This window comes from Ictalurus furcatus, chromosome 21 (genome assembly GCF_023375685.1).
Source record: "Ictalurus furcatus strain D&B chromosome 21, Billie_1.0, whole genome shotgun sequence".
In the NCBI taxonomy this organism is placed as follows: Eukaryota; Metazoa; Chordata; class Actinopteri; order Siluriformes; family Ictaluridae; genus Ictalurus; species Ictalurus furcatus.
Window position 1 is genome coordinate 3711676 of NC_071275.1, and position 144179 is coordinate 3855854.

The 144179-nt window shown below is 38.5% G+C and overlaps 4 protein-coding genes across 9 annotated transcripts in view; 2 read left to right on the forward strand and 2 right to left on the reverse strand.

Annotated features, from left to right (window-relative positions):
• Window positions 1-7027, reverse strand: part of tamm41 (TAM41 mitochondrial translocator assembly and maintenance homolog) — a 12361-nt gene extending 5334 nt beyond the window's left edge. The window contains exons 1-6 of one of the 2 annotated variants that reach the window (XM_053653627.1): window positions 6301-7023; window positions 5968-6150; window positions 5590-5682; window positions 3026-3176; window positions 2422-2567; window positions 728-893 (exon numbers count right to left, since the gene is read on the reverse strand). In XM_053653627.1, coding sequence (XP_053509602.1) covers window positions 728-893; window positions 2422-2567; window positions 3026-3176; window positions 5590-5682; window positions 5968-6150; window positions 6301-6438 — 877 coding nt within the window. In that variant the 5' untranslated portion in view covers window positions 6439-7023. Of the gene's footprint in view, window positions 1-727; window positions 894-2421; window positions 2568-3025; window positions 3177-5589; window positions 5683-5967; window positions 6151-6300 lie in introns of both variants that reach the window. The other variant, XM_053653624.1, reaches the window with a different exon arrangement.
• Window positions 7028-24563: 17536 nt separating this feature from the next.
• syn2b (synapsin IIb) lies at window positions 24564-95327 on the forward strand. Its single transcript, XM_053653618.1, has 13 exons — window positions 24564-24988; window positions 58587-58644; window positions 63548-63639; window positions 67907-68063; window positions 70714-70803; window positions 81412-81474; window positions 83222-83364; window positions 83877-83951; window positions 85683-85785; window positions 87819-87971; window positions 88307-88373; window positions 93544-94120; window positions 95198-95327. Exons 1-13 carry the CDS (start codon window positions 24624-24626, stop codon window positions 95325-95327), a joined length of 2073 nt encoding a protein of 690 aa, XP_053509593.1. The 5' UTR covers window positions 24564-24623.
• Window positions 70872-79623, reverse strand: LOC128625380 (metalloproteinase inhibitor 3). Its single transcript, XM_053653630.1, has 5 exons — window positions 79416-79623; window positions 73799-73887; window positions 72916-73030; window positions 72663-72787; window positions 70872-72453 (listed from the first exon to the last, which is right to left on the reverse strand). Exons 1-5 carry the CDS (start codon window positions 79540-79542, stop codon window positions 72220-72222), a joined length of 690 nt encoding a protein of 229 aa, XP_053509605.1. The 5' UTR covers window positions 79543-79623; the 3' UTR covers window positions 70872-72219.
• A 13306-nt stretch (window positions 95328-108633) lies between the features above and the next one.
• The window catches only part of pparg (peroxisome proliferator-activated receptor gamma), a 40188-nt gene continuing 4642 nt past the window's right edge, over window positions 108634-144179 (forward strand). The window contains exons 1-5 of one of the 5 annotated variants that reach the window (XM_053653622.1): window positions 108634-108865; window positions 128581-129147; window positions 131156-131325; window positions 134712-134850; window positions 140870-141069. In XM_053653622.1, the coding sequence (XP_053509597.1) occupies window positions 128583-129147; window positions 131156-131325; window positions 134712-134850; window positions 140870-141069 (1074 nt within the window). In that variant the 5' untranslated portion in view covers window positions 108634-108865; window positions 128581-128582. Of the gene's footprint in view, window positions 108866-115734; window positions 118366-119361; window positions 121609-121953; window positions 122095-122167; window positions 122902-128580; window positions 129148-131155; window positions 131326-134711; window positions 134851-140869; window positions 141070-144179 lie in introns of those variants that run through there. The other 4 variants (XM_053653620.1, XM_053653619.1, XM_053653623.1 and 1 more) reach the window with 4 other exon arrangements.

Genomic DNA, 144179 nt, shown 5'->3' on the forward strand with positions numbered 1-144179 from the left:
TGATTTGCTATTCTTCTCTTAAAAAGGAGTAGAAGAAGAAAAAAAAAAAAAAAAAAAAAAAAAAAAACACGTCGAGTTTCTGTTACGTTTGCAATCCTGGAGCCGCTGTGCCATTTATCATACAGCTTAAATCTTAAGTCTCAGGATGTTTTCACACCTGGCCCGTTTGGATCAGTTGTTTTTGAACCTGCTGCGTTTTCTCCTTTGGTTTGGTTCGTTTAACAAACTCAGGAGCAGTTCGCTTGTGGTGAGAAAGCAATCTGACCCAACAGACTAAACCTGTCTGGGTACCGCGTTACGTAAAAAAAAAACAAAATACTACAACAACAACAACAACAACAAGCATGTTTGTTTTGCAAATGGCTCGCAACATGAATTTTAACTCGGACCAAAGTTGAAATCTGCCTCGTTGAAATCTGGTCTTACGAACATATTTCTGGACGGCTTTCGAAAGCGCGTTAATAAAACCGAGGTGTGTTTAGCGGGCGTATCGATGAGATGGGCTTTACTCTGTCCGTCGCAATAAGCTCGCAGAGGACCCGGGAACATAAACAGGCGCACTCTGACCAATGAGAGGATGGTTTACTCACACGTGACTTGCATAAACGCGTTTTGGTACGCTTGTGAAAACGGAACGAGCCAAAGAGAAAACGCGACACTGGAACGATTTAAGTTCCTGTTTCGGAACAAAGCACAGATCTAGAGGTCTGAGAACGCCCCGAGTTACCTTGCTGTACGAGCAGGCTGCAGTCAGGGTCATGAGCGAGCTGCAGCAGGATCTCCTCCACGTCACGGTTCTTGCCCGGAGGATCCACCAGCCGTGTGATCTGCTGCTGTAGAGTGTGAGGCAGAGCCATCAGCTGAGTAAACTGGCCCTCTGGACTCTTATCCACCTACCAGGAAACAAGCACACAGCTCACAAACACTTCTGAAAATGTACATCATTATTATTCTAAGAACACGAGTATAGTCGGGGTGGCTTGTTGTCTTTGTCAGAGCTGCTGTTATAGAAAATTAAACACCACCATCTGACTGATCAGAATCCAGATTTTAACAGCACTGTGGTATAAAAGCACATTTAAAGCCTTAAAATGGTCCATTCAATTCTAAAACTTATGAGACTTAATGACCCACAGACACCCTGGATTTACAGAGATAAAAGCATGAACGTGCCTCTCGTCCTTCTAAGCACGGGTGTGTTTTTGGCAGGTATGAGACAGCCTCCACGCTTTGGCAGAAACCTACAACTTTTCAGCGTTTTGATCTGGTGCAATTATCCATCTGGATAAAGGATGATAAGTGCTATAAGCTCTTTGGCAACATAACACTGGGCATGTTTAAGCAGCACTAATGCTCTTAATATCAGGAAATTTCACTTGTTGGGAACGGTCTATACCATACAGAGTCAAAAATGAAGTCTTCCGAAGTCAACGAGGCAGAGACACGCAGTAACGATAGGACTGTCTAAACAAGTCTCCGTCCATCAGATTAAAAAAGAAATGAGGGAGAAAGAAGATCTAGTGTAGTGTCATATAAAGGAGCCAACAACTCAGTAAGTGCAGAGCTGTATGAATTTGTACTGTACAAACAGAATTAAATGAGTTAATTGGGTAATAAAAATAGTGCTATGTTTCAAAGAATTGAGATTTAGAGGTTTAGAGATAGCACACAGGCCATGCCTCCATCATCGAGATTGGCAAGCACAGAGGGCACGCCTCCTTCACCGAGACTGGCAGGCACAGAGGCCACGCCTCCTTCACAGAGACTGACAGGCACACAGACCACGTCTCCTTCACAGAGACTGACAGGCACACAGACCATGCCTCCTTCACTAAGACTGAAAGGCACACAGACCACGCCTCCTTCACTAAGACTGAGAGGCACACAGACCACTCCTCCTTCACAGAGACTGACAGGCACACAGACCACGCCTCCTTCACTAAGACTGACAGGCACACAGACCACGCCTCCTTCACCGAGACTGGCAGGCACACAGACCACGCCTCTTTCACTAAGACTGAGAGGCACACAGACCACGCCTCCTTCACAGAGACTGACAGGTACACAGACCACGCCTCCTTCACTGGAACCACATCCTCCTTCATAGTTGTTCATACTTCTCTGCCACCTCACTGCATTATTTACTTATTTGTTTTTTGCTTTAACCACCACAAGTTAAAACATTTGAGCTCAAAATAATTGTTAAAAAAAAAATAAATCTTCACAAACTGACAGTCTGACATCATTGTGAAATAACTGCATCTAAAACAAAATTCGCCTCAGAGGCAGTTAAATATCTATGCAGCATACCAAATTATAAATCTTCCACACTGCAAACTATACTGAAACTATACTACTACTTGATAACCATCACCTCCTGGTGGACAAAAACTACAAAGAAAACCTGAAGTCCAGTCTCACCTCCAGCTTCCCCTGCTGAGGCTTGTAAACCACCTGTGGACATTCTTGGAGAATATTATTATACAAGATCCGGAAGTGCTCCATGTTGTCCTTCACGATGTTGGAAACTTTGGATTTATCTTCGCCGATCACCATCCTGAAATCCCCTAAAAGACATTACGTAATCACAGGAGGCACTTCAGCGCTAATTAAATTAACAAACTTAGCTAGCTAACGTATGCCGAATCATTTATAAAATGCTCAGAGAGGTAAAACTTTGTTAGCGCAGCACCTCACATCCTAAAAACACAAAATCTTTGATCTTTAAAAATAATAATAAAAGGTGCGCCCAAGGACTACATAGTAAGACAAAATGTCTCCGCTGGACCTGCGCCACAGTCTGAATGGAATGTCTAAACACAATAAACATGGCCTTGTTGCTTTATATTTACGCAGTAATTTTGAGATATAATTCAGGAATCTAGCACTCGAAAGGACACGAGCATGCTCTCTGTAACAGAACTTTGAGGTCTTCGAGTGGTTTCGTTTTCATTCGAGGAACTGACTCAGAAACATAAAGACTCCGGGTTGATGTAAGAAGATGAGCACAGGTTATTTTGGTCACCGGAGTAGGAGAGTCCAGCGATGTTGAGGAACAGCTCCTCCTCTGAGAAACTCTCTGGAAGCATGAGGAAGGAGGTGATCAGTGCACTCTTCAGATTCGCCACCAGCGCGGCTCGCAGCTTCGCGTTCTCCTTCTGCACCAGGATTCGCACCTGAGGAAAACAGTGCACAGTGCGTAAGACTGGATATAGACTAGGGGTGTAAATCGCACGTCTCATGACGATACGATGCAACTGCGATTCTTTTAGTCAGCGGTTCGATATTTGCCGATACCGCAATGACTGCCAGGATGCGATTACGTTTCGATCGATATAAACGATGTGTCCGATGTAACATTTCTATTATTTCACAGAAGCACCCAAAATATATTTTGAAAAATGTATTGAGCTTTCCCCCCCCACTATATACACTACATATTTCAGTGCAAATAAGGACCCGTGATGAACTTCACATCTGGGACACGGCTGGAATTAGAGTGTCCTGAATAAAGGTCCATCTCAGGACCGGAGTGGGACCCGTTTTCAGCCCGGGAGTTTGATACCCTAGACCAGCCCATTTTTTTCGTGGTGGAAGAACTTGGATAAATGAAGTGACAGTTCAGTTCTTACTATCCTTAATATTTATTACTGACATGTTTCGACAGGAATACGAAGATAAATAACAAATAACGTGCTGAGTATTGTTTTCTGCTACAAAAAGTCCAACGGTAACATTGTGAAAAAAAAGTTGGTTTGCATTCAAACAAATATGAAGTATTTCAGTAAGAAATACACTTTTTTTTTTTGGTAGCTACCTCACGCCTTGGCATGTGACAACGGTTTGTTTATATCGTCAAAGTAATGACCTGTGTACGCCCGCTTTTGTCTGTGTGTGTATGTTTGTGGGAGAGAGAGAGAGAAAGTGAGTGAGTGAGAACGAGTGAGTGAGAGAGAACGAGTCAGTGAGAGAGTGAGCGATAAAGAGAGAGAGTAAGTGAGCGAGAGAGAGTGAGTGAGTGAGAGAGAGAGAGTGAGAAAGAGAGAACGAGTGAGAGATAAAGAGAGAACGAGTGAGTGAGAGAGAACGAGTGAGTGAGAGAGAACGAGTGAGAGATAAAGAGAGAGAGGGTGAGAAAGAGAGAGAACGAGTGAGAGAGGGAGTGAGAGAAAGAGAGAGAGTGAGTGAGAGAGTGAGTGAGAGAGAAAGAGAGAGAGAAAGAGAGGGAGAGTGAGAAAGAGAGAAAGAGAGAGAGTGAAAAAGTGAGAGAGTGAGTGAGAGAGAAAGAGAGAGAGAGTGAACCAAGTGATGTGAGAAAACGGCACTTTTTATAAGTAACTTTTGCGCTGCTTTAAATACAAATGTAGTGTAATTAGTTACTTTAGATACAGGTAAGACAATAATGAAACACACAGTTTTTCTGTGTGTGAGACAGGTACAGAGAGAAAGCGGGCTAGTGGTACATCTTCTGGCCAAATTTATGAGCGGCTCACCACGAATTCTCCAGATTCTCCCAATGAGCCACTCTGGCTACATTCCACCTAAAAAACTATACACGCGCTGAGGTTTACGCATTGCATCAGTACTTCGGATCGTTGGTTATTCGATCGATACACCGATCCACAACAACGAATCATTACACCGCTAGTACATACATGTGTGGGTTACGGGTGTATCAGGAAGTGCTAAACAAATCATGAGGCATGAGATCCATGCTGAAATATCCAGCTGCCTGTACATATCCAACAGCCACCGAAACACAAGCTGTTAGCGCATCTTTCCAGGCTGTTTGACTTTTCTTACTGCCTTAATGTTATGCTATTTTGTTTAAAAACAGCTTAGATATTCAGAGGTTTTTTGTGATTGTTGCAAACAAAAATGCCTGATTTTTTGTGTGAAGAAAACTACTCGCATCGGAGAAATTGCAATTGCAAGAAATGGTCTTTCGCTGTGATGTTTGTTGGTGAATGAGAGCTTTTAGCTGTACTCATGTTCGACGCACGTGAATCGAAGACGGCTTCGGCTGAACGCGCGCTGTGATGACGTCACGACATGTCTTGACCCAAATCTGCGGTAATTAAAAAATAAATAAATCGCAATCTCCTGCGAATACTCTGCAGAGTTTCCTTGAGTTTGCGCTCGTTTCTGCGATCACAAAATCCTGACGTGACTGAACAAACAACTTCATTTAGAAACCGTTTCCAAATACCAGCACAAACCGGCTCGGCTTGTGTTTTCTACGGAAGCCCTAAGAGGAAATGCATTATCACTTTTGTTTTCTTTTTTCGTGCGCTCAACATGAGTTGCTTTCTCACGACCGCAACTTCACTCTTCTGTGTACTCAACGCAATACGCTGTGTTTACTGTTTACTTTGATCAGGGACTCACTCAAGCTGAAACACATCACTGTCCAACACTTGGGAAGAGGACAGCCCTGTCTCTTAACGTGGAGATAAAGTCCATCTCTACCATAACTCACGGCCTCTTAGGGCTTCCGTAGTTTTCGGCGAGGATTTCATCCTAACAAACCGGACAATTGAATGAATAAATAAATAAATAAATAAATAAATAAATTCGAGAGATTCTTACAGGTTTGTGCAGTCTGCCTGCTATGTACATGGTTTTCCAGTGAAGCAAGTCGTCTATCAGGGTATCCGTGCTGACGACACCGTACTTGATCAGCTGTAAAAGGAACATTTCACAGTTTCACAGCAGAACTTCCTACATAACGGACGTGCTGTTGCGCAACACCTCAAATATGCACCACGCAAAACAACATCCCTGATGATCGTGCCAGGTCCTCACCTCAAAAACACACCTGTGTTAATCTTCAGCGCTGTTTTGAGTGATGGGGGTTAAGATGCATCAGTGAAATACTGAGGACAAACATACAGTACCAACCACATCATGATTTCTGAGCGGAAACAATGCAATGATAAAAAAAAAGGCTTTAAATGACTTACTAACCCTGTCCTCCAAGGGCACCAGGGTGTTGTAGTACACGCCGGCTCCATACTCATTCTGAATGCTGCTGATGTGTTTTGGACCAAGATATTTTAGAAAAGAGTAGTGTTTCCTGTTTTCGATTAAGTTCATGGTGTGCCATGTGATGGGGTCATCCACAGCAAACACAAAGTCCAGCATGTTGCTCTGTAAACACACACAAAATAAGCCATGACTTCAAAGAGTATGCGGCTGTTCCAGTGTTTATTTTGCTTCCAAATTTATCTCATGGTATGCAATTCAACTATTTCAGGAATAAGTACAAAATGAATAATGAATGAATTTCAGAAACCTTACCCGCATCTGACCTTGACTGGTCCCAGCCTGTGTAAACACTCCAGATCCATAAGCAAAAGCTAAGCTAATGTCTTGTGGAAACTGGGACAGAATCCTCCGATAAACCACACTCATGCTTTGTAACGCCGCAAGCGCCATTTTAAACAAGACACCTAATTCTCCATAGTCTTTTTAAAAACGGCTACGTTTATTTCGCTCATAGTTTCAGTTAATAACTATGGGGAACCTGCACAAATGGCAGCTAACAACATGTTTTGGGTTCTTCTTCTTCTTCTTCTTGTTTTTAATGGCGGTTGGCAAACCACTAAAGGTGCATTACCGCCACCTACTGGACTGGAGTGTGGGCAGTAGATTTGCAGGGGGAAAAAAAATAATAATAATAATAATAGTAATAATAAATAAATAAATAATAAAACTCAATTTAAATAGAAAAAAACACTAATAATAATAATAATACCAAAACAATACTGCATAAATAAAAGAAAATAAAGAGATAAATAGCTATATACTAGTTATCCGTACTATAGATGACTAAATTCTCTCACTTATACCAGTACTTTTTAATGTTTTGGGTTCATACTAAATGTAGCGGCACGTTAGCTGGCGTTCAATCCCAAAATGTGTTTCTGCACTACATTTAGTGCACTACCTAGGCTGCAGGAGACGTTACTAGTTGTCCTATAATAGTGACCCAATATAGGGAGTAGAAAGCTATTCGGGATTCTGCCTATTTCGTAGCGTAAGGTACGCTACGCTTACGTAAGCTACGCTACGCTACGCTACGCTACGCTACGCTACGCTACGCTACGCTACGCTACGCTACGCTACGCTACGCTACGCAGATAGTTAAGAAGTTCTCAAACTGAAGCTAACGATTCATAATTTCATATAATAATAAAAAATAATACTTTTACCAGAGACCAAACAAATATTTAAAGCCTCTCAAACCAGTAGATTAAAGGTTTTAAACGAATTTCTTTTCCTGTTAAATGTGCGTTTTTAAATACATGCGACATGACACGGAATAAGACTGTTCAGGTGGAAAGAACATCGCCACCTTGCGTTCAGGAGGACACCTCCTCAGTGGAAAGACAATATAAGAACGAAGTTCTTGTAGTAAACTAATAACTCCTCCACCGTTATTACAGTTAGTTATGAAGTGGCTACATGAACTTACATCATGTTTCTTAACCCCACGCTTGTTTTCTCTTCATGCTAGTAACAGACTCACCTGAGACTCTGCACTGAGATTAAAGGAAAACTAGCATGAAAGTTGAAGCTTTGGAAGCTGATGTGTCTGAGCAGAGTATCTATCTATCTATCTATCTATCTATCTAAGACTGTTGGTGTGTAAAAGTGCAGTAAGTTAGTTGTACCACTAGAGGGCACGTTGTTGTTTTTTTATTTTGTTTGTTTGTTTTTTGTTTGTTTTTTTGTTTTTTTTTGCAGCAGTGCTAAACCATCAAATTATGAACTCACTCTGTGGCTAATTACTTCTGGGAGTTCGTGTTGCGGTTAATTATACAAATAAACATGCATAATTATAAAGGAATATTTTCCTTTGGCCAAGTTCAGAATGAAAACAAAGATGACAATGAGTAAACTAGAATACAATATTGTTCATATTATATTATAGTTCTGGTCCACTAATTTGTTTGGTTGAGCGGCGTTCTAAGAGTGCCTGTATATATATCCTATAACCTCACTGGGATGCTTCACTGTATGTATCTCGCTACTCGTTTGTTTTCGCCATGTAATATTTCACTACCTATTTCAAAACCGTTACTACAGTACTACTGCACTACTGTTACTGCTGCACTTTTACTGCTAAGTAGTCTTAGCAAAATCTTAGTGGCTTAGTGGTTCGTCTCACACCTCCAGGGTCGGGGGTTCGATTCCTGCCACTGCCCTGTGTGTGCGGAGTTTGCATGTTCTCCCCGTGCTGCGGGGGTTTCCTCCGGGTACTCTGGTTTTCTCCCCCAGTCCAAAGACATGCATGGTAGGCTGATTGGCATGTCCAAAGTGTCCGTAGTGTATGAATGTGTGTGAGCGTGTATGTGATTGTGCCCTGTGATGGATTGGCACCCTGTCCAGGGTGTACCCCACCTTGTGCCCAATGCACCCTGGGATAGGCCCCAGGTTCCCTGCAGCCCTGTAGGATAAGTGGTATAGAAAATGAATGGATGGAACTTTTGGTTTAAAATATGAATGTATAGTTGAAGATGGGAATTTACAAATCATTGTGAGCTAGCTAGTGAGCTATTAGTATGTGTGTGTGTGTGTGTGTGTGTGTGTGTGTGTGTGTGTGTGTGTGGCTTCTTCGGTAGCTATTTCTGCTAGCACAGCAAAAATAAACAGAAAATTTGACAATATTGTGTCGGAAATCTCACTTACTCTATATTCATGTCTTGTTTATAGAACTGTTGTATAAAAGCTTGTAGTCGTGTGGTTATACTGAATATCGGCACGGCTGTGATGTGTGCCAATTATGTGGCAGCTGCGCAATGCATAAAATCATGAGCTTCAGTGAATGTTCACATCAAACATCAGAATGGAGAAAAGGTGTGATCTCTGTGACTTTAACTGTGGCATGTTTGTTGGTGCCAGATGGGCTGGTTTGAGTATTTCAGAAACTGCTGATCTCCTGGGATTTCCCAAGAGTGCCAATATTAGTGGAGGGCACTGCATGTCAATAAAGCCAACAATATCCATGGGGTGTACTTATTTTTTCACATGACTGTATATATATATATATATGTACACAGCATAAACCCTGTAGAGCAGGTGTGTCCAATCTTACCCACAACGGGCCGGTGATGGTGCAGATTTTCATTCCAATCCAGCAGGAGCCAGTGATTAATATAAGATTTTAGCATCCTATCTAATATCATACCAGCCTTGACTTTGTAGTGTGCACGCATTAGATGTTTAAATGAATTGATTAGTGATTATACTGCATTCCTATATACAGTATAAATCTGTTGCTTTGCCTCCAGTTAAAATATGCTATGACTAATATAATATAGTCATGAATGCAGGTTAGACACTGTCTCTTAAATGTGGTCTCTTATCGTCCAGTCCACTAGTGGATACTGCTCTCCGATTGATATTTTGCTCTTTTAGCTCAAAAATCTCCGTGGCGCTGACTGCATGTGAGTCTCGGTGTGAATCCGAGCCTCTGCTCTCTTCATCACCATCACGATGCGAAAAGAGAGTGCCACTCCACTCCCGAGGCTGTTGCCATGGTGATATACCTCCTATTCAGAGTTTCGACTATCTTCTGTGAACAGAGCTCCTTAACTGCAGCACATTTCACATCGCCAGCCTGCGGTCATAAAACTGTCGGTTTCACCCTGCTAAGACAGAGAGGTTAGGTGTTCAATAAAATGTTGCTAAGCAGAAACCATGCATGTACAAATACGTAATTCATGCAGCATTTAAAGCGTAGGGTGGTTTGTATGCCTCTGGCGTGAATGAATGATTTAATGAGCATTTCGTGAATCACAGCTCTTAGCAAAAGTAATGGGGAAAAATACATTTCTAATTGCTGCTGTACTACTCAATAGTTTACCGTTTACAGCCCATATTCTGTGTGCTTATATATGTCCTGTGTCCCGCACGTATCTGCACATATCGTTGTGTCCTGTACACTGTTGCCTTTCACACTTTATGTAGTCTTGCGTGCTCTTCGATATCGCGCCACGGTCCTGGAGAAACGACATTTCATTCCAGTGTCCACAAGTTAAATGAAAGTAATGACCATTTAAAAACCCACTCGACTTGATTTCACACTTTTTTAAAATCTTGCTCCAATGAGGGGATTTATTTACGAGTGTGATAAGAAATAGTTTTGAATATATCTGAAAGATCCTGGGTGGCACGGTGGTGTGGTGTGGTGGGTAGAGTTGCTGCGTTCCATCCTGAGCCTGGGTTAGTGTGTGCACATGCGTTTCCCAAAGCGTATTGATCCTAAAGTATATTATCATAAACTCTATGATTATATATAGTGGTACAGTAGAACACATTCAAAGAAAACTGCACACAGATAAACAAGAATTGTAGAGAACGCCGTTTTCGTAAGGGTTTGTAAGATTCTACTCGGACTTTTACTTTTGTCTGCTTTCTTTATGAGTCTGCACTGCATGAGTGGCTTGAATCCTGCCTCTTGTTCCAGTACACCATTTTTGTAAGAGTTTGTAAGTTTTTTGGTCAACAAAATAGAAAGAATCTACTCTAATTTTTACTTCTGTCATTTCCTAGTGTGTTTTTTTTTTAATGAACTTTTACTCAAGTATGATTATTGATATTGATAATGATGATCAAGAAGTTTTATTAGAATTACTTAGGCTTAGATGCTGAGGTAGGTCTCAGCATCATCCCATGTGATGTTCATTGCCCACAAGTCTTGGATAAACATTCTTCTCCACGTGTTTTGGGGCGTCCTCGTTGATGTTTGCCGCCTGTCATACCCATGTCATTGTAGTCTTGGAGATCGGCTAGGACGTGGCCAGCCAATCAGAGAGTCCTGTGGGTGACAATGATGTGGAGCTTGTATATGCCACTCCTTCGTAGCACCTCTTCGTTGGTGATATGATTGTAATACCGGATCTTAAGGATTCGGTGTCTGCACCTCTGCTTGACAGAAGTCAGAAGTCAAGCTTCTTGTAAATGCTTGTTGATGCCTTAACGGTCTCACTGGCGTAGTTTGCTGTCGGTACCACGATATAGGTAAACATGCACAGCTTGATCTTAATGGAGATTGATGGATAGTGAAGACCAGATATTGTTTATCCTCCAAAAGACAGCTATCTTTTCCACGATGTGGTATTTGACGTCTGCCTTCGCATCCCCATTCTGGGAGATCACGCTAACCAAGTATGTGAACTTTTCTACCTGCTCCAGTCTCAGCAGTCCGACTACAATCCCGCTTATTACAACGGATTTGAGAAATGGTAGACATTCTAGTAAGCTCATTAGCTAGATAAACATACTAGCATTCTAGTATTTTAGTTGCGTCTTTATGTTTGAGCCTCCTTTTCCATTATTTAGTCGCAACATTTTTCATGTATTTATGCAGCATTACCAACATTTTATGCTTTCTTGTATTTCTCAGACTACATTAGGCTTTTTGTGATTCTACTGATATTCTTTCATCTGCTTTCTTGATGAGTCAACACTAATGCCTTGTGGGTGTGAGCAAATAAAACTGACTCGAATCCTGCCTCTGGTTCCAGTTTACAGTATTTGTTAGACTCTATGGAATCAGGTGGCGTTCCAATGGATGAAGCTAATAAATCAGATTGATCTGTCTTCTCACTCCTAAGACAAGCCTGCTTATAGTGTGTAATTCTGTTTGTCTGCCTTTAACCGTTACTGCAGTGGAAAAACTGTTTTTATTTGTTCGGTGGTTTATTTCTTCTAACCCTGTGGTCATGTATTTGTTGTCAACAGTCTCGGCTTCTGCTACTCAGAAACCTAATAAACCCATTCTTTTCTCAAAGCTCTTTATTAAAAAAAAAAATTCTTTTCAAGTCAGGAACAGTGTGTCTTTACGTCGAATAGGAGGAACTACGTATATTGATGCACTTCTGCCTTATTAATGTAATGACCACAGATATAATGATGCTGCTGCGCTGGATGAATGATATAAATTATGCATGCATTACCTCCATGTATGTTTTCTTACTCTGGGTTATGAACATTATATTTCCTAATATGCATTTGTATCTTTATTTATTTATTTATCTGAATCAAAATCAGGATCCGTTTTGTTTTCATATGCCTTGCTGAGTGCACATGTAACACACTAAACAGACAGGCACATAGCACGGGACTATTTCCAGCTATACAGAGAAGTACCAAAATAAATAAGGGAATAAACTAAACTAAAATTGATCAGGTGGAATTATCCAGATGTTGAATTATCCAGAAGTGGAGGTACAGAATATGAAATCAAGATGTAAAAGAATGTTGAATATGGGCAGGAATATGTATATATTTGCAAAATATAAGGAGTCATATACAATATGATACACAATATAGTAGACTATCATATGAGCATTTGTACGATTATGCAATAATAATTGTAAAATGTAGTACAGATGAAACCACAGAAAACATCATTATGTAATTTCCATCCATCCATCCATCCATCTTCTACCGCTTACTCCTTTTTCAGGGTCGTGGGGAAACCTGGAGCCAATCCCAGGGAGCATCGGGCACAAGGATGCAGAAGGCAGGGTACACCCAGGACAGGGTGCCAGTCCATCGCAGGGCACAATCAGATACACACTCACACCCATTCATACACTACGGACACTTTAGACACACCAATCAGCCTACCATGCATGTCTTTGGACTGGGGGAGGAAACCGGAGTACCCGGAGGAAACCCCCGCAGCACGGGGAGAACATGCAAACTCCGCACCTTTAAACCTTACGTTTATGATAGAAGACATAACGACAAGTGAAATGTCCAGGTATGAGAAAATAAACAAAAAGAATAGACAGAGGTAAAAAGCATGATGCAAAGATATATTCAGATATACTCTTATTACGTAAGAATATATGTAAGGAATAAAACACGATGCGGCGTGCTGTTATAGGAAATTAATCAAGCACAGGGTGGTGTGATGTAGCAAGATGTAAGCTGGAGTTACTCTTACTACCCCAGAGTTGATTATTTTCCAATAACAGCATGTCCCAAAATGTTGATTCCTCTATACCAGAGCAATTACTCAACAAATGCCATTTCTTTATTTCTTAAAGAACGACACATCAGACGTTTTTTTTTTTTTTAATACGTTTATACTTACATAATGTTGTGCAACATGCTTGAAACAGGTAAGTTCCTGTTATCATTTATATCATAACAACCTACTGTTTAAAGATATATGCCGTTTCTTCACCAGGCTTTCTTTTTCTCTTTCTCTGTCTTTAAGGTAATAAGATGCAGCTTATCGTGTTACCAAGAAATGGCAAACACTTAAGACTTTCACTTTAGTGTAGAAGAAGAAGAAATCAGGATGGGGCAAATACTTTTTCACAGCACTGTATGTGGAGCGTCCATCATACAAGTCCTTGTGAATTAGCTGCCTTTATAGAAGCTATAACGTAACGGTAGAACTGCACATTAATGCAGATGTTTAAAAAAGGCAAAGGAAAAATTAATTATAGGCCTAGGGTTTATGCCCATTGTAACGGTTACATTATACACAGCCGACCATCTCCTGTGGTATTCAGTACTACTGAAAACTCCAAGTTAATATCTTCTGACACAAAATTGATATCTCTCAATATGAACACAGGGATGTTCTGTTTGCAGTCAATGACAAGTCTAATTACATTATAATTTAAATTGTATATTATTTTATATGTATGTATGTATTTATTTATTTATTTGCGTATACATCTATGGGCATTGGTGGCTTGGCGGTTAAGGCTCTGGGTTACTGATCAGAAGGTTGGGGGTTCAAGCTCCAGCACTGCCAAGCTGCCACTGTTGGGCCCTTGAGCAAGGCCCTTAACCCTCTCTGCTCCAGGGGCGCTGTATCATGGCTGACCCTGCGCTCTGACCCCAGGTTCCTGACATGCTGGGGTATGCGAAGAAAAGAATTTCACTGTGCATATGTATATGTGATCAATACAGACTCATTATCATTGTACTGTATGGTACAAGCTTATCTGCAGAATACTACTGTATATCAAAGTATATTATGTTTACATTCGCAGTATTTTTATTACATTGTTATTCCTTTGCACTACCTATTATATCTGACACTTCCACACGAGAATGGTGTACTCATCAGCTCTACACTGTCTCTTACCATGCCTATTTCCTCTGAAGGAAATGTTTATATTCCTAGTAGTTTTGATATTCCCAATATTTCCACTATCACTGTGCCGGTGTCTTTATAGTATCTGAATATAAGGTCTAACAGCTACTTTAAATAAATGATTTTCTTGGTTGTTAGCTAGATTTCACGCACCGCATCTATAGTTCCCAGTTGCCTAGCAACAGTGTCCTCATGTGTTTATCCAATTGAACAGTGAACGAACTGTGTGTTCGCCTCCATTTGTTCGAATCACAAATTCATGAGTTCCATTTGCACACATTGTCAATAAAATACATCATTCTGCTGGGGGAAGAAAATGGTCCCACTTGTTCGTCTGGTATCTCTATTATTTCCCCATGATCATTCATTCCAAATGTGTAGAGAGGAACGCGATGAGAATAAGAATAATTCACAATATCATCACCACACAATGTAACAATGCAGAGGCACTTTTAGCACTGATTCAATGCAATCTTTTAGTGCAAGCTAATTAATAATTAAATAATTGATTAAAAAATGAATAATAGGTGGTTGAATCAATGCAAGCTAGTGGAGCTGCATTAGCTGTGGTGGCTCAGTGGTTGAGGTTTTGAGTTATAGATCAAAAGGTTGTGTGAAAAATGGTTGTGTCCTTGAGCAAGACCCTTAACCTTCAATTCAGTTGTATCGTGCATCAAGCAAATGCATGATCATGTGCCATTTTACGCTATGTAAAATATTACAGCACTTTACTGTAAATATGTTCAACAGTTGTTTACTGTCAATTTTACAGTACTTTCCTGGCAACCCAGGTCGCAGTGTAAAACTGACAGATACAAAGAGTATACTTACAAATACTAGCATAAACAAAGTGTACTTCTTCTGCAATTACTGTACAGTTCTACAATTACCTAAGCTAAAAAATGTACTCTATGTTCTCTTCAAATGTACTTAGACATGATAGTATATTAATAGTAAATTCTGCATCTCTCCAAATATACATTAGTATGCATGTAGTAAACTTGGTAGTATACTGTATTTGGATTAATTTGACAAATCTGAGAACAGGCTTTGTTGAGATCTGAAACACTACTAAATGAAGCATTACTGAAACACAAGAGGAAATATACAATCATGAAGATAAAGGTCAACCCCAAACATCAAAATAGTTTAGTTTGAGTATTTCAGAAATAATAATAATAAGAAGAAGAAGAAGAAGAAGAAGGATGATGATGATGATGATGATGATGATGATGATGATGAGAAGAAGAAGAAGAAGAAGAAGAATGATGATGATGATAATAATAATAATAATAATAATAATAATAATAATAATAGACTGGCATGTCCAAAGTGTCCGTAGTGTGTAAGTGGGTGTGTGAATGTGTGTGTGATTGTGCCCTGTGATGGACTGGCAATCTGTCCAGGGTGTACCCCACCTTTGCACGATGCTCCCTGGGATAGACTCCAGGTTCCCCATGAACCTGAAGGATAAGCGATATAGACGGATGGATGGATGTATATATAATAATAATAATAATAATAATAATAATAACCACTTTTAATAACCATGGTGTGCAGAAAAGCATCTCAGAACCAACAAGGCATATGGGCTACAACAGCAGAAGACCACATTCCATTTCTTCCAGTCAGGAACAGGAATCTGAATCTACAGTGAGTATACGCTCAACAAAACTGCACAGCTGAAGATTAGAAAAACATCACCTGGTCTGATGAATCCCAATTTCTGTTGTCACATGCAGATAGTAGGGTCAGAATTTGGCATCAACAGCATGAATCCATGGGCTCAACCTGCTTTGTGTTACCAGTTCAGCTTGGTGGTGGTTGTGTAATGGTGTGGGGAATGTTTTCTGAGCAAACACTTGGCCTCTTAAAATCAATTGAGTGTATTTGAATGCCATGAGGCTGTTCTGAGAGCTAAGGGGTGTCCTACCCAGTGTTGGGTAGTGTGAGATTACTCTGTTTTTGAGACTCTTTTATTTCCATGCGATCTCACTGCTATGTAGAAGAAACCATACAGATAATAATGAGATCTCATTTTTGTTTTTATTTTTCCCTATGGGCTATCACAGTATACTCCCACTGTACATCATATATCATAACCTAGATGAGGATTAGACGAGTGGACGGTACATCATTTGACCTGCACAGATAATTCACTGAACACTTGCTTCTTGGATGACACTGAATGACCTATGGAGACAGAAATGACTGGTGGTGGATTACATGCACTACTAGGTTGAATACAGCACTCACTGAGCTCCTTGAGGCCCTTAATGAAGTTGTGAGTAAGATTTATATTCTCATTAAATGGAGTAACAACACCATTTTCTTTGCATTATCTTCAATTTGTAGTTCTGGATGAGATCCAGGATTTGAAATCATCTTTATACTCTTTATACTGCTGCCAAGTTTCAGTTTAAATTTAATCTTAACTTAGTTCACATGGCTGGTATCAAATATTGAGTCAGGAGTGAAAATTTATGGGTTTGTGCTCACTAAGGCGTGAGGTACATTCTGAACCCAAGTATTTGAAAGTACTGTCTGTCCTTTTTGCAGTATAATGGAAACACCAAACACTCCCAATCTCCCAAAGTACCATGGCATAGCATGACAGGGTTTTTTTTATATATACAGTATCTGACAAAAGTGAGTACACCCCTCACATTTTTGTAAATATTCGATGATATCTTTTCATGTGATGACGCTGAAGAAATGACGCTTTGCTACAATGTAAAGTAGTGAGTGTACAGCTTGTGGAACAGTGTACATTTGCTGTCCCCTCAAAATAACTCAACCCACAGCCGTTAATGTCTAAACCGCTGGCAACATTAGCTTTCCTACAGCTGAGCAATTAGCTTTTTTCCAGTTGTCTTATGTCTAGAATAGAATGAGTAGTCGAGGAGACTCTGTCCACCAATTTGTGCCAAATGAGCACTAATAAGTGAGCCTTAATGTAAAGCCATTCCTAAGATAGCTGTTGCACTGAGCCTGTATTTATTTAATTTTTCCCTACTACATTTTTTTTTTGTTACAGTTTGTATCCTGTCTATTTTCTATTCTGTTTACCATTATTGTATATCACAGACTGCTACTATTTGTTTGGCATCTCTCTCTGGTCAATTGTGGAGGTAGAACATCGTGACCTCATAACAGTATGAAACTGTAAATAGCTCTTTTGCATTGACAATATACCAGGGATGGTTGCAGAACCACCTAAACTTGAACATTTTATCTCATATAAGAGCTAATTTTCATCTAGTTTTGGTTCCAGTATCAGAATGTTGTTGATCTGTGCCCAACAGACGTATTAGCGGCTTTGAAATAGCGGATTGTAAATCCCTCCATGGATGGTGATCTTCTCAAAAGTCATTAAAAAAAAAAAAAAACTTAGAAGATTTATACCTAAAAACTGCTGCTGCCCTATCATAAAGACTGTTCAGTGCTCATCCCAGGACACATTCACAATCTGCTCATACTGAACATCATTTCAGCACACTTAGTACTATTTGGCTTTACTCTTCTACACTTGTATACTGTAATGATTTATAGTCCCAATATCCACAGAAGAGGTTTCAAGGTTCCTTCTTCATGTCGTTTCATGGAGGTTGGGTAAAGCTGCTCTGTGACAATGTCTATACCAAGAAACCTGAACTGCATTATTATTTTTCACAGTGCATGCGAAACACTCCTACATATGAAGGCATTTTGGTTTGGATCATTAATGCAGGTCAGAAGCAGCACTTGGTCAGTGTCTGGGTTAAGACAGTCCTGAAAAGAACATTAATACTGTAGTTGTCTATATTTTAATGCCCAAGGCTGTGTTGTTGTTTTTTTTTTAATGCAGTGATCAATGGAAAAGGGATGCATGCCAGGTTCAGTTAGTACTTGGCAGTACACAGAGATATCAGACAGCAGTGAAAAAATATCTACATGCACCAAATAAGATATCGATACTATCCAGCTTTAGGTGGAAACATGGAATATTATTGACCCAGGTTGTTCTATTATTCATCGCATTTGCATAATTTGTTAGAGCTCCTAGGTCTTGCTCTTTATTCTTTCCCCAACAAGATTGCTATTAGGTTTGTGGTGTGATCACAAAGTATTTCAGACGAATCTCAGCAATGGCATGAATTTCAGTTAACCTCTTGGTCCTTGCCTCTAGATACTTAAAACTGATTAGGAATGCCATTACCATAATTTAGTTTACACATGATTACACAAGATTTCCTACTGTGATATTTCTTTTACCATGTTGATATTTTATTTATTTATTTATTTATTTATTTATTTAAAGTCTGCTACTTTAATGAAAAATCTTCCAAATTCAATTTCTAACCTATTGTATAAAAATAAAAACGATCAAAACAAACAAAACTGACACACTTTTTTTTATCAGTACACCAGATCCCCATGAGACATGCTTGAGTATGAAGGCACAACATGCTGTGCTATTTTTAACCAGGGCAGGAGGAGCTTTGCATGTCAGCATGACGTGAGCTTACGTTTAGCATGCCCTACTTAAGTCAACATCTTTTCATTGATGCTGCAGAGATTTAAAGAGTAACTCCATCTGCCGGTTTGCCTGATGTCAGGTCTCCGTGTTTAAACACCATCTGCGTCACTGGTCTCTGGTCACATGACGTAATCACTGGTGAGGGGCATCATCCAGAGAAAGACACTTCATAATGTTTATTTGCCAGTAACATTTATATAGAGCTGTGAAATAGATAAAATAAAAAATACTGGACAGACAAAAAGACTGAGTCCAATATATATTTAAAACAAAAAAAAAAACAGGTTGCTTGACCATTTTTTATTTTAACCACAGCTGGAAGTCTTTAATCACAGGAGAAACAACACCACAGCTCTGTGTATGACACTATTCATTTGTAAAACACCCAACTGAACACTGTACTTCCATATTTGGATGAAACCGAGTCACGCACACCAACTGTACACCTGTACCAACATCTGATGAGGGTTCTTCAAATTTGGTCCTCAAGGCCCACTGTCCTGCAAAGTTTAGCTCCAACCCTAATCAAACACACCTGACCAAGCTAACAAGGTCTTCAGGATTACTAGAAGATTACAGGCAGGTAAGTTTGGAGGTTGAACTGGGGGAACGTAAAAAGTACATTGAAAGTGAAGAATAGCGGAACTGTGAGCAATCTTGAACATTACGTTTGGACTTAAGTCTAAGGAATGTCCAAGAATGTGCAGAACGTTTATATATGTACTCGTACCATGTAATGTGCTCTAGGGATCAGTTTCTCTTCCAAGGAGCTAGGACCATCCTGAGCCGAGATATTGAGGTTTGCTGTATAACCAAAAGATGGCCATCGTGATTAAAAAAAAATAAAAATTAATTGATTAATAATAATAATAATAATAATAATAATAATAATAAAAACTGGTAGTTTTGCAAAGCCAATACACAGAGGTAATCACTCAAAAAAACAAAAACATTTAAACAGGTTGTTTAACAGGTTAAACACTTGTGATGGACTTTACAAAACTTAACAGGAGAAAGACTTTGTTCTTTGTTCTCTAACACGTCTATACTATGTCTTTATTTTCAATTTGAATGTGTTTAAATGCGAGGTGACCGAGCACTAAAATGTAGTTCAAAGTTATAAAGCTCATTGAAGTGTTAAACTGTATGTACCTTATAACCAGCTTATTTTAAACCTGACGGACGGAAAAAAAAAGCGTTGTTGTTTTTTCCGTACTTAATTACAGTAAGCTTATTTCTTCAGGCATTAAACCCACTACTATGCAATACACGTAGACACTGATTAAAACCAATATATATATTTACATCCCACCACCTTTGAATCTGCTTCCTCACAAAGACAACATGCAGTGTCAGTCTTATGGACTTTTCACATGCCTTCACACTTGGAAATAAAGAACAGATTGCAACCCTGAGACAAAAGTAAACGTCAACAGATGTCAGAGGAGGGTCAAGTCCTGGAAATGGCAGTCGGTGAGGCAGGAATGTCGCCGTCCTGCGTTATAACACCTACACTATTGAAGAAGACCTTTAACCCAAACAATGTCCAAAAGAGATGTGAAAGATAAAGCCCAAGAAGCGTAATAATATCCGAAAATATCAAAGAACATGACACAAAACGGAGAGTGTTTATGATATTGGGATGCTTTAGTGGCCTTATCTCATTTATACCTATATATGGCTATTTACTAACGTTTAAAAACTGAGACTTTGTATGTTCTGCTAACTCAACTGTCTGATTAGACCAAATCTTTGTTATTTTATTTACTTAACATTTCTGTATGCACATAATGATATTTCCACTTTATATCACTTGGTGTTCCATTCTTCCTAAAATCTTAACCCCAACATAATTCATTACCTAAAACATTATTTCTGACTGTGGTTCTGCTTATATTCCAGTATGACTGCACAGTAGGCTATCAGGCACACTCGTTCAGAAATATGATTCTATTTTTCCCAAGAAATCATGAACACCTGCCAGCAAATCAGAAATGAGTATTTTCCCATGGCCTTGGTATAATCATTTGTAAACAGGTTCCATTTTGGGGGCAATAACATTAGACATGCAGCCAGTTAAAGAGGATGAATAGAAAAGATTTGTCCTTTGAGCCTAACTTCTAAAGCACAGAGTTATTTATCTCAATTAAAGTCTAATGTATTGGACAAAAGGAATTTATTTAGGAATGAGATCAAAGTCAAGGTATTAAAAGAGCGATATTTTTCTTATGTAACTGTTGTAGTTTCTTGTTTTGTTTTCCCTAAAGTTTTGAGTAATGATGGGAAGAGAGGCCGGCTGGCTCAGAGGAATAATAAACCGCTTTCATCGCTTGTCTGCGAGTGAAAGAGTGTTATTAAGAATTATGGTCCAGCATTAGTATTTGGAAGGACAGTTTTTCATGTTGGCCAAAAAAGTATCAGAAGCCTTTAGCCCAAAGTGAAATTACATGAGTTAAATGTACAGCAAATGTGTTATTTTCTTGTAGTACATTTATTAATACTTTAAAAAGATATATATTATTCATATTGAAGTCAAGCCCTGAGACTTCACTAATTGCTTGAAACCCCATTGGCCATCTTGTACAGGTGTGATATTTCCTTACTATAGAGTTCTAAAGCTGCATTTGTATTCTATACTAGTGTTGAACTTTCTGAGAAATAAAGAGAACGCATTGAATATCTTGATTTGTGAATGTGAACGAATTTTATTGCCAGATTAATTATTAACAGGTCTCCTCATATGACATACTGAGCTGGTAATTTATTCCCATTTTGTTGCAAAGATTTATGATAGTTCATCTGGTATAAAAACTAAAGTCGATCATAAAACACAGCATATTCACTTTTTTGTCTGGTGTAATTTCTAGATCAAATCCCCTTGCCATGTGTGAGTGGGCTAAACCTTCTGTTTTCACTCACAATATAGTATACTTATTTTAAAATGTCTTGTAGAGCAAGATGGTCAGCAATAACATTTTACTACTGATACACCAAACAGCCAAATGTAGACAGAAAAAGGAGGGAGAAAGGTAGACACACATCTACCAGTGCATCCCAGAGATGGAGGGCAAGTTTGTAGAACTCCATCCATCCATCCATCCATTGTTCACTTCACTTCTACACAGGGAATTCGGGGCACAAGGCGGGTGACACCCCATCACAGGGCACAATCACACACTATGGACAATTTCATAATGCCAATACCTAGTGTCTTACACATCTTGTCTATGCATTAAAGACACACGGAAGTGGGTCAGGATGTTATACGTCCAGCTACATCAGTAATGTTACGTATAGCTGACATGATAGGATTCGATGACTCCCCGCCTAACTGTCAAGTATGTGAGGCTGTATGGCAATAAGACCAGAAATAAGACCAAAAAATCTAATTAATATCTTCTGCAAAGAACAGATGAGTCAAAATGTTCACCTTGAGAATTAAATGCTTAACAATAAAAGTCCTATTTAACAAGAGCTAAAATTGCTTTCACCTAGACTGACCTGTATCAAATACAGTCTATGGCAAAATGAATAGAACTCAAGAAACACACAAAAAAATGAAATGTTGAACACAGTTTTTCGGGACCAGATAACCAACTAGTTTTCACCGCAAACCATCTGTCCCAATAGATTGATAGAAAGCATCTATCAGATGCTTTTAAGGTAATTGTTCACACTATGGAATTTATCAATTTCCTCTGACCTTTTAGAAAGCTTCAGAAAGTACCAATTTGACATTTCAGTGGGAGTCACATTTACGTGATTAATGAGAGCTAAAGGAGTCCACTGAACACCAAATCCATTCCTACAAATTAGATTTTTGAGAGTATCAGTAGTAAAAAAAAAAAAAATGTGTAAGTGATGCACTTGATTACTGTGTAACAGTCATGGATCACCTGATTTGAGCTTTGTATTGTAAAGTTCATGCCTTTATCCACCTCCAGCCTGAGCATATCATATACATATACTGTATATCTCAAATGGACTTGCTTTAAAGGTTTCTTTAAAGCAACAACAGTAGCAGCCATCTGTAAACTGGAATATCCATCAGCACATAGTATCAGGTATAAGGTGTGTCCTAGAGTCTGAAGATGGAATTTTTACATGGTCTCTATATTGTAGTTTATTAAACTGTTTATGTACAAATCATATAAACGACGCCTGCATAAACGGCTGTCACTTATCAAGCTTTGTGTAACTCAAGTTTTGTGTAAATGTGTTCATAGGCCAAACCACAATAAAAATTCACAACATATTTACAAAAATAAACAAACAAAAAAAACAGTGTTCTTCATATTCATAAATGCCATAAATCACCATAAATTACCAAGCACATTCACAGCTAATTTACATTTAGTGACGGCAACAAAAACCTCATAAAAGGCAAAGCTCACAGACATGAAAACAACAAAATGAGTGCCTCCTCAATGCAGCTAGATCCGGTAATCTAATTCAGCCACTTCAGAGTGTCAGCTAACATAGACACACACTACCTCCTCCTCATTTTATGGGGAGCCATTTCTTTTGCGCTAATTGAGTAACTAGTTTAGTCCTAAGTCACTAATATGAAATTGTAGTTGAAATGAATAGGTGATTTAAACGTGATATAAAATCGCAGTAACTCATTGCTAGTGAAATGTTTAGAAGCCGGTCAGTTGGGGTTCACATTAGTAAGTCTCCGTACATGTAAACTTACATAAATGAAGGAGTTCTTGAAGGATACGAATGTTTGTTTGTTTTTTTCCTTAAATAACTGGATATACCTAAAATTCTTGTGTAAATGCTCTTGCGAAAACTGTATATGATGATCATAATGAATTATATAAGTTCATTCATGTCTAGTTTGATAAATGATGCCTAATGTCTTCAGGAAATATGGCATGATATTTTATTTTGCGTGACGCTAAAGTGGTAGCTATAAACTCCCTGTTATTTACTAGCATCACAACTTCAGCGTAAAACTAATGTCTTGGCTGATCAAAAATCTCTTCTAGTTGCTTCCATTCATTTGTCTTTTTTCTCGTTTCCACTCTATACGATACTATATATCCATATTCATTTTATCATTCTTTACCATTTTTGCACATAATTCCACTCTCGTGTGCTGCTTATACTTACAATGTTTACACCCACTGCACTATGGTTTACAACCACATCTCATTCTTACAATGTATTCATATTTTAATTATATATATATATATATATATATATATATATATATATATATATATATATATATATATTAAAACATCTTACTCCTGAAAATGTTGAGGAAGAGTCTCCCTTTTTTTCTCACAGGGAATTAGTCTAGAATTGCATGAAGAATATAATTCTAGCCCTGCCCATAGCCCTCAGAGTTTAAGGGGTTAATTTGTGAGGAGAATGAAGATGATACACTATTTGTGTTTCACAGGGCTACAGTGCCCAGGAGATAGGAAGGAGGAGGAGAAGACAGACTCCGCCCAATTAATTTTGTATTAATCCGTCCTCAAGTCCCTGGAGGTCACACTGAGAAATAAAAAAAAATAAAAAAAAAGAGAAAAAGGGGTTGGAGGATGGGAGAAGGGAATGCCATCGTTAAGGAGTAGAGGAGGGTAGCGCCCCCGCTGATCTGTATTCATTGGAACCCCCTATTGTAAACTGCAGTACGACACAACTACGTAGGCCATGACGCAGCAGAGTGAGAAGGGGAGGGGGAGAGTGTGTATGTTTGTGTAAAAAGAGAGGGGGGAGGGGACGTGAGAGAGAGGGGAGGCTGAGGCAGAGCACGAGCATCTCTCGCACAGGCTGTCAGAGCTCAGGAGCAGAGAGAGCGAGAGGAAGGGAAGCAGCATCATTAGGTCACCCATCTCTATAAACCCTTACTAGCAGGAAGTTGTACGGTACAGTGCTTCAGGAGGTCGATCTCCATAAACACCTGAGCAGCTCTTCGTCAGTCTCCACCAATTTTAACCTTCATCAGCCGCAGCTATGAACTTCCTGCGCCGTCGCCTTTCTGACAGCAGCTTCATTGCCAACCTGCCCAATGGCTACATGACCGATCTGCAAAGACCTGATCCTCCACCTCCTCCTCCACCCAGCGCCTCCTCTCAGCAGGCCTCGTCCTCTTCTCCTGGTCCTGCTACTGCCACCGCTCCTCCTCCTGCTGCTCCGTCTGTCTCTCCAGCCCCTGAGCGCCGGGCCCAGGCTGCTCCCTCCGGCTCGGGCTTCTTCAGCTCCATCACCAATGTGGTGAAGCAGACGGCAGCCTCAGCGGGACTGGTTGAGCAAAGCGCCGCTCAGTCTTCCAAGAAGTTCAAGGTGCTCCTGGTGATTGATGAGCCACAGAACGAATGGTTAGTACTCTCTGTACCGTGTCGAGTATGCAGGGTTGTCTTGGTCTCTGCTTGTGAATGACCTTTGAGAGAGCTGAAATGGGTGAAAAGCTTAGCAGGGCAAGAGCTTAGGCTCTTATTGGGTTTTTGCATGAAATAAGGAAGAGATCTGGTGGGTCACTTGGATTTGTTTGCAAGAAAGCTCTAGTTGAGCTTACTAGATTAAAACTGACTTTGATGCCTTGAGATTGGTAAAAATGGCATATTTAATGCTTTATTTATTGTTGTCCTTGATGGGGTTGAAGAAAATGAGGGGTGGTGTGGTGGTGGTGGTGGGGGGGGGGGGGTTCACGGCATCACTAACACCAGTCCATGTCAGTTGGATGAGTCCTTTGATACTGCGTGCTATGATATAATTGAACTATAACGTCGATATTGATAAAGGGTCACCAGTTGAACATGGTATAATAATAATGAGAAAGTCTCATTAACGCAAAAAATGTTGGCCAAGTAAGGTAATTATCCTTTGTAACAAGAGCAAAAGCATTACTCATGACTTTGTTTATCTATGATATATCTATTAGTGGTGTGCATTAGAGGAAAGCCAGTCATCTTTCTATCCAAGGAAACAGAAACGACTGTGTTTTCCTTTAGGCACTATTGATTTTTCCTTCCTGGATGATTGTGCAGAGCTTTCCTGCTTTCCAGCTAGCTCTCACGCTTTCCTAAAGTAATCTCTACCGGAGTCGTCGTTTATCTTCCATTTTTGTAACCTGAGCATGCATTTCGGATTACATTTGAATAATTATTGACCTGCCATCAACACTTTTTAATCCTTGCATTTGATGGCACTGACATGAATTGATCCTCGAAAGCACTGATGTATTGGTTTTCTTTTTAGCAGATGTTTGAAAATCTCAACAGGTGCAGCATGTTATCTGAGTAGTATTGCGAGAGATGCAGACAGAATGTAGAGATGCCAGAATAATAAATTTTTCCGGGAATAAAAAATCTATATTGATCACCATTAAAAAAAATAAAAGATAAACTGATCACCATACTGACATCCCTTTTACAAGCCTTACCCTCATTAAGCCTGTGCATTTTGGATTATTGTAAACAGCAGTGTTTAAATGTTCATTTCAGAGCAACTCTGTGCAGACAAAGTTGTCTGATTAAGGCTAGATTTGCTTAGATTTACTCTGCATCTAAAATGGGTCTTGGCTGGATTGTGTTGTGCGTAGATAATGCCGGCAAAAACGTTTACATAACTGCAATGTCATCTCAGAATATAAAAACGCCCTCGGTTTTGTCTGCTGCAAGGTTTCATGGGAGTAGTGCTTTTCAGAAATAAGACTACTATCTCCTACCATATTCAGGGTCGAATACGAGACAGGAAAATGTTATTTATTATTTCTATTGCTTTAATGCTATCCGTATGGCTGTCAGGAAAAACAAAACAAAATCTCAGTGGATGTTATGAGGTTTGGAGGTGAAACCTTTGCTCAAATTTTAGCCTTTACCCTTGAGAACCTTCCATGTGTTGATGTAGAGGGACGAGGCTCTAGAGGCCTGATCATGTGATTAAGTGATAAAAAAGGATGTGGTGAATCATCATGCCCAGCCTGGGGCATGCTGCATCTGTGCCGACTGTGTAGTGTGTGGGAGGATAAATGCACAAGAGTGTGTGCGTGTGTGCACGTGTGTTTGTGTGTGTTTGTGTGTGTGTGTGTGCACCTTTAGCTTGTGCACAAGTGCATGTATGAGTGGGAGCGGGGGTTGCGTTGGGTTCAATCATGAACTATTCTTTCATTTTGTGTTCATCATATATATCAGCCTTGACGTGAATGTTGACACATAGTCTGCTTTTATTCGCATCTCTTTCGGTGTACATAGGGAGCAGGTGCTGAGGTGGAGCCTGTCTCTCTCAACGCATCCAATATAACATAATTCAATGAAGGTTTTTTTATTTATTTTTTATTTGTATAATGCCTAGACAGAATCATCAGACATATCATTTCTCAGCTTTATTTGTTTTAAGGGTGAACAAATAACTTCAAACAGGTTCACTGGGTCACAGGCATTATTCGTCTGCCATCCTGTCTCCCCAGATATCCATCAGTTCGGCAGCTAATACTTACCCTTAATTAGTTTTGATCTCAAATGAGTGTGTGTGGAAAAAAGAAAAGGCATTACCGTCACTTCGGAATGAAACGCATGATTGATGGACAGACGTCATGCAGTTTATCAAACCCTTCGAAACCCATCAAACGGTCAGGTATCTGGGTCGTATTCTGGATGTATTGCTGATTGATACATTTCTGCCACTGGATAATCCAGATCATTTACCGCCAGTTAATTTCATTATTTCTGACGACAACCCCAATGGGAGCGAGCTGTTTGATTTTTTTGATTTATTTTTGCTAGTAGACTGCTCTCTTTTTATGCAGGAATACTCTTTTAAATTGTAAACGTTTATGTCGATGGACGATTATAAGGCTTAACTAACATTCATAGTAACAACATACCCCCTTTATGTACAGTAGCTATTTATTTTAGGTAGTTTGCTAATATTATCAGGTTGTTGTTGTGAATTTCAATGGCCACCTACTGGAAAGGTGTATAAGCTGTTACCTTCTGTGTCTGGTATGTGCATATCTTTTAGTACATGATCATCTAATTACATCGCATATTGGACTGAATACACAAATAAACAATGTAAATACAGAAACATACAGAAACAGCTAAAGATTTCCGTCTACGTGTGGCTGTTAGTCTTGCAGGGAGGACCTCTGCCATCGTGTTTAATTGTATCACTATACCTTTGCAGTATGTACTGTAACGTGCACTGTGCATTCATTATCCAATCAGCCAATCATGTGGCAGCAGACAAATTGTGACGTGCCATGTGTCAATGAAAAAAGTAATGCAGATACAAGTCAAGAGCTTCAGTTAATGTCCATATCAAATATCAGAATGGGGGAAAATGTGATCTCATTGACTTTGACTGTGACATGGTTGTTGTTGCCAGATCTGCTAGTTTGAGTATTTCAGAAATGGTTGATCTCCTGGGATTTTCATGCATAACGGTCTCGACAGTTTGGTGAGAAAAACACAAGAACATCAAGTGAGCAGCAGTTCTGTTTGTGGAAATACACTGTTGATGAGAGAGTTCAGACTGGTTTGACCTGACAGGAAGGCTAGGGTAACTCAAATAAACACTCTTTGCACCCGCGGTGAGCAGAAAAGCATCTCAGAACACACACCACACTGAACCTTATGGCAGATGGGCTACAACAGCAGAAGACCACATCGGGTTCCACTCATATCAGGAATCTGAAGCTACTGTACAGTGGACTTTTACTCACTGGCAATTGAAGATTGTGAAAAGACCAGGCAAGGGTTTTTTTTTTTTTCTTTTCCAATTTTCAACTCTGTCCACTGTAGCCTCAGACTCCTGATGCACTACTGCCACCTGATTGGCTGATTGGATGTTTGCAAGAAAAAAGCAAGTGTAGATGTGTTCCTAATCATTTGGGCAGTGAGTGTATTTCTGAAGCTGGAGTGACCCCCAATAAACGGACTCATCGTGAAGTCTTCATCGCTAATTGTGACTTTAAATTTTGCATTGCTTGAAATAGCAAAATCACAGTTCCCACTTATAGTTTTATCTTCTTTTTTTTTTAAATGAATAAATCCATTCTGTACAGTATTTAAAGTTTGCCCATACCACTTGTGATTTACATGACAATTTATCAATATGTGTGTTTGTAGAGCTTGTGTTTGAAGGCTTGCTGGATAGCTGTAAGTCAGTGGCTGTTACCGAAATGACTCTGTCACCTCTGATGAACGTCCTACCGTAAAAAGCTTTTAAATCACCCTGAATCGTTTACTGTTTCAACATGGAATGGAAGGTAGAAGAAGCTCACTTTGCCTCTAGTGCTGTTAACCTTCCATATTTCAAGTAAACCAGGCACACATGATATTAAATGAATTCCACCTAGCAGGAGGATACCTAGCTAGTCTACATTTTAGTACTGTGTTGTCCTTTGCTACTTAGTCAAGAAAGGTTTACGTCTTAACCGAGGCCAGAGGAATATCATTGGTACGCTGAACGATACAGAATTCTTAGATGTGTTATAAAAGCTTGCTGATAGATGGTTTGACTGGTATATAGATTTTTTGTTAGGCTTGCTCATGCTTACGCACTCAGCGAGGTTTAGGTGTTACAGTCAAAAACCAGTTCATGCTTCAAGGTGATCAACATAACCAAGATTCGTTTATTATCTTATTATAATAATAAGAGTCCCAGGCAGTTAAACTGTCCACTGTTCTTCAGAAAAATCCTCCAGGTCCTGCACATTTTTTGCACGTTTAACTCCTTTCCAACAGTGGCTGTATGATGTTGGGATCCATCTTTTCACACTGAGGACGACTGAAGGACTCATACACAAGGTGCAAACATTCACTGATGCTCAAGAAGGCAACAACAACATCATCATCATCATCATCTATAGTTTCACCAGACACCATAATGAATGGTGTCCAATTTAGAAGACAACATAAGGACTGCCATCTTCTAAGCTATCATGTTTTGGTCAACGCCAAGGTTATTTCTTCATGTTGTTTCAGGGAGTTTATCTTTATCTCTGGCTTGGGATCTAGATCTATATCCAGATTTCTATAAAGCTGTTTTGTGACAAAGTATCTTGTTAAAAGTGCTATAAAATAAAGTTGAACTGAATTCTGAGATCCCCTATGGAAAATGCCCTTGGGATTTCCACACTGAAATATATCTAACTTGATATTTTCTGGTAAATTATCATTAGAAATGCGTCCACTTCAGAGAAAGAAAGTGTATGTATGACTTGCAAAAGATTGTTATTGTGTTGCATGTTAAATTAAATATAATAGCCAGGAAGTTTGCATGTATCACCTGATATCACGGCCTTATCAATTTCAAACTAATGCCGTTAACCTTTTCTGTATGCAGCCCAGATATCCAATCAAGCCTTTTAGCCTTAGTGACCTTAGTGTGAGGATGCATGTCAGACTGTTGATGATTAAAAGCCCCACTCATCTTATCTTCTAGATCTGAAGAAAATCTGGTCAGTAGGTTTAAGCTACTGTGACATTCTGTAGTATGTGTTTACAACTATAAAGCCCTTTTAGTTGCTTTAACTACATATAATTGCAGTGTAGTGAGTGATTTGTTGGGATGTGTTTGATCCTGGCAACTGTTTCGATTCAGATATCCCCTTTGGGGGCTTGGAATACCACAATCAATAGCACTTGGAATGGCTCAGACAAAGCACACTTCAAGTTTTATCTCAATTTATCTCAAAAGTACCTCAAAAGTATGAATAGGTACATCCTAATAGATACGGTATACAACCCCAATTCAAAAAAAAAAAAAAAGGGATACTGTGTAAAATGTAAATAAAAACAGAATGCAATGATTTGCAAATCTAATAAACCCATATTTTATTCATAATAGAACATAGAAAACATATCAAATGTTTAAACTGAGTAAATGTACCATTTTAAGAAAAAAATAAGGTCATTTTGAATTTGATGGCCGCAACACGTCTCAGAAAAGTCTGGAAAAGTAAGTGTTACTAAAAAGAAACAGCTGGAGGAACATTTAGCAACTAATTAGGTTAATTGGCAACAGGTCAGTAACATGATTGGGTATGAAAAGAGTATCTTAGAGAGGCTCAGAAGTAAAGATGTAATGGAATCTGGATGGAAGCAGATGTTGCTCTAAAACCTGTATATACCTTTCAGCATTTATGGTGTCTTTCCAGATGTGCAAGCTGCCCATTCCATAGGCACTAATGCACCCCCATACCATCAGAAATGCAGGCTTTTGAACTCAGCGCTGACTATTTTGGAATTGTAGAAGTAATTTGTCCCTAGGTTTGTGCAGACTATAGATGCTCAAATTTAAATTTAAAAAATGAAGTACGGAGGGTATCTTTGACAGAAACTCATATTTCTCTTGAATCAAATCCTCAGTGAGTTGCTAATCTGCGTTTCTGAATAGAGTCTTTTCATTTTCAAAAATCTCATTGTGCCTATGAGCCTGAAGCTAAAAACCTCCTTATTGTGTTAGCATATGTTGTTTTTATTGCCACTGCTGATTCTGTTTAGAACATTCAGAGCTGTCATGCTTCAATTTTATCAAAGGCACGCTCACCCATCCTGTTTCACCATATGCTAATCACAAACTTCCGTATCCTGTAGTTTCTTACACACAGACTTGGTCAAAAAAAAAAAAAAAAAAAAAATTCCCTAACACGACTGAGTTGCCTCATTTGCTCATAATAGTCTAATTTGGCAGAATTGTTTGCAGAGAAAATTAGCTAACTTAGCTAGTTAGCTAACATAAGCATTCAAATTGCAATTACTCTTGTAAACCAATGAAATAACATTTTACACAGATCACTGATTGAAATGTAACTTTTTATTGGCAACAAATCACATCTGTCTTGCTAATTATAATTAATGAATTAATAATTATAATTATAGTTAGGTAATTGTGCTAAAGATGCATTTACTGTAAGCTACATGAGGGTTTTCATTTTCTATAACACTAGCTTGTTTTTAGTCTTTGTTTCGAAAAAAAAAAAAAAAAGCCTGATCTATATCTGATCTATATCTGATTTATGAAGAGTATACTCTTGCACGTTAATACAAACTGTTTCAAGAGAGCTTCTAATGAAATACCGCAAAAAAATAGTTTAAAAATAGTCAAGGAGTATGAAGTATATTCTGTGCCCTCAGTCTGCAGATGAAGGCCTGGATAAAGTTTGGGCTTTTGCCCATTCTAAAAACTAGTCCAGCTTTGATATTAAGAGCCTGTTTTCATGGCTTCAGGCTGAGGAAACACTGCCATCATTCACTAGTAGCTTTGCCCTGAAAGTGAAAAGAAAAATATTCAAGGGTCTCTTTATTAGAGCTGTTACACAAAATAACCCCAATCATGCTCTATGACAGGCAGCTTTCATAAAGAGAGGAAAATCTACACTTACAGTACTGTGCAAAAGTTTTAGGCCCCCAATTTTTTTTTTTGTACAAGCTTTATGATAGATTTATTATTTCATGACTGCTGCATTATCGAGTCCGTACAAAAAAACATTTTAGATTCCCAAACGTCAGTTTTCTAGCACAAAATTATACAGCACAGAAAAAGGTTTGTATGATGTTATGTAAGAGACCACTTTTCCGACAAAAAACACAATGAAGGCTGCTGGGTTTTGCTGTAAAAATAAGAAGAAAGTCTCCAGAAGAACCGTGTCTGGTTCTGCAAGATGCTCAATAACACTTACAGCTCACTCTCTTATAAAACCGCACAAATTGTACCAGAGACTATTAGTTGCTATATTTGCCACACCAAATATTGACTTTGTTTCATTTACTACTGTTTACTGCTCTTTACTGTATTTTTTCCTTAAATGTAGAAACATTTAATTTCATTACATTGAAAGCATCTTGGCTCTATAGCATTTCTTCGCATGTGCCTAAAACTTTTGCATAGTACTGTATATTCCTAGCCAACATACTAGGATTAAGAACTGGAATTCAGTAATGGTCGAAAACAGGTTTTGCTGACTTTAATAATCGATGTTGTTGTGATTGTAAAATGCAAATTTTAACCCATTCTGAGACCATTGCTTCAAATACAAGGCTTCAAACAGAATTGAAATGTTTGACACAGTGTCACTTGTTAATTACTTGATGCACAATTTTGATGACCAGACTTAGAACATTGTTTGAATGTGGCCCATATCAGATGTGGGAAAAGTCTGATCCAAGCTGTTTATACATCTACAGCGAGATCTGATATCTGTTTCAGAAGTCAACGTTGCTTGGCAATCTAAATGCAGACCAACTCTTTGAAATATGAATAGTGTTCATTCAAGCTGACTGCATTTACATCACTTGTGTGTTCAAGGTCATTCCACACATGCAGCTATTTTGACCCCAATGCCAGATGTTGACTGAAAGGTATTAAATAAGCCGAGTTTGCGTTTTCAAGAGCGTGGAAGGAGCAGCGCTTGCATTTTGAAGCCAACATAACGAATAAGTTGGTATACTGGCAACTCAGGAAGAGAAACATATAATGCTGCTTCAACATAAATGGAACTGCCAAAGCTATATATATATATAGATATATATATATATAGGCATATAGCAAAATGCACGTGTTCTGGTGTTGTCCTTATAAACATGATAGACGTTAGGTCTGCAAAAAAAAACCAACAAACAAAAAAAAACACACACACACACACACAATACATTCATGGTAATATTATGCTGTTTGCTATTTCACACTGCAAAAATGGAACTGATTCAAAATATACAGAATTAGAGAGAATTCGAGACTTTCTGGCATTGGTTAAGTAGATTGCTATGGTAACACTACAGATGCAGCCACAGTTTGTTTTGTAGCTGGAAACATTTCAGAAATGTGTGTTGAGAGAGATTCGGGCATTTCCATAGTGTTTACATAATGAATGTGAATGAAAAACATTTTGTGTAATGAAATCCGATCTACGCATTTCCTCAAAATTCACCTCTGTGTTTATTAGACAGCGCACTGGAATGTTTCACTGACTCTGTTCAATCCTCATCCTGTTTGTTTGTCTTTCCAATGGCAAATGAAATGAAACGTACTTTGGAACCTACGCCCCGTACACCAACAAAGCGAATCGAATCAATGGATTTGAATGAGTAGGTCAGTGAAGTCACGAATGCAAATTACAATGCCTCAGAGCTGATAATTGTGGGCATATAGGGCAGATTAAGGGATGTTGTGTGTAAAGCTGCCATAAACTGCCTGTGCAGTCGATAAAACAGTGTAGGTGTGCATCCATCAATCTTTCCGCACCCACACGCTCAACAGCTTGCTCATGGAAACTGGATGACACATGAGCTGTCTTTCAGAACCACCCATACTCACACATATATCCTCAAATATAGACACATGCAAGGCACTATGATGTATCTTCAGTCCCAGTTCAGTCACGAATCTACTCCAGTTTGCTGGGAGACTATGTGTTGAACACTGACGATGCTACCTCATGGTTTATTGGCCCACTTTGACTATTGATTACACGGTTTTGATAGATGGGCTTTTTCTGCGCATACGGTTCAATAAGGCTTTGGAGTATATTCTCAAGCTACACAGTGGCTTTCTGTGAATTAGGCTTTATTCTCCTGCAAGACAGCCATTTTATTAAACAGCAGACATGATATACAGCCCACAGATGTTCCACTGACCGGCAGCACCATAAAAACAGCCTACCTTTCACATTCAAGAAGTGATTGTGTAGAGGACTACAAGATGTCTCAGGGGCTGGGGGGGGGGGGGGGGACGGGTCTTCAGTCAGTCAGGGTGGTGAATTGTGTTTAAATTTGAAAATATTTGGCTACTCATCTAAGGGATTTTATACTAGAATACCATATTCACTTCTTCTTTTTTTGTGACATTTACTATTGCTTCTTTATGTCTAATCTTTTATCTATGAAATGTATTTTTATTTACAATTTCACTTAGTTAAATGTCTATTTTCTTGAATATTTGTTTGTCTGGTCTGTTTAGTATGTTATACTTGTGTGCACTCACCAAGACAAATTCCTCGTTTGTGTAACATACTCGATAATGAGACTCTAATTCAGATTCTGATGATAAATAGGACCCCTGTCCGTTTAATAAGGTTGGCTTTCAGGAGAAAAATCACTGTGCTCGGCAGTTTACATGAATTTTGTTGCCCAAATTTGTGGCCAAAACCAATAGGAAAGCAACTTGGGATGCACTGGGGCAGTCCTTCGTAAAGAAGCAAATCTTCATCATAGCTTCATCTGTGGCTTGGCACTATATACTATTTCGATTTTCTTAATATTATAGTCCTGTGCTCTTTTATTTCCAGAAAATTCAATCTGTCAAGATTTCTGGGATAACCTTTTTAGGTAACCTTTATAAACATTGCTACAAAGTTTCTGCAACATTTTAGGACTCACAGACAAAAATATGTCCATAGGCTTAGAGTAAGAATAATATTCTAAGACTATTTTGTTCCACAGTTGAATAAACATTTACAGTCTAACCATTTTCGAACCTGTTGAATACATTACTGAACAGCTGGGTAGCAAGCAAAACTTGCTAGCAGCTAAGTAGCTACCTAGCAATCCTCCACCTCTACAAAGTTTCAGTGTACAAAGCATTGACCTGGCATTGACAGCGGTATTAGCATGAACGTTGAAGCTTTGGAAGCTGAGCGTACAGATTAGAGGCTGAGAGAGCTGGACAGACTGAAGGACTAAAACTCTGCCGCATCACTCTTTTTAGGCAGAGATAAAGCAAGGGCTAATTCCCACTGGCACCACTATCTGCAGGTACTCAACCAGCATTGTGGGTAATATAGGAAACTGTTAAGCAAAGAGAAAATAGACCAACATGTCCTATGAAAGAAGTTTAAAACAAAAATGTCATTACAGAATGAATTTTGGAAGTCACTAAAGTGTTTAGTATAAAGACCTTTCAGGTGGTTTTCCTTTAAGGAATAAATCAAGAAAAGTTGGCTGCCAGAACTAGTAGTCCAAATTAGGACTCTCAAGATGCCTGACTGAATACATTTGCAAGAACGAGCAATTTGGATTTCAGCTGCTCATTTGTTCCTTGGCCTGGTGTGTCGTTGCATCATCGTTTCCTGCACATAAGAGCTAGCACAAGGTCTAGGGTTGTTTCAGAAAATGCATCTGATTTAAAACTCTGAAAAGCACTGCCGCTCAGTGCACAACAAACAAAATTAAAACATTGATTCTCAGTCGCTGCCGGATAAATAATTCAGTTTGCACAGGAAGGGTTTGCCATCTTCACCTTCACACCTAATGTCACTGTGTAGAATCGCCTGCGGGTCAGACATCGATCCGCAAAGAAAAGCGTTGAGAAGTCAGTCTGAGGGCCAGATGAGCCACTGTTGCCATGTGAGTTGAGAATTACTGATGAGGTATATGATGCTATGACACGCATGCTCCCTGAGTCATGCTAAAAAGTCATGCTAAACAAGGTCCAGAGGGAGAGGGATGGAAGAGTAATGAGAAAGGGAGTGTTGTGAAGTGGAATCTTTTTTTAGCTCACTCTCTTTGGGTAGCTTGAAAAATGTTGACTGTAGAATGATATTACTGCTATATAATGAGATGGTTTCCATGGACAAATGATACGACAGAGAGAAATTAAGTGACTCATAAACAATTAAGCTGGCCATTAAAAAAATTTTCACAAACAGCAAATTGCATCTTCTCTTAGGTCAAACGTCTACATTTGCTCAGCATAATGAGCATCATAATATATTTGCTTGATTATAAGTTCACTTTGCTGTAATGGCATGTTTGTACGCTTTTGACTAATGCCCATTTTGATTTCAGGAGAGGACTTGGGAGTAAATGGATGCTTCTTTCTTTGGCGCAGCTTTTAGTCACGACGCAGGCACTCCCTCTGTTCTTACTGGCAAATGCAGATTAGCTCAGCTAATGCTCCTGGTTGGTGAGCGAGGGACGCTGCATAACTAATGAGCTGCGTGCTTTTCTCTGTGGGAATCTCTGGCAATTTGATCTGTTAAGCTCATATATCTTTGATTCCTGGGCTCTGCCATTATGGGAACTCTGTGATGGGCAGCTGCGCTTTTAGCAGCCGTAGTGAAAAATAAGACCTTGGATGAGCTGAGAGAATGCAAAGCTTCATCTGTGCTGTTTCAGTGATGAATATCTTTCTCCCCAAGGGTCTTCAAGATATGATGCTGGGTGTATGTATTTTTCTTTTACATATTCTAGCCTTGGGTGGATTTAGTGTGTGTGCTATTCCTTTTCACTGCCAGGTCTGTAATAAGTCTTCTATTAGATAATGATTGTATGCTAAGAATAGTCCCACTGATGGCCAGGAATTAAATTAGCAAACAATTATTTCTGACAAAATAACACCATCTATCTACTCTTAATTAAGAGAACGTCTTTCAGAATTATGCTTAAGACTCTCAAAATGAACAGAATGCTTATCAAAGTCAAGAAAGTTGGTTTTCTATTTAACATTCAGAGCACATTTGTAGCTCTAATGCCAGCAGCATTTAAGTACAGCTTGTGAAAAGGTTTCCAGGTAAATATATATTATTCATAGTATGCAGACTCGTGTCTACACTTTTTAATTTTGTGTTCACCTTGAACTTTTTCCCATGCATATCTCTCTCTCTCTCTCTCTCTCTCTCTCAGTAATGACACATCCACTAGCCCCTCACCACCATAGTACAAGATAGACATTTATTTATAGACAAATAAATAAAATAACATAAAAATATATAGAAGAGTAAAATTAAATTAAATTAAATGGAGTAAAGGGGGCACGGGGGCTCAGTAGCTAGCACGTTTGCCTTGTACCTCCAGGGTTGGGGGTTTGATTCCCGCCCCCACCCTGTGTGTGTGTAGTTTGCATGTTTTCCCTGTGCTTTGGGGGGTTTTCTCCGGGTACACCGGTTTTCTCCCCCAGTCCAAAGACATGTGTTGTAGGCTGATTGTCATCTCTAAATTGTCTGCAGTGTGTGAATGTGTGTGTGATTGTGCCCTGCAATGGGTTGACACCCTGTCTAGGTTGTCCCCCGCCTCGTGCCCCGAGTCCCCTTAGATAGGCTCCGGGCTCCCCACAACCCTGTGTAGGATAAGTAGTACAGAAAATGGAAGGGTGGATATAGATGGAGTAAAATTGAAATGGGTGTGTGTGTGTGTGCGATTGTGCCCTATGATGAGTTGGCGACCCTGTCCAAGATGTCCCCTGCCTCATGCCCCGAGTCCCCTGGGATAGGCTCCAGGCTTCCTCTGACCCGGTGTAGTATAATCGATGTAGAAAATGGATGGAGTAAAATAGACCTAATTATTATGTAGATTTAACAGTGTAGCCTGTTATATACTGGATGAATATTAGGTGCTATACCAGTGTCGTTCTGTATTCCAGCAGAAACAGTATAAGAGCATTCTGTAGAATCATTTTACAGTAAAAGGCAACCTAATAAGCCTCATCAACTGTATTTTTGCTGCAGAATTGCCCTGCCTGTATCTAATGTGATAAGCAACAACAGCCTCTAATGTCCCTCTAGAGCCATGGGTATTCAAGTAAACAATTTAAAGCTTCCATAAAATTCCTTGCTTACTGTCTGAATAAGCAACTTTCGTGACTGAGTGGCAGAAATGTTGCTGTATGCTTAACCTTTATAGAATATGTCTACAAATAAGGCTTCCTACAGACAAAACTGCTTAGCACCAGTGAAGCCATAGTATCCCTATGAAGACAGCAAGGACACGTGTTGTCTTCCAACTTCTCCAAAAAGAAAACCAGAACGTTTTTTTGTTTGAGATTTAGAAGCGTGCAGAACAGGCTAATCTTATGAATGATCTATGTTTTCAACTGAGTCTTGATGACGTGTCACCCCTTCAATTTTGTGGTAAAAATGATCCTCATTTGTACGGTGTGGCAACACTGTAAAAAAAAAAAAAGCCACCTAAGCAAGTGAAGACATCTTAAATAATCATATCTGTTGCTTCCTATGATAAGATTAGCAACTTTTAATATATAATATAGTATTTATCTATAAGAAGTAGAGATAATAATCTATATAATAATCTATATCGGCCGATAAAAGTAATTTTTCACGCTATCGGCGATGGACGATAGTTTAAAAACATCAGGGCCGATTATATCCTGTCAATCAAAAGAGGGCGGGAAAACACACTGAATTCGTGCTGTGTGTAAAGATGGTGTCTCTTGTGTGGAATTGGGTGATAATGTCGACAAAATTGCAGTTTGTAAGCTCTGCACTGCATGTTAACGAATGAGTGCTTTTACACCGGGCGCTGCAGCAGTGAAGCGGGAGTTTGCATGTTTTCCATGTGCTTCGGGGGTTTCCTCCAGTTTCCTCCCCCAGTCCAAAAACATGCGTTGTACGCTGATTGGCATTTCCAAATTGTCCGTAGTGTGTGAATGTGTGTGCAACGGTGCCCTCTGATCCTGCGAAGGGTTGGCACCCCATCCTTGTGCCCCAAATTCCCTTGGATAAGCTCCAGGCTCCCCCACAACCCTATGTAGGATATGCGGTATGGAAAATGGATGGATGGATGGATGGATGGATGGATGGATGGATGAACATCTTAGATAATACTAGCTAAATTGAACTATATTCAAGGTGTTTCCACATGCTAAGATGTACTTTTTTGAAGTGTACCTTAGTGGTGAGTGAAGCACAAAACATAAACATGTGTCGACTAGAAGCATGGAGTCTGAACAGATGAGATTGTTTCTAGCCCTTTAGCTGCTGTCAGTTAAATAATTTACATAAATGCAGAATTGGATAATTACAACAGAAGATCTGGTGCAGAAGCCTCAATAGTTCATGTTTAAAAAATTAGTTAGTGGTAGCTTTTTAAAAATATATATAATTATCTTCTCTGATACTTTTTCCCCCCAAGTATTTGGCTCTCTCATCCACTAAAATGCTTTCTGGGATTTGCCAGTTGATGACCCAGTCCTAGAGGTCCAAAGTGGTTAAAAACTAACCATTACCATCCTATAAGAAATGAGGATTATTTAAATAAGAATGCAACATGTATATTCAATTAATGTTACTAAGAGTATTTCACTTGTTTCATGCTGTAGCACATTCATTGCTGGATGATTTTGTTTGCACACGTAATATTGGCCATTTTATTCGAATGGACCTTACTGGAAATGTATTCCTTTTGGATCCTACCCTTTATATGAGGACTTGGTATGATTTGAGTGCATCTTTTTCTGTCTGTATGCAAGCTGTTCTCTAGGAACTGCCAAAGTTGTGCATATGTTAATTTAGTATTCTCTCTATGCTTCTAATTATTTAGACTGAAACCTTTTTTTCACTCTTTCACAAAGGCTACGAATACTGGCTTTAATAGATTGTGCTCGATCGTGCCTCATGCTCGACTGAAGAGCAGCAGGGAAGAAGCTAATTAAAGAGGAGCAGGATCACACCACACTGTCGTCTATACGCAGTTAATTAAATAGTTGCAGAAAAGAAGTAGCAGAGTAGTGCTCTGCTTAGAGACGGGTGCTTGCGAGTTACACGGTTGGAAGCGCCAGCTGCGAATGTTATATTCTGGCAGATAACATGAAATAAGTGTCATTGAGAGATGGTTATAAAATGTAAAAATTCTTCTTACAGCAATAAAATTGCAGGTGCACCCACCTGTACCTGCCCTTATTTCCTGTTAGAAATGAACATTGTAAAAGTGGTGACCTTTATGCATTGACTGATTGAGAGCAGGAAGTATTTTAACCTACCCAGTGGATCAATATCGCAAAAACTCTCATTAGAAACATTTACATTCATTCATTTAGGAAGAATAGAACCTGTCCATATGGATGCAATATCGCCTACTGCCTGGTTTACACTCCTTTGATGAAGCACTTATTTAAAGCCCTATTATGATCTGCAAACAGCCAGTTAATGAAACTAATATGAATGAGATATTTTCTGGAACATTTCTACTTAGAACCTTTAAGAGGTAGCGACAGGGTATAACCAAAGAACCCTTAAGCTTACTGAAATAATAATGCATCGGCCTACTGCCTAGGTTGTAGAAAACAAACATTTCAAATGTTTATAGCAAATTTCTACAAATGACCTTCAAATGTATCACATCTAATCAATTTAATGACTTAACACTAGTTTTGGCAACTGCTTCCTAGTGAGAATTTTATAGCACAAATCCATAAGGTTATTGGACCAGCCCCAGATGGACACCAAAAACAAAAGAGCAGATGTTCTGTTAGCAAGGAAATATGCATTGACTAGAAATCTCTGTGCAGCTTTGCAGGCTTCAGATCTTTTTTCAGTCAAAACACTGGTATTTTTTTCCAAATTCATTCTAATTCAAATGAATTTATACCCTGCAGCACTGCTTTCCTGTGTGTAGTCGAAGATTAAAAACTATTAATGTTGTAAATGACCTTAGATTGTACTGGCAGCTGAACGCACTCTTTCTAATGTGGATGAAAATGTCAGCCAAGAAGTTATGAAGCATGTACCAAAGTTCTGACATTAAAGGGCACTTCCATACTTTAATTGTCTTGCAGTTGGTGGTGACAAAAAGTGATAAAAAAGTTTACTTTTTTATGCTTTTTTAAAGGCTTTTTTAAAGTTTTTTTTTGCTGCAAAAACTGCCAAAGACATACCCTTGACAGTGTATACTTTGGTAATTTGGTAAAAATTTGATAGGTTAACTGGTTAGTAACTTACTCACTCACTCACACTGAATCACTCACTCACTCAATCACTCACTCACTCAATCACTCACTCACTCACTCACTCACTCAATCACTCACTCACACTGAATCACTCATTCACTCACTCACTCACACTGAATCACTCATTCACTCACTCACTCACACTGAATCACTCATTCACTCACTCACTCACTCAATCACACTGAATCACTCATTCACTCACTCACTCAATCAATCAGTCACTCACTCACTCACTCAATCACTGAATCACTCACTCAATCAATCACTCACTCACTCACTCACTCAATCACTCACTCACTCACTCAATCACTCACTCACACTGAATAACTCACTCACTCAATCACTCACTCACACTGAATAACTCACTCACTCAATCACTCACTCACACTGAATCACTCATTCACTCACTCACTCACTCACACTGAATCACTCATTCACTCACTCACTCACTCACTCAATCACTCACTCAATCACTCACTCACTCACGCTGAATCACTCATTCACTCACTCACCCAATCACTCAATCATTCACTCACACTGAATCACTCATTCACTTAATCACTCACACTGAATCACTCATTCACTCACTCACTCACTCAATCACACTGAATCACTCATTCACTCACTCACTCAATCAATCAATCACTCACTCACTCACTCAATCACTGAATCACTCACTCAATCAATCACTCACTCACTCACTCACTCAATCACTCACTCACTCACTCAATCACTCACTCACACTGAATAACTCACTCACTCAATCACTCACTCACACTGAATAACTCATTCACTCACTCACTCACTCACACTGAATCACTCATTCACTCACTCACTCACTCACTCAATCACTCACTCAATCACTCACTCACTCACGCTGAATCACTCATTCACTCACTCACCCAATCACTCAATCATTCACTCACACTGAATCACTCATTCACTTAATCACTCACTCACTCAATCACTTTCTCAATCACTCACTCAATCACTCAATCACTCACTCAATCACTCAATCACTCACTCACTCAATCACTCACTCACTTAATCAACCACTCACTCACTCACTCTCACTCAATCACTCACTCAATCACTGAATCACTCACTCACTTAATCAATCACTCACTCACTCACTCAATCACTCACTCACTCACTCAATCACTCAATCACTCACTCACTCACTCACTCTCACTCAATCACTCACTCACTCAATCACTCACTCACTTAATCAATCACTCACTCACTCACTCTCACTCAATCACTCACTCACTCAATCACTCACTCACTTAATCAATCACTCACTCACTCACTCAATCACTCACTCACTCACTCAATCACTCAATCACTCACTCACTCACTCAATCACTCACTCACTCACACTGAATCACTCACTCACTCAATCACTCACTCACTCACTCACTCACTCACTCACACTGAATCACTCATTCACTCACTCACTCACTCAATCACTCACTCACTCACTCACTTACACTGAATCACTCATTCACTCACTCACTCACTCAATCACTCACTCACACTGAATCACTCATTCACTCACTCACTCAATCACTCACTCAATCACTCACTCACTCAATCAGTCAATCACTCACTCACTCACACACTGAATCACTCATTCACTCAATCACTCACTCACTCACTCATTCACTCACTCAATCAATCACTCACTCACTCACTCACTCAATCACTCACTCACTCACTCAATCACTCACTCACACTGAATAACTCATTCACTCACTCACTCACTCACACTGAATCACTCATTCACTCACTCACTCACTCACTCAATCACTCACTCAATCACTCACTCACTCACGCTGAATCACTCATTCACTCACTCACCCAATCACTCAATCATTCACTCACACTGAATCACTCATTCACTTAATCACTCACTCACTCAATCACTTTCTCAATCACTCACTCAATCACTCACTCACTCACTCACTCACTCACTTAATCAATCACTCACTCACTCACTCAATCACTCACTCACTCACTCACTCACTCACTTAATCAATCACTCACTCACTCACTCAATCACTCACTCACTCACTCAATCACTCAATCACTCACTCACTCACTCACTCTCACTCAATCACTCACTCACTTAATCAATCACTCACTCACTCAATCACTCACTCACTCACTCAATCACTCAATCACTCACTCACTCACTCAGTCAATCACTCACTCACTCACACTGAATCACTCACTCACTCAATCACTCACTCACTCACTCACTCACACTGAATCACTCATTCACTCACTCACTCACTCAATCACTCACTCACTCACTCACTTACACTGAATCACTCATTCACTCACTCACTCACTCAATCACTCACTCACACTGAATCACTCATTCACTCACTCACTCAATCACTCACTCAATCACTCACTCACTCAATCAGTCAATCACTCACTCACTCACACACTGAATCACTCATTCACTCAATCACTCACTCACTCACTCATTCACTCACTCAATCACTCACTCACTCACTCATTCACTCATTCACTCAATCACTCAATCACTTTTTAGGACTGTGTCAGAAAGCAGCTTATATAAGTTCCATGCTTTCAAAACACATCTTTGTACTGGTCTATCAAAATAAACATTCATCTACCCAACACGAGTCAGAGATCACCAAAGATCAGGTCTTGTAAATGAATGGTTTTAGAGGCCAGCAAGTTATTGCAAATTGTAGCTCAATTTTCAAGCTTTACTCATATGACCTTGAATTATATAATACCAAAGAATACCAATATAAGAAACATTCATTCTCTGTGAACATCCCTTTGACTGACAAAAAATGACTCAGAAAGAACGAGAAGAAGAGCAATTACATCTCCAACCCTTCCCCCTTGTTCTGCTTTGAAGTGCCTAATAGGCTGCTTTAATAATTTCCTTATATTATAGTAGCATTGGTTTACAAAAGCTTGGCTTTAATCCAGCTAATTCCATCCCATGCTGTTGCCGTGTTCCACAGATCCAGCAGGGGACCTGCTCTTTTTTAAACAGGGCATGTCTGGCTCTTGCAGCGATCCAAATGAACTTTTACATTCCTCTGCTAATTTTCATGCAAGATCATGCCCTCTGGAGTCAAGGATGCTTCACACAGTGGAGCGCTTCTGGAAACTGAATTTAGGTCATATATAACCAAGAAAGAAGAAAATGTGTTCTCCCCTTGAAAAGCAAAACCTTAAAGGTCTGCTTGTTGACTGGATACAATACTTATTGTATTGCATTATGCTGTATTGAATTATAATTTTATTACTGTTATCTTCAGGACCATAATAACAGTCCTGTTGTCTTGACAGAAAAACCTCACTTACAGAGCATAACAGAGTTCATACAGTATAAAGGGTTATTAATTTGCCTTTGCCTGGCATTGCTCTGTCTTAGGTAAGATGCTGTGATATACAGTCCAGTTTCTCTCCTGACAAACTTAAACCATCTGACATTCAAGGCATGTAGCCATCTCGCCATTTGGAGTCTTTAGCCAAATTTCTCTGCCTAATCAACAGGAGGCTTTGTTCCAGTCAAAGCCTGTCACTTAGTCTAAATGCCAAGCATCAAGGTTATAGCTTTATCCAGCCACTGAAGACCAAAGGGAAAAAAACTGCAAAATGTCCGAGTCCAAACTGTGGATATTAATGCCAAGGGGACAGATGGCACCTGCTTGAATTCATTTCTCAGCGCCACAGGTGCAGTACTGTAAATATGTTTACTGGTGAACTGGTTTGCAATCTGATGTGCCTCTGAGGTTTCAATGTGGTTTCATAAACCTACTCAAATGCATGTGTTTTTTATTCAGATCTGATAATTGACCTTTCTTATATGAGATTTTATGCTACAAAAAATACGCAACACATACAACACATTTACAAGCCATAGCAGTCTTCATTTATCTTTATTATCGTGTCTCATTTTGGTCGTATCCTCGGATGCTCTGTCTATAGGCCATAGAGAGTTTAATACTTATTTTACACTTTTCTGGACACAAGCTTCAAAATCTTGAATCTTGCAATCTGATTGGCTCTCCACTTCAATGTATGCTTCCATTCTCCAGTTTCCAATGGACAAAAACTATTGAGGCTAATTATGCTCTGACAGACTCACACAGTAGTGATCAGGCGGTCTTCACTGCTGATCTGTTCCCATTTACTCTACTGGGTAAAGATCTAAGTCAAAATTGGTTGCTATTTAGCTATGCATCTCTTGCTACTCCCTAACTCCTTGGTTTAACGTAACTCTATGGGTCTGGTCATTGCTGTAGCACTTGCTAGGTTATTTAATAGTAAGATAATAATATAATCAGCTAAAATAATCAGCTAGTGGTAGTGAAATGTTAACCATTAACATTGATTTAATGGTACTCACATATTTATTTATTTATTTATTATGTCAATTTTTTTAAACAAAAATAAGATACTGGTCCTAACAGAAAAAGTGTTTACCCTAATGTCAGGAGATCATGAAGTCATATCTAGATGATGCCACGGCAATCTGTAACCGGGACTCTGAACTGAGATTAAAATTGGACATGCTCCCGGGGTGTGCGGGATTATATTGTTCTCTCCCCCCTGTCAATCACAGTGACACTAGCCAGTCATGAGCATCTGTATGCAGAAGAGGGCAGGTAGTGTTACATTGCCCTATGATGCAGCATGAGCAGCAGTTCAAAAAGATGCTAAAGATGGCATTACCTGTGTCTCTGAGGAAGAACGTGTTTGCGCTACCCTCCCCAGTTGTTAGTTGTGATAACGTAGAGTTAATTATTGACCACATGGATATGTTTTCCCTCTGATAATCTCCTCAAAACATCCATCCATCCGTCCATTTTCTGTACCGTTTATCCTACACAGGGTAGGAGGGACCCTGGAGCCTATCCCAGGGAACTCGGGGTACAATGTGGAAGACACTCCTTCATGCCTAGGGCAATTTAGCATAGCAAAGTCCAATTACTAGCATGTTTCTGGGAGGTGAAAGGTAATCAACACAGACACGGAGAGAATACGTGAAACTCCACACAGATATAAACCCAAGCTCAGGATCGAACCAGAGACCCTGGAGCTGTAAGGCTGCAACGCTACCCACTATTGTGGTTGTGCAGTTTGTTATTTTTTGTACCAGACAGAAATTAATCTCCCAAAAACCTGCAAAGACACTGAAAGTCTCGAAAATGTGATTCACTTTATGTTACACTATTTTCCTGACTCAGCCTCTGTGAGTCTAATTCAGAAACATTTGCTCATCTTCCTCTCCATGGGAGAGAAATGAGTTTCCCCTTCAGTGGTGATGTTGGGGCATGCTGTTAAATAGTAAAGTTGATTATTTTCCTGTTATTGTGAAACTGATTATTTTCCTATTACAGCATGCCCCTAAATCTTTTATTCCTTATATAACAAAGTAATCTGCAGATGAGTATTTATAGTCAGTTAGTTCCTGTCTATCACCAGCCTCACTTTTCATCTCTCTTAAAGTTACAGAAATAAGACAAAATATGACAGCTTGTCCTGTTACTGAGAAACCAGAAATTCCTTGACTGTTACAAAGCTCTCACACTGGAGACTCCTTCCATAAAATTTCAATATGAAAGGATAAAAAATACCATATCACCATATCAATGGGTATACATTTTTATATAGACATAATAGCATCATAATCTGTATATTATTAGGCTTAAATACAGTATATCTTGATCAAATATATTTTATGTGAGAGTCTGCATTTACATGTAAGAGTCTCTTACAGTCTGCATTTGAAACATATTTAATTTTGAAGCAACATGTTAGCATTCTCCACCATCATTATCAAAACGCCACCAGGGGGGATGTTTTTGTAATGGCGAATGGTGTTCATCCATCCAGTATAATTAAACAGAATCTATGCAAAGGCACACTGAAGCTCAGCTTTGGGAGGCCTTTCTAAGAAACTTAATGTTGACTTTTCTTTCATTTGTAGCTTCACTTACACTCCATTTCTATTGTTTGTCATTGTTTTCACCCACTAATTCGCCAAATCTCCACTGCCACATGACAGTGCTAGGGCTAGCACATGCTTCCTCTAAGACACTTAGCGATGCCATAGGGGATCTGAACATGCCTAGAGGAGAGCACTAATTGCCCTATTCCAGAGATCCCTGGCAATTCTATTGTCTTTGTATTTCCAGTTGAAGGGCTGTGCTATTGTCAGGTTTTGAACACATCGGTTTAAAATATGAACCTATTTATAACAGGAGATAAGAAAACCGATGCTAGTCCACCAGTACAATTAAACCTCAACCGCAAATGAGCCCGACTTGAAGTTGGGTAAATTTACTGCATTCGTTTGAAACCTGCAAAGAAACCAAATGATGTTAGATTTCTTATTTTTCTTCTTCAGATTGCAGATTTATTGTGATATGTTGCTGAGAGGCTGAAGATCTGGTAGTAATGGCTGATGTGTTGAGTGTGAGTACACACTGTATTGTGTGACTCAGTTTCTAGGGAAAGAATGGGAGGTGTTAGAGATAAATATAGTGTTGTTTTTGTATCCTTAGAAATACATTCACAATGCATACCATGTTTGTCTCTGCAGAATGTTAAGGGCAGGGCTTTCTGTGCTTGGATATCATCAAATCACTGATGCAGCATTATATACCAGATAACAAAAAATGCTCTTGTGTTTTCAAAGAGCAAAAACACATAATGAAATGATGCCCTACAAAAACCCCCACTGTTTCCATTTTCCCTCTATTCATCTCGGAGAATTGAGATAAGTCTCTGTCTCCAGTGGCAAAACAATTGCACAGCGATTGATGTCCTCCACCTAGCTGCAGAACGCTTAAGCCTGGTTTCATTTTGTTTTTTAAAAAAAAATGGATTAGGAATGATCTGTACCCCTTGTGACTTATTTCCATAGACTGCAGGATCATTTCCTTCCATTTTCCTTCCCTTACAGTATATTCAGTCCAGTACAGAACTGAGCAGAGATAACTACTCTACTCTCAATGTGCTCGTGATGTGGTGAGCGGTGATCCAGCATGCATCAGGTGCTCCAGAGACAACTTAACACATAATAGTACTGGGGTGGATTTTTCTACTCTTTCCTGCAGTAGAAGCTGTCTGACAGGTGTCAAAACCACAAAAACAGCATATCCATGGTATGAAAATCAAGATTTATGAATTCCTGACCAGTCATTCCGCAGAATGATACAGAATAAGTATATTAGTATTTATTAGTATGCCAAGTATTTACCATTATATATATCCCTTCCTTCTGGCCGCAGGTACAGACTACCCATGTGCAGAAAGGCCAGCTGTGGTAGGAGTTTTGCTCCTATGGCTATACGAGCGTTAAACACATAGGTACTCAGCCATTGTGATGCCAGATGCATTTGTTGTATGATGATCCTGATGTTTTTCTCCTTCTCCCCTCTATGCCCGTGATTGTTTATGATGGTTTATATGTATGATGTTGTTGTGTTTTTGTACGCACCCACTGTGGAAACAAATTTCCTCTTTGAGGACCAATAAATTATCTATCTATCTATACTAGCACCATTGTAGGAGCAAGTGATGTTACTATAACCTCCACTGGAGCACTATGTCTAAAACTAAACCAAGCTGCATTTTATTCCAGAGAATGGACAGGAATTTATGAGGCTTTCAAAAAAAAAAATGCTCATCACTTTGTAAAAGCACGGTTTCTCAACCATTAAGAGACACTATAGGTCAAGTGGTAATGTTGTGACCTTTCAGAGACAGAAACGTCCATTTTTGCTTGCTGTGCAAGTGATACATGCGCTATGAGGTCAAACAGAGCAATTTCTGCCTTCGATTGCCGTCAAATAAGGACAAATTAACTATTTTATTTCTAGTTCTTGGCTTGCTGTGGACTTTGGGTACATTTTGACATAGATTGAATTTTCAGGATAGTACAGTATATAAAAACACTAGCTGATAGTAGAGTCATCATATCAATTGTATTCAATTCATTCATATGGTGGATTCTTTTATCCACACAATTTACAAACAAGGCAGGATCCATGAGCGTCGAAGACTTACATTTCGCAGAATTGACCAAATGCAAGTGAAGGATAGTTGTAGAAATTATAGAGTATCACTCAGAGAGCCTGTGTTATAAATACTAGTCTCAGGCAGGCAAAAGTTTGTTATTTGCCGACAATTACCATTGCATGTTTGAATTGATGCTCCTATATGGCCAGTGCTGTATGGTCAAACTGTATGGTCAAAACGTTCTAAACAAATGCAAATACAGATATATAAAATGGGTGCATTGTTCTTTTTTATTGATTTTGTTGTTAGATTATGTATAGTATTGAATGTTCTTTGAAGTTCTCAATTTCAGTCCTGCAGAGTCTAGCATATACTTATATATATATATATATATATATATATATATATATATATATATATATATACTTACTAAGCCAAGTAGCAAGCTGAAACATGTCTGTGAGCAGATAAATCACCAAACTGTGCTGGACTCCGACCTTCCAGGACATGAATTCTTGACCCCATCAGTGAAGCAGATCCTGTGATAAACAATGACTCTAAAAAGAACTATATTTTATATAAATCTGAAAGCTCAAAGGCATTCAATCTGTAGTGTAACAGCATTGTACTGTAAATATACAATACATAGATGCTCTGCATCCTTCCAAAAAGCTCAAAGCTATTACGTGGACCACTCTACAAGCCACTGCTGCACTTTGGATATGCTTAGATTTCTTATGGTTCTTCTCCATGGGCTATCAGGTTGCAGATTTATTGTGATATGCTGCTGAGAGGCTGAAGATCTGGTAGTAATGGCTGATGTGTTGAGTGTGAGTACACACTGTGCTGTGTGACTCAGTTTCTAGGGAAAGAATGGGAGGTGTTAGAGATACACATAGTGTTGTTTTTGTATCCTTAGAAATACATTCACAATGCATACCATGTTTGTCTCTTCAGAATGTTAAGAGCAGGGCTTTCTGTGCTTGGATATCATCAAATCACTCATGCAGCGTTATATACCAGATAACAAAAAACGCTCTTATTTTTTTCCAAGAGCAAAAATAAATAATGAAATACTGTCCTAAAAAAACCCCACTGGTTCCATTTTCCCTCTATTCATGTCGGAGAACTGAGATGAGTCTCTGTCTCCAGTGGCAAAACAATGAGAATGCAGAATGCATTTATCATTTCCTCCACCTAGCTGCAGAACACTGGTTTCACTTTGTTTTAAAAAGAGGGATTAAGAATGATCTGTACCCCTTGTGACTTATTTCCACAGACTGCAGGATCATTTCCTTCCATTTTACTTCCATTATATTCAGTCCAGTACAGAACTGAGCAGATGGCATTTAAACTCCATTAGTACTCTAGTCACGATGTGCTCGTGATGTGGTGAGCGGTGATCCAGCATGCATCAGGTGCTCCAGAGACAACTTAACACATAATAGTACTGGGGTGGATTTTTCTACTCTTTCCTGCAGTAGAAGCTGTCTGACAGGTGTCAAAACCACAAAAACAGCATATCCATGGTATGAAAATCAACATTTCTGAATTCCTGACCAGTCATTCCGCAGAATGATACAGAATATATTATAATGCTAAGTACTTACCATTATGTTAGCACCGTTGTAAGAGCAAGTGATGTTACTATAACCTTCACTGGAGCAGCATGTCTAAAACTACCAAGACCCTAAGAAAGGTAAATATTACAATTAGCCAAATGGAAAAATGACGTCTATATTAAAAATCACATGCACTACAGTACTTCCTCAAGGAGACCTCATGTTTCACCTGGCATTTAATTGGACAAAAATACCACTGTGAAAGTAAAAAGGCTGTCAAACGTAGGATTCCATTATACACAGGAACCCCACCTTTCTACTCACGTGTCTCGTGTAGTGCTTTGAAGCTTGTTTGTTGTTGCTGAAAATCATACACGACTTAGAAATTTTAAAAAAAGAAGCAAGGTGTCTTCAAACTTTTGACAGAATGTGCATCAGGGGCAGATATTTGATCTTACGTGATAGAATAAAGGATTACATTGTCTTGGCTCTGTGAGAGTCTTGCTGGAGCCATGACAGGAGAGACATTGATTTGTTCTTGTCTTGTTCCGAGAATTATTCAGAACTAATTAAACTGCCCTTGAGCAGTTTTGTGCAGGCACGCAGCTCTGTCAACCCAAAAAGAGCTTGTCTCAAGGGTTGTATCAAAATGGAAAACATTCGCAAAATGAATGTGGGTGTTGGCGAGATATATTTAAAAATGGCATGTCAATACTGACCAAAAAGGCATGGTGCTATTTTAAAATATATTAAATATAAATATGTTTGCTTCATTTCCTCAGTATGTAAAGAGCCACATCAGAACTTTTAAAGAGATGCTTTAGAAACTTTATCGGATTCTCCTGATTGATTTATGCCAAGTATGACAAGCATGCCAGGGCTTTGGCAAATTCCAACAGTTCCTACATTGTTAATCCTTCCCTATAATTCATTTTACCAACATACATGCTGCAATTTCATTGGACAACCCCTTTAATCAGTTAGGAGTCTCTCTACATTTTTTCAGTGGCTACACCTGAAAGCACAACTCATTGAATGCACTTGTAAATTTCCACTTGTACAAGCAATTACCCAATCAAGCAATCAGAAGCAATCAGTACCAACGTGATGCATAAAATTATGCAGATACAGGTAAAGGGCTTCAGTAAATGTTAACATCAGACATCAGAACGGGGGAAAATGTGATCTCAGTAACTTCGACTGTGGCATGATTGTTTGTGCCAGACCGGCTAGCTGTTGAGTGTTTTCAGAAACTCGTGCTCTCCTGGGATTTTTCACACAACAGCTTCTAGAGTTTACACAGAATAGCACAAAAAACAAAAAAGATCTGGTGAGCGACGGTTTTGGGGGCGGAAACGCCCGCTTGATGAGACAGGTCAGAGGAGAATGGCCAAACTGGTTCAAGCTGACAGGAAGGCTACGATAACACAAATAACCACGCTTTACATCTGTGGTGAGCAGAAAAGCTTCTCAGAAAGCAAAATACATCAGTCCTTTCGGTGAATGTGCTATAGCAGAAGACCATATCGGGTTTCACTCTTGACAGCCAAAAACAGGAGTCTGAGGCTACAGAGGATAAATTGGACAGATGAAAATTGGGAAAACGTCACCGAGTTGGGTTTTCCAATCTATCTAGCTTTGGTGAGTCTTTGCCCACTATATGTCAGCGAGCGTATAAGTGAATTAAGAAAAATCGGACTTATTGAATCAATGTAGGAAGCAAAGTAGATTCAATTTGAGGGGGTGCAGGCTGGAGCTTGATCGGTTGAATCTATAATTGGATACATGTAGCACAACATTTTTGCCTTAGAATTGCTAGCACTGTCTCTGAGTCTTTTATCTATAGACATAACCGGTTTGCCCTCCACCTGCCTTTATTGAATAACTTAATTATAGACCCATAAGGACCTGAGAAAGCCCACAAATAAGTTTATAAGAAACAAAGTTTTTTTTTTAATTCTCAATTCTAATGTTCCAGAAGATTTCATTAACTTTCTATAATAGCAAGGCTCTGATAGTAGGCCTAATTACAAGATTCTGATTAATGCGCTCATTCTAATATGCTATAGTTTCTATAGCAACAACTTACACAGGGACTTGCAGGCTGCATGCTCCACATTAATGGGATTTTAAAAACGCGTGTAATTATTGATATGGTGAACGTTTCTGTGAGGAGACATTTATTTAGCTTGTTTGGAGAGAGTCTTCAGTGTCAGCACTTTGTAAGAATCAGAAGTAAAGCTATACGTTGTCAGACCTCAGGATGGAAAGCTTTGTGGTTTCATAGTAACATGGTAACAAGCTGCATTGTTTGTTTTATTAACTTCAAGAGAGAAAACGATTGGTGGTGAGGTAGGTACGTTATAGTTTATAGCTATAATGTAAGTGATAACAGGAACTAACTTGATTGAGTTTAATTCCAGAACATTAAACTTAACTATAAAGTAATAAAAAGTATAACTATATACTTTAATTAATTGGAAAACATGGCAGATTCACAACATTAAAGTCCATAAATGAAGTTATGTGTAATAAAGTGGAATGACACGATAACTGAAATGTATTTAATACTTAGTGGAGAAGCCTTTGTGTGTAATGACGGCTTCAAGACACTTCCTGTATGAAGAAATTAATGGGCCGCAGTATTCTGGTGTGATTTTGGTCCATTCTTCTAAACATATTGTCTTTAAATCTTGTTCAATTGGATTCGAGTCAGGTGATTGACTGGGCCATTCTAAAACCTTGATTTTTTTTCTCTGAAACCAATTGAGAGTTTCCTTTACTGTATGCTTTGGATCGTTGTTCTGCTGGAAGCTCCACCCACGTCTCATCTTCATCATCCTGCTGGATGGCAGCAGATTCTTCTCAAGAATCTTCAGGTAAAAGGCTCCATTCATCGTTCCTTCAATTATATGAAGTCTGTTGGTGTAGTGTTTTTAGGGTGATGTGCAGTGCCATTTCTTCTCCAAACATGGTGTGTAGTATGACAGCCAAAAAGTTATATTTTGCTGTCGTCTGACCAGACTACACTCTCCCAGTATTTCATAGGCTTGTCCAAATGAGTTGTAGCAAATTTTAAACAAGCTTCGGCATGCCTTTTCTTTAGTAATGGAGTGTTACAGGTGAGTGTGAGCAGTGGAGTGCATTGCCTATTGTTTTCTCTGTCACGATGGTACCTGCTGCCCCCAAGTGTTTCTGGAGCTCTTTCTGAGTGGTCCTTGGCTCTTGAGCTAGAAAGTCTTGGTCAGAAATCTTGCGAGGAGCTCCTGTGCGTGGCCGGTTGATGAGTGATGTTGCTTCCACTTGTGGATAATGGACCCAATGGTGCTTACTGGAAGATTCAGAAGTGTTAAAATACGTCTGTATCCGATTCCATCAATATGTTTCTCAACAATAAGGTTGTGAAGGTCTTGGGAGAGCTCTTTGCTTTTACACATCATGAGATGTTTCTTGTGTGACATCTTAGTAACGAAAAGCCTTTTTATAGACCATCAATTTGCTCACCCAGCTGATATTAATTTGCACAGATAGGGGGTATAATTACTTACGGATTTCAGCTGGTTCCTTGCCTTACCTTGCCTTGGAGAACTGCTTTTCCTTAGCGTGTTCAATACTTTTCCCCGTGTCATTCCACTTTATTACATAACTTTATTTATGGACTTTAATGTTGTGAATTCTTTATATTTCCAGATTTCTTGAGTTAATACTGATGTCTGGTGAAAATTTCATGTGAATAACCTCATTGCAAATATATTTACCTTAAAAAATGTTGACCCGCTCAATACTTATCTCCCCCACTGTATATATGGACCATGCTGTCAAGCAAATACAAGCAAGCACATCAAGCACGTACATTGAAAATATCCTCAATTACTTTCCTTTGCACTTTTACCATTGTCTCCTTGGTAGAGTGAATAAATGTCCTCATTTTTAGTGTATATTAACATGTTCAGGCTGAGATCAGAGAGGCTTGGACAGCTCTGAATACTCCCACAGCACAGAGTTTGATTAGTGCTGTCCAACAACACAGCATGATATTGGACTTGCTTCATCAGTTTGTGTATCGGGGCGGTTAAGAAGTGTGTGTCAGTGTGTGCATGTTGTAGAAAGTTAGTGAGCAGTAAGTGAGATTGATTGAGTCTAATGGGAAGTCAGTATATATTAGAGTAGTGTGGTGGGGGATAGGTGTCTGCATGTGGGTGGTGTTTTTGTCTCTAACTGTGAAGTCTTTGTGAGACTGCATTATGAAAAGCACACGGACAGATTGTGTGTGTGTGTGTGTGTGTGTGTGTGCGTGTGTGTGTGTGTGTGTGCGTGTGCGTGTATGTATTCCACATAGACTACCTACAGCATCCTCCTTAACACCTGTCTGTGTCCTAATTAGCCAGATGTGTGGGTTATATCATGCCCCACTGGCCTCATATAGCATCTTTAATTTATATTAAGCAATTTATCTCTGTACAACACAAATACAAAAAGGTAGCATCAAATTACATTTAAATTAAGAGTCTGTATCTCAGTACATCACAAATGATCCAACCTATGAAAGGCACCATTACCACAAACAAGTCAATGCAGTCCAATTCAGAGATGCAAGAAGATATAATAAAGTAAAACAAATAGATAAATCTAAATTAAAAGCTAAAAGACTGCAATTACTTCTATCTGTGTTAGTTCATTTAAGTGAGCTGTCATAATACTTAATAAGTGTACCTTTAACAAATGTTTTCTTCAACAATGGATTTTGAATTCAAAATCACGTTTTTGAACTTCTGTACAATTTTATCCAAGTCTATTAATCGTACAAAAGTAATTCAGTATGTGCTTAATAGATTTAGATGAAATGGTACAGAACATAAAGTAAATAAAAGGAAAGATAATAAAGGAGTAAGTTAATGATTTAAAAAGTGTGTAAAGCCAGCAGAACTGAGTGATTTATTTAATGATACAAACAGAAAGTTAAAGTTGGCTGAAGAGAGCAATTTATTTTTACTTGTGCATATGAGCAATTATTTACCTGAGCATTTCTTTAGAACAGGGCGACATGGTGGCACAGTGGGTAGAATTACCACCTCAAAGCTCCATATTGAGCTGAGCCGTGTTCTGTATGTACTTCCTGTGTCTGCAAGGGTTTCCTCCGGGTTCTCCAGTTTCCTCCCGCCTCTCGAAAATATTCTGGTGACCTGGCGATGTTAAATTGCTTTAAATTAAATAGCGTGTCCTTTCCAGGGTGGATTCCTGCCTCACTCCCAGTGCTCCCAGGTTCTGTATGTGTGACCCTGACCTTGAGAAAGCTGTTAATGAAAATGCCTGAATGAATGAATTTCTTCAGAACTACTCTACCACACTCTGCATTTAAATAACCTGCTTTCTGGCTGATGCATCTACAATTTTTCTCTTTCTGGGACAAAATAGGCTCCGGAAAAAAAGGTCACATTGATTTATTTCCATTTTGTAAAAACTTTTATTAGTTTGTTAAATGAGTCACAGATACTTCATGCTTGTGTAGCCAAGAACATAATCAGCCTAATGAATTGACTGGCAGAACATTTTAAGTTTTGGCACTGGGCACTGAACAACTTTCTACAAGTTTTCTACACCATGTAACTCCACAGCACACATTAATCAAAGTTCTCAACTTAAGCACAAAATGTGCTTTCAACACTATTGATTTAATGATCGGATACAAATGTGAAGCATCTCCATATAGATTGGTTCTAATCCAAACGTAATTCAGAATACTGACAAACAAAGTTATTCCAGGACATCAATATGTACATACACCATACAGTATGGCCAAATATATGTGAACACCTGACCCATACATGGGCCCCAAACAGTTGCCACCACTGTTGATAGCACATAATTGCATAGAATGTCTTTGTATACTACAGCATTAAAATTTCCCTCCACTGGAACTAAGAGGCCCAAACCTGTTCCAGCATGACAATGCCCCTATGCATAAAGCAAGGTTTAAAATGACACGGATGGAGTGGAAGAACTTGAGTGGCCTGCTTAGAGCCCTTCCCTCAACCCCACTTATCACTTTTGGAATGAATTGGAAAGCTGACAGCACCCCAGGCCACTTCGCCCAACATTATCGTTCGACTTCAAAAATACTCTTGTGGCAGAATGGACAAATCTCACAGCCCAGCTCCAAAATCTAGTGGAAAGCCTTCCCAGAAGAGTGGAGGTTATTACAACAGCAAAGAGGGACTAAATCTGGAATGTGGTGTTCAACAAGCACATATAGGTATGATGGTCAGGTGTCCGCAAACTTTTGGCAATGTAGTGTATATCATCACCAGAAACACCGAGTGTCTGTGACTATCATTCATATTTTGTTTGCCTACAGTGCCTTGCATAAGTATCACACCCAACCCCTTGAACATTTCCATATTTTGTAGTGTTACAACCTGGAACTGGAATGAACATAACTGGGATTATGGCATGAATGTACACAAAATAGGCCATAATATTGAAGTGGAACAAAAATTAATATAGTTTTATAAATAGAAATCATAAAAAGTGCCCAGAATGTGTTTGTCCTGTGTTCTCCTGTCTGAACTGTGGATCTCTCCAGCTCCTTCAGAATTACCCTCGGCCTCTTGCTTGCTTCTAAGACTAATGCTCAGTCAGCAACTTTTATTGGATGGCTTCCTCTAGGTATATTCTTTCCATTTTTAATAATAGGTAGTCTGAAGGGTGCTCTATGGGATGCACAAAGTTTGGGATATCTTTTATAACCAAATCCTGAGTGATAACGTTCCAGACCGTTGTCCTAGACTTGTTTTGATAGCTCCCTGGTCTTCATGATGCTGTTTGTTTAGGTATGTTCTCTAACAAAACTGTGGAGCCTTCAATATTACGGGCTATTTTGTTTAGATTCATGACATATAATCCCGGTGAACTTGACATACTGTACAATCCTCTATAAGTCCAGTTCAGTTCCAGGCTGTAACACTGCAAACTGTGGAAAAGCAGTCAAGAAGGGGTAAATACTTATACAAGGCACTGTAGCACAACAAATGTGCAAATGTTTATGTCTCATTTATGTCTGATATTTTGCCTCAAACAGGCCTGGTTTCTATATAGCACATTGATTATTTGTCATCTCTAAAGCAACCTGACATTAATCTCCTCCAGGTTTGCACGGAAATCAAATAAATCCAATTATAAATTATGATGTGGATTCAACAAAATAACAACACTTTACTATGACCAAGCGTTCATTCCTGTTTTTCAGTTATCTTTTTTTTATTTATTGATATTTTATTGTCCTGCTTTATGCAGAGATAAAACCTTGCTGTGTATCTGGGTCATCTTAAAAACACACACACCCACACACACCCACACACACACACACACACACACACACACACTTGCCTCAAAATGTCCCTACAAGGTCAAAACTGGCAGATGTTAAAATGAGCAAAGAAAAGTCGCCTATAATGTTCTGAAGTCAATCTAAAGTGCACGAAGTCTAATTCAACAGGGTTTTCACTCAGAAAAAAATGAATGAAATAGGTGTTAGTTGCATGGTGTATGTCCGATGTTTTTGGTGCTGGTTAATTATATTTCTATGCTTTATATGACAGTAAAGGATGAATTGATTCCCAATGTATGAATGTGTTTGCAGGATATTACGTAGGTCTAGGTTCAAAGTTGAATGGTTTTAATTTATTCTATTTCTCTTTTCTTTCAGGGCAAAACTGTTCCGTGGGAAAAAGGTCCAAGGAGAATATGATATCCGAGTGGAACAGGTAAAATCATTCATTACTATCACTGATGGCCAGGACGAAACAATTAAGCAAGACATTGCTCATTATCAGACTTCTTATTGGACATTTCAGTACAGGTCTCGAATGAATCTGTCAGTATTGGGAACGTTTTTTTCCCCTTAACGGTACATAATGCTGTGAAACACAAGTTGAACTGTGTTGAAGCAGGTTAACAAATGTCATGGACATTTCCAGGAAATGGGCAGCATGTGGCAAATTTCATTATGCCGTGGACCCATCAGTGATGTGTGATTTGTTCTGCAGAAGCTTATGCGTCTAAGACCACATTGAAAGCATGCTGTCTTGTAAAGACGATGACTCATGAGTTTAAGTATGTCTGAGTGTGCATTAGCTTAGACGCTGACTCTTGCTGATGTCCTAATATAAGAACCTTGCTGCTTTAAAATAGAAGCATTAACATCAGCGTGGTGGTTAAAAGGTGTATATTTAGGTCACTAAAAGAGTAGTTTTAGTCAAATCAATGTTAAATTGTGTCTGTTATCTTGTTATTTAATCCAAATGGGCAGTTCATGGCCCAAAGTTACATCAATATTTATACCTGGAAACTGGCACATATTCACAGAATAGCTACATGCTGGCTTAAGTTGATTTTCTGGGTGCCCCATACAGATTATGCCAATCAGCTACATGTAGTTCAAGACTTTGAGACCGGGTATTCAAGGCAGAGATTTCCAATAACCAATATCCAATTCTTTTTCAATAGCCTGTATACCACTGAAGAACGAAATATAGGGTTTCCCCCCCCCCCCCTTTGCTGTCAAATGTAATACAATGTAACAAAGACAAGACAGTTTAACATTTCATCTAATCTAGGAGTCGAGTATGTTGCCAATATATTGCTACACAACTAGTCCTTACTGTGAATTGCCAAATTACGAAATGCAAATTTGATTTAACAATATGGCTTCCCAACCTCTTTATTTGGCAGCTTATACAGTACATAGCACTTGATCCAGTAGATCTTATTAATCGCACAGGTAGATGTTGACCTGCTATGGCGTTACTGCCTGTCGCACCTCCTCCGTTGTCCATAGAATTGCTCCGCTAGTCCTTGAGCCTTGCCAACATGGCTAACGCAACAAAAGCCATACAGGCCTCCCCAGTGGCTGAGGCTGTAGTGAGTCCCCCTGGCACCATTAATGCATGCTCAGTACTACTGGTTCCATATGGTTTCCTCCTGCTACGCCTAATACCCATTTGCCTAACACACATCCAAAACATCTTATTATTTAGCATTTTATTTTATTACAGTTACTCCTGCACAGCTATTTGAACAGCACTTAAGTCTGTAGTTATGTAAGGTACTGTATAACTGCATTCAGTGTGCAACACGAGTCTGAATATGGTCCAAGCTGTTTAAAACACCAGTTGTACACAATACCGCACCATCTGGAAACACAGTGTGAGAAGTAAATCATAATGAACATACTTTTGTGATATTATTCTCTTGGGGTGTGGTCTGATTTATGATTACCTGCTCCAAATGGAAGCAAAATCACATGACCACTTCGTTATTAATGGAGATTGAATCAAGTGTTTTTAATCTGTGAATATACCACTGCTAGGAAAAAATGTGAACTGTCTAAACTGCCACCCGTCACCCCCACTGATTGAGCATTTACCACCCGATTTATCACCGCAGACACACAACATAAGTATCTCAAACTACAGACAAGAGATGATGAAGAGACTGTGAATCGGGTCTTATCGAAAATTATACGTCTGCAACTGCACTGTTTCTCACTGTAGCATGGAAAATAGGGATTAACAAGAGACGCTGCACTGATTACATGGGGGGAAAACAGTCAGGGTGATACACAGAATGGCTTTGAAATGGTTATGTAATTCTTTCACAAGCTATAATTAAAATGATTAATCTACAGTCACAATGTTTTGCAACTCTGACAGGAAAAACTGTTATAACGTGTGATTGGTGAAATTACACGTTGGGGTAATGACTAATGACCTAGTAATGGTTTTTCAATATAGCTACTGTTTAAAAAATTGGTCTAAGTAGAAAGTACTGTAAGAGAGATTATCTGTTATTATTTTTGCGGGATTTTTTTGACATAGCAAAACAAAACATCTTTTTGAATATGGGCTGAATAATTTATGAATTGAATGATTTGGTTTATACAGTAAAGGAGGAGACAGCTGAAGCATTTGGTTTCCCCTCTGGTAGCCCCAGTACAGACTGCAGCTGTAACAGCTTAAACTGCATGCCTTCATCCTAATTATTTACACCAGGCTGCCTCAATAGTATGAATGTAATCCAAATAGCCGCCGAGGCTTTTTACTTGAAAGACATCTTCATCCATAACGTGATTTATAGCATTACCTGGAAATGCAGGTTTGTCCTTTTAGCTTGAAATATATAAAATTATTATTATTTCTGGATAACATATATATATTTACTTGTCCATGTATGCATGATGACACCAAAAGTCAGATGTTTTAAAGTTGTTGCATTCTGTAACATACAGAAGAACAAGAATCTTGGCTTTTAAGGGAAGAAAACCAGGCATAACAATAAAAATGTTTCGGAATTCAGTTGTCTAACATTCCATACTGTATGTTTCCCCCAACATGAGTTCTGTTGTCTCAATTGCCTGAAAGGTTTATTGCTAACTGAAAAAGTGGTACATTGGGCTTCAGAACTGTGTTCTCATAACCTTGGTTGAAGTCAGAATTATAAAAAATTTCTCATTTCTTCTCTAATGGGAGTACATCAGCAGGACATTATCACCTATTTTGTGTTGATTTACATAACATTAAGTAAATGAACCATCCAGTAAATATGTTTAGGAAGTATTTCATTTTGAAACTAATGATCCTGCACACTTCTATGGCCTGATTCATCCTGACACGTGGCACGTCTGCACTTGTGGATACCCTTAGGCGATGTCTCGATCAGCTCCCTAGCTTCGTAGGTCATGCATCAGTACATCATGTGCACAAGTTTGGGCACTGGTAAAAACCCTGGCTCACTACACATTAGTACACTGATAACTCAACATCTGGCAGCACGATTACGTCCTCGTAGGATTTTATACGTCATAAAAATTTGTTCGCTTAATCATACGCATTTCTGTCCTGGTAAATCAAGCAGGATCGTACACAAGCTAGTGGATTTTTAAAAGAAAAAAAATCATTAAACACTAGACTCAAACAAACTGTGTATAGAACACCAAATAAAGTAATCATTTGAGAGCTACATGAGCGATAACAAGCTACTGATATTTGTAGCCAGAAGTTGGCCGAGAGTTCATCCACCATTTTTTTTTTCGAGTTGAGAGGCTTCAGAAAACATAGTTGGACCCTGGTTTTTGCGACGCATTGTGGGATTTTTTTAGAAAGTGAACATTCCAGTGCACTGGAAGGATTTTGCGATTGACACAGCCATTAAAATGGCTGACTCCCTGCCCGATCAGTGCCCTGACTACTGAACTAGGGAGCTGCTTGAGACATACCCTTGATATTTGCACTTCAGAAAAGCAGCTAACACCCAAGTAGTAGATAATCTCACATGCATACTATAAACCTGTACCTAAGAACTGCTGCTTTAATCATATCTATGATGCTCATACTGAACATCCACTCAAAGCACTTGTTACTGTCTGACTTTATTGTATATGTAGCCGGTCCGTTCTGCCTAGCCCGGCTACACTGCGTTGTGTTCTGGTGCACAATAGACACTGGACTCCGGCCTATCTTGTTGAACTCGGGTTTATTCGTCCCGCAGACAAGCTCAACATCTATTCAGAGTTCAAAGAGAGCAAAACGTCGTCATACACGATTTATCTTCTCGACAAACCTCTCGCAGCCAAACTCAACGCCGACTCGCTATCAACGTGAGACTAACTCAAAACATGTTAATAAAATACAAAAGATACAAATAACATGTCATTACATTGTGTTCTATGACATACAATTATATTAATAACAATTAGCTTTTTAACTTAATACATATTAACACAAATAATGAGTATATTGCTGCACATTCACCACCAGGCGCATAACAAAAAATAATATACATTCTATGAAGGAAAGGAATACACAAGCGTCCACAGCAATCATGAAAAAGGTCCAATACCACAACAACCTAATACAGTGAACTTGACTAAAATAATACATTTACTGAACATGGTAAAGGGAGTACAAAACACATGCACCTACCTATTCAGAGTTCAACGAGAGCAAAACATCGTCATACAGGATTTATCTTCAACGAACCTAATATGAGAAAACCACATACGCGTGTACCTCGATAAGAAGATAAAATGGCGACAGCTAGCACACACGCGACAAAAACGTGCTAATTTGCTCATCTTTCACAAACTCATTTTACAAGTAAAATACACAGCAAAAACGACACAGTCCGTCTATCCTGATAATACTATAAACGATTAAACAGGGTTGTACACTTAAAGCTTAAAATTCTAACTTTATAATCGCGCCAGCTTAAGTACATACCTCTCGCAATCAAACTCAACGCCGACTAACGAGAAACCGGAAATGACGCGATACTTCTTCTTCTTCTTAATAAATAAAATAAATCAATAGAAAATAAAGAGATAAATAGCTATATAGTCGATATTCCTACTAGATTACTAAAGTCTCTCACTTAAATGACGCGATACGTCTGCTACCAATCGACAATCGACATTTTATTTCCTATATCTGTTACATATACAGTTGTAGAAGTGTAATTATTTCTAATCTCACTCATGCCACTCTTGTCCCAGGCTTGCTTATTATGGTGTATTAGCGCTACATCCCGTTTTCTTTAAAGCTGCTTTGTGCCAATGACTACTCTTAAAAGTGCTCTATACTTATATTGAACTCACTCTTTATCATATTCCAGGCTGAATTCTCCGAGATCAACCTTGTTGCACATGCGAATGGAACATGCAGCGTGGACATGCAGGTTATTAGGAACGGGACTAAAGTTGTTCGGTAGGTTGGACTAGAACACTTATTCAAGTAAATATTTCCAGAATAGTGTGTGATATCCAATATTTTATGATTTTGTACGTTCAACAATCTTAAGCAATCGAAACCTGTCTATCAACTTTGAGACTGAGATCATGAACATTGACCACATATGAAAAGATTAGAATTTCCATTGGACTTCAAGAAAACCACAGCTTTCCTGTAAAGCAAACTACAGACCAAGTATGGGAAACCAAAATTACAGCTTACACCACACATGAACCAAAAGTCTTATGCAATGAACTTTCAGGTGAGGAAAGGTAAGATAATAATACAGGTAATTTTCACAAGACTGCTTTACACAGCTGTGGGAGTCAGGATTCTCCCACAACCTGAAACGTGTTCAGGCATGTGTGACTCTCTTGTGTATGTTCATTTGTGTGTGTGTGTGTGTGTGTGTGTGTGGCCAGTGTGTACATCACTCTTTTACACTCTGACATGCCAAAATCCTCTAAACACATTAAGTAAATTAAACATCAAGTAAATATGTTTAGGAAGTATTCCTTTTGAAAATATGGTGTTTTCTCCCACCCTCCATCCATGCCTGATTAATCCTGATACTTCTGCACTTGTGACTCACTTCCTGTTGCTGTGGATGGTCCCACATGGATACCCTTAATATTTGTACTTTAACACCCAAGTAGTAGATAATCCCACCTGCATAATGTAGACTTGTACCTAAGAACCAGGGTCGGGGAGGGTTACTTTAAAAATGTATTCTGTTACAGTTACAAATGACTTCATAAAAACATAATCAGTAACGTAGTCCAAGTATCACAATACGAAAGTAATGTAATCTGATTATTTTTAGATTACTTCAAGGCCACATATGTAAATAAAGTAGAGAAACGCAATATGATCAGAAATACTTTTATTTAGAGCTTATTTTAGAGCTTAAAACATGTTCAATGTTTGGATTTGTTTTAAATAAATAAATAAATAAATAAATAAACAAATAAACAAAAAAGATCACTGTCCCTGATGCGGGTAACATTAAATTATAAAAGCTAGGCTGACCATATTCTGGTTTTCCAAATAGAAGACACCTTTTTTTTTTGGTGGGGGGTGGCGGCTTAATCGCGTTCAAAACAGTGTTAATATGAATGCAGATGTTAATACACTGAAAAAGACACACTACTAGTATCACATAAATATATAAAAATACTGTATATAAAATTGATTTCACTCTGCCCACGTTTAAAAAATTTTTTGAATGTCCATGGAGTAAAATAAAATATTAGATGCCACGAGTGTACCTTCTCTCATCATTTACACATTTGAATGACCGTTTAATACGAATCAATGTGAGAACATGAAATTAAAAATGACCTTATATGGCCATGTGCATTGTTTCGACTCAGGACTGCTGTCGTTTGCTGCTATGTTGATGGCGTACACCATAGCGCTTCACGTTCGCGCGGTCACTGAGAGTAGGCTAATGCTTGAGAGGCAGGATTTGGGCGAATAGTTACTGCAAGCTTTTTATAATCGACCAATCGGTGTGTGAGAAGGCGGGAATTACAGAGAGGCGTTAAAGCAATGCAGACATGTGCACACACGATGCAGTATTAGACCATACGCACATCATAATGAAACTAAAGCCAAATCCGGTACATTTTCTCAAATTTAGATGCTTTTTTAAGGTCCGGAAAGGAGGATGTGTCCGGGAAAAAGAGGACGTATGGTCACCCTAACAAAAGCATAATTTATACCAAATTAACTTTGCGCAAAAAAGGAGGTTTGCTCATGTGAGCCACGACTGGCAAGAGAGAATCAGAACTATAATCAAGCAGCTGTCTATAGTGTGTTATGTCAAAAGAGTAATTGCTTTGGTTTTAAATGAAAAAAATTGTAATCCTATAGTATTCCCAATTTTTACAAAACGTACCTGTAATCTGATTACTTTGTGTTTTTTTCTAACGGATTACAGTTACCAGTTTTTTACATGCTGATTACGTAACGCAGTTACATGTATTCCATTACTCCCCAAGCCTGCGAAGAACTGCTGCTGTAATCAAGATGCTATAGTGGACATACTGAACATCCACTCACAGCACTTGTAACTGTCAGACTTTATAATATACAGCTGTAGAAGTGTAATTGTTTCTGATATTACTATTTATTTTCTCTCTTAAATCTGGTTCTTCTCAAGTTATCCTCCTTGTGTTGTCTCAGAGAGCTTTTCACACGTGTGTACGTGTTCTCCCAGGCATTTGTCTGTGCTTGTGGATGGTCGACTTCATGTCAGTGATTGTAGCCATCGGGCATTTAAAGAACTAATGGAAGGAAATGAAATTGAATCTTGTGGTGAGCGCTCTCTTAAAGGAAAACTCCTCCTTGAATGATTTGAGTCTTTATAATTAACATGATCTTCAGATTCATTTTATAATGAAATTCTGACTGTACCTTTTTAAAACTTATTTCATCACTTTGGTCTACTTCCTCTATGGTTAATGGTTTCCTACATCACCCACAATGCCATTCGTCTACCTGCTGATAGTGGTGTCAGTGGGATTTATCCCTCGTTTCATCTCTACATGAAGAGAACAAGACTCCTGCTCTGTCATCTCTTCATCTGTACACACTGCTCAGACAGATCAGCTTCCAAAGCTTCAACTTTTATACTAATTCCGCCAACAACCACGTAGCGCCCTCATAGACAATTAACTAGCTGTACGTCTCTCAGTGTGACTATGTCATATAGCTGCATTGCATCCTGGAACTTTGAGCCCAATGTTTGCTGTCTCCACTATTTCTACGTTGGACTTCTCATTAATATCACCTCGAACATTGCTAGAAAATATTGAGTGAGAAAAGAATCGTGTGCTCTTTTGTTTTTAGGAGCTAACAGCAAAACCCTTATGCTTGAGATTGTTGAGATCATTTTATCTCCTATTAAACGCCATTTTAACTGTGCTAGCAATGTCTCCCTGTGATATCAGAGTGGCAGACAACTGCTAACTTCGTCCTGGACAAAAACAATTCACCAAAAAACCAACAAATTAGCACTAGGATCACTAAACACGTCACACATATTTCGATATAAACATATTTAATGCATTTCAGGGTTTTCTTTAATATGATCATAGATACAGTATATATCACATGTGTAAATAATTATCTATGTTTTATTACCTAATATCAAGCACATTTCACTGGGCTAAGAAACTATCACTGCATAAACACACACACAGGAACAACACATTCTACTTATGTTCTTTTTGCTTGTGCTTTTTATCAGGCTTCATTGAAATTCTGTGTGCACAGAGGCTTTCGCATAGGCTCAGTGTTTATTCTTCTTCATCCACATGCACAAAAGAGGAGCCAGCACTTGCTCACTGACCCAAGGAGACCTAGCTCACTGTCTTGTTTTCTTGTTTACTTTCCTCCTACTCTCAGACACTCAGTATCTTTTTCTCTCTCAGTTGCTTTTCTAATGTCTCTTACAGGATCATTTTTATTTTATAGGTCTCATTTTCCTCCAACTTCCTATATAATATATATGTTTGACTCTTTTGTAATATAACGTGCAGTCCCAACTAACTGATGAAATTACTTAGCTTCCAGAGAGTCCAGAGAGTGAAGCACATTTAAAATGTCAGGATTAGTTTTGGGAGTCCTCGTTATAGCCTCTCTCCAAGGCCGCCATGCCACTTTTTTTTTTTTTAGATTTATTAGGGTTTATTAGGTGTGCTTTCTTAAACGAACATTCTTGCTTGACGTCAAATTGTCTGTTAAACGAAAATATATATTTTAGAGGAGATTAGCATAAGCATTCAATTTTAGATTTTAGTGTTTCCTTCTACACCGAAAGAAAAAATATTATTCAGGGAAGACTTGGGTGATTTGAGTCATACATATAAGGATCTGTGAGACTACAGTATTTTATATAAATTGCGTCTAGTAGACACATATGATATGAGAAAAACCTCTGCAGAATTTTCAGATGAGAAATATGAGAACTATGTAAAAACCTCAAGATTAATGAGACATTAATTATAATATTTACTATATAAATATATTATAATACATTTATAATAATATTTATACATAACAGGCAATGTATTTACATATACTTGAAGGCACATACTGTACGATGAGTGTTACAATTATACATGTGTTCAATTATTCATACAGTATTTCATATTAATACATTAACTTAACTCATAAAGGCTGATATTAAAACTGTGCATTAGACATAGTGCTAATGAAACTAGTGTGCCTCCTGCAGATCCTTCAAGCCCGACTTTGTACTGGTCCGACAGCATGCTTTCAGCATGGCCCAGAATGAGGACTTTCGTAATCTGATCATCGGCCTGCAATACGCTGGGATTCCCAGTGTGAATTCACTCGAGTCTATTTACAACCTCTGTGACAAGCCATGGGCGGTGAGTAAAGTTTCTGCATGGATGAGTTTTCATTTTAGACGTGAAATGTTTCTAAAACTTTCCTACCATTTTTTATGCTCACTTTCAATTAGTATAATTTCCTGCACTCCATGAAGTGTCGGTGTATATCAGTTAGTGTCAGTACAACAATAGGGAGCAGTCTTATATTTAAAAAGGCTCTGAATGCCAAAGCCAAAGAGGTGTGACCAGAACATTTAGTGACAGCTTTCAGGTTTATTTAGTGCACTCCATTTGAGATTTCTCCTATTAAGAAGTATAGTTTTCGGAACTATAAATCACAACAAAGTATATAGAGTATATATATTTTAATGCATTAAAATCATGTAAGACACACCTAACCATGGATTGTCCCTTACATACATTCATATACACATAGTGGTGCTTGAACATCTGTGAACCCTTTATAATTTTCTAAACATATATATATATGTATTGTACATGGTCTTTTATTTATTATTTATTAAGGAAAATGAACCTCTATGTGAACCTCTAGGATTATCAGGTAATTTGTAGGTGAAATTAGAGTGAGTGCCCTGTTTTATTTAAAGAACAGGGATCAACAAAGTCTTAACAACACATGTTTGTGGAAGTGTATCATGGCACTCACAAAGGAGATTTCTGAGGACTTCAGAAAAAGAGTTGTTGATGCTCATCAGGCTGGAAAAGGTTACAAAACCATTTCTAAAGAGTTTGGACTCCACCAATCCACATTCAGGCAGATTGTGAACAAATGGAGGAGATTTAAGCCCATTGTTACCCTCCGCAGGACTGGTGGACCTACGAAGACGTGTAATTAGGTCTCAAAAATGAACCCAGTCAACCATCAGGAGAACACTGAACAACACTGGTGTGCACGGCAGGGTTGCAAGGAGAAAGCCACTGCTCTCCAAAAAGAACACAGCTGCCTGTCTACAGTTTGCTACAGATCACGTGGACAAGCCAGAAAGCTATTAGAAAAAATGTTCTGTGGACGGATAAGACGAAAAAAGAATTTTTTGGTTTAAACGAGAAGCGTTATGTTTGGAGAAAGGAAAACACTGCATTCCAGCATAAGAACCTTATACCATCTGTGAAACATGGTGTTGGTAGTTTCATGGTTTGGGCCTGTTTTTTAGGTATCTGAGCCAAGATGGCTTACCATCATCGCTGGAACAATGAATTCTGAACTATACCAGTGAATTCATCTGTCCATGAACTGAATCTCATGAGAAAGTGTTTCATGCAGCAAGACAACAACCCTAAGCACACAAGTCGTTCTACACAAGAATGTTTAAAGAAAAAATTAAGTTAATGTTCAATGTTAATGTGCATGACTGATCCAACAGTTACCGGAAATGAGGGTCACAGCAGGTTCACATACTTTTGCCACTCACAGATATGTAATATTGGATCATTTTCCTCAATAAATAAATAAACAAATATAATATTTTTGTATCATTTGTTTCAGTGGGTTCTTTTTGTCTACTTTTAGGACTGTTTTAGGTCATATTTATGCAGAAATATAGAAAATTCTAAAGGGTTCACAAACTTTCAAGCACCACTATATATATATAAAAGCTACTGTACAGATTCCATTCCGACTGCAGCACAGGAGCATCACAGACATTTTTACAGCCAGTATTGATTAACTAATGATCCAGCAAATTAATGAGTGAATCACACTTAACTAGCAAGGATTTATACTGGATACATTTTACCAGGAGCATTTGCTAGCATCTCAACATCAATCCTTGTAGAAAGCCTTGGGAGGATTAACAAGTAAATAAAATGCATATGTCATTTTGATGAAAGATATTTATGGTTTTTAAAATGGAGGTGTCAAAGTATGTTAAAGGCAGAAAAAAATATATATATATTGTCTCAATCCCAATTTAAAGCCCTGTTTGGCAGAATTCAGCGATAGTGACGTATTATGGGGTTTCTCAGACTGTCACACACTTATGAAGTTATAAAAAAAATAAAGTGACAATGCACAAATGATGAAATAATTCCTACATGGCCAGAATTACTGTATATGTGGACACCCCTTCTGATCAGTTCTCGTCTATTTGAGACAGGTACATACATTCAAGTATACAGCTATGCAATCTCCATACCCAAACATGAATTGGGTAATACTGATAAATACAGTGACCTTCAACAGGGCTTTGTTTGTCAGTTTTCCAAATGCCCTAGCCTTGCCCTGGTCAACTATAAGTGCTGTAATTGCGTAAAAATGGAAGCATGTCGCAGCTGTAACAGCTCAGCCATGAAGCAGTAGACCACACAACCTCACAGAACTGGAGTTCTGAAAATATAATCTACCCTTTGTTGCAGTGTACAATGTCAGCTTCTAAACCTCCTGTTATAAAAGCAGAGGGGAAGGGCTGGAGGTGGGGTAACTCCATATTAATAGATATGGATGAGATGTTCAGGTGTCTACATACTTCTGACTATGCAGTATCACTTTGCTGTTGTAGCACTTGTTACAGTGAAAAAAGGAAAGTCCATTCCAACATGTCCATTTTTGAAATAATATGCAATGGCAACCTTTGGTAAATGGTAAATGGTCTGCACTTTTATAGCGTTTTGTTTTTTTTTTTAACCTTTCTAGCGCTTTACACTGTCTCCTTTGTTTTTACTCCCTCAGTTTGCTCAACTGATAAGCACTTATAAAAAGCTGGGACCTGAAAAATTTCCTCTTATTGAGCAAACTTTCTACCCAAACTACAAAGACATGGTAAGTGTATTTATACCAGGTCAGTATAATTTACTCATAATGATAACAATACACAAATGCTTTAAAAATCAGACACAAATCAGGCTGATTTTTAATGATATACTGAACATTCTTGGCACAGTTAAATAGAATATATTTCTTTTTTCTACAGTAAGAGAAATAAAAAATAAAAAACATGTAGGTACATCAGTACTGTAGTAACACAGGTAAAATATATACTGTTCAATAGACATCTAGAGCGGTGTACAGACGAAATAGTCCTTGCAATGAGCTACCAGAGCTAGGGAAACATTTTTTGGGGTGTGTGTGGGTTGTTTTTTTGTTTGTTTGTTTTTTTAAGTTTGAAAAACATATTTATATTGTTGTTGTTATGTATATTAAGTGTTTCAGTTTGAGTAAAATCAGACAGTCTGAAGATTTGATTAAATATCTTTCCAATGAATTAGAAGTAAGACTGGAATGCCACACACTTAAATTGTATAAGCATTCAAACACATTCCCACAGCATAAAGAAATAACAAAAGCCTTTATAAATATGTTGACGTAGTCCCTACTTTACGTAATAGCTGAAATTATATCAGTAAGTACTTTATAAAGTAAGTAGTTTCTGTGGAAAATTCAAATAATTGTCCCTAATGATTATTCGGATGAGTAATTTTTTGCCCTTTCTGTAGAAGGGTGGAATAATTCTATACCGTGCTATATGTACGTAGAAATGATTATTAGTGTAAATAATTAGCAAAACGTTTCAAATGAAACAGTGTAACTTTCCATTTTATAGACCGGTAAGAGACACTACAATACAAGAAGTAAAAAAAAAAAAAAGTGCTGCGTTCTGAAAATTTTCGATTGGCGAGGTTGGAGCATACAGTACGTATACTGTATTAAGCCACAAGCTTTGTGTTCAAATAGAGTTCACATATCTTATCTATGTATCTTATGTAGGGTCTTTATCGCACGAGTGTCCTTTTTTTTTTTTCAAAAGAAATGTGCTTGATATCAAGAAAGTGAATGATGAGTTTTTCTTGTTTCATACAGTTTGTTTTCTTTGTATGATGTAAAGTTACAGTAGCTTAATAACTTATTATCTTATAGAATAAAGTTACATTTTTGAAATCTGAAGTATTCTATTTCTCCTGCGATCACCTGTAAACAGTTAAGGAAACTGTTTAGATTGCAATGCCTCATGGGTAAGTTCTCCTTTTATCTGCTTAGAGATTCAAAGGGTCATTTATGAAACTTCACTTGCATTAATTATTATATTCTACTTGAATACAAAGACAGTGTGACATTTGGGCAAATTTATTTTAAAGAATCCACCTTAGCCATGTACGAAACGTTATGAATGGTTAAGGTCCGGAAGATTGATGGGGATTAATGGTTGTAGTTTATCTACAGCCATTAAATAGTCAACACTCATTGCAATGTTTCTGTGGGTTTGGGTTCTCTGACCTCTAGGATGCCAGAAGTCTCTCTCATACCATTTTGCCTGACATTGAGCTGTGTATGTGAGTCAGACTTGTCTATGTACCAGTTGCATGTGCCATTGGTCCGTTTGATGCACACACTCTGGAGATGTTGGCGGTTATACGGAAACCACACACATTCATTTGCATTGGCACGGCAGTGGTGTTTGGAACAGGTGGATATCTGGAAGGTTAAGTACAAAAGGCAAGGCTGAATTTCAATGTCTGAAATGAAGAGCTTCAAGAGATTATGTGATACAAAATAGAAACATCCTCCTACATCAGTAGTATAATACATATATATTAAAGTATATTTACTTAAGACTTATAATTACTATGTTTTTCTTTTATAATTGCCTAAATGTCAACAGCAACAATCAGGAGAGAACATACTTTGCACTCGCATCCTTTTTGGTATCGGTACTTGAGGTTCTTTTTCTGAGCCAAGGAGAGATTATCCCAACGCTCTTCAATGCCACATAGTTCGACTAAAACTTTTCCTTCATGCCACAAATATCCTGGGAAATAATAATAAAAAAAAAAGAAACAGCAAAAGCCTTTTTATTCCAAGACATCTTGAGACATTTGAATACATTACGGAATGAATTTATAGTATGACTGAATACCAGTATGACTGAGCCTTTACCTGAAAGCAAATATTGACCCCTGTTTTTGGCATCCAGCTTAATACCACACAGAGATTCATGGATTGAAGTGTAGATGTACTGAATAGTATCAACTTTGTCAAAGCCCTTGAACATCTGCAACGAAAAAAGAGAAAAAAGAGAAAAAAGAGAAAATGGGGAAATGGAAAATGTATATTAATTTATATTAAGTGTATTAATAATATATAATATTTTCAGCTTTACTGGATAGGAGGTGGTGGGGGGGGGGGGGGTTGGGGGTGGACACAGTGGCTTAGTGGTTAGCACGCTTGCCTCGCACCTCCACCTCCACCTCCGATCTGTGTGTGTGGAGTTTGCATGTTCCATATCTCGGGGGCTTCCTCCGGGTACTCCGGTTTCCTCCCCCAGTCCACAGACATGCATTGTAAGCTGATAGGCATCTCTAAATTGGGTGTGTGTGTGTGTGTGTGTGATTGTGCCCTGAGATGAATTGTCCCCCACCCTGAGATATTCTCCAGCCTCCCCGTGACGCTGTGTAGGATAAGCGTGTAGGACTTCTTATAAGATGGATTTCTTATAGGTCAGTGAAAAAAGCGTACACTTCATGACTGACAAGGAACCAATTCATTTAATTTACAAGGCAATGAGGGTTTTTATTAGCTTGCTGAGTCTTTTGTTTCAATTCTTCTTTCTATCGCTCAAACTCAAACATGTTCTCTGATGTACTGCTTCAACGACATTTTAACATAACAGCTCCAGCAGACATGCTACATTCTTCCTCAGTTTGAAAAATGACAATGGGACAGAGGTTAAAAACATTTTCAATTTTTGGTTAACTTATGAGTCTATGCAAAATATGTAGTTTTCCTTACCCATGAATTCACTAGGGCAATAACAACTTACCTTGATCAGCTTAATTTTGTACTCAATCATCTTTTCTCCATGTAAGCTCGGAGATATAATCTTCTCTCCGATTATCTTAGCACGGATCACTAAAAAAAATAAACAGGAAATTTCATTGTAAGGACATGGTGTAGAAAGTATAGGAAGTTAAATATGACATGAACAAATTGCTGCGGAGTGAATTTACTTCTTTTAATGCAATTCATTAATATACTCAGCAAAAAAAACAGAAACGTCCTCTCACATTCAACTGCTTTTATTTCCAGCACATTTCTCAACATGTGTAAATATTTCTATTAACATAAACTGAAGAAATTTCACAGACATTTGATGAACAGAAATGGAATAACGAGTCCCTGAACAAAGGGGGGGTCAATATTAAAAGTAACAGTGAGTATCTGGTGTCTCCTCCAGCTACTTTAAGTACTACAGTGCATCTCATCCTCATGGACTGCACCAGATTGGTCAGTTCCTGCTGTGAGATGTTCCTCCACTCTTCCACCAAGTTCTCGATCACGTCTGGGGACACACACGGATACAAGTAATTTTCCAATCCAAGGACGATCAGCTGTCCTTCCTGTCTCCCTGTACCACCGTCTTAGGCGTCTTACATTACAGACATTACAGTTTATTGCTCTGGACACATCTGCAGTCCTCAAGCCTCCCTACAGCAGGCCTATGGCATGTTCACGCAGGTGAGCAGGAACCCTAGGCATCTTTCTCCTGCTGTTTTTCAGAGTCAGTAGAAAGTTCTCTATCTGTGTACTAAGTTATTGTAACCGTGACCTACCGCCTACCGACTGTAAACTTTTTATTTGGATTTTACAAAATTATCTTTAAAATACAATCTCCTGAAGAAGGGACGTTTCTTTTTTTGCTGAGTATATAAAACACATCAAAGTATGTAAAAGTCTAACATCCTTTAAATGGGTTCTTTAATATTTTAAAGAACCCATTTAAGCCCATTACAAAAAAATATTTTTTGTAGCAGCCATGGATTAGACAGGCTTGGAATTGCAAGTAAAAAGACCTTGCATAGATGAAGTGGAAAATTCTAGCCCCTTTGTAGGATGCAGTGATGATCACCAGTGGACAAATTTCTAGTGATATTCAAGATGCAGGACCAAGGTGGGTGCAGAAAAGCTTGATGGGACTGAGATAGGAACAAAAACCATAGAAACCAAGACAGTACTCTTTACATCTTTTGCACTAAGGCCAACGACTTCAGTGGTACTCAGTATGTTTGGCAGGATATTGAAGAAGATCAAAAGTAGGTAGTTTTTAGAATAGATTTCACATTGATATTTCACCATCCAGGCTCATATCTGGCAGTGGACCTGGAGCCACAGGTAAAACAGGACAAAATAAATGTACGTTACATGGCATTTGGGATCCAGGTGGAATCCATATTTACCCATTTAATGGAGCAAAGAATGTGGGCTATGTATTTTACTTGGCAGGAGGATGGTAGTTCACAGCCAGACACTCTCCCCAAGTTGATATTCCTGTGCTTCTTGTCAGTCTTCTGCTCATGGCATCACAGACTTCCTCACAACTACTAAACCATTCCTCTATTGAGGAGACCTTTTGTTCAGTGGGATTCCAGCAGTTGGTAACCAAGCACACAGTGAAGTGGAAGCCCAGTCCTCCAGTCAGATATACTTTTGACAAACCAAGGTGAGGAAAATGTAACAGAAGAGTGCTTCGGCAATTTTAAAGCAAATGAAAGTCTGGTTACGTGGGATGCTTCCACAGTAGTCGGAATTGTAGCATCTTTGGATGTTGAAGCAGATAGGAGTGTGGTGTTGACGTTAAGCGGAGGTCCCTTGCATCCATGGCACGTCGTCCATGTTGGTGTTCTTAGAACCTAAACGATGCCATATGAGCATACATATGGCTTACAGTGTACATACTATATGGTTTACACCTGGGGCCTCAGTTGACATGACGGTTGAGGCTGACTTCAGATGGCTCAGCAGTGAATCAATGGTAAATCAGTCCATTAGGCTCCTAAAAGATTGTAGACCAGTGAAGCTTGCAGGCAAGCCAGTGAGTCTCTGGCCAATGCAGTGATTGGGATTCCTTATAAACCACTGATAATAATTAGAAAAATCAAGGAATCACTGTTAAGTCCTTACAGTTCTTGGCTCAATCAGTCTAGCACTGTATATACTCTCCCCTCCCATTTGCACTGTATTCACTGCTGGCTTACGGAGTTGCTCCTGTGTTCTCAAACAACTTGTACCAAGACCAGGTTTTCAGGTTCACCAGTATACCTATCAGGAGTTAGGAGATAGCAAGACCACCAGTGATGGTAGCCTGCAGGATTAGTGGTCAGTTATGTTCAAGTTCATAGGCTTGCTTTCTTGTAAGGCTAGATCTTCTGCTAGAAGGACATGTGCTACAACTGCACCCACAAATCATTTTTAAAAACACAGAAAACACCATGAGGACAATTTGGAACACTAGAACAAGGACACACACACACACGAGACAAATACACAATAGTACAGAGAAGACTCAAAAGCAATCACAGTGATATGAACAAATGTGGAAGGCTTGGAATTATAGAAACAAGAATAAAAGGCTCAGTGGGTAGTTCCAGGCTATTCATAGGGTGCAATGATGAGCAGCAGATGATCAGATTTCTGCCGAGGTTAAATTAGTGAAAAGTGAGGTGGGTGGTACAGCCGCAGGAGGTACGATAGATGTTAGGATGGCTCTGCAGCAGCTGAACTGCATTTTGTGATGCGTGTTTCTGAGTGAGGCATGTAGAAGGGAGAGCGTTGTGGCTGATGAACGAGTAAAAATGACTAGTGTGTGAAATAATTATAGAACTATAATAATAGTCACGTACTATAGGAACGGGGTAGATAATGCAATAATCTAAAAAGGGAATTTGCATAAACTCTTCATTAGTACTTTAGATTCTAAGAGGAAGATCTGGTTTAACTTCATCTGAGTTAAATAAACCCTCGATATTTCGAGCTTATTCTAGTGGATTAGTCTCATTCGAATTGATCAGTAACTGTCAACAGAAGTCAAAATGTTTTGCCTGCCTTAATTGCATAAAAAGTTTGATTTGTGTGAAGATCATTTATTTACTACCAACCTACAGTATGTGCTGGCTAAGTTTCTATAAACACATGATGTGCACGTAGTCCCTGATTTAACAAAGTTTTACGTGTGTAAAAAGACTTCCCTTACAAAATATGTGTGAACTGATTTGCGAAAAATATACAGGAAATTGTGTCTTTCAAGTTAGCAAAATAGCACATATTTTGCTTGAATATTCAATTTGGGGCGTTTCTACCTGAAAGTGCAGAATACAGCGGCCTCCGAAAGTACTGGAACAGCAAGGCCGATTGTATTGTTTTCGCTATACATGTGAGTTTAAGATCAAAAGTCGAATATGAGAATATAGGTCAGAATTTCAGCTTTCATTTCCTGATAGTTACACCTAGATGTGTTAAACATCTTAAAACTTTTCACCTTTGGTGGCAGACCACCCAATTTTTAGGTGAGCAAAAGTATAGGAACAGATAGTCTTAAGGTAAATAATATTCGGTTGCATATCCCTTGCTTGCAATAAGTGCATCGAGCCAGTGACCCACTGACATCACCAAACTGTTGCATTCTTCTTTTGTGATGCTTTTCCTGGCTTTTACGGCAGCTTCTTTCAGTTGTTGTTTGTTTTTTTTTTACTTTATTTGTATACTTTGCAATTTCACAAAAGTGAGAAAAGAGCTGACGTGATTTATCTTAGTTTCATTCTTTTACTTCGCAAAAAACCTGCCATTTTAACAGGGGTGTGTAGACTTTTTATATCCACTGTATACTATTCTCAAAATGACGTCTCAGTAACTCCAAATAGTGAGAAATTATGACTATGGTCATGGTTAATGAAATGAAATGTTTAACTAAAATGCATTTAAATGAAGCCTGTTCAAAGGTTTCATTCACATATACACCTTAAACAGAACAGACACTCGTGTCTACACTCAAATTTTCCATTAACTTTGTACAGCTTTTGATGGTCTCGCAACCTTTAATCGGCCTTTAATCTTCTTTAGACAGTATCTTGATGTGCAGTTTCACTTAGTATGTGTGCCAAATGTACTTTTCCGAGCAGATTTTCGAGATCCACACTCACTGTCAGCAATCACTGACTGATCTGGTCCATTAATCAAACATTAACTAATAAACAAAACAACAACAAACTCATGGTGTGTATGTGTGTGTGTGTGTGTGTGTTTTATTTTTTGTGTGTGAGGAGAAAAAAAACCCCTTTGCTCACAAATGCTTCTCTTGGTATGTTATAGCCCACAGAGTGACTTCTTATGTAACCAAAGACACAAACTGGACTGCTTGTCTTGGCAAAAACAGTATGAGGTTTGGAGAGCTCAATCAAGAGAAGTTTGTCATTCTTTCTGAACAGGTCTCATCTTGTTCTCAAACGGCAGCCTGAAGCTTTATTGATACATTCGATATCGGAAAAAGACCATTTATGGTACTTTTTTCGGTATGAAAAATACCATAAGTAAATAAAATAACTTATTAATGTCACAATAACAATATGCAAAGTCTTGTAAGTTAAACATTATTGATTTATGCTTGACTTAATATTCATACATATCATAAAAAATTGTTTCTCAAGGGTTCTTTAGATGGATTCCTTGAATATCTACTGTTATAACATTCTACACAGAAACATTAAAGCTTAAAAAAAAAACTTTATTATGAGTTTAATGGCAAAAGACAACAAGCTGGTGCCACTGAATCTTTAGGACAGCTTGTTTCTTGCTTTAAACTATAGGATGTTTTGATGTTATTATTAAATCATCGGTTACAAAGACAGCGCTTTGAATAGCAATATATGTGTCCTCACCAGGGTTGGGAGGGTTACTTTAAAAATATATTCGGTTACAGTTACAAATTACTTCATAGAACAATGTAATCAGTAACGTAATGCAAGTATCACAGTATAAAAGCAATGTAATCTGATTATTGTTGGATTACTTCAAGATAAATAAAGTCAAGAGAAACGCAATATGATCTAAAATCTACTTTTATTTGGAGCTTATTTTAATAAATTTAATACATTTGTTGAGAGAACCAGAACTATAAGTTTAAGTGTCATTTCTTTGGTTTTAAATGAAAAAAAAAAAAAAGTAATCCTGATAGTATTCCCGTTCTTTACAAAATGTACCTGTAATCGGATTACTTTGTTTTCTGACGTAACTGTAACGGATTACAGTTACCAGTTTTTTTGTATCCTGATTATGTGACGCCGTTACATGTACTTCGTTACTCCCCAAGCCTGGTCCTCTTATTGACACATATGAAAAGTCAGAGACAATACAGTTCTGGATTAATTAAGTGAGAGGCCAAAGACTCAGGTCTGGTTCTAATTTGTGTCAGGAAAACTATTCCACTGAGGATTTCCTAAGAAAATTAGAGGAAAATGTTTCTTTCAATTAAAGTATTCGGTCTCAAGATGCCTGTATGGCAATATTCACGTAAAGTTTTGCATACATATATCAATCTATCACAGATTCATCTTGATTTAGAGGTGTGTGTGTGTGTGTGTGTGTGTGTGTGTGTGTGTGGTACATACCTATTTCAGAATGGCAGAAAAGTTCTTGAAAATGTGCATGTATACAGCTACATCCTTCAGCCATTGGGTTTGTTATGCCTAATGCCAGAACGATCAGCAGGAACAGTTGCACTTTTACGTGGTCCATCACTTCAGAGTTTTATAGAAAGCTATAAATTTCAAAGATAAAATAAAACACACGCACTCTTCCTATCCTTGTCTGTGGCACTTTTATGTAACACTCTGCAGCTTTTTGTCCTCTCTCTCTCTCTCTCTCTCATGTTGCACTCATCTGTGCCCCTCCTACAGACTGCTCAGTGGTTCGAGAAGTTTACATGGATAAAAAAGCAAGAAAATAGGCATAAAAATTTCATTTTTATTTCAACCAATTTTGTTGCTTTTAATTCCTTCCTTTCCTACTAGTCTATTTTGATTTAGATTACTATAAAATACATGACTGTGTGGATGCTGCTGAATCTTTTAGGATAGTATGTCTTGTTCTTCCTTGGTTTCTAATATTATTAGAACCCGGTCTCACATAAAATGTGTAAGGATCCTGATAAGTGTGAAGCGTTGTTTTTTATTGCCATTTTACTTTGGAAAAACCAACACTATGGCACCCTAATCAACCAGGCCTGATTACTGCAAATCCTGTTCAATCAAATCAACACTTAAATAGAACTTTTTCAACAGCATTGTTTTGGTTAAAAGGTCTTACCCGGTATCACACTATACCAAAGTTGAAAGAAATTCCAGAAATAATGAGGGAGATGGTGACTGAAATACATCAGTCTGGAACGGGTTACAAAGCTATGTCAGATGCTCTGGGACTCACAGTGAGAGCCGTTATATTCAAACGGAAAAACTCTGCACAGTAGTGATCCTTCCCAGAAGTGGCCGACCTTCCAAAATTCCTCCAAGTGCACTCATCCAGGAAGGAAGAAAAGAGCCAAAAAACAAACACAGGATTCCACAAAAAGAACATCATATTTACAGTCAAGCATGGTGGTGGAAGAGTGATGGTGTGGGGATGCTTTGCTGCTTCAGGGTCTGGGCAACTTGCAATAATTGAGGGAAACATTAATTCCGCTCTCTATCAGAAAATCCTAAAGGAGAATGTCCGGTCTTCAGTCCGTAAGTTGAAGCTCAAGCGCAGCTGGATTATGCAGCAAGACAATGATCCAAAGCATCGGAGTAAATCCTAGTCCTAGAAGTAAGTGAAAGACTGATCTCCAGTTATCTGAAGTGTTTGGTTGCAGTTATTGCTGCTAAAGGTGCCACAACCAGATTCTAAGTTTAACGGGCAGTTAGTTTTTCACATTGGTGATAGGTGTTGGATAACATTTTCTGCTTCATTAAAAAAAAAAACCTGTATAGTGTCCACTCAGGTTGTCTTTGTTTTATGGTCTATTGCGTTTGAAGATCTAAAACTATATACAGAGATGTGCATAAAAACAGAAAAAAATCTGAAAGAAAAAGCAACTCCTTTTTCACACCACTGTAGGTGTGTCTGAATTTACACCTTCATGTATTTTTGGTATTTTTTCATTATTCATTCATTTCATTATTATTATTTTTTTTTTTGTACCCTTGTACTTTAAATTGTTTTCTATTTTGGGGTGGTGGTGGGGGTGGTGGGGGGTCCGGTGTCTTACGATTAGTTCATAATAGAAGTCAAATAGTAATAATAGCTATATTACATTATATAACAATTATTAACTTATGTTATAATTTAATAAATAATTCCTAATGAAGACTGAATATCGCTAATGTACATTATTATTATATTACACTTGGATCACAGTGACGTGCTGAATGCTTTCATTCCTAATATCGCCAATGATGTTTTTATCTGAATGTAATGCTTTTACATTGGAAATCCACTGTTATTAATGTCCCTATAAATTCTGAAATTTATGACATTATAATAACGTATAGAAACACCTATAAAACATTACAATATACCAACAGAAAGAGAAACTCTCTACTTATTCTTTCACTTATATCTGTGTTTCAGATCTCCATGCCCACATTCCCAGTGGTGGTGAAGATTGGACATGCCCACTCTGGCATGGGAAAGGTAGGACATTTCCATTTTAAGTGGAAGCTTTTAAGCCCACTTCTGAAATGCATTGCATGTAATGAAAGTGCTAGAACATTAGTATGTTAGCATGGCAAAACGAAGCTACGATACATTTGGTTGGCTTATGCATTTACTGTGAATCTGGAGGTGAAACAGTAAACCAGTACGCCTGCATACTGTGGTAAGGAAATCTGAAATTGTTACACTGTTAATCTTATGATGTATCTTATGATCTTTTGATTCTCTTATAATTCCATAATAAAAAAAGATATATTTGGAGGTACTAAAAATAATACAATAATCTTTCTTTGAAACGCACTTTTCATCTTACTGTACGTTTAAAATATCGAAGCTTTACATTCAAAATGACTAGAATGTAAAAACGAAACTATTTAGGTTAGGGCGTATTAAAAAATAACAACGTGCGATCACTCATGAATTGACTATCTATTATATCAATTCATGAATCTATTCCGATGATAGCTTAATCTAGCTGAATCTATTCATTTATGTATTTAACAAGATAAAAGACCCAACAACTGCCAATAGGTTAAGGAAAACAAGTAAACAAGTATGCTTTTAATCTGAATTTAAAAACTCCTACTTAGCTGGTGCTCTTAAGTTAGTGTTGGTGTTCTTTGGAACACTGTGAGTTCAGGACATACGAAAACATCTTCCACCACCTGAGCTACCACATCACAGCTAATCCATTCAGAGCTTTTAATCATCATTAGCAGGACTTCATGCATTATGCAGTACTTGACAGACAAACAGCTAGTGTAGCTTAAAAGACTGGGATAATATGCTCTGGCATCCTTTTCTTGGAACAAACACAGGCGACTGAGTTCTGAACGAGCTGAATCCAGCTGAAACTAGCTGAATAAGACTGCAAGGCAGCCATAGGGGGCCGAAAATAGAAACTTGTGAGACACCATATGGCTCTTGTATTTTAATGGATAATTAAATGGTCAATAGTGTCAATAAATGCTGCAGTCAAGCCCATATATTACTAAACTGAAACCTGGCTACAACTGGTAGCCACAATCAGTGGCCATTTCAGTCAGGGCTGATTTTGTACCATGATGCTTTTGGAATCCAGACTGAAATACACTATATGGCCAAAAGTATAAGTGCAACAACCTCCACTCATTTGGGAAGGCTTTCCACTAGATTTTGGAGCGTGGCTGTGGGGATTTGTGCTCGTTTATCTACAAGGTTACAAGAGGTCAGGAACTTATGTCATGCGAGAAGGTCTGACTTGGCGTTTCAATTCATACCAAAATTGCAGGCCACTCGAGTTCTTCCACACCATCCTTATCCAAATCATACCTTTAAGGACCTCACTTTGTGCACAGGGGCACTGTCACGCTGGAACAAGTTTGGGGTCCCTTAGTTCCAGTGAAAGGAAATCTTAATGCTACAGCATACAAAGAAATTCTAGACAATTGAATGGTTTCCAACTTTGTTTCAACAGTCTGGGGAAGGCTCGCATACGGGTGTAATAGTCATTCGGATGTCTATATACTTTTGCTCATATAGTCATGCTTGTTATTTCTACTTAAAAAAAAAAAGAGCAGGATTATTGGGCGACAAAATCTTAGAAAGGCGTCCTTGAAATATGCTACAAGTTTAGCACTGTATCCTGATATACCAGTTTTTTTGTATGGTTCCACACCTATTTAAAAATATCACACCCTTATAATCATTATAATTGCTATGAGACATGTATTGGGAATTGTGACAGGTTAAAGTTGACAATCACAGCGATTTCCAAGACATTGCCAGTGTGGTGGCCATCACTCAGACCTACACGACTACAGAACCTTTCATTGATGCCAAGTATGACATCAGAGTCCAGAAGATAGGCACTGACTACAAAGCTTATATGTAAGTGTAAAAATTCATACAAACATTGCATTATCTTTTCCGGTTTGTATAGTCACTGGTTATGGTGAGCATGATGATGATAATGATATGTGTGCATGCTGGTGTGTGTGTGTGTGTGTGCATTTGCCAAAGCTCATATTACACACATAATGCTAGTTAAGGGTCAATATTTACTACTTTTTTGTTGCATCTCATCTAATACTTCTGTGAACTTTACTGTCTGCATGCTCTCGTTTATGTTTTGTAAACCACTGCACTGTGCCTTTTGTGTTTTCCTTAAATCAGATTGTCAAGTTCTTTAAACATTGTTTGCCTAGAACGTGTAGAGAAAAACACCTAAGCTGTTCATCAATGACAGCGTGAAATAATAATAGCAATAATTATTAATGGCACTCATTTTTTGGGTCTTAAGTTTTGCACAGCACAATAACAGATGTTATACTGTATATGTCCACAGAGTCCTTGTGCTCACTGCGGAGGCACATTTTATATCACATTTTATTCATTCACAGGAGAACATCCATCTCTGGCAACTGGAAATCAAACACTGGCTCTGCTATGCTGGAACAAGTAGCCATGACAGACAAGTAAGTGGGCATAAAATGACACACTATCCCAGACTTTCATTTGTATCACAGGTACTCCAGGGAAAGTACACCTGATTCAGAAGTAATTAGAGTGAGTATTTCCAAAGTCTCTTTTGCTCAAACATTCAAACAGACAGGCTAGACTAAAAAGAAACACATTCATAATTTGGAGAAAGCAGAACTAGAAAATTGTCACATCTTATTCCACTGCCGAGCCAGGAGACACTTACATGTACAGAACTGCATAAACGTCTTACGCAATCCTATAGTTTTTTTATACAAATTTTGTTATAGTTGTATGACTGACGGCGTGTCCAAAGTGTCCATAGTGTATGAATGGGTGTGTGAATGTGTGTGTGATTGTGCCCTGCGATTGGCACCCTGTCCAGGGCCTGGGATAGGCTCCAGGTTTCACCGTGACCCTGAAAAGGATAAAGCGCTATAGAAGATGGATGGATGGATGGATATCTAGACATTACTACATATACAAACATACCAACAAAATAATATTCAGTGTTACAGAAAAATGTTGGAGCTCAGTAAAGAAAGCAGCATATTATGTAACAGACAATGAAGGCTGCCGGGGTTTGCTCACAAAAAATAAAAAAAAAAACGTAAAAAGCCAGTTAATGCAGGTTCTCCAAGATGCACAGTAAATCTTACCAACCAATTACCTTGTGAAACTGCACAAAGTCTACTGATGTTTTTTTGTTTTTTGTTTTTTAAGCAAAGGTTCATCACAACAAATGTTGTTTGTTTAATTTGTCACTGTTTGCTGCAATTTAATAGTATTGTTTATGTTAAAACATTTCATTTCATTATTATTTTTGAGGGCATCTTTGCTTTGCACAATTTTTTTCCATGTGAGTAAGACGTTGAAACGGTACTGCATATTGACTATGACACAGCCTAATGACTTTATTTTATTAAAAGTGTTAAGGCTCCTAAATGACACAACAGAAAGCATTCAGCCTATCCTCAGGAGAGTGCAACAGTATCTTGGCCACGAGACCAGAGGCCAAAATTGGCCATGGTCTCTGAGTGGGAAAGGGGGCATTACTCTTTTTTTCCAATCAATCAGAGCAATACTAGCCAATTGTGCGTGTCTGTAGGCAGATAGAACTTTCCTCAGAGTGTGTTATGCTCCCTTGTGACGAAGCAGTTTGGAAAGATGCAGATGTTGGCTTCACGTCTCTCTGAGACAGCATGTGGTTGCCTTCACCCTCCCCAGTTGGTATGTGATGTGATGGGGAGAGCTTGCTAGTGGGTGGGAATTGGCAAATGATCAAATTCAAGAGAAAACAGGGAAAAATCCCTTAAAAAAAAAAAAAAAAAACATCCTCCTGCCTCCAATTCATGGTAAAACAAGATAAGGAAACAAGAAGACCAAAATGGAAAATTCCAGACTAGAAAAATAAAAAATGTTAGATGGTAAAAAAAAAATAAGTCACATGTATAAACATTATGTTGTTTTACATAGTTATTAGCAGCCTGCTCAGAGAGTGAGATAGGACAATAGCATCTCTTTACTTAAAATCTGCACTGTCACTGCTCTTAACTAGAAGGGACATACTGCAGCCCAGATATATCATTTACTGTTAAACCATTTGGAAAAATGAGAGTATTCTCCAATATGATTGATTTCCTCAAAGAGAACAAAAAAATATTTCTTGATATTTTGTATTTAATATCTGACTGACAGCTAATGGTTTCTTGCCTTTTGTCCTACAGGTATAAGATGTGGGTTGACATTTGTTCAGAAATTTTTGGAGGGCTGGAGGTCTGTGCTGTAAAAGCCATTCACGGAAAGGATGGAAAAGACTACATTACTGAGGTAAGACCGTATTATAAGCAACGGAGCTCAATTTAATTGTAATCGCAAAATTCTAACACTGCTTCCTAGACCTGGGCCTAGGGCTAGAATGTGGGGATCGATATGGCCAGATTTATATACATCAGGTGGCCCCACCCAAATTTCAGCTTGAAGCCACAAAACCCTTCACATGCATTGCATGGGATCACAAGTAAAAGCATGATTTTTAAAAAAGAACATTTCATTTAGGGAACGTCTACTAAAGACATAAATTGCTGTGAAGTGGTGACCTGGTCATCTGTCAATAAGGGCTAAAGAGGAAATGCAAGTTCAGTGATGATGATGATGACAACGTGTTAACAAATGAAATCATTAAATAAACACTCCTATCAAAATAAGTAAATGGTGTAGAGGACATTAATATGGTTGAAATACTATTTGTTTACTATACAGTGCTGAGCATTTCATTTACAACAACAAGAATAAAGTTGTTCATTTTATTTACTGAGCTACTATTGCCTGTTTGTGCGTTATGGCTCCCACAGTTCAGACAGTTGGGGGAACAAGAGCTCGTAAAACCTCGACAAAAACCTTTAGAACTCAGGCAAAGTTTTTTTTATACACTGTTTAATTTTGAAAGACCGTAGGCTGTGTCTGCTGTGATTCAATGAAAGACATTCCTTCAAAATTGAGGAGGCCCTGAAAAGGAGGAACGGTGCTTATATAACCTCCTCTCCATGTGACCGTGTGTTTATGATCCTCTGCCACTGGCAGCTGTAAGCTTTAACCTTGCAAAGGAGGGAGGCTATGAATCACTACCAGTTCCAGTAAGAGTTAAATAGAGGTCACATAATTATGATGACGCAACAGATGTTATATTATGTCCTATAATTTTCAATCACACAGAGAAGGACAGTAGATCGTAGGTCTTAAGAAGTTGTCATTGTATAGAAGAAAATGCCATGATGGTTGTTGCGAGGTACTCCTATTCAGGCATCATCGTGCACCATGTTACAAGGCAAGTACTGGCACTAAATGTTTCCAGGGACATGACAGCGAGTTGTCTCTGCTTCTGTGTCATGTATAATCCCCAGATCTCCGCCCACCATCTTTGAGATAAGGTGCTGTTCACAGCAAGTCGTGCAGTCGTCTAACAAAGCGTAATCATTTCTGCATGGTACAACAGTACTGCATAATGCATCCAGCACCGAGTAGAATTCATGTCCTGGTGAAGCCATGCTGTTCTGAAGGCTAAAGGAGGACCAACACACTAATAGATAGGTGTACCTAATAAACTGGTAGTCAGTGGTTACAGTCGAGAGCTGTACTAGGAAATATGAAAACCTTGCTAAAAACTCAAACTCATCTAAGTGATATCTATGCCCAGGTTGACAAGACCAAAGTAATTACTAGAGACAGGTTCAGTACAAACATTGGTCCTTATTTAGCAAACCAGATACAAATGAATTTATTTATAAATCATTAACAGCAGCTTTTTCACAATAACTTTGTCATTCATGGAATATCCGTTTAGATCAGAAAAGCATTTGTATCTTGATCGACTTCAAATCAGATAACTGGCATGAATTACTGCAATTTGGTTTACAGATTAAATTGAAAAAAAAAAAACGTCATTCTATTAGTATTAATAACTTGAAATAAACCAATCCAAAAGAAATACATAAAAGAAGACTAGCTAATAGTCAAGGCATTCTTCAAGCTGAGACGTTGTTCGGCTGGATAAATGATGCCCAGTAATGAGGGAGAGTGTACAGGGTGTAGCTGGAGCAGGAATAAAACAGGATGGAGGCAACAGGAAATAAACAAACATGCTGAAATTGGATTTAAACAGATAGCATCAGGTTTTTAAAATATCTATTCTATGTGGCCGAAGCATTTTAAAATGAAAGACTATGAGGTTCCACATTTAGTCTAGTAATCAGCATGCAAAGTTCCATGCTTAACTACAAGCAGACAAGTCCTGCCTTAATTGACCTTCGTAGTTGAGCACAAGAGAGTAAGATATGACTGTTCTTTGTATTATTTTTCTTCAGGTGGTGGGCTCATCCATGCCACTCATTGGAGACCACCAAGCAGAAGACAGGCAGATGATAGCAGATGTTGTCCTGGCCAAGATGAACCAATCAGCAACTCGGGCACCTATTCGAACTCAACAGCGGCCTCCAACTGCTGTCCAACAACCACAGGTAGCGAGTCCAACTTACAGACATCTACAGTAATCTGACATTAATACATATTAATAGCCAAATAGAGCTCCTATATGACGAATTATTGCTTTAAAAAAAAGAATTGGATGTGCCATGTCGTTTTTTCATTGAATAAATGAAAATTCTTTGTCATTATGAAAGTGTGAGCATGGATTACTGTAGAATCATCATACGATACAACATAAATAGTATTACTGTTTCAAAGCAATGTCCAATATTCTGTACAACAAGCGCCACCTGCTGTTGATTCAGAAGGACATGTATGCATACCTACCAGAAATTTTAGGTTGTGTATAATGTGTGTGTCTCCACAGAGCTCTGCCTTAAAGGAAGGTCCGGCTGACCACAGCAAGCCTCTGTCCCAGCGTGTTCCTCCTCAAGGTGGTTTACAGTAAATTCTTGACTGTAATGGAGTTGCTGTAGAAATAAAACACAGCATGTCCACACACATGCATCTGCTACAGTACAAAGAAATTTCAGATGTCGGTCATTTATTTAGTGGTGGTATTAGGCAGTGAGTAGTGCTTTTCAGATGTGGCCCATATTATGTATTTGTCCTAGGTATGTCATGATACACTTATCAAATTCTATAAGATATGGTGGGGTCTTGATATGATACATTTCCAATGTATTCAATGTTTGAATATGTGCCTTAGGTTTCCAGTTTCAGTTAATTAAAGCATTCAATATTGTAAAAGTAATAATTGAAACTTAATAATGACAGTGTTTGTGTGATCCATTCAAATTATTCATATACAGACTCCAGTGTGTTGTACTCTAACTATTACATTTCACTAGAAGCATGCTGTAAGAGAAACGAGTGAAGAAAATGGCCCACCTTACTTGATGCAGGTTCAGTCTTTTGGCAGACTTGACATAATCAAGGTTCTTGTGATCAGTAGTGATGACAACCAGTGTCACCATTCTTCTAAGGCTGCCTTGATAGCCAGGAGTTCCTGGTTCCCCATGTTGTAGTTCATCTCTGTAGGCATTATTTTTCTACAGGGTGTCCCAAAAGTCTCCATACCCAGGGGACTATGTATGCCAGCACCAGATCAGTTGTGCCTTCGTCAGTGGATATTCATGGATGTTCACTTCTCAGTTGGTCTGCAACACTTCAAGTCTTTCTGATTTGTTAATAAGTTCGGCAACAGTGCTGTGTGTGATGGTGCTTGCCATGTTTCCTGCTAAAGTCGTCTCAGCCCCATTTTTGTCGATGACGTAACCTAAGAACTTTACAGATCGTTGATGAAATTCACACTTTTCAAATGTGACATACCGGTTATTCTCAATTGCGTTTCTTAGAACTGCTCTTACCTGTTTTATGTGTTCCTTCTCAAATTTGGAGTCGATCAGGATGCCATCATCAATGTATATATGACTTAGGAATTCAGGAAGAATTTCATTGATCAAGGCTTGGAACACAATAAAGCATTGACTAGCGCATACGGCATCTCCAGGTATTCGTAGTGTCCGTTTTTGGTAATGAAGATGGTCATCCATTCGTCTCCCATCTGGAGGGGGGATGGTGCATTATGTTATTTTCCCTCCATGAAATGTCAATACAGATAGCCAGTTGAATGAACTACTTGAGCATTATCCCTGAATCATCCCTACATGCAAGCTCTGATTGAAATGCTTCATTGAGGCCCTGACAAAACAACACTGGCTCATTCCAACAGCTTTTAGACGCTAAAGTGCAAAAGGTTATCACAAAATCAGCAGCCGATTGTTTCCCTTGTTTTAATGTGAGTAGTCTCGCAGTGGACTCCTGAAGGTCGTGAGTTCAAATCCCAGCACTACCATCCTGCCACTGTTGGGCCCTTGAGCACAGCCCTTAACCACTGACTGCTCAGTTGTATAAATGAGATAAGTCACTCATGATATGGGCGTTTGCCAAATGCCGTAAATGTAAATGACTGGCTTAGCAGTGTTGGATTGAACATAGCAGAGGCCCATGCTACCATGTTAATGCCTTTCCAGTAAGCAAAGTCAACACCTTGCAAATCTTGTCAATATTCATAGAGAAGTGAGTGCAATGTGCACTAGCAAAGAGGATTGCGTAATGCATTAGAACACCCTTGTATCTCCCAGGAAAGCCATTATATTTTTCAGAAAGCATGGTGGGAAAATGTAGCAGGGTTACTTTGTGGTTGGCTGAAGTGGTAGCACTATTCACAGGAAAGCCTGGACTGGCTTTCCACTGTGGCTAGAGTCCATATGTCTTTTATATTGGTTACTCAGGGGAGGGCACCCTCTGGGGCTTTGGAGGGGAATTGTCCGGGCTGGATGTTACATGCGTATACATAATCTCACATAAATATAAGCGGTATTTTACAGCAATTAGCCTACTTTAGATGCATCAAATCAAGAGCCTTTTAGCAAATGATAAAATATAATATGCTGTATTGTTACACCCCTAGTTTGTCCCAGTGGATTTTTGAGACTTTCTGTCCTTTTTTTTCTGCTGCATTTGCATTTAAAGGTTGCCTCATTTTCTTTTTATAGTGTGCACATTTTTTTGAGGCAACTGCTGCCGGTTTGAAAAACAAAAAGTTAATTGTGCCTATATGCAAGGTCTAGTGCTACTCTGTGCTGCATGGTTAAATGTAATGTGAAGGCAAGTTCCTCACTTACTAGGTTTACATGGACAGCAGTAATCTAATTATGGACCTTATTCTGAATAAGACAATATTGTGATTAAGTTGTTTACATGAGTCGCTTTTAGAATATTCCTTTCATGTTCCCGTTGTACATGTTATAGAACATAGATCGATTAACGTCACACGTGATTACGTCACCGCGCCACGCCGTTCGACGTTCCCTCCAGAATTTCACGTATCAACAGATAGTCCGTCTTCGTTATGGTACCGTATACAGTTTTGGGTGTTTTTATTTTTAATTTTTACGAACACTTCAAGTGCGGTTAATTATTTGTCATGCTATACGTGTTAACAGACGACTGCTTGAAGCCGTGGGCTGCGTCCCAAACCGCGTACTTACCTACTATATAGTAGCTGATATACGTGTATTTCGCTTACTATATAGCAAGTAATTACGTGGTTTCGGACGCAGTCGTGCTCTCTTGTTTATCGTAAAACTGTTGAGCGCTGCTGTGTGTGTACGTGTCCTGTCACACAATCCGGTGAAAACTCTCACACGACGTTAATAGTGTGATTAAGGTGTTTACATGTCTATAATGCACTTCCATAATGCGACTAAAACAGGAATACGCCACATGTCTTAATTCCATTTGTGTTTACTTCGAGTATGACTTTAGTCGGATTAAGGTCATCAATAATCGCTGTTTACATGCTAGTTTCTTAATCAGAGTATCGTCTTAATCGGGTTAATATCGGATTATTGTTGTCCATGTAAACATACCGACTGTCTAGTGACGTACAGTTACACAATTTTTGTGTCTGACTACTTTGGACACACCTGACTGGATGTTGGTTTTCAGTTATCTTAGATATATACAGTATTGTGAAGTCCTTCAAATTTGACCTAAACCGACTATAGCTGGTTTGGGTTAACTGTAACAGGTCATGCATCATTTTATATATTTCAGACCTTTCCAATTAATTTGAAATGTTAAAATTGTTTTTGAAATTTAAGAAGTAAGAAGGAGTAGGTATGTCCATGTATGTCTATACATGGAAATGTATAGGGGTTTTCTAAAACAGATTAAATAAGCGTAGCTTTGCAAAAGTGATCCGAAGATAGTTGCAGGTGGATCTAATAATGCGTTTTGTACTGAATGTACATACAACCTTTTAGTTCGAAAACACATTTTGTGCTTTTTGATTAATTATTCAAACACAGGAATGTTTCTCATTTTAGAATAACTTGGACGGTGGGATTGGCACTGCAGATTGAAACTTAGTGTTGGTGTTTGTGGTTGCCTTGAAAATACCATGATGGGGCTTTTAATTCTATTGACTTATAAAAAAATCCTGAGTTTAGTATTTGAACAGGGAAGATTTATACAGGTTCAAAAAAAAAAAAAAAGGGGTCAAATTTGTCCAAGCAGTTTCAAACTTGGCTAGCAGATCAATATTTAAAGTGCATAGATAAGCCATGTGATTTTTCTTAAAAATACAAAACATGCGCCATGTTAGTAATGCATTTGAATACTTACTGCTATGACTGTTGAAAATTGTTAAAAGTGCTGCTGTGAATTATTCTCGCCTAGTGTGAAACAGTAATGGTCTTGTGATGCAATACATTCAGAATGACACTGATATTGTTCAACTTTTGAAACTATAATCTATATGGTTTGACTGTATAGTGATGTTTAGTAGTAGACACAGTGTCATGAGTATCCTTTGCACAATGACACTAATATTAAATGGTAAATATAACACAGTAGAACAAAAAAGTGCTTATTTTGCATTTGTTTATTTGTATGTTGCATTTGTAGAAGTGAAGCATGTTTACCAAAGTGAAGAGATTAATCGAAAAAATTCTTTTTGGTAGGAAATGACATTTAAAGATATTTGTGAATGTTTTGGTAAAAATGTTTTCCATTGTATGCTGAATTATCACTGCGTCATATGCATGAATAATAATATAATAATTCAACTGTCATTTTTCTGTGGGTTTTAGTGGGCTTTAGTGGGTCTTGAGCCTGGTGTTTATCTTTAAATCCAGTACTTGAGTCAAGTACAGCTTTGACTGTACACTGCACAGTTTTCATTGCACTATTATAAACCCTACCCCAACCCCCACCCCACCCCACAAAGTCCAAAGTAATAAAGTTCCCCTTCTACACAATTTGTGTTACTGTATCCTATTTTATTTCATTTTCAGTTCATTACTCTCAGTTCTTATTCAGTTCTTACTCTCCAACAGACACACATATAGGTTATTTGGATGTACTATACTATTAAGAATCACTGAATAGATTCTCATTATAGATACAATGCGGCATTATTATGACGATGAATGTAGAATACATGCCCAGCTATGTGTGATGCTGTTGAGTAAATATTATATGTTCAAATTTCATTTTATATAGTAAATATATCAGTTTCGTTATATTTATATAAGTACTTCATGTCTTTATTGTTATATTAATTTAACTGTCATATATAACCCTTATCTTCTGTAGTGAATGAAATGAAAGGGTTAAATAAATGCATTAAGGGTCATCTATGACAGAATAATAAAGAGATGTCTAGAATTTGCAGAATTGCAGCCACCTTTTCAGATTAGATTAAGCATGTCTGTATTTTATTTTCTTATTTGTATTATTATTATTATTATTTTGCTAATTTCATTTAGTAAATTGAATCTGGAGATTTTCTTTGCCATCCTCACCTTTGATCTTTTTGTCTTATGGGTAGAATAAAGCATGGAATTTCATTCTGATTTGTTTTCCTCTGTAAATATGATTTATTTATTACTTATTTACTTTGGTCTGAATCAGGGGTGCTTCCTTTGCTATGTTACCCCTTAGCATGAGCACCTGGTGCTGGATTTAAAATGCTTGTCATCTGTGAAATGTAATCTAATGTAATGAGTGAGTCTGTTTTGTACTAAACCCTAGGAGCCCCAGCGAAACCCAAAGAGTCCCAACCCAAGACTCAAGAGCCTCCGACCGCATCGGCGTCTAGTGCTCCAGCCCCAGATCCTGTCACAAAAGCAACTCCTTCCCCTACTCCTCCACCCACAACCCAGCAGCCCAAAGCCCACCCTCAAGCTTCACCCACTCCAGCACCTGGAAAACCAACAGATTTACCCCCAAAGCCCCAGGTTCCAAAACCACTTCCTCCAAAGCCTGTGCCTCCAGTGCGCAGAAACTCCAAGCCTCAGCTTCAGCCCAAGCCCCAGACCCCACCTTTAGCAAAGGCCCAGCCTAAAGTCCTGCCTGAACCAGCACAGCAGGGTCAAATCCAGACCGATTCAGCTCCACCAAATGTTCAAGCCTCGCCCAAAGTACCTACTAAAAACCAGTCTCCCACTAAACCACAGGTCCAAACTAAACCTGTGCCTAAAGAGCAAGCCCCGGTGGAGGCTCCAGTTCAGAATGTGGCCCCTTCTGAATCAACACCTTCGGCCTCTGCACCTTCTGCTGTAGAGGAACAGCCTGCACCACAACAGAAGTCATCGCATCCTTTCTTAAAGTAAAGTCTATACTTAATGCACTGATAGAAGTTCTCTTGAGCAACATTTAGCTTAGCCATCGCTGAAGATTTAACTGTTCCCATACGGGGCTAAATTCAGAGTCAGTGTCCAAAAGCTACTTCAGTATTTACGATGGGAAATCTGAGGATATTTGACTTGCAGGTTTGGATGTGCAGGTGTTTAAGTCTATTTTCAGGGTGCCCCACCCAGATTAGGAAAATCACATGCGTGTAGTTTCCTCCAAGGTTGCGAGATTTCTCTTGAGCAGAAGCATCCGAGGCAGGGTTTTTCAACAGCATCTAGATTACTACCATTCAACACAAGCACTCCCTCTAAACCAGAAAACACACAGAGGTATAATAGTCCCAGTTGTAATTATCACATGAATCCCTGAAAGTTTGGTTGAATTGAACAACTTGGCTTCCAGCCTCATTTTTCAGTAGCTTATAAAGTAGCACTTGATCCAGCACATCCTATTATTTTACATTTTTCATGTATTAAGCACTAACAATTGCTTCTGCTTACAACTTAATGTAGCCACAAGATACTAAATTGAGTCAAATTGTGGGTGCTCCTATAAATAAATTCAAATCTGTTATGCTTAAAGCACACTTTAAGTGTAGTTCATAATTTTATCCATAGAAAAAACCAAGGTCCATGCAAGCACTTTAAAAGGAAAACACTAGTGATTAATTCATAGTGTTCATTAATGGTGTTACATATAATAAGTAGTGGCCTCAAATGGCAGTCTATAGTTTATTATTATTATTATTATTATTATTATTATTATAAGACAGTGGTGGTGGACTTTTATGCCTTCTCACTCAAGTCAGGCAAGAAAAATGTGCTAAAATTCAAGATCAGATTCATGCATAACTGATTGATGCCTGTGGTTTACTCAAACTTCACACCACTTGCGTAACTCAACATGCGTAATTTCAGTCCTAAATACTCATGTGTAACTCAACTATGAACATGGCTCATTGTGTAGCATTTAGTGAGATTAGACATAATTCTCTTAAACAAATCTTTGGCCAATCATTTCACCTGTCTTGTTGTTTGTGTGTCTATTTCAGTAAATCCCAGTCCCTGACCAATGCCTTCAATGCCTTTGGTGATACCTTCCGTTCCAGCAATGAGGACGAAGCCAAGGCCGAGACCATTCGAAACCTGCGGAAGTCTTTTGCCAGCTTGTTCTCTGACTAGTGAGAAGTTTATGGTTGCGAATGTGTTGGCTGTGGACTTGATTGACAAGAAGTGTGTCCTGGTCTGAGGTTAAGTCTGTGTAGCTGTAATACATTGTACCCTCCTCCCAACTCTGCTGTAAATGTTCGAATGTCAATAAGCAAGTGGAGTGTGATGTACAGTGATTGTTCTGGCAAGGTTTTCTGTGAGATTTGCACTGGACTGAAACGTTTGCCATGTGTATAAGGAGGAGGCCGGCAATGTTCCGATGCATGGTTTCGAGTAAACAGATGTCTAAGGCAATCAAGAGAGAAGAGCCTGATGTGTGCTGATGTCGTCTGTTATAATACCCCTTGATGTTGTAGCCTTATTGTAGAAGTGTATTTCAGTTGCCCAAAGATAAAATATCTGTGAGTAGTTTCTCTTGTCTCTTCCATGCAGTGTGTATATCTAGTTGATCTGTTGTAATATGAAATAGTTCAACAATACCTCGACGGGACCTTTATACAAGCACTTTCCGATCCAAGTTTCCTACAGTATGCAGTGCTTGGACGGGTCTGATTTTAATGCAGTAGTGACGTTTCAGTGGAATGCCTGATGTTTTTGGTGTGGCTTGGGTTCCTCATGTATCAACATGTTAAATTAATCATGAGTGCCATGTAGTATCCTTACATATCGTATTGTACTGTATGTTCAGCATCTCAGGAGGTTAATTTATTTCTGGTGTCATATATTGTTCATGTTGTGTTTTCTTTGGTCTGAGTGTTACTGCTTTGCATGACTCTGTGACAGTTGTTTTTCTGTACAGGTGTCAATAAATATGTGGCACTTCATTCCACTAATTCAGTGTTGCTCAGTATGTGCACGTCCATTATTACTTGAGTTAAATGGTTTTATCAACATGGCAACTTTCTTTATTAATGGGAGACATGTTTGGTCAAGTTTATTCCAAAGACCCGAGTGTATGTATGCAGAAGAAATTGCTTGAATTTTTTTTTTTTTTTTTATTCATTCAGAGGTTTGCCAAGCAACAGTAGGAAACAGTGAGGCAAAAGTCCAGTGTCAATGCTACTCAATAATTAGCTCTATTTAGCACTACTCAATAATGAGCTTTTTTAATTTTTTAGACAGAGACCACAGTCATGCCTTCTTGCTTTCTGTGCTTCGGGTACAAGCAGATGTGTGACACAAAAGGATTCTGAATTTTTATTCGTAAATGTTATCTGATATCATAAATTCAAAATATAGTCTCAACCAAGAGAAAACAGTGGAAGAAAATCGAGACGTCTCAATGGAAAAGACCATCATTCTTTTGTTTTCAGTCAATTATAAATTGACTGTGGGTGCAGTGGTGGCTCAAACCCCAGCAATGCCAAGATACCACTGTTGGGCCCTTGGGAAGGCCCTTAACCCTCAACTGCTCAGATGTATAAACGAGATAAATGTAAGTCGCTCTGGATAAGTGCGTCTGCCAAATGCCATGAACGTAATGTAAATAAATGTCATATAAATCCACCACAGAAGGTATAGCTAAGTCTGATTATGAAATAAGGTTGATATGGGATTGAAAAAATCCACATGAGGTTGATTCTATCGTGTGTATCTATGTATATTGGTTTATGTCAAATACGAACTTAAATCTTTGATCTCGTTAAGGATGATAAAATCTTTCATTCATCTATTCATTCATTCATTTGCATTAATTACTCTATCCTGGTCAGGGTTGCAGTGGGCAACACTGGGTGCAAGGTGGGAGAATTTACCCTAGATGGGATGCCAGTCCATCACAGACAGAATGCACACGCACTCATTTAGACCTAGGGGAAATTTAGTGTAGCCAATACGCCTACCCACATGTTTTTGGACAGTGGGATGAAATTGGATCACTCAGAGGAAACTCACACAGACATTCATATGAGTTCAGGATTGAACCCAGGATCCTGGAGCTGTGCTACCCACTGCAGCGCTTTGCTGCCCTGATCAAATTCTGGGGTTTTTTTTGGTTTTGTTTTTGTTTTCTTTTAACTTCCAGTAAATAAACACTAAAGCTGAGCATTAGTACACTGGCCTTGTTTCAGACAGGATACACAAGTGGAACTGATTTGTGTAGTTGATGGTGTGGCCATTTCCAAAAGACTGTGTTTGTCAGGATAATGCAGTGTCACAGACCTCGATAACCTGTCGCATCACTAATTTTGAAACAAATATTGTAACATAATATTGGCATTATTAGAGATGTTTAATAAATGCTTATTTAAGGATTAGAAACAGCTCGACAAATTATTCAGATGGTTGAGACAAGATGAAAACACAACTGAAATTCGCTAACGTCCTATTAAATAGCACAGAATATGTTACATCTATCTACAGTTCTACAATGTGCACTGAAAAAAAACAACAACAATTTTATGTTCACAAAACTGCTGCTTAACCACTTTACACCTGTGGCTGCTGTAAAGATCCATACTGATTACTGGTGCTGATTTGTATTCCATTAAACCCATTAAGACCTGGTAAAAACAATATTCCACCCTTAGTATCATTTATTTCAAATGAAAATTGTAATAATGGTTCGATAAATTGTGGACACTTTTGAAGCACAAAAGGGTGATTTATATTGTGGCTCATTCAACATTTTTTGGATGTAAAATAGAACAGGCAAGTGAAATATAAATACATGTAGAACTACGAGTAGAATGACTAATGATATGTATACAGTAGGTTACAATACATATGTTGGAAGGTGTGCACGAGTCATTATCGTGACAGTTACAGCTAATTTTCTAAGACGGTTTTATGAAATGTATCGTAATGTGCGAAATGTAATTACAACCCCAATTCCAAATAAAGTTGTGTAAAATGTACCTCAATAAATAAAAAATAATAATGCAATGATTTGCAAATCTCATAAACCCATATGTTATTCACAATAGAACATAGAAAACAGATCAAATGTTTAAATTGAGTTAATGTACCATTTTAAGATAATAAATTAAGGTCATTTTGAATTTGATGGCCACAACACGTCTGAAAAAAAGTTTTCTTTAAAAATTCTGCCTTTACAGTTGACAGATATGAATGTAAGTCGTGGTCTAAGACAAAGATATATAGGGTTAACGTGTTGTGCATACTGAGATGCTGTTCACCTCACCACAATTGTTCAGAGTGGTTAATTGAATTACTGTAGCCTTTCTGCCTGCTTGAATCAGTCTGGCCATTCTCATCAACAAGTCATTTCTGTCTACAGAAGTGCTGCTCACTGGATGTTCTTTCTTTATTGCACCATTCTGAGTAAACTCTAGAGATGGCTGTGTGTGGAAAATCCCAGGAGATCAACAGTTATTTAAATACTTAAACTAGCCCATCTGGCACAAACAATCATGCCACGGTCAAAATCATTGCATTGTAGTGCTGCCACAAGATTCGCTGATTAGATAATTGCATGCTTTATATATCCTGTGAACGTCAAACAGAAACAATAAATACATTTTTAGTTAAAAAAAAAAAAAAAAAAGAGTTTTTTTTTTTTTAAAGAAAACCCTTTTGCAAGTTTGCTGTAGAAGGAGGGGGCATTTTCAATGCTTTACAAAGAGATGGGGATTTCAGAATGATCTAGAGGGATAAGGCTTAACTCGAGCCTTGTGGAAGTCCTGTCGCTACTAAGCCTGGAGGAGCAACGATATCAGGGTCTCTTTTGGCTTGTGAGACAGAATCAATAAAAAACTCTCAGACAGCCAAAAACGACTTACCTTCCTGTGAGTTCCCTGATGAGTTCCCTCTCACTGGCCAGGATGATGACATCCCAGGACAATGCCAAGGACTACAATAACATTCTACAGGCTCACCGCTCCTAGTGATTCTGAAATAGATTCCACAGCATGCTAACGATATATTGGGAATAAAAGCCATTCCAACCAGCATTTACCAATTTGGTAGAACACTGTAATAAATGCTTATAAGCATTTCTAAGCATATGATTTCTAAGTTTGAAATCGATTATAGTAAATTGTTGAAGCCTCTATTGTGTGGGGTCAGAGTGTACCCATGGCTGTAATGGTGTAGTTATGGTTATGGTGTAGTTTTTGCATATATATATATATATATACATATATATATATATATACATATATATATATATATATATATATATATATATATATATATATATATATATATATATATACACACACACACACACACACACACACACAGTTGTGTGCAATGGAAATTGTTGGGGTTGTTTTTTTTAGACATATATGGACAAGCAAACATTTGATCCTCTTTGAAACAGTGCCTATTAATAAAGTTGATACACTTTCTAATGACACATAAAAGTGACATTTTGTAGTAATTTTCACAATTTAAATTAACAAAAAATAAACAGATCAGTCACATGGGAAAAAAAGTAAGTACACCCCTACATGTATCACACCTTCAAATCCATAGAATTAGAATCAGGTGTTCAGGATTGTGTGCCAGTGATTAGAACCTGCTTAGGGAGTGCAGGTGGAACTGGTCTTATTTAAACCCCTCTCATATCTAGTGTCTGGTGTATCTTTGTTATTGAGGTGTGTGGTGTCATCGTGCCAAGATCTAAAGAGTTCTACAAGGTCTTCAGAAAAAGGTTGTGGATGCTTATGAGTCTGGCAAGGGATTCCAAATTGTTTGAAATACATCAATCCACTGTAAGGAAAATAATCTACCAATGGTGCAGATTTCAGATGACTGCCAATTTGTCCGGGACTTTGTTAGGTCTGATGCAAAAAGAAGTCTCCAAAAACCCCAAAATTTCATCACAGGATCTGCTAGTAAGTCTTGCAACTGTTGGTGTCAAAGTGCCTGCTTTTACAATCAGAAAGGGATTGCACAAATTTGACCTGCATGGGAGGCATGCCAGGAAAAAGCCTTTGCAAGACTACAGTTTGCCAATGAGCATATAAGCAAAGACCAGGCCTTTTTGAATAATGTGCTTTGGACAGACGAATCAAAGATATAATTGTTTAGCCACAGTATCAGCAGACATGTTTGGCGCAAACCAAAGACAGCTTTTCAGGAGAAGCACCTCATACCAACTGTGAAGCACGGTGGTGGAAATGTTATGGTTTGGGGTTGCTTTGCTGCCTCAGGGACTGGACAGCTTGCACTCATTGATTCAACTATGAATTCTGCATCATATCAAAGAGTGCATGAAGATAATGTGAGGCCATCTGTCTGAAAGTTGAAATTGAACTGAAATTGGACCTTTAACAGGATAATGATCCTAAGCACACGAGCAAATCCACTAAGGAATGGCTCAGAAAGAAGAAATAGAGGGTTATGGAATGGCCGAGTCAAAGCCCGGATTTGAATCCCATTGAAATGTTGTGGGGGGGATTTGAAACTGCAGTACTTGCAAGAAAACCCTCAAACATCTTGCAACTGAAAGAATATTGTATGGAAGAGTGGTCAAAGATTTCAGCAAGCCGATGTCAGAGACTGGTGGACAATTATGCAAAACACCTACAGGAATGGAGCAATACTAGCTTCTGAGGCCAAGGGTGTACCAAGGGTGTACCAAGGGTGTACCAAGGGTGTATGTTTCCACAGAAGAACGTCACATCTATTGATATTTCTGTTGGATAAATGATTTAAAAAGCCAGTTTTCCGTATGGGTTTGTTCAAGTATATCAACTCAATATATACTGTGCATACAGTATGTGTGTTTTGTGTTTTTCAGTAATTTAGACATTTAAATTAGGTTGTATCAGTCAAGTTAATTGATGGACAGAAATTATGAAGCTTTCATTGTCATACACTTGTGTAAACCCGAGGGGATGATGGTAGTCATGAATATTAAGGGCAAGTCCCAATCCACATTCTACACTACTAAATAATGTGTTAGTACAAATATTGCACCATCACTATTTATCCATCCTACTTAGTGCGCTGAATGTGGTTTGGGGTGCAGCCCTGAAGTCTCATTGAATGTCTATTACTTGGAGCCATTCGCCCTCAAATAGCTTGCACTATCAGAGAGGGCAAAGATTCCAAAATCTTTAATTATCCAGCGGCTTTAATTAAATCCTGTTCAGGTTCATGGAAGAATTGGATCCTATCCTGGAAATACTGAGCCCAAGACAGGGATACACCCTGGATGGGGTGCCAGTCCATCGCAGGGCACCATGCACACATATTCACACTCTCATTCACTCTTCTGTGCTGCCAAACAATCAAAGTAGGTAGGAGGAAACCAGAGAACCCAGAGGAAGCCCACATAGACACAGAGAGAACATGCAGAACTAAACACAAGCAGTAACCCGAGCTCATGATCAAACCAGGGACCCTGGAGCTATGAGATTATACTCATCTAATTATTTGTATTTTATTCTTTTATTTATTTATTTATTTATTTTAAACAAATGTCACAATTATATTGATAGAAAATATCCATAGATGGCCATGGAAAGCAGTGAACAAACACACAAGTTATGAATAAAATGTTATCTATGTTATTTATTGTTGATTAGGCTTTATAATTAGTGCTTGTTTAGAATTAGACTAAAGTCTCGAGTTGATCTATTAAAGAGTAAAGATGTCTTACATCTTTACTCTTTAATACATAAAAACATTTGCAAAATAGTGACCACACCTCTCTCTCTCTTTTTTTTTTGTCTCGTGTTAAATCCTATTGCAGCCTGCATAACTCATCAGAATGCATTTTCTTTTAATTGCAAGACAAAGAGTGAGCACAGAAACATGGCAGCTAGTGCCATGGTGTCTGTTAGAGAGCACAGCTCCAGAGTCCCAGGTTCAATCCTATGTCCGGGTTACTGTTTGTGTGTTTTGCATGCTCTCCCTGTCTCCACATGGATATCCTCTGGACATTCTGGTTTCCTCTCACCTCCTAAAAACATATTGGTGTGTGTGTGTGTGCGTGTGTGTGTACGTGCGTGGCGTGCAACGTACATGCTTCCTGTCCAGTTCCATGCTCTGGGGGACTTAAAACTGTTGACACATTGGTACTGTCCCTCTTAACCCCCCTACTAGAACCACCCTTTAAGATTAAGGTTAGAACTCCAGATTAAGATTAAGATTAAGATTAAGGAACTCCAGATTTCTTACTATAAGACATTTACTTCTGGTGATTTGCACTTATTAGTTTCCGTATTTTGCGATGTCTTGTCTAAAAATGTCAATTCTCAATGCCGAATAATTTAAATCCAGCCTCTTAAGCATGTGATCCATAGCATCATTTTGGACAAGACACAGTAATGGATCTGGTTCTAACAGGCAGGGTGCTATAGAGACCCCCTTAGGATAAAGACGGATGTGAAGTATGTAAACAAACAAATCTTATGGATGTGATTTACCAGTAGGTGGCACTAGTTGATTTACTTAAAGATGCCTGACATCAGAAAGCACAAATAGGAGTGAAAATTATTTAAATACTAAGAATGACGTGAGGTAGGTTTCAGGGGTTTTATTTATTTAGTTAGTTAGTTATTTTATTTTATTTTTACTTATTTATTTATTTATTTTAAAGCGATATGAGATTGATTCAGCTATTGCATGTGTTTGAACAGCAAAACACTGCAAATAACGAGATCAATTCTAAAATCTTTAATACTTGAAAAGGGAAAACATCTAAAAAAAAAAAATTGTTGCTGTATTCATAAACATTTTTTTTTAAAGAAGGAAAGGTTGATGTTGATCATCACTGGAATAAAGCTGAATTTTTGTCTATACAAATGTGCAAGCTATAATAACTAGAATTATTCTTAAAATGATCATTTCATTTCCTATGCATTTTTTTTTTGCATGAATGCATTGTGTAATGGGTGCAGTTTGAACTCTTCAAAATAGAGCTATCAACTATTTCTAATCAGGAATGTCTGATACTGCAACAGAAAATAATAAATGTGCATTCAACAATCGTTACAGTGTACAAATTCCTTGTACATGTTGTAGGTTATAAATACGCCAACATTCTGCATTGTGGTTTTTTTCATGCAATACTACACACTACAATTGGGTTTTCTTAAATGCATAATGCAAATAAATGTATATAAATATATTGAATATGCAAATACTTATGAACTTTCAGTTACTAGTTACACTTTTTGTTTATCACAGACGTAGAAGTGACTAAGAACACTTCAGTAAGTACATATAAGTACATAACTTATATATTTGTATGTATATACCTTTAAGATCGTATATAACCAAAAAAAAAAAAAAAAAAAAAAAAAAGAGTATATAATAATATGTAATAATAGTAGGCCGGTTATGATTGTATGAGTAACAAGAAAATAAGAAAATAGCTCCTCAGGGGAAAAAAAACCTGCTCATATTTTGGGTATGCACATTGGATCATATATTGTAGAATTATGCTTGCATTTATTTGTAATTATCAGTACATAGAAATGACTTTACACATACTACATACCCTAGAAACTTTAGCTACACACTTTAATGTTTTCAGGCTGTAACATACTCTAACACAGAACTAGATGTTGGAGCAAGACAAACACTTAAATTATGTGCAGTACAAGAGGACGAAAGCAACAGGATTGGTCACACTGATCTGACTGAACGATTCTGGCACAGATCCTACAGCATTGCTTCATGCGTTGGGAGGAGAAAGGTCAGGGTTGCCAGATTGTACAAGTTTCCCGTCCAGTTCATGTTTGGTAAGAAACAGTAGTCTTTGTGAAGGTCTTGTTCTGACTGGTTTAGAATAAATTTGGGGGAATGTTGTAAGACTTGATAGTGCTGCAAGACCCCCACTTAAAATGTGATTGGCTACCTTGTTTACACAACAACGTTTTCAACTAAAAACGGAAAACCTCTGATTCGTTTTGGCTGCTCATTTCCACGACAGCAGCGTTTTTGGGGACCTGAAAACGCAAACTTTTGAAAAGTTTCAGAGTGCGAGTTTTTGAAAACGATGCCGTTATCGTCTCCGTGTAAACGTACAAAAATGAGAATCTGTGAAAACGATGACGTCACGCGCACATGTATTACGTGTTCAGTCTATAGGCATGCGCGCGAGTACTTCAAAACAACACGCGAGACATTTAAAACTACAGTGGCGGACTACAGGACCGTGTTTGTGCTCAGGATTTTGAGTTTATTGACGTTTATTGAGGACGGGTTCCCTTCCTCTCAAGGTTTCTTACTCATATCATCTTAGGGACTTTTTTGCGGATTTTGTTCAATTTTGGTACAACGATGGTCAATTATTAGTATTTAAAGATGCACTATTTACATTTTTTCCCCCAGTATTTAAAAATGAACGAGCTTTGTTAACAGAATTCTGACCTGGAGCACAAGAAAAGCTAAAAGATGAGGTTAAAGACAGAAAAATCCATTTCCACAATGAAAAAAAAACCTTTATGCATATTTCATATACATTAAATTATATGACATTAGGCATGTCTCAGCATCTATTAACCAAGAAAAATAATCCGAATCTATGCTTGACAAGTGGAAGTTTTCACAATTCCTTATGACAATGAATCATTTTCCAAGTCTAACTATCAAGATTCTAAGTAACTTTTTTTGTACTCCACGTAGATCATAAACCATTGAACTCGTTTGAGTAATGTAAACGTTATGGTGCTTTTTATCCAGAAAAGCCGCAGCGCCCCCGTTTACTTCTATTTGTTTATAGTGCGTTCTTGGCCAGATCAATATGACTGATAGGTTGACGTGAATGCTTATGTGTGCAGGCGAGTAGTGTTTCTTTACAAAGTGATATCGCTGACTACTGGCCTGGCATGCATAGTACGGCGATTTTTTGTCGTTGTCGCGGATCCGTGTGAACGGGGATCGTTTGTACAACGTCGTCGTCTGTACGTGAAACGCAAAGGAAAAACTTTTCAGTTTTTAGTACATCGTTGTAGTGTACACGTACCCTTAGTGTCTCCCTCACTTATAGGTATCACTTACCACAAAAACTTACACATTTACCCGAATAATAATTAAAGTCCCATTGACGTATCTTGAACTGCGCAGCATTATTCAATGTGTTGAGGTAATTTCCACTGAAACAGGGAGTCAGGGCAGGACATATCGGGTCGGTCCGCCAAGAAAATTACAGCTCTTGTGGTCGGGACGATTCTAGAGAGCATTTGATTGGACAGAAAATCTGATGAGAAACTGAAGTGCAGAATGATGTCATCAAAACTGTCGATCCGCATTGGTGGTAGAGAGACACTGTCAATTTTGAATACATATATCTTCTAAATGCGAATTTTGTCATTGTTTTTGAGCACACCAGCTTATAGATAACCTTATGCCCAACATATTCATACTAAAAGCCGCAAAACTTCCATTTTGATTGAAATGGGAAGAGATCACGTTTACACAAAGCAGCTTTAAAAAAAACAAAACAAAAAACACAGTTTGATGAATTGAGGAAATTTTCAGGGGGCTCCCATGGAGTCAGAAGCTGAGGCATTTTATATATACAGTAGCTGTATTTTTGTCTGATTAACCCATTTTTAAAATAATATTTACACATGGTTACACTGGAAAGCCAAGACTACAGTTCTGTGGTCATATTTGTAAAATATTTCATACATTTCAAAGACAGCACAGGTAATCTCATTTGTGCTGAAGCAGTCCCGAATAGTTAGAAACAGCGCAATGGAGCCATAACAGGAAATAAAAGATTAAAGTCAATGGGAATGAGTAACAGATTTGAAATGAGTCAGAATGAATACGGTTTTGGCCATTCATGCAGAAAACATTGTTTAAGAATGATACTGTTTTTTTTTGTATCTCAAATAATGCTTTTACATCCATCCATCCATTTTCTGTACCGCTTATGCTACACAGGGTTACAGGGGAGCATGGAGCCTATCCCAGGGGACTCGGGGCACATGGCGGGAACACCCTGGATGGGGTGCCATAAACGCACACACATTCACTACGGACAATTTAGAGACGACAGTCAGCCTACAAAAAAAGCATTGGACTTGGGGTGGAAACTGGAGTACCCGGAGGAAACCCCCGAAGCACGGGGAGAACATGTAAAGGTCGAAGGAGAGAATCGAACATGCTAACCGCTAAGTTACTGTGCCCCCCTAAATATTTTTACATTTAACTACTTTATGCATTATATGTATATATAATCAGTATTCAGAGTATATCCGTTGTGTGTGAGGTGGGAATACACCCTGGATGGAAAAACCATTCCTTCGCAGGGCACCATGTGCACACTAATTTACACCAAGAGGCTAATTGATCATAGCCAATCCACCTAGCAGCATGTTTTTGAGAGGTTGGAGATAACTGGAGAACACGAGGAAACTCATGCCAGTATGTCAAAGACAGTAACATGAGCTCAGGATCAAACTGGCTGTAATTCAAAACACAGGTTTATATTAATACCCTCGTTTTAGGACATTGTGTCTGTAGTATAAACTCATGGACAGGGACTTGTATGGTGTCGTCCCCCCCGGTTTTCTCCACAACTTTTTCGCCTGCCAATTCTCACCCACCAGTCAGCTTTCACGCATCGTGCAACAGCTTCCAAGTAGTAAGGGTAAACGCTAGCACATGCTTCTTTTGAGACACTTGAAGTCAGCTAACCACATCCTTTCAAACTTCATGAGGAAAAGTGCTATCGACCCTCTTCCACATACATAAGTTCGCAGAAGCCCACAATTGGCTAGTGTCGCTGTGATTGAGTCAGCATTCTGCACTTTTCTGATGTACCATTCAGGAGACTGAGTGTTGCATTTGTTGCCTTCGACAAACAGAAAGCACACCCGAGAGGGAGCGAGAGAGAGAGAGAGAAGCTGGTGAAAGACTGACAGCTTCTGTATAGTTGTTATAACAAAAGTGTTAACAGGAAGTCATTCGTCTCATGAGTTTTCCACAACCAGCATCACACCTCGTCATTGATTACTGATCATCTTTTTACAACAGCACACACACACACACACACACACACACCGTCCCTGAGGTGGATTATTCCTCACATAATACCGCGAGAGAGAAAGAAAGAAGGAGATAGAGAGTAAATGAAAGAGAAGCTTTTGAAGGACTGACTGTTTATAGTTGTTACACTGTAAGTTTTAACAGGAAGTAACTTGTCTCCACAACCCACATTACTACATCTCGTCATTGATTATTATTATTTTTTAGAACATCTCTCTCTCACACACACAAACACACACACACACACACACACCTCCACCAAGGTGGTTACATAATGCTGAGAGGGAGAGAGACAGACAGACATACAGACAGAGAAAGAGAGAGACAGAGAGAGAGAGTGAAAGAGAAGCTGGTGAAAGACAGACTGTTTGTAGCTGTTATAATGTAAGCTTTAACAGGAAGCATCACAACACCTCCATATTGATTATGTTTCTATAACAGCACACACACACACACACACACACACACACACACACAGAGGTGGTTTATTCCTTCCATAATACTGAGAGAGAGAGAGAGAGAGAGAGAGAGAGACAGAGACAGAGACAGAGAAAGAGAGAGAAACACAGAAAAAGAGAGACAGAGAAAGAGAGAGACAGACAGACAGACAGAGAAAGAGAGACAGAGACAGACAGACAGAGTGAGACAGACAGACAGAGAAAGAGAGGCAGAGAAAGAGAGACAGAGAGAGAGACAGAGAGACAGACAGAGAGAGAGAGACAGAGAGAGAGAGAGAGAGAGAGAGACAGACAGAGAGAGACAGACAGAGAGAGAGAGACAGAGAGAGAGAGACAGAGACAGAGAGAGAGACAGACAGACAGACAGAGAGAGAGAAAGCGAGTATAAGAGAGGTTAGTGAAAGACAGATTGTTTATAACTGTTATAGCGTAAGTGTTAACAGGAAGTAACTTGTCTCGCATGCGTTCCACAACCCACATAACAACAACTCAGAGTTGATTATTTTTCTATAATACACACATATAAACACACACACACACACACACACATGCACACACATACACACACACACACACACTAACACAAACACACACACACACACACATGCACACACACACACACACACACACACTAACACAAACACACACACACACAGACTAACACACTAACACACACACACACACACACACACACACCGCCCGGTTTATTCCTCACTTAATACTGCCGTCATTTAAGCAATAGTTATCTGGGCTAACTTTTTATTCATTATTATTTATAAGGTAGCATTTTCTGACATTTGTGTGAGCCCAGGTCACGTGCTCATATCCTCAGCTGGGCCACCGTGTTAATGCCCCCCTACCCTGTTGATGCCCCCCCTTTTCTCTCCACCATGAATAAAATCTGAGAACCGCCCCTGTAGGGGTTGAAAACTGGACCCAATCTGGCAACGCGCACAGAAAGCTCTGCTCTCAGCATCAGCGCAGCGGCAGCACCTGCCATTGGACCACAAACCCCGGCACTTCAGCTCCAAAAAAGTTACCGAGGAAGGGTTTTAACCGCCAACACGGACTGTTACACGGCCAACGGAGGTGGAGAAACACCGGTGTGGACCCACAGCACCAAGGAAGTGACAAGAGACAAGAGAGAAACGCACGTTACACACACACCCGCAGGTGAGCGTTTCATTTACTCAACACTCAAACTCCGGCGTGTGAGAGTGTGTGTGTGTGTGTGTGTGTGTGTGTTTCTCAAACTCAGAAGTAACTTCAGCCTGTGTATACAGTGATCTTGTACTAATGGTCACATTATGTAGAATAAAACTTTCTCATTTTATTTCATAGTCGAATGTTTTAGGTTTACAAATCATTACTGCACGTGAGTGTGATGAATACCTGCTCAGGTGTAGCTCACCAGATTTAGGAATGACTGCAAATTCGCCTTAGAAGTAAATATTTGTGCTCGTATAAACAAAACAAACAAGACAAGAGTTGATACTTTAACGCTGCCTTGTACAGTGTTTCTCCTGTGACTCAGCAGTTTACAGATTCACACCATGGTTATGACCTAAAGTAAATCAGTAAGTGTTTTATCTCTACACCATCAGGACATTGCACTGGAAGCGATCTAGCTACACAGATCTTGGAAAGTTAAAGCTATGGAAGTGATAAGTGTGGCAGAAATCATTCACGCACTGACCGTGGTCTCTGAGGATCACCGTCTCCTTCTGTAAGTGAAGTGACCAGAAGGTTGTGAGTTCAAATCCCAGAACTGTCAGAAAGCCACTGTTGGGCCTCTGGCCAAGACCTTTAACCCCTCGGATTGCTTCAAAGAGCATGCCAGAAAGGAAACATAAATAGAGATAATGCATGAGCAGAACGCTTGTATGCACACACACATGATAGTCGTATACTATGCATCAGATTTGAAAAGGAAGCAGGGTTATTACTTTTATAAAAGCAGCACACACACAAGCATATAACTTACTACATTTCCCAGGAGGTCGCGGTTTAAAACCCAGTCCGCTTTGTTCCATCGAGACCTTAAACGTGTCATTTTGTTCATTCGTTCACGAAGGATTTTGCTAGTGGTGGTGGGTTTTTTTGTTTGTCCGTTTTGCTTCGTTTTGGGGTTGTTGTTGTTTTGTTTTTTTCCGTGCAGGAAGTGACGTGACGCGATGTCGATTCCATTTATCCAGCTCATAAAGCTCGTTGTGTAATATGGTTTCTGTGATGTGTTTGCTAAACTGATCAAGCATCATTTAAATAGCGAACATAATCGGTGTCATACAATTTGGTCTCCAGAAGCGAGACCAAGTTCTTCTAGTATGTTCACGCAGACGAATATTAAAGAATATATATGTATAAGACTAATGAGCCGCAGTTATTATTTTTTTGACTGACGTATATGTAGAGGAATCTTTTACATACAGCACCAGACTGTATTCTTGTTCTGCATAAAACGTGACTCATATTTACTGGCAAGGGTGAATTCTCGACCAATATCATGAGACAGACAGAGTGAGTGCTGCTCTGAACGTTCTTTCGATGATCCCAGCACTGTGGTGATTTATTTGTGATGTAAATGTCATCATAAATTACTCTTTTTTGGGAAAGAGTTACAAAAGTCACCCTTATGTTACTGCCATTATGTTACAAAACTGGGTTAATATTACAAATATGAATCAAGTTCTAATTTGAATAAAATCCAGCGCAAATTGCACTGAAATGATTAAAGTCATTTGCAAACTGCAACGGGCTGCGTGGGCCGCGTATGTGTATGTGTGTGTGTGTGTGTTAGCCTACGCGCGCACACACACAAACACACACACACACACACACACACACATACACGTTTCCTCTTATCAGTTTCTGACAATGTGATATGATTTTGATTACGCCTGTAATAAAAGGCGGTGAACATTGCGAATCACAGCAGAACCAAAGTCGCTCTTGTGACACTCACAATCACTATTTAAAGAAATTTCCACCCCAAAAAACAAAAAAAACCTTGTGACGTTGAATTGTGAAACCAGCAAATAAAGCAGTAGTTCATGGCATTGGATGGTGTTAATATATCAGAGGTCATTACTCAAATGGAAGCGTTTGGATTAATAAGAAGCGCTCATATAGATCCCGATCCTGAGTAACCTTTGTTTGCCTTTTTTATAATATGGTGATATTTTAAACATGGTAATGCTTCTTTAAATCATTAAAATAGTGAGTGTTATAAAAACGTTTGGTGTTGTGTGTGTGTGTGTGTGTGTGTGTGTGTGTGTGTGTGTGTGTGTGGATTCTGGGCAACATGGCGGCATTGGCCATCAGATCCTTGCTCAGCTTTTGGAGGAACATACTGCCATTTTTGTGCCGCTTGTTTTTGCTTTTTGTTTGCGCTCGTGTTGCTTTTGTATAGCATTCTCAATTGTAAGGGAGACTCTGTATACAAGAAATGGAAGCTATCATTACTAATCTATCATACCTTAAGTAGGGCTGGTGATATGTTGCTGATTTGGTAATAAATTATGTTACAGTATGTAGTTCTAAATGTACACTCTAACGTAAAAATAAATAAATAAATAAACAGACAAGAAAAAAATATCGTCATTATATTGTATAAAGAGAAAAAGTTGTCAAGTTTGCTTGTCTGTGTGTTTTCTATATGTTTAATAGAGTAAGTGAGTTTATACACATAACTAGTGTCACGTAAGTAGATCTGTGTGTGTCGCGTGTGAGGAAAGTTACACTGTGTGGCATGAGAAGGTTTGTACTGAGATGTTACATAATTGACGTAATACGTGATGGACTTTGCTCTGTTGTTATAAATGTGCAGCGGCGCGATCCGAGTGAAGTATTGTTTACATTCGGTCTCATTCTAGTACAAAACCGGCACTAAAAACAAACCTCAAGTTGCTTGCCTTGCTTGCGTCAGCAGATCATGCAGGTTTTCTTCTGGGTGGTTGTAACTCGTCAAGTGTGGCCTTTGTTATAAATAAGAGTTTCAGGACTGGATTATAGTGCACACTTAAACAAGAAAAGCCTCTTTTTTTGTTTTCGTCTTGAACAAGAGGAACCATCGAAGAAAAGTCAGAAAAGGTATCACGTCACGGCTTTACCGTAGTGTAACGTGCTGTACTGGTTCTTGATCGCGATCCTCCTGAGTGTAACACACCTTCGTGAACATATCAGTGGACTGATATTCAGCTGATTAGGCAGAGCTGATGGATTTGCTGCTTTGCATGCCCCGATAATTGGTTATATACCTCGATATTTGGTGCGCAAGATGTTATTATGACTCTTCAAAATCCTGTCACTATCTCCGTGTTCCATTTGGGAGGAGGTTGCCTATGTAGGCACCTGTTTCGCGCTCGTGCGTTCGTATTACCGAAACAAAGTCGGTCCGGTTCAAAGGCGACATCGTTCGCAGAGAAGACAATCCCCTAGTTGTGCATTGAACAAAAATGGCAGACAGAGCTTTCAGGCTGAATTTTCAGCTAAAATGTCGCCCAGTGTTTACAGGAACAGGTAAGCATGTAGTAATGTTTTTCAGTATGATGTTGCGACAATATGGTGACGCATAATATAGGTTTAGGTAGTTATTGTGTTATCGTGATGTGAATTTAACCTCACCACACATTTACATTTCATTAGGGTTGACTAGGAATTGAATATGACATGTTCCTGCGCTTATTTGATTATAAAAGTCTGCACTTCTCAATTACCATTTAGAAAACCTTGATTCGATCATCTCTACGAAATTAGGTGCACGGAAAGCTTTCCTACCAGGGAAGCGTTAAAAAGTTCTCTAATATAAAGTGTTTCATTAGTGATTTTCACTTGTGTACAAAATATCAGCTGTACAAAGGACCACCTAAAAAGCTCGAGCCTTTTCAGTAATACGCTGTGTTCACTAAATGACCGTGCTATCATATCAAAACAAAATGCTGTAAACTTCAAAGACTTCCAAAAAAACAAAAAAAAACAATATGACCTACTTGGCGGATACTTTTACATTTTAAATGCCATGTGTTTGTGCTTCTGTCAGCAATGTTACTCTCCGGCGTGAGTGATGAATCTACAGTCTGCACCTCGTACGCTTGCTAGTAAATCCGGGTTGCGGAATTTTATTTAAATAATCATATTAAGCTGCCTTTTAAAAAAAAACACGACAACAACAAATAGTAGTGAACATCTGTAGCAGTAGTAAAACAAATACTTCCAACAACCGCAGCTACATGTCAGGTTTCAGATGAAAGTGCTGCATGACATCTGAAATGGCAGGTATTCATTTTTTTTATAGCATCAAACGAGCCAAAGTGTGTTATAAGTTAAAAGACGGCATACTGGCATGTTTTGTTATCTTGTTATGTGTTTAGTATCAGCCTATTTATGGTATATTTAGCATTCGTTTTCACATTGTAACAACCCACATGTATGTATACCATAATTATCCATAAATGAGGAGGGGGGGGGGGGGGTATTTATTATTATTATATTCCCTATAAGAGTAATAATAGGAAAAATACCAGAAATATTAACCCAGGTTTTTTATTATCTCTTTCTGTCTCTCTCTGTCTCTCTCTCTCTCTCTCTCTCTCTGTCTCTCTCTCTGTCTCTGTCTCTCTCTCTCTCTCTCTCTCTCTAATATATATATATATATATATATATATATATATATATATATATATATATATATATATATATATATATATAAAATTTATTTATTTACGCGTGTATATATATATATATATATATATATAGACTGCTTCAATGGATAATAATAACCTCGGTTAATATTTGTGGTATTTTTCCTATTATATATAATATAAAGATTAACATCGTTCTTCACCTTGGCATAATTAGATGCACCGAGCGGCTACTGTGTCGCAACTTGCTCACAGAAGAGATATTCGGATAAGTGCAGACGTGCACCTGTGGTGTGTGGTTTCCATTCCGTGTTTGAATTTTTCCTTTTTGGGTTTTGCAGCATGATGCATTTTGGAGATAGATGTAATTCTCAGATGTACATAAATGTACATCGTGTGTGTGTGTGTGTGTGTGTGTGTGTTGTGGGGGGTTTGAGTAGGTCTACATGACTGTGTTAAAACATGCCATTCAATGCTGAGATTTGTAAGACATTTTATCTCACTAATTACCTTCTGCATGTTTTTAGTGAGTGGATCATGTATGCATGCTGCATGTTTATGGTTTTATTTATAGAGTGCATCACATTTGTAAAGCTCTTCAGTCAGTGTTGGTTGAACGTACATACTACCAAACATTCATTAAGGACAGTAAGTTATTGTATAAGTAAGCAATCCTTTCGTTAAGTCTGCATGAGCGGAGATGAGAGTTTATTGACTATTTTCTGAGGTAAGTTTCCCAAAACCATTGTGGTGTCAGGAGTAAAAACGACACACGCAGTATCAGTTTAAACACTTCACCGAAAATGACCCGAACACTATGATGCCTTTTTTTTTTTTGTTTAATGCACTTGCTGTTGCCGCATATTTATTTGCTATAAATGAGCTGATATGAAATATGGGTGACACAAAGATTGGCATAATGATAATGTACATTACAGTATTGTATACTTAATGGGAATCATCAGTTCTTTTAGAATTCTGATCAGAACAAGAGATTTAGATACATTATATCAAGATGCATCAAGGTTTCTCACTCTGTTAAATATGTTGATTTAATGTAGCAATTTGTTGTCATCTCATTATGCCTGTCTCTTATTTATTTATATTTTATGAAAATAAGCGATATGTGTGGTGGACTTCGAAAACCCTAATATACGAAGTTTTGAAACACAGGGACAAAGTTGCATTTAAAGATTCCCTTGCCAATTCCACTGATACACTGATTGCCTAAAAGCAATTGCTATGTATTTATTTATTTAATTGCCATTTATTTTATCATGTACTGAAGCAAGTGTATAGCAAAAATCTAATGTTAGTTAATAGAATATAATAAAACTAAGTTTATCTCTTTATACCAGCCTTTATTCATAGCCTATGGCCGTTTTTGCAGCTGTATTGGTTAATCTGGCTACACATCTATTTAACGTGATCTGTGCAGAAAGCCTAGGCAAGTTTTGAAAGTTACTAAAACATTTCGGCATCTTTCTTCGGGGGAAAAAAAAGTGTCGTTTCCAGAATTCAGCCACAGCAACATCCGACGGGTTTTCCAAGAAGTTCCTACCCTCTGAACCGTTTGTGGTCAAATTCGGAGAAGAAGAAAAAAAAAACCCCAAAACAACAACAATCCAATTAAAAGCTTAAAAGAAATTTTCTTATAAACATGTGGAAGATCTAGGGAACTCTAAAGCTCCCCGGCCCTTTCAGAGACAGCCCAGAACGTCATAGGTTCACAACACTAATCCCTGACTTTTATCGCTTTACTAATCGCAGACGCTATTTAAAAGGTGTTACTGTGAAAACGCCCTGCTGGTTTGTCTTCTCTTTTATTGGAAATAATGATCCTACTGAACTAATTGGTGTTTCATGACAGGAGAAGACTGTGAGTGAACATCACACACGTTGGATTACAGAAGTGGATTAAAATGAGAAAAATACGTCTTGTTCTGATTAGACATCGAGCTTGTGTTTTAGGTCCAGTAACACAATCGAGATCGGATGAATGCATCAGCACCGGTTATATTAGATACTTCAAATGACATTTGATTAGGTCGGAGGTTATCAAAGTGCTTCATCTTGACAGCGAGCCCACTGGGACTGGAGAAATACTTGACATATTTGCTTACTGAAGAGTACATAACGTTTCATAAGTGCGTAAGATGCATTCTCAACAGCCTGACATTTGTACAGGATTGTCGGAAATGATAGTAAACATATTTGCCGCACTGTCGAATGTCAGCTACATCATTCAGCAAGCTGACCTTTCTCAGAGTGTTTGGACAGGAACAGCATGGCCACATGGTTTTGGTCAGCACTGTGAATCCCCTGCTGTGCGTCCCTCCTTTTTCCTGTCCACCTCGAGGAACGAGGGAAGAGCCCTCTTCTGGTACGCGATGTTTGAGGCCACTCGTACTCGCATTAGCCCCTTCCTCATCCGCTGAGGAAGCTGAGGAAGCGCTGGAAACCCCAGGAGAGGCATCAACCGTTAACTCATGCCTATTAAAAGCAATTGGGGGAAAGTTCACGTGCTCAGATATTGTGCAAGCACAAATTCCCAAGGAGCTACACAATAAAGATCGTGGTGTCCGACGCACTCGCCAGAAATGCTATTTGCGGCGGGTCTGATTCGTCATTAAAGTCCGTTGAGAATGGTCAGGTAAACGATCGCTCAACATCCGTCCTCGGTTATGTACTAGTGTGGGTTTTAATGTTTTCTCCAGGGCTTTGAATTATTTGAGAGCAGATCACGATTAATCATGTGCTGGAAAGATGGAGGAGTTGCTACGTCCTTACGTGTGTGTGTGCGATGTGTGTGAAGATGCTTTCTGGTCAAGGGCTGACGAAGAAATAGCTTGGATCATTTGCTTGAATTGCAGACTTTATATGTCCAGTCAGCTGTTGTCTAAAATTTATGAACAAGAACTGTGAAGGCCTAGTTGCTAAGCAGGGTACGGACATTTCTCCTATTGAGGACCTTTTCCAAAAAGTTATTTTTTTGTGGAGTCCGGATTCAATTTTGTGAGTCTCGACCGCAGGGCCGGGCGATAGGACAAAAATATCATTTCACGATACTTCAGGACATTTCTACGATACACGATGCGTATCACGATATATAACTTAGCTAGCAAACTGTCTGCAAAACAGTAGTAAAATAACCAAAAAAAAAAAACCTTATACTGAGTTTGACGGTACTTTTCTTTAATACCTACGATCATAAAAAAGATTAAGTTAAAAGATTAAAACATTACCCTACCAACGATATCTCAGAAAAGTGTATTGTGTAATCATTTATCACAATATCGATAGTATATCGATATATATTGCCCAGCCCTACTTGACCAGGGCGTCTGCATTGTATGGACTTTATTTTGTGCTTAAAGCGATTTTAGCAAAATGACCTCACAAAAACTGAACAGATTTACAAATCATGAGTCTGGGTTTTAGCAAATGTTTCTAGCTAGCATACGGTGTACACCATAATTTCGAGTAACAAGGATACTTAGCTATACCCACTGGACGAATTATGCTGTTACGCAACATGATGGAATGATCTGGAACAAGAGCTTAGCAGCAGGTTTAGTTTTCCTGAAACTCTAGCATGTACCTGTGTAATTACATGACGTACGTGACATTACGTTACATAACTGTATCACAATATCACAATATTATTAGTCATGTACGCTTTTTAAAGGTAATATAGGGATGAAATTAGTTAACTTTTGTCGTTTTTTTTTTTGTTTGTTTGTTTCTCAGTCTGGGTGGAGCTTCTAACCTGCCACGTGTCTTCAGACGTTTTCAGAGAAATTTTGTTATGGGAGTGCTGTGTTTGTGAAAGATGCATGCCATGCTCCTTCAGCAATACGAAACCTTATTTTAGCAAGAAAAGAATGAGGCCCAACCAAAACAGACAAAATAGACACTCACAAAAGCATAGGAAGGATCTGCTACTGAACTACTACGTCTCAAGAGTACTGAAAAAACTGCCAAAGAGGAACTATGTGCGGTTTCCTAAACAACCTTTCACTGGTATGTTAACTAAATAACAGCTAAAGTGTTTGTGAAAGATGCGTGCCATGCTCCTTCAGCAATACGAAACCTTATTTTAGCACACGACTGTCTTTATGTTAGTTTCAAATTGGGACAGTCTTTATTATCTAGGGGCAGTGATGCTGGCCAAAATTATAGCCCACCCGGGCAGACTCGTCCTGAATGGAAATTTGGCGTATTGATGGTATTTTAATGTTTACGTACTGTGTGTATTAAATAACATAATATGCTGTATTGTCTCTTATTTGCAAATGCCCGATGTGCGTCATATATGGAGTATTCACTCCGGTGGGAATGAAATGTGACTTTAAAGTTTATTTGGAAAGTGCTAACTGTGATCGAGAGATATCACATTTGCGAAGTCAAATCAAATCATTCGGCCCATTAGCTAAATACCCAGGCGTTAATCAGCTCAATATCGTGTGTCAGAAAAGCACATCTGTGTAGGGTTGTGGCACCTCTGCTTTGGGGTTACTGCATCCATTTCATTATAGGAGTTTTGTAATAACAAATGCAGAACCAAAGTACAAAAAAAAAAAAAAAAAAAACCCTCTCATAAGGTCACTATCGGTCATTATGACTGTCATGATCATAGGATCAGAGTTCAAGAACTCAGCCGTGACTCTCAAAATGTCACGGTGCAGAGAAAGCAATTTATTACATCAGATTCATTATATAAATTTATCCCGAGGAAGAAGTGATCCGTCCGGCTTTCCGTAAAGAGAAGTGGAAAGCAGAAAAGCAGTGGGTGAAGCAACAGGAAGTCATCTGGCTAGCCGAACACCTCACAGCACAACCACATGATGGTTAGCTGTCTGCACTTTTGCTGAGGCCATGAAGTGTAAAAATCAAGTTCCTGTTAAATTTGGTAGAACCACAGAAATAGCCACTCACTTGCCTAGTTGCCAAAGTTGTCTTCACTGATTACAGAGCTCAGTGTCACTGAGAAACGCAGTTACGTGCCTTGGGGCTCAACACTTGGGTTTTGGGGTGAGTAAGACTTTTAGATACTTATCAGTGGTTTTAGATTTTAGCTTTGGTTGGTGCTGTTTTTCGTTCTCACTCGGGTCAGATAATAGATACTAGAGCTGATACTGGAGTCATAACACTCGGTCACATGTGAGAAATCAGTGGAAATAATAAGATTATTGACTCATTTTCAGACCTTAATAGCTGATTTTAGTGAAACGATATGCCGCCACGTTCATGTTTTTCATGCCATACCGAATGCTGATACTGATCATCCTGATGTCCCACATGGCTTTTTCATTTAATGACAGATTACATGAGTGAGTATTTTATTTTATATAAGAGTTTTGGTGAGTGAGTTTTACATTTTCATTGTTTTTGCAGATGTTCGCACGAGGTTGTTCGTGTTCGCTTCGGCGTATATCAGTTCTATTTTTTTTATTCCAGAAATTATTCTGTCTTAAAGAATATCCGTCAGAAATGCATTTGCTTTTATGAAATAGGATAGAATGACTTTTGATGATCCCTGTGCTGAACCCAGGGTTTGTTTGGTTTTTTTTCATTATACTATTACAATTAACTCACTATTGGAAAATAAGGATATTAAACATATGTTCCATTAAATACCCAAATATTTATGTTTATAGACTGTTAGACTGAGGAGACTCTGCATCTGACTTTGTGCTTTATTAAAGGTATATAGTGACGCAGTTGCTGTAAGACTGTAAATACTGTAAGCTAAGATTCGTTTTACAGCTGGTATTAGACAATGTTAGTATCAATATAAGATAAATATGTGTATAATAAATATTTGAGTGCTATAAGTGTTTAAAGTAGAGTGAGTCAAAGAGATCAAGATTTTTCTCCAGTAAAATATTTTCCGATATAAATAGACTAAGTGCCTAAACATCTAGCAGATTAAGCAGATTTGTTTGCTTTGTTTACTTTTATTATTTTATATAATCGCATTTATTATTATGATTATTATTATTATTAGTTTGTATAAGAAATCTAACAAATCTGCCACACCAAATCTACAAATTATTATTATTATTATTATTATTATTATTATTATTAGTTTGTATAAGAAAAGAAATCTAACAAATCTGCCACAACAAATCTACAAATTATTATTATTATTATTATTATTATTATTATGTGTAAAATATGAAGAAAAACACCAGTAGATTTTTTTTTAATTATAAAATAGATGTGATTACCTCGTTAGATTTACCTTGTTTTTTTCTTTCTTTCCTTTCCTTAATTGCCTTTAATAGTACTACAATAAATAATTCTGTACTGTCGCATATTTAAAAAACCCCATGCACTTTCTCCTTTATTTTACAATGGCCAAAATCAAAGATTTCAATCCCCGAAGCTGAGCCCATGACTGAAAGTGTTGCTTAATCATACCTCATTTATTTATCAGTATCATTAAAACCCGTAAATGCATAAATGTCATCATACCTTACTTAGCCCTTGTTAGCTACTCAGAGATTTCTTCATCCTCCTCTTCTCTTGAACCCAAGAATCATTTAACTTATCTTACTTATCTGTAACTGATATGCCAAGAAAACGTTTACAGAAATCGAGAATGCCTATTTCCTGATTTTTATACACCGGACTCATCAAAAAAAAACAAAAAAAACACCAGCATATAGAAGTCTAAAAATGAATCCTGCTGCCTGATTCATTTCCGAACGTGGAAGTGAGATGTTTCTATCCAGCAGTTCAGCATATGAACATCAGGCAATGTAGATTTATTTATTTATTATAACGATTCTAATGTTGACACCCATATGTAAACCCATTTGAATGAAAATTTAAACGGGCTCAGATAGGTTTGTCAAAATTATGATCGTCCTTTAAAGAAAGACTCATTTGAAACATTTTTACCTAACCCGGGGAGTAAAAGTGAGAAATCTGCTTCAGGATTTCCCCTAACCAGGAGAGATTTTCTGAATAAGTCAGAAAAAAAAAAAATCAGAGTTCACGTGTGCCATGCTAGACAAATCCTTGCCAAACAGAATGTGGTTTAAGTCCGTGTAGTATAATCGCTGCATCAAAGTTACAAATGTGTGCCTAGTAAGTTCAGTAGTAGCCGTGTGGGTGGCGTGACAGCTTTATTGTCTGGGTTCAGTCTCATAGCGAGAGGGCACGGCAGAGACAAGAGCACAGGGGAAGAGTTTTCTGCCACTCACGCTGGCACTGATGTCAGGAAGTCACATTTCTCTTTCTGCAGCTTGCTATGACAAATCCTCAAGGTCATGGCCTTTTCTAATGAAAGTGTTGCACTGACAGCAGTACTCTATAATTCTGTGTTTTTCTGAGAAACCTCTCTTTTTTTTTTTTCAAGGTCAGAGTGTGTTCAATAAGAGTCGGTGTGGAAAGAAAAAAAAGAGAGAGAAAAAAAACAAAACAAAACCCACTTTGATTTGTACTTATGTGCATGCACACAATATGGGCACACAAAGGTGGCTACAAAGGTTTGAATCTCCACCTTGCCCAGTCCCACCCACTACCTACCAACATGCAGTACACAAACAAAGAAAATGGAGGCATAAATAAGTAAAACATAAAAAGAAAGAAATACCAAGCAAAATAGTGTCTGCTGGAGAACCCAGACGTACGCTTATACAAACAAAAGCTCACACGAATAAAAGCAAACGGTTAAATGACATCAATGAGCTCAGTGTGTGCATACATATATTAGAAGAAGTCAGACAGAAAGGGATTACCACAGACGTATAAGACCAATTCAGGTAATAATTACCCTTACGCAAACACAGAAACCATTTAGTAAGAATGTATTCTTGTAACGATCTTGTAACGTTCTCTGAGCCGGATCACATGATAACACCGCATACACTGCAAGCGTATCATGATGTCTATGTCTATCGAGCCACCTGTAATGCAAAGTTTGTCCTCTGAATCATATCAGTCTCAGCCCGTTCTACTTTTACTGCCGAACAGTATAGCACTTCAATTAAAAGAGCATTTGAGTTGTTGTTTCGCAAGGTACAGTTCTCTGCGTATATCAGTCATGTTCGGCGGTGGTATCTTGTGAGAAATTCCACCAGGAAAGACCGGTGTGCTTATCATTCAACTGATGAATGTGTAGAAGTTGCTGAATGTTGTCAGGCTGGTTCTTCTTGTGGACTCTCGAATGCTCCTTTCCACAAGACTCAGAGACATCCTTGATGAGTAGCATGATTCTCAGGCGCCTACGTGCCTTTAGACAAACCTCTGAATTATGACAGTTTGGTAAGTGAACTTTTTCGATGATTTTGCTTAGTGTGCTTTTTTCTGACTCTTTTTGTTTTCTCTGTATTTAATGCATGAAGGGAAATAAGTCGTCTGTCGCGTACCTGGAAAAAGTATTTTGTCAGTGTTTGGCAAGTGCAACATTGCTGACAGATCCAAGTAGGTCGATCTTTAAAATCCGTTCATGTTTCATTCATGTTCACGACACGTAAAAGTGAGGCAATTGAATCTAGGCATGTCTAAGCTGTTAAAGAAGTCAATAAAGGTCCAGGATTGAAAAAGCAAGACGGAGTTTCCCATCAACTGACCAGATAGAACTGTAATATAATTGCAGGAAGAAACGAACGAGGCACAACCAAACAGACAGAATAAATAGACACTCACAAAAGCATAGGAACGTTCTGCTACTGAACTACTACGCCTCAAGAGTACTGAAAAAACTGCCGAAGAGGAACTATGTGTGGTTTCCTAAACAACCTTTCAGTGGTATGTTAACTAAAGAACAACTAAATTATTCTTTTCCACCACAAAGAATCATTCTTGGGTTTTTTTTTTGACATGTTTGAAGTTTGTTATCATGGTGTAGAACCCGGTGGGTGAGGGTGTGGAGGAGGACTTGGTAGACAGGTGGAAATTTCGCTGAGCTCGGGACTCGCGTTTATTCAGTCCGCGCTTTTCAGCGCACTTTCTAAAAACTCAACAAAACAGCACAACAACAGGAAACAGGTCCGTCCCAGACTCGTAGCTTTTGCTCCAAAAAGCTTTTGGTTGTGTGTGTGTGTGTGTGTGTGCGTGCATCTTGCAAGCTCTGCCAAGCGGTATCACACTTTCACTCTTTCTCTCGCCAGTTATGGGAGTCACTGAAAGCACAAAGAGACACATAAGTAGACTGGCGGTAATAAGACACAGGTGAAAATCATGATGGGTCACCTGCTGGTTCGGCCCGCCTCCTCTCCGTCCACAGTTGACAATCAACCATGCCCTTGATGCCACATACTCAGGCCAAGGAGCCATCCGGCCTGCAGATCGCTCCTTGACCATCTGGTCTGTGGACCAACTCGAATTTGAATGGCTGAAGTGCCAGGTACCAACAAGTGATCCAGCCCTCTGTCTGACGCATCAGTCTGTAGAAGAAAAGGGAGAGAAAAGTCAGGAGAAGTCATCAGCGACCCCCGCACAAAACCACATATACCTGGCAGAAAGCTTGCTTACATGGCTCTGTCCACTGGACCGGATCTGGCACCCGCTTTTGAGTGAGATCAGTCAGCGGGCTGGTGACGTCCAAAGAATTAGGTACAAACCTTCGATAATAGCCAACCAGCCCCAGGAACTGCCTCAACCAACCCAGATGAACAAAAGCGGTAACCCAAACGGAGTGGAAAAGGCTGGTTTGTTTACGTGAGATAGTGGGAGTCTACCAATACCATTTGGTTAAGTCTAGGCGTCAGGTATGTGTCAGATTTAGACACCGGGTCGAATTTTTTAAAGTCCACACAAAAACGGACCACCCCATTCTCCAAATTCTCCTGTGTTAGGTAACCTAAATTGTGGCGTTTTGCCCTCAGGTCCAGAACGTACTGAATTTTGTATTTACTGTTAGAAGGTCCCTCCTCCCAATTTTCTCGAATGGCATCTAAGACGCCCTGGGGCTTGAGCCGTACAATAATTCAAATGGGGAAAACCATGTGGAGGCTTGCGGGACCTCTTGTACTGGAAATAACAGGGGGCACTTATTCCAATTTCGCACATCCTCAGGTACGAACTTAAAAATCTGTTTTTTTTTAGCATCTGATTAATCCGCTCCACCAGGCCATCTGATTGCAGACGGTAAGCACTGGTGCGAATCGATTTAATCTCTAATAATTCGTAGAGCACGCATAGTGTCTGTGACATAACTGTAGAGCCCTGGTCAGTCAGGATCATGGACGAGTACCTCTGCAACACTGCGTGCTGAGATGTTGCGCAGGTCGAGGAGCACTTGGTGATCAGTTTGGTGGAAGATGGCGAGGGTCTTGATGATCTCGCCATGTGGGGAGGCTTCTGTCGTGGCGGTGGAGTCTTCCTTAAATCCCCGGTTTCGACTGCACTGTAGAACCCGGTAGGGTGAGGGTGTAGAGGGAGACTTTGCGTTTATTTACTCCGGCTTTTCATTGCACTTTCAAAAAAAAACTCAACACAACAACAGGAAATGGGTCCATCCCGGACTCACAGCTTTTACTCAGTCAGCTTCAAGTTCACGCTCGTTGTTGTGTGTGTGTGTGTGTATGTATCTTGGCTCCAAGATATGTATGTCAGTAGCATCATCGGGAGTTGAACACACATTCTCCGGACAATGCTGCGACACTTTTCTGTTCCGCCACTAAGGGGCCAATCAATCTGCTTTTGGTATCTCCTCCAAAGGCATTTTGTGAAACAAACAATTCAAACAAAAAATTCATGATCGAGAAAGTGAATCACCTCGTTCATGTTTATTACACCCTCTATTGTGCTTCACATGAGCCTTCTGAATCACTGCTGATGACGTATTTTGCAAGTGTCAGCAAAACAGGCTTAATTAAATGAGCCCCAATGGATGCTAAATCTAGAGGGGGGCGGTTGTCACTTTGATTAATCACATGAAATGACTGTCACTAATAAGGTGTGTGAATCTATAGTCTCGGCTAGAAAGAAATCAGCCCCCGTCTTTACTTAATACCTGTAGTTTTTTTTTCTTACCGTCGCTGTCGGTGGTGATGTTTTTGGTTCCACCGATTTAAAACATCCACGTCTAGCCATTTGGTAACAGCAAATAAGATGGCAAAAAATGCACCTAATTTTTATTTATATATTTATTTAAATAAAGAAACTCTGGCATGAAATGACAAGTGATACAGTCGTGACACGTTAACATTAGCAGTGCAGATTAATAACAATACATACATAGATGTGGGAGATGAACAACTTTGAACATAAATGAAAAAAAAAAAATTTTTGTGTTACTCCTTCGCCTTGGCATGGCCATTATGGCTGTTAGGAAATATTAACGGAAAACATTACGTTTCTGTTGCAATACTGTCCCTGTGGAAAGGATTTCACATCACACTCTGTGAGCAACAATTTTCCATAACTTTCTTGCGAGAACAGAAGCAGAGCTCTCTGGTCTCACACCCTTTTTTGAAGGACACTCCAGTGTAGACCAAGCTGTATATGAATTTTTGTTTACTTAGAGACTCTAGAACCACCAGTATTATAATAACTGGCGATCCCTCTTTCACAACTTACACTATTGTCATTAGTTGTATACTTCAGTTGCTTCGAGAGCTTTTACTTTAACAGGTTTTCAAACTCGAACTCATGAAACTTGAGTCTGGGATTACCTTAGCCAAGAAAGACGCATGCAAAGCTGCTCTTAAATAAGGAACTTTCGAAAAAATGCCGTCCTTTTAATGCCTTCTGAAAAGTATAAAATGATGTTTTGATGCTTTTACTCATACTATTACATAGATCGTTTTAGCAGTGTTCAGCCATTAAATATCTCCTGAGCTGAAAATAAATCATATCATAAAAATGAGCATAGTACACATTCAGTCAGGAAAATAGATTAGATTGTATAACGAACTTTAAATCTTTTACTGTGTAATTTTTTTTTTTTTTTTTTTTTACAGTTTATGATTGTCGAGATAGCCAGCTTGCCTGCAACCCGTTCAGACAGGGGGCAAAGAAGAAGCCAATAAACATCAATGTATAAAACTTTGTGTATACATAGGAATTGATTTAGTACCTCTAAATGAATTCGGGAAAGTTGAATTGTTTTTCTGAGTGTTTCTCATGACAGTGTTACTAGCCGCAGCTAGGCTATGCTAAGCCATGCAAACTTGCTTGCTGCACCGATAATGGAGGACTTTTTTGTGCCTTGGTCATATGTAATTTGTTAGAAGGTACATACTCACATTTCTAGTGTGACATCGATTGAACTATTGTGTGCGTATTACAACGTATCGGATAACGGATAATCAGCACCAATAATAAAAGTGTCTTAAACGTGCTACAAACCTATGAAATATAATACTATAATAAATATAATAAAAATTTATTTATTTATTTTTTTTAAGTCTGTGGCTGACCACAACTGTCTACCAATAGCTGGTGGGCGTTCTGGCGCAGTATGGCTGCCGTCGCATCATCCAGGTGGATGCTACGCACTGGTGGTGGTTTAGGAGATCCCCCCTCCCATACAATATAAAGCGCTTTGAGTGCCTAGAAAAGCACTATATAAATCTAAGGAATTATTATTATTATTATTATTATTATTACCTGTCCTCTGAACACTGCAAGATCAGGCTTGACTGGGCCGGAACAATGAATGTCCATAGCGTTTATTATCTGTTCAAATAAGCTGCATTTACTTAATCTTGCTTTGTTCGTCATGGTTTGTTACCATCACTTCAACACTTACACAGTTCAAGTCCTGTAAGACATGAGCCAACACGTGATCGCTTTATACTGATGACCTGTTTGTAAAGAACAGTTTAGCATAGCAAATGAACCAACTAAAACGTTATCATTTCTTTGATCCGTTTTTAAATTCGCTCATCGGGATGATAAGCCCGTGGTTTCCACCAGAATGTGATGACTCTAAATATCACCACTGAGAAAGCAGATTGAGAGAAAGGGAGGCTGTGTCTCACCAAACCACATGTCTGACTCTGTATCTTCCCCATTTTTCCAACTGGAGCAAAAGCCCTGCGAGGAACATGTTTACCACTTTTCAGAGTGGATACGTTAGGGACAGAAAGTCGTGGCAGTGCTAAGAATAGACCGTTCTTATTGCCCGGCATTTCCTAAAAAATGGTCAGCAGAAGTGTGCTCAGGTGATTTTGTGGAGATTCCATTCATTCATTCGCATTCCATTAAAGGTGAGAAGGGAAAAAATAAGTCGTTGAGCAGAGGATGTTTGCAGCATATAGGTATTTTGGGAACCGCTTGGAACCATATCAACAATTTAGCTATTTATGGAATATTCAAGAAATAGAGTGGGCACCGGTTGAGCCCAGTTTGACACCTGGACTTTTCCCCCAACTTCATACACGGTTACACTAGGAGTCATGGAGAAGACTCTAAATATGTTTGCAGCATAAAGATATTTTGGGAACATTGCTGGGAACCATGTGAACAATTTAGCTATTTTTGGAATATTGAAGAAATATATTGGGCACGGTTTGAGTCTTGTTTGTCACCTGGACTATTTTCTTTTTGCCCCAGCTTTACACACTGTCACACTTGGAGTAGAGTCTAAAATAAAATTCCCATGTAGATCAAATTAAAGGCAGGACGAATTTTCGATAAACTTTATAAATCCCTCGTGGAACTCATATGCATAGCTATCTGGTTATAAAAGCAGTCCTTGCGCAATAGCTGGCTTTGATTGTGTAAAATCTTTCTGATCGATATGGAGGGATTTAGGGAAATCAATGAATTTTTTTTTTTTTTTTTTTTTTTTTTTTACTGAAAAGGAAACACAAATAACATCAAACATCAGAACATTTAGTTTATGTTCAACCATGTCCTCTGTACTGTGAGTGCACTATGGAGTTAACAGTGAAGATTTCCTTTGTAGCATAAAGCTCTCCAGAGGCGTATACATTGCCCTCCAGAACTACAAGGAGCCGTCATTCAAATGAGCAAAAACATAATATAGAAAAAGAATAACGTGTGGAATGAGCCACCAGCCACAAAACAGCCCCAAAGCATCAGCGATCCACTCCTATATTTTACAGTGGAGTGGATTATAGGGTGTGTTTCACTCTATGCAGTCCCTTTTTTTCAGCCAAAATTGCTGATTGTGTGCTTTTTTTAAATAACTTAATATGTTCGTACAAACTACCGTAAGTTCCCTTTAAATTGAAATTAAGATATAGAATAATACATTGTTTAATAAGCTTTATTGCCCAGGAAACTACTAAAATGGCCTAGGAAACATCTCTATATCACAATCTATCAGTACGCAAATTGGGCAGTGCCTCGAACTATCCCTTTAGTCATGCAACTAGCTCACATTTGTGATACATAGACATGATGAGAGTTTATTATCCGAGTCTCAGTGTGCTATATGATATTCTGAATGATAGACAAACCTTTAAAAATGAAGCATGACAACCACAAATTTTGTTCCTCATAAACTGAACTTACGTGTTAACACTCCTTGAATCAGTTTTTTTTTTTTTTTTAATGGAAATATAAAGTCCATTTTAAATTGAAAAGTATGAACTAGCAACAAATTTGACGTAAAGGTCAACCTAATTGGAATTAGCGACGTAAGGAGAGCTTCAGTGATATTACAGTAGAGCATTAAAATGAAACACTCTTTAGCTTTCTTATAGTTGTTTTTAGTAGGTGCTCTTCTGATTTTACTCCTATTGCCAAAGTGTTGCCCCAGTCACATACTCTGTAAGCATTTCATAGAATAAATACAGGCTGAATCAATCTCTCTCTCTCTCTCTCTCTCTCTCACTCTCTCTCTCACACACACACACACACAGTGTTAGGCCAAGGCCTTGGTACTTGCGTCAGTGGCAGACCTCAGGCTGTTTTCATGAGCTGCGAGGCCACTTGGGAGAGCAACAATCATCTTAAGCAACTCCGTGCTCTTCTTGTCCTTCCTTTGTCTTCATGGAGAATTAGAGTTAAATGCTGAGCTGATTTGAAATTAGCAATGTAGTTATTTGTTTAGGTGAAAGAATAGATACGTTTGCTAATTCTGTTATCTCTTAGCTGGGCTGAGATGGAAACATTAACTTCTTAGCCCAGCTTGATTTCTCATTACTCATACTGTAGCACAACTGGCCATACTAAAAGAAAAAAAAAAAAGAACATGAGATGAGTAAGAGTTCAGAGACTGGGAATAATAGGTTAAGAGGTTCTGTTGGTGCGATTTGCCTTTTGCCTTATTGCCTTTTGCCTCATTCAAAATCTGTGTATGTGTCTCTTGGGTAGATATGGTGGACACACAGACGTTTTCCTGGCCCACGGGATTTGGCCTAAGTGCTCTGGACCTGGAGGGACTTGACGACAGCTCACACTCTCTGGACATGAAGCCTTTCTCCACGCTCAATGACTATACACCCATCTCTGGCATCGAGTACGCACCTAGCCCGGGCCAGAGCGAGACGACGCACATGATGGATCTGACGCATATGTACAACTACAGAGCCCAAGAGAATAATTATAGAGCTCATGAGAACAACTATAGACTGCAAGAGAACGGCTATAGACCACAAGAGAACAGCTATAGACCACAAGTGAACAGCTATAGAGCACAAGAGAACAGCTATAGTGCACAAGAGAACAGCTATAGAGCACAAGACACCGGCTATAGAGCACAAGAGACCAGCTATCGAGCACAAGAGAGTGGCTATAGGCCACAGGAAAGCAGCTATAGAGCACATGAAAGCAGCTATAGAGCACAAGAAAGCAGCTATAGAGCTCAAGAAAGCAGCTATAGACCACAAGAGAGCAGCTACAGAACTCAGGAAGACAACTACAAAGTACATGAAACCCAAAGTATGAACCATACGTTTTTCAGCATTGTTTAAAATCATGAGCTTTTCTCTCCAAGCCAAAAGTAATGTGTGTTTTATTACTCATAGGGTTGTTTCTGGTCATGGATTAAGCCAGTTCTTGTTTATCACTGAAAATAATTCTTAATTCTGGTCCCAGAAACTTCCTCAATGAGCATTTCTTACTAGAATCCTGTGTGCACATTACATACGTTGTATAACAGGTGCATCTCAAAAAATTTGAATATCGTGGAAAGCTGCTTTTTTTTTTCTCCATAATTTAATTCATAAAGTGGAATTTTAATATATTTTAGATTCATTACACATGAAGTGAAATATTTCAGGCCTTTTTTTTTTTTTTCTTTAAAAATCTTTGTTATTACGTCTTACAGCTCATGGAAATGAGATACTGGGAAAAATCTCAAAAATGTTAGAATAAAGAATTTATAATACAGAAATGTTGACCTGAGAAGAGCTCTAATCAGCAGATTAACTCAAAACACCGTTGCTCAGTGGTCCGAAGTCCTCTTTTCAGATGAAAGACAATTCTGCATTTCATTTAGAAATCAAGGTTCTAGAGTCTGGAGGAAGTGCGGAGAGGAACAGAATCCAAGTTGCTTGAAGTCCAGTGTGAAGTTTCCACAGTCAGTGATGATTTGGGTCCACTGTGTTTTCTCAAGTCGAGAGTCGATGCAGCGTCTACCAGGAGATTTTAGAGAACTTCATGCTTCCGTCTGCTGACGAGCTTTATGGAGATGCTGACTCTGCACCTGCCCACAGTGCCAAAACTACTACTAACTGGTTTTGATGACCGTGGTATTACTGTGCTTGATTATCCAGCCGACTCGCCTGACCCGAACCCCATAGAGAATCTATAAGAGACACCAGACCCAACAATACAGACGAGCTGAAGGCCGCTATCAAAGCAACCTGGGCTTCCAGAACACCTCAGCAGTGCCACAGACCCATCGCCTCCATGCCACACCGCATTGATGCAGTAATTCATACAAAATGAGTCCCGACCAAGAATTAAGTGCATAATACTTTTTTGACTTACTGGATTTTTGATTTCCGTGAGCTGTAAGCCGTAATCATCAAGATTAAAACAAAAAAAAAAGGCTTGAAATATTTCATTTTATGTGTAATGAATCTAAAATATATGAAAGTTCCACTTTTTGAATTAAATTACGGGAACAAAGAAACTTTTCCACGATATTCTAATTTGTTTAGATGCACCTGTATATTCATATATGTATATATACGTACATATGTATCTATAGCCAATGGGCCTCATTTATCCATCTTTTAGTAAAGTTGTATGTAAATGCTTTTGTAGTCCTAACTGAACTAAAAATCTAGGGCTGGGCGATACATTGATATCATATCAATATCGTGATACATGATTACACGATACAGTTTTCTCAGATATCGTTGGTATGGTGATGTATCGTTAACGTTTTTTTTTTTTTAAACTTAATCTTCTTTGCCTTTGTAGGCATTACCTTTTTTTTTTTTTTTTTTAAAGTACCGTTAAACTTATATATCATGATACGCACCGTGTATCGTAGGAATGTCCTCAAGTATCATGATATCGCCCAGCCTTATGAAAATCCCCACCAAAGTTTCACCAAACACTGATTTTCTTTGTACGCACGTGTATATGTTGATAAATGCCAATTACCTGTAAATGACCAAGCGCATTCATGGCACAGCCGATTTGCATGTCGTGACGCCCACAGAGCTCGGAAAACGTTTGTAAGAATTACTTCACGACAGTAACAGCATGTGTATTTATTCCTAACGCTGAAATATACATGACGAAACAAATCACATTATTGTTCATTCATACACATTAATTCATAACAAACAATCATGTCATGAAAGTAAACAAAACAAATGTTATAATAAATACCAGGCTGCTGGTAGCTTTTTTAAACACCTGTGTATTTTGTGTCAGCTTTGTAAGACAGTGATCTGCTCCTCATGAAGCATGCTGTGGTCTTTTCAATCAGGTTCGATTAAACTCGAGCCCGAGTCTCCACCACAGTATGGCGAAAACAGCGTGGCGTTCACGAAACAGCACGAAGATCCATCCACCTCAGTTTTAAACATCGAGTGTCGTGTGTGTGGGGACAAAGCTTCAGGATTCCACTACGGTGTTCATGCCTGTGAGGGATGCAAGGTACAGATAACGAATCCACTCCTGCAAAGCTCATAGGATTGTGTGTTACAGAGCTAAAAACAAATGCCACGTGGCACCTTAAAGCCAGAATCACTTTCTTCCCAAGCACATACTGTAGTTTTGTATGATTTGATGCAAGCATCAGACCCAAGTAGGAAGTGTTGATTTTCATTTCAATATCTGAATATACTCTATTTGTCGCATTATCTTATGACATTACTAACTATCAGTGCTGCCTTCTTATTCTAAGAAGTGGGTGTACATTACATGTAACTGTAACATACAAATTATTTTCTCGAAATACAGACGATCGCCGACTCGTTTATGAGCAGGAAATGCCCAAAAAATCTCCCTCCCGTCATTCAGATAAATTAAGTTTCATTTCGTACCCAGACATGTAGACAAGGTCAAAAGGTGTCTGGATATCTCTTTTTTTTTTCTGTCTGTCACTTGAACCACAAAAGCCCCATCGCAAGTTTCCATTCAAAGAAATTCATATGGGCAGAGAGATGTGTCTGAATAAGAATAATCATGTGAGTGGGTGAGCCAGACTTCTCACTCACATTTCCATTCCACAAACTCTAGACACGGGGGCTTGTTAAAGTAGGCAGACAGGTAGGTGCGTGGGTTTGATGATACACCTTTAGACAAATTAGTAGTACACCCACATGAGTCTAAATGGAATTACCCGCACTTGTTCATCATGATGTTGTACAGTTTAGGAGGGGAAATGTTAAAAAGCAGGGATCATGAATTGTGTAATAGGACAGCGTCAAGTTTAATGAAATATTTTGTTATGAGAAACTTTTTATGATTGACACGGGTTGGGGGGGGTGGGTTATGGAGGTGCATTTCTCCTGATACACGTCTATCAGGTCAAATCTAAATTTGAGTTATAGTGAGAAAATACCGAAACATCATTTCTATCCCTTTCTCTCATCAAGTAACAATGCCTGACGTTAGGTTCAGCCAACCAGGTTAATACACAAATTGTTCTAAAATACAAAAGCCTTTTCGGGTGGAGTGTTATTTGGCTCGACTTCCTCTTTCTATTTATAGTGCAAAATGCTGCTAAAAATAACAATTAAAGTATAACAAGGAGAACAGAACGTGCACGGAAAACATCCTCTCCGTTTTATCATGCTTCCTATGCTCCGTGTAGACACAGTGTGATGCTAATTAGCAGTGCCGTAGATTGTTTATAGTGGAATTCGAATAGAAATGACACAAAAGGATGAAATTTCCTGTGTAATGGGGGGAAGGGGGGGGGATAATGTGTTATTATTGACAGTATAAGTAAACATGATTTCAATTTTCTGTTTTCGTTCCATTCGTTTTCATTTAATTCACAGTAATTACCAGAATGCAATGTAATATTGAGTTATTTGCTTATTTACTGAACAGCTACGTTTCTTTCTTGCTGACCCGTAGCAAATGTGCGGCCCAAATAAGGCTCACTGCACAAACGTGCAATATAAAACGCCCAGTAGTGTACTACAACTCGACATATTCACAGATTCAAATCAAGACCCAAAGTGTAGTGGCTGCGTGTGGACTCACATCTCACATGGCTGAAACACTGGTTAAAATTGAGGCCTGCCTGCTGTGGTTGAAGTCGTATCTACATCAGGAAATGATTCAGAAACATGTTAGGTGTTGGGGTGATTCAGTGATTGACTCCAATTCCTGAAATGTATCTGTGTAGAGACCTACATATAATTATGGTGAAATTATGAGAAAAGCTCATAAACAAGAGAGATGAGAGACTAAAGAAATGTATACAAAATACTGATGTGGACCAGGCAGAAGTAGATTGTGACACTCCTGGACTAACTGATAAAATAGATAGATAAATAGATACATACATAAAACTATTAACTATTGTCTAAGTGAGACTCTAAGATTGCATTCTGCCCAAAGTCCAATCCAGGAGATTCTGCTGAGTCGAATGGACTATATAGATAAACATTGAGACCCATTATCTCTGAGTGAATAATGACTTCGCTCTCTGACTGTGGGCTTAAAGCTCAGGTGTCCAGTCTTATCCAGAAAATGCCAGTGTGGCTGCAGGTTTTTTCTCCAATCAAGCAGGAGCAACTCCTGATAGTCGCCAGGATCGGCGGATGCGTGGAATCAGGCATGATTTCTGCTTGGTTGGAATGAAATCCTGCAGAGACACCAGGGCTTTACGGATAAGACTGTACAATCCCAGTTTAAAGCATGCACAGGCGCATCTCAAAAAATATTAATATCATGGAAAAGTTTGTTTTTTTCCATAATTTAATTCAAAAAGTGGAACTGTCATATATTCTAGATTCATTACACATCAAGTGAAATATTCCAAGCCTTTTTATTTTATTTTTTATTTTTTTAATCTTGATGCTTACAGCTTACATCTCGTGGAAATCAAAAATCCGGTATCTCAAAATATTAGAATAAAGAATTTATAATACAGAAATGTCGACCTTCTGGAAAGGATGTTAATTTATGCGCTCAATACTTGGTCAGGGCTGCTTTTGCACGAATGAAGTTTTCCACGATATTTTAATTTTTTGAGATGCACCTGTATGTGAAAAACTGGCAGGATTTAAATATCATCTTAGGTTCCGTATATGATAATGAATATACTTTTCAGATTTGTTTTTTTTTTTTTGTCTGAGAGTGAAAATGAACCTTAAATAAATCTTAATCATTCAACTTTCCCAGTGTTTCAGTTAACCATTATATTATAGTGTTGCACTTAATGGTTATACCATGTCCATCACATGTTACCAATTTGCAGTTCGGGAGCCATTTATAAATTACCCACACTTGTTTAACATCCATCCATCTTCTATACCGCTTATCCTTCTTTCAGGGTCACGAGAGAACCTGGAGCCTATCCCAGGGAGCATCGGGCACAAGGCGGGGTACACCCTGGACAGGGTGCCAATACTTGTTTAACACGATGTACAGTTTTTGAGGGAAAATGTTAAAAAGCAGGGTCCATGATTTGCGTAATAGGACAATACCAAGAAACTATTCATGACTGACATGGGTTGGGCAGGGGAGGTTGTAGAGGGGGTTGGGGTGGGATTGGGGGTGTATTTTACCACATCTAAATTTGATCTCCTGCTTGATTGGAGACAAATCCTGCAGCTACACCGCCCTTTTGCGATTAAGATTGGACATCACATTTGACTAATTTGCCATTCGGGAGCCATTTATACATTTGTTTACTGCAAAGAAAAACAACAGGACGTTCCTAACAGACGAGACCTTGAGCGAATTGTTAAGTACACAATTAAAATGAGGATCTAACAATACATATCATGTTTTGTTAACATTCCAGGTCACAAGTTTACTGAGCTTAACAAATTGCTATTAACTTTCGCTTGCGTTCTCAGGGGTTCTTTCGCCGTACAATTCGCCTAAAGCTAGTCTACGATCATTGTGACCTGCACTGCCGCATCCACAAGAAAAGTCGCAACAAGTGCCAGTACTGCCGCTTCCAGAAGTGCCTGATGGTGGGAATGTCGCACAATGGTAAGATCTGCTTTTACCTCATGTTCTGTTGTTGCAATGAATGTCCTGCTCACCAAGTCTTAGCCTCAGATGCTCCATCTACAGACTGTGGAATTTATATTGTACAGGTAGATGGGCACAAGTATTTCATTGGTAGTACTTACTTAATTAATTATATAATTAATGAATATATTTCCATATGTATTTAGCTTGAAGCAGTTAGTGGCGAGTAAAGATGCTTTTGTCAGCAGGCAACAGTTGTAGAGTTGTAGCATTTTTCTACACAGTTTTAATGGCCTGTGATTGGTCGATTGCGATGCCAATCAAATGACCTCTTCCTGTGAAAATAGCCCGTTCTTGATTATATTGAGTGATGAAGCATGCCAGACATACTTGGCTTTACCCAGCTTATCCGCTCTCAAGACCAACTCTTTTGATCCATCCATCCATCCATCCATTTTCTATACCGCTTATCCTACTTATCCTACAGGGAACCTGGAGCCTATCCCAGGAAGCATGGGGCACAACCTGGACAGGGTGCCAATCCATTGCAGGGCACAATCACATACACATTCACACACCCATTCATACACTCTGGACATGCCAATCAGTCTACCATGCATGTCTTTGGACTGGGGGAGGAAACCGGAGTACCCGGAGGAAACCAACACAACACAGGAAGAACGTGCAAACTCCGCACACACAGGGCCGCGGTGGGACTCGAACCCACAACCCTGGAGGTGTGAGGTGAACGTGCTAACCACTAAGCCACCGTGCGCACAACTCTGCTGATTTTATAGCAATTAGAATTTTGAGATGTGTTTAAACCAACAAACAAACCAATAAATAAAGAACCTAGTTATAGAGCACTTTTGATCGTACGTGGCAACTCAACGTGCTGTTCAGTCAAATAAAAAAATTAGATCATTAAAATGAACGTAAAAATAAAAAGCAAAAAGATTCATAAAAAATATAAGTACAAAAATAAGCATAAGGTTAACGTAAATTAAATAAATAAAACAGTACTGCAAACAACATAAAAATCAAAACACAGTGGAATATTTTGTCCAAAAAATGCTAATATCGCTTATAATGCGTCACCTTTAATGACACTGCCAGTTTTGAGAAGCGCTATTCCTTTGCTGGAAGGGCCTACTGTTTCAGAGAAAAGTATTTCCAGCCAAGACACATGTTCAAGGCATGTTGCTGTAAGAGTGAAGTAGCAGCACTTTGGCCTGCTCCTCTCGTCGCTTCCTCTTTGTGGCTGCCAGCTGCATCGACTGTGGCTTTATTGTCAGAGCGTGCAAAGCACCTAAACGTGTGTCACCACATGACTCTCAAACAGACTTTCCTTGACATGTAGCACCCTCATTCACACCCCTGCAACCTCAAAACAAAGCAGTACTATTCTAATATCAGCAACTGTTCTGCCAAAGCTGCCATCAGCTAATTGAAACCAAAAGCATTTGCTACTGTAGCAGGTTTAGCTGTCCTTAAAAAACATTAAAGCTAGTTTGTTTTTGTTTTTTTTTGTGGGCTTGCTGTGTCATGTAAACATATCTTTTTTTCCCAACTATTTTGGGGATCATGTACATCTCTCTGCAGGAAGGACCTGCTGTTTCATAAACAAACTAACTGGTTGTGGCACGCTCAAGCTAAGCTAGCTAATTCGACGCTGCTGCATTACGTTAATTAGGTAATGTTAAAGTTAAATGTTAAATGATAACGTTAAACTGTGCAGCATGGGGACAAGAGTAATAAACTGGGAAACAAACAAACTCATTCTATATATATGTGTGTATATATATATATATATATATATATATATATATATATATATATATATATATATATATATATATATATATATATATAAGAGAGAGAGACGTGACATTGTTGTCTGCTAGCAGGACTGGATGTTGGGAATCTGTTAAAAAACTGAAGCCAATGAATGCTGAGGAATAATAAACGGATTCATTATGCATCATGCTGGGTAAACAAAGGACAGCTAAAACCTTGCGCAAGTATGATAATGCTTTCCCAGTTGAAGCAAACATAATTAAGACCTACAATGAAAACCCTAACAAGTTGCCTGTACGCAATTGATTGAGTAAACGTTCATTTAATTAAATTGAGTAATGGGGTCTCCCAAAACTTGTATATTTTACTTCACTTAATTTGGTGCTCATGTACAGCGCCCTCCACTAATATTGGCACCCTTGAGCAAAGAAGGCTGTGACAAAGTGTCTTTATTGTTTAACCATTTGATATTTTTGTTCAAAAAATTCACAAAAATACTCTGCTCTCATGAAGATCAGACAATTGCAAACACAACACAGGTTTAGCAAAAAAAATATCTTTGTTAAATATAGGTGTGCAACAATTATTGGGACCCTTTTAGTCAATACTTTGTGCTACCTCACTTTGCCAAGATAACAGCTCTGTGTCTTCTCCTATAATGCCTGATGAGGTTGGAGAATACATGGTGAGGGATCTGAGACCGTTCCTCCATACAGAATCTCTCCAGATCCTTCACATTTCAAGGTCCACGCTGGTGGACTCTCCTCTTCAGTTCACCCCACAGGTTTTCTATGGGTTTCAAGTCAGGGGACTGGGGTGGCCATGGCAGGACCTTGATTTTGTGGTCAGTAAACCATTTTTGTGTTGATTTTGATGTATGTTTTGGATCATTGTCCTGCTGGAAGATCCAACCACGGCCTATTTTAAGCTTTCTGGCAGAGGCAGTCAGGTTTTCATTTAATATCTGTTATATTTGATAGAGTCCATGATGGCCCAAAACATTAAAGATACCCCACCATATTTACCCGTGGGCATGAGGTACTTTTCCATATGGCTACTTCTCTGTGTGTGCGAAAACTGGTGTTTATCGCCAAAAAGCTCTGTTTTGGTTTCATCTGAGCATAGAACCCGATCCCATTTGAAGTTCCAGTAGTGTCTGGCAAACTGAAGACGCTCGAGTTTGTTTTTGGATGAGAGTAGAGGCTTTTTTTCTTGAAACCCTTCCAAAAAACTCGTGGTGATGTAGGTGACTTCGGATTGTAGTTTTGGAGACTTTCTGACCCCAAGACACAATTAACTTCTGCAATTCTCCAGCTGTGATCCCTGGAGATTTTTTGTCCACTCGAAGCGTCCTCTTCACAGTGCGTTGAGACGATATAGACACGCGTCCAATTCCAGGTTGATTCATAACATTTCCAGTTGACTGGAACTTCTTAATTATTGCCCTGATGGTGGAAATGGACATTTTCAATGCTTGTGCTATTTTCTTATAGCCATTTTTGAAGCTCAACAACCTTTTGCCACACATCACAGCTAGATTCCATGGTCTTACCCATTGTTACTAATGACTAAGGGAATTTGGCCTATGTGTTACCTCGTATTTATACCCTGTGAAACTGGAAGTCATGTTTGAACAATTTCCTGTTCCTAGTCACCCAGGTGTACTAAAAAAAATAAAAGATCAATGGGAATTTACTTCAAATATATTTTTCTCATATGAAGTTTTTTTTTTGCATAAACCTGTGTTGTGTTTGAAACTGTTTGGTATCCATGAGAGCAGAGTATTTTTGTGAATTGTTTGAACGAAAAATCAAAAGGTTAAACAATAAAGACAATTTTTCACAAACTTCTTTTGACGTATGGGTCTAAAACGCAACATTGTACATAATGTTTAGTCATGATTACTTGATTGTTCAAGTAAAGACAACATTAGGGTTTACAGTATACCTGGAGTATACAATAACAATGGGTTTAAGGTAAATATTGGGTTTAAGAATAAAATTGTAAAAAGTTCTTGGTAGATTATGACTTCTGAGCTGTTCTATATGCAGTCTCTATTTTCACATTTCTTACCCACATTAACTCGCCATTCAGAAACATTTTCTACGGCATATTTATACAACATTGCCGACTAATCAGATTCGAGAACTGCACATATAAAACTGACTATCCTCTGTTTTGTTATATTCAGAGTAAAACAAAATTCATCTTCCATGTTTTGTACAGTATTGCCCTTTAACACCGAGTTGGTCCCGCTTCGCAGTTATAGCATTCAGCATTCTTCCGGGAAGGCTTTTAAACTAGATTTGGGACATTGCTGTGGGGAATCCCTGATTTATCCACAAGAGCATTAGTGAGGTCAGGCACTGATGTTGGGTGAGGAAGCCTGGGGTGCAGTCGGTGTTCCAGTTCATCCCAAAGGGTTGAGGTCAGGGCTCTGTGTAGATCACTCAAATTCTTCTACACCACCTTTTCAAACCATGTCTTTGTAGTGCTCGCTTTGTGCACAAAGGGCATTGTCATGCAGGAACAGGATTGCGCCTCTTAGTTCCAGTAAAATCTTAATGCTACAGCATACAAAGACATCCTATACAATTGTGTGCTTTCAACTTTGTGGCAACAGTTTGCAGAAGAACCACATAAGGGTGTAAAGGTCAGGTGTCCATACTTTTGGCCGTATAGTGTACCTACAAGGCCTTTCAACTTTCTCTGTGTGCTGTGTTTATGAGAGTGCAGAATGCAGGTGTAGCTCACAGAGCGACGAGGTTATCCGAGTTTATCCTTATCAGTAACGTTGCCTCTAGTTGGCTGCCTTTGTTTTCCTTCCGCTCACATCGCGTGCTGGCCCTCCCTCTATCCTGCATTTCATGTTGGTTGGGTAAAAATCTCATCAGATTTTTCTGTTTTCTTTATCAATGATTGATGAAGGCACAGCAGTAAATGCGCCGTGTCACTGCTGCTGGCGCACTGCCGCCCTGTTGTACAGTACGAGTGATATAAGGAGGCGTGTGCACGTTTACAAAAGGTGTGATGCCCATGCTGGCTGCCTGTTAATCAGAAGAGTTTTGCAACAAGTCAGGGCACATGGAGAAAAAAAAAGTCGACATCAACTTCCTACCATTAAAAACGTTAGATAAGTGTAAGCCACTGGTTTGTTGGCTTAAAGGCACAGAGGGCTCGACGCTTCACACGTCATCTTTTCAACCACTTTCTACCCCCAAGACAAATACTTATGTGTGGGAGAGAACCCAAATTACAGGTTTGGAAGATTTGCATGGAGCATCTGTGTTTGTACATGTAATGGACTTTTAAAGCAAAGACTAGCAGCCGTTTAAAGGAATATTTTTCATCTGGCAGAACTATATTGGTCAATTGGAAAAATCACTCAAACTTGGCAGTAATAATAATTATTAAATATTATTAAGTGCTAGTAGTAGTTTCATAAATTAGCCGCAGCAGTGAAGTGTTCGTAAATGTTAGTCCAAATCAAGGAAACGAGTTCACGTAATTGTCAGCCATGAATTAAATCACAGTGTTATCATCATCAGTGTCACATGAGTAGAATGAAGGTGTGACAGAAAATCATGGCTGTCATGCTCGGCTCTTGCCTTTGAACCAACACCCAATCTTAAAAATCTCAGTACTGCAAGAGGACAAAGCACAGATTAGCCAGGTATTGCGTCGGCACAACCATTCAGTTAGAGGCAATATAATATAACGTCAGGCCACCTGATACTGAGTTATCATGTGATACCGTGCCATTGCATTCTTTCCACCTCAGGAAATCATCAATGAGATTCATCCTTGTATAAATTTATGAGTTTAGCCCATGAGAGAACAAACACTGATTATTTATGTGATTTTATATATATATATATATATATATATATATATATATATATATATATATATATATATATATATATATATATATATATATATATATGTATGAAATCCTTTGACATGAAGTAAAAGGCATTTTCAAGAGGGATCCCCCACTGAAAGCTTTTTCTGGAATTTTAAAAGGAATTTAAGTGGATGCAGGAAACTTACTCCTCGACCAGGTCACTCTGACATTCCCCAACATACCCACGCACTAAAAAACAAACTCCCCATTTCTTTTTATACATCCCACCCACTGATCCCCGGAGTGACCATGTCGTAAGTTGAACCATGTTGGATTTGGGATTTCAGGGGAGTTTATTTGAACATTTTTTTGGCCTGTTTGTCTTTTTCCCAGCCATTCGCTTTGGCCGCATGCCCCAGGCAGAGAAGGAGAAGCTCTTGGCTGAAGTTTCCTCCGATCTGGAGCACATGCACCCGGAGGCGGCTGACTTAAGGGCCCTGGCCAAGCATCTTTACGAGAGCTATCTGAAGAACTTCCCCCTGACCAAAGCCAAGGCCAGGGCCATCCTCTCAGGGAAAACCAGTGACAACGCTGTGAGTTTGCTTTTTTATACAGTATATTAAAAACTGCATTGCAGATCAGCTGGGGAAGAGAGAAAAAAAACGTGTGGTGATTAATCAGTCATGCCCGTTCAAACTGACCGAGCAGCTGCCAATGCATTTTTATCTGTTATTTGTTTACAATTTGTTTTAAATCAGTTTATAGCAACAGTTCAATTGTAATAGTATAATTCACTTTAACTAAACCAATGCAGAACTAAATCAAGAAACCTCGAGGCAGAATATTCAGTTAGCCTAACCATTTAGTCACTAGCAGAAGCGATAACGAGTTAAATTCCAGTTTCAGGTTTCAGATAACAGATGTGTCAGTGGTTATGTACACTGCTTATCGGAACTCATCATAGATGCCAGTCTAGAATAGCATGTTTTTGGCAGCTTAAAGGAAGAATTTCAGGTTTTTAATACATGTGGACTAGATCACCACTTTTTGTTTTTTTGTTTTTTACTTTTGAAAACGTCCACGATGTTCTAGCCCGATATTCAGATATGTAGTGTAAAAAAAAAAAAAAAAAAACCCCTGACATACCTGTATATCTGTAATTTGAAGCTCGAATTGAACATGCTTGTCGGCGAACAAATGACAAGGCTTCCTGGGTTTGCTGGCTAGATACCTTATAATTTTATAAGGCTGCAGCACACTATAATTTTATAAGCCTGTTTTTTTGTTGTTGTTTTTTTTAATGTCAGGTTTATAGGCTATGAACTAAAAGATGAAGTCAGAGCACTTTATTGTGATGTGTACACAGAATTTAACAAGAACAGTAAACCAACAACGATAACAGTAAACGGAGACAATACAATAGAGCACGTTCCGACATCGCAGCAGACAGCAATCAGACATTACATTCAGTATACACTGATTGAATAAATTGTGGACGTGGACGTAGTATGATGATATGAAAGTGCATGCTAGTATAAAATATCAAAAAAAATCCATAAAGTATAACGGTCAAAAATTTAGATGTTAGTGTGTAATTCTATACACTTTAGCATAGGTTTAATGTATGCATTATTATATTTAAAAAATGAAAATCCTTCTATTTGTATGGGCAATCAATATTAAGTTCATTAATAGTCATTCCATATATATATATATATATATATATATATATATATATATATATATATATATATATGTATATATATATATATATATATATATATATATAAAATTTATATTTGTGTGTGTGTGTATATTTAATTATTTATTTCAAAAAGTTTTATACTGTTTAAATTTTTTTAAATTCATTTTTATTTATTTTTATTTTGTTTTGTTTTTTTTTAATTGAAAAAACATGCATAGGCCTATGTGAAAGTCAATACAGAAACTTTCAAATGTGACTAAAGAAGCATCTAAACTAAAATTGACTTCTTTTTTTTCCATCCGTTGCTCAAGTCACGAGCAAACACAAGATTTTTGTCCCTGTTGTTGAACAAAAGGCAGGGAGTGATGTTAAGAGTAAAAATGTAAAAACAGACATATTCTTACAGGAGTTATTGTTATCATGTTGTAGTTTGTGTCATATTTCTAACTTAATATCTTGGTATTGATGAGGCTAGACACACATCTAAAATTGTTCATTTAAAAATTCTTAATTTAAACGTATGGTGTAAATAAATAAAAAAGAAATGCAGTATTGCTGCGAGCGTCGCTAGCAGGAGATATCAGCAAGGCTGTCGGACACTTGTTTTGACTGGCATGGTCTACGATATGAGCCGAATGATACTAAGCGTGGTTGTGTCGAGAATGCGGAAACGTTTATGAAGTCCATAGAATCGTAAAGTTGTACAACTGTACAGCTCTTTGTATAAGACTAAACCCTGTTCTTACCGATATATTCCCAAACAGTAGACTTGGCTTGGTGATGCGCTTTCTTTTTTTCTTCTCAAATAAAATTAAAAAAAAAATTGCTTGTACTTTAGCAGGCTCTAGTATAAGCCTGTAGACCATTTGAGGACAAATGCTAATTCACTCTTCTTGGCATTATATGAAATATACAAACATGTCCACTCCTGCGAGAGCTCACACAGCATGCTCGACCCAAAGGTGATTAACTTAAGGAGAAATATGTCACCTTGGGATTTCAGACAATCAGAATATCTTTTTCTCTGCTTACACAAGAGTAAACACCTCGGGGATGATTTGTCTAGAATCCCAGACACCATTTGAACAACTAATCCCTACCTTGAATGCGAATGTCTGCTCTAGTTCAAGTTTGAAACCTCGCCTAATTTAGTATGCGACAGCACAGGGAGGACAAAAGGACAGCAGAAAAGCAGAATGCTGCTTACCCTGAAGTGAAGTTAGGTCTGCTACGCAATAGTGCAAACAACAACGTAGTGCCGGATAAGATTCTCTCATTTCTCTATTTTGTATATGAATCGCTATGGATCTGTTTTATACATCTCGATAGAGTTTTATAGACTGCTCAACCGCTGCACTTTTATTCGTACAGCAGGGGGTTCGGCTTAGCGTTATCGATAAAGATAGCCAAGTTTAGATGAAAACACTGATTTATTATCAAGCCAGTGTTCTGGCTCTCCGAAGGGAAACGCTGTATGTGGGAGAACATTTTTGAGGTCAGATTTACAGAAAAGATATCAGCCCTCGGTTTTAAGTGCTACAGTTCAACGGTACCCTTACCTCAGATGACTTATTTAAATAAATTAAAAAACCAATTGAAATGCATTCATTCATGATTAATATCAAATATATTAGCGGTATCCTAGTGTTCCTCCATTTGATCTCAAAGTTATTTGTGATTTCTGTTAGAAATGTGATCAGCGGTGTAATGGTATACAGTTAGGTGTGAACAAAATATAACAAACAAAGTATATTATATTATTATATTATATCATTTTATTATTGTTCATTGTCTATTGCTAGTTTCACACGATCGTGACGTTCAGTGTATGTCGGTTTGACTTTGGCGTAAATGCCAGGCCTCTAAAGACTCAAGTTATGGATAATACTGAATCCTAATTGTAGTAAATACAAAATGTTTCTGTGTTATCCACATAATCCTTAAAACTAATATTGGCATTATTTCTGAAAGCAGTTAAATACTGAAATTTAGCTTCTT

Bases quoted from the DNA above. Each gene is read 5' to 3' on its own strand.
- syn2b (XM_053653618.1), top strand. From the start codon at position 24,624: ATGAACTTCCTGCGCCGTCGCCTTTCTGACAGCAGCTTCATTGCCAAC. The intron at 83,952-85,682 runs GTAAGTGGGCAT...TTTGTCCTACAG, and splicing joins CAAGTAGCCATGACAGACAA to GTATAAGATGTGGGTTGACA. The intron at 94,121-95,197 runs GTAAAGTCTATA...TGTCTATTTCAG, and splicing joins TCATCGCATCCTTTCTTAAA to TAAATCCCAGTCCCTGACCA.
- LOC128625380 (XM_053653630.1), bottom strand. From the start codon at position 79,542: ATGGACCACGTAAAAGTGCAACTGTTCCTGCTGATCGTTCTGGCATTA. The intron at 73,888-79,415 runs GTATGTACCACA...TATTTTTTTTAG, and splicing joins TTTCTGCCATTCTGAAATAG to TGATCCGTGCTAAGATAATC. The intron at 73,031-73,798 runs GTAAGTTGTTAT...TTTTCGTTGCAG, and splicing joins ACAAAATTAAGCTGATCAAG to ATGTTCAAGGGCTTTGACAA.